Source organism: Eleutherodactylus coqui, chromosome 4 (assembly GCF_035609145.1).
Source record: "Eleutherodactylus coqui strain aEleCoq1 chromosome 4, aEleCoq1.hap1, whole genome shotgun sequence".
Classification (NCBI taxonomy): Eukaryota; Metazoa; Chordata; class Amphibia; order Anura; family Eleutherodactylidae; genus Eleutherodactylus; species Eleutherodactylus coqui.
In genome coordinates this window covers 214,936,892-215,081,070 of record NC_089840.1, presented here as the reverse complement: position 1 = coordinate 215,081,070, position 144,179 = coordinate 214,936,892, and the positions used below count along the sequence as shown (strand labels likewise).

The following is a 144,179-nucleotide window of genomic DNA, read 5'->3' as shown; positions in this document are numbered from 1 at the left end:
ACCTTGTCAATCCCATATTTGGTAATTTTTTCAATAAGTATGATATGAGATACCTTTACTAAAGTCAAGATATACTACACTATGTGGACAAAAGTATTTGGATATTGAAGAAAATCAGCAAATATGCAAATACTGAGTTTGCCAAACGGCATGTTGCAAAGGGCATGGATAAAATAAAAAGCTCATTTTGTAATTCCTATTCATTTTTCCGATTGAGCACTTGTGGACGAAAGGGAGCGACGGGTATGATACCGGCCACCCACGCCAACCCTCATAGCCATCTCTTCTCACAGCCTTGCACAAAAAATGGCGAGCTATTCCTGCCCAGACTTTCAGAGAACTTGTGGAAAGTATGCCTTGACGTGCTGACACTGTAATACAAGCAAAAAGAAGGCCAACACATTACTAAATAGAAGAATAAAACACTTTTTCTGAAAAACATGCAGTGTCCAAATACTTTTGCCCATATAGTGTATATCTACTGTATTTTCCTGATCAACCCAGTCGGTGATTCTGTCATAGAAGGTAATTAGTTTAGTCTGGCATGACTTGTTTGTTACTAACCCATGCTTGCTCTGGTTAATTACCCCATTCTTATCGAAGTACTTACACATAAGATGTTTAATAATTGCCAAAAACCTGGTGTAAGCAGTTTAGTAAATGTGCCCTACGAATGTACCAAACTTTAACTTAGCTGTGATAACTTGGGGGCAACAAGTTATCCTATCAGAACACAACAAAAGCCATTGAAAAGGCAAATGAACTGTGACACTGAACTTTTATTAATGCATTAAGTGTCAAATTAAACTTTGCTACTTTTATAAGTTCATTTCAGTCCATGTTTAGATGTAACTGAACTGCACTGCATGCGGATGGGGATTTCAAAGCTTTATCCGTACATAACAAGATAATTGTTGCAAAAAAGATGCAGGTTTCCACTGTGATTTTCATCCTTTCAATGCACGGTGTGAAATCTGTGGCCGATGTGTAGCTCATTCTGTGGGAAAATCCACATATAACAAATGCAGATTTCGCCTATATTCATTCCACATTTCTTACGTGTAAACCTGACATAAAAGTTGTTAAGCCAAAATTTCTTCACTACACTGGCTGGACACTAGACAATACAAAGAACATTCTAGTTGCATACTATAGATGGTTGTGTGTTGAAGTGACCCATATGTAAAATATATTATATATTACTTTTTCCATCAATCACTAACGTCAATCTTATTTTCGTTCACAGTGCGCCATCATTGAGGCTGCGTTTACTGCAACTTAAATGTCACTTTACTTGGAAACTTCTTTTAAAAGAAATGGACCCCGATATAGAAGAGAAATTGCATGACCAGTTAACATTTCTTGTCACCAAGAACAAATACATGGTATACAATTTTCTGGCCTATGTGACATATCTGAAAAGTGATTACACAAAAGCTGTTGCCAATTTACAGAAAGCAGAAGAAGTGATTAAAGAGAACAATCCAGATGGACCTGATCACAAATATTTGGTGACATATGGAAATTATGCATGGATCTTCTACTACCTGCAGCAGTATGAAGACTCTCAAAAATATATAGATAAAGTAGACCAGATAAATAAAGGACTCAAAGATACACCAGACATATCTGAAATCTATGGAGAAAAGGGCTGGGCACTGCTTAAATTTTGTGGACAATATTGTGAAAAAGCAAAACTCTGTTTTCAGAAGGCTTTGGAGCTAGAACCGGAAGATCCTGAGTGGAATAGTGGCTATGCAACTGCGGTCTATAGATTGGAAGGTTTCAATGGCAGAAAATGTCCAGCCTCAGAATGCAAATCACTAGATCTGTTGAAGCGTGCAATAGAGAAGAATCCAAATGACGCCGTGGTGAAGGCACTTCTTGCGTTGAAGCTGCAAGACCTAGATAGGACTAATGAAGGAAAAGAATATATTGAAGAAGCCATAAAACAAGCCCCAAACCTTCCATATGTGCTCCGTTATGTTGCCAAGTTTTACAGGAGGGCTCGCATGGAAGATGAGGCCTTACGTCATCTAAAAACAGCAGTAGATCTCATCCCAAACTCTCGATTTCTACATCACCAAGTTGGACTATGTTACAAGCGTAAATATATCAATTATAAAAAGCAATTGGGAAACAGGAACATTTATAACAGACAACTGGACCAAGAATCATATGATCTTCTGCAAAATGCTATCTTTCATTTTGAAAAGGTGGTGGAGTCTAAGAAATCATTTGTGCATGCATACGTAGACTTAGCAAATATGTACGGTGAAGCAAATGAGTATCAAAAAGCAGAGGACACATTTGAAGCAGTTTTGGCATTTCCCAGTCTTTTGGATGAGGAGAAGCAGCAGATCTATTACCATTATGGAAAATTCAAGGAGCATTGCAGAAGATCTCAATCTGAAGCCATACACTATTATAAGATGTCTTTGCAGATTACTTCAAACATGAAAGAGAAAGAATTCAGTGAAAGTGCTCTAAGAAGAATTTCTTCAAAGATGATCAGAAACAATAGACAAGATCCAGAAGGTTTTGCTTTGCTTGGCTTCGTCCATAAGACTAACGGGGAGAGAAATGATGCAATTGATTGCTATGAACAAGCCCTCAGATATGATCCTTACAATGAGGAGTATGTGAGTGAACTCTGTGAGCTGAGGTTGATGATATGAAGAACAAGTGAAGTAGAAGAGAGATCTTGGGTTTTACCTTCCTTTCCTTTTATAAATCTGTAGAGCGTATGTCTTCAAGAAATGCATCTATTATGAAGATTTAAAGGGCACCTGTCACATCCCCACAGCACCAGAAACTCAGTTATGGCAGGGTGCCGATTGATATATTTCTTATACTCATCCCCTCCTGTGATCCAGCACTGTCGTCCCCCCAAAGATTGTACAAGAAAATCTGACTGTTTCAAAGTCCCATGCGCACGTTCTCCTTTACCAGACTATGGAAGAAGCGCACGCACAGTATTCAGGAAAAACTCAGATTTTCCTGTACCGTGTGATCTTCGCACTCACAATTACTTTCTGCCAGCTCTTATACAGACTCTGGATTTTTGCTCATGCGCAACATTTCAATTCACATGTGTTTGGCTCATTGTACCCTTTAGGTTGTACAGTATTGTCGGGGTGCACTCCCTCTTGTTCTAGGGCTTTCCGTTGCAATTCCATTTCTCTGTTCCATTTTTGGAGCAGAAAAACTGAATTAAACATTTCAGTTTTTCCCCATTGATTTCAATGGTTTTTTTTTTAAATCAGAAAGCTGTCAGTTTCTTTCCCTTCTGTTATTTTGCAGTTTTTTTAAGGGTACAAATAGTGGTGCTGACTGTGTAGGGAAAAAAACCCAAAACATTTAATTCTGTTTTTCTGCTCCAAAACAGAAGAGATACAGAATTGTAGCAGAAAACCCTTATACAAGTGTGAAACACCCTTAGCTCCTCTGTTTATTTAAAAGTTCAATAAAAACTAAATATACGGAAAGATATTATATCTGCACTATAGTTAATATACAGAGATGAGCGAGCGTACTTGCTAAGGCAAATTACTCGAGTGAGTATTGCCATTTTCGAGTACATGCCCGCTCGTGCCAAAAGATTCAGGGGGTGGTGGGGGAGAGCGGGGAGGAACGGGGGGGGGGGGGGATTTCTCCCCCCACCCCCTCTCCCCCCTGCTTACTTCCGCAACTCACCGCTCACCCCGTCGGCCCCCGAATCTTTTGGCACGAGCGGGCATGTACTCGAAAATAGCAATACTTGCTCGAGTAATTAGCCTTTGCGAGTATGCTCGGCCATCTCTATTAATATACCTTTTTTTGTAGTATTAGGTCCTTATTAACAGATACTGAGAGCACTTTGACAATGTTGATTGCATTATATATATATGTATATCTTCTGTTTATCAGTAAAGTTTACATCAGTTTAAAGTGATTTGCAGATTTTTTTTTCAATGGGAATATTCCTTGGTATATGTAAACACATGGTACTGTGATGTGAAGGCAATATTGTAATACTGGTTACATAGGGGTACTGTGGTGTCATTCTGTACAGAGCTCATATTTTGTACAGAACATCATATCATTATTGCATGTGGTCCAGGAATTATCACATGTATGTTCTCTATGGAATATTCCAAAGTGACCCAATCAGAGTATGTATATTTATAACCATCATCTGCTTTCTGTCACTGACCAGTTACTTACCCCCTTACCCACATTCTCACCCAGACCAAGCATTCTCATTTTATATAGCAATTATTTATGGGGCACAGTATCAAACATCAAACACTTTGGAAAAGTCCAGATACACAAGATCCAATGACTCACCCCGATGCAGTCTAGAACTGACCTCCTCATAGACGCCGATTAGGTTGGTTTGACAAGAATGAACCCTCATAAACACATGCTGGATTTATACCGCTATTTTCCTTCAGGTACTCCAGGATAGCATCTCTTAGAAACACTTCAAACATTTTACCCACATTGGAAGTAAGACTTACCAGCCTGTAGTCTCCAGGTTTATGTTTTGACCTTTTTTTGAATATTAGCCAAACATTAGTTATGCGCCAATCCAGTGGAACAGACCCCTTCACTAAAGAGTATTTAAAAATTAGAAACAATGGTCTGTCTATCACATTACGTAATTCCCTTAGAACCCAGGTGGTGTATGCCATCAGGCTCCCGGCAACCTGTCTATTTTAACCAGTTTAAAGCAACTGCACTTCTTCTTTGCTTAACCTGGTGGCATTTAGTGGAGAGTTTACTTTTTTCACTCTTCATTTTATCTGACATTTCATTTTTCCCGGGGAATACACTGGAGAAAAAACTATTTAATAGATTTGCTTTCTCCTCATCACCCTCAACAATTTTTCCTACATTATTTATTAAAGGACCAACACTTTCAGCATTAAACTTTTTACTATTTATATAATTGAAGAACCGTTTAGGGTTATGGCCCTTTTATGATATTCGATATTTTTTGAATGATATTCGTCTCATGTAAAAGCATGCAGAAGCTGAATGACTGTACAAGAATCGTCCAATCGTTCAGTTTTAAGCATGCTTAAAATCTGAATGCCTATAATTTGGTGTAAACAGAAGCCGTTCAGTACTCAACAGCCACTGCATACAGTAAATGGAAAGGGGCGTCGGGAGAGTAGGGAGAGAACTCTCCCCCAGCTGCTCCACCTTTCTGCTGGCTGCGCTGTGAGTGATACAGCGATACTCGCTCCTGTGTAACAGCACAGGAGTGAATATACATGGGAACGAGTGTCGGACATCATTTGCCCGACATTCGTTTCGTGTAAAAGGACCTTTATTTTAACTATCTTTGGCAAGGAGTCTCTCTGCCACCATCTTTGCTTCTTTTATCTGCTTTTTACATAACTTATTTTTTCCTTATAGGTGTGTAGTGCTTCTTCAATGCCTTCTTGTTTTAGTAATTTAAATGCTTTCTTTTTGTTGTTTTTTGCCCCTTTATGTCCTTATTGAGCCACATTGGTTTTCACCTAATTACTAACAATTTTATTCCTGCAAGGTATGAAGATTTTACAGTAAGCATTTAAGATGTTTTAAAACATTTCTCATTGATTTTCTATAGTCTTATTTCTGAGGACATTGTCCCAATCAGTAAGGTTAAGGACATCTCTGAGCTGATTGAACTTAGCCTTCCTAAGGTTTAGTATCTTCATAGCTCTTCGATAAAACTTCCTATTCAAAGACAAGTGGAAATGTATTTTATCATGGAAAAGTAGTATTTGGCAGCAGCACAATCAATAATCATCAAAAAATTGGAAAGCCAGACGTGGTGCACAATCCACGGTTGGGTCTGGACTTCGAGACCCTCCAGACATCAGCATATATAGAATGAGGATCAGCACACAGGAACTCTGTAATTCTTGTTGATATAAAATCACATCCTTTTATTGCTCCAACAGATAAAACATGCTGCGACATTTTAACCTACTATAGGTCTTTATCAAGCATGCAATGGACTAACATAGACATACGTATATATAGATATTGTGACAAGTCAGGGTTTACTCGCCACTGGATCGCCATCCACATGGTCAGGAAGTGGTGCACCTTGCACGAAAATATGCTCAGCAGTCTGAAGTTTCCTTAAATCTCTGGCTCCTGCCAGCCTTTATTCACAGCACATCAAAACATCATACACAGTCCATATCGTTTTTACGGTTCACAACCCACAGGGTACTGTCACTAACCCCTCCTGGGGCGTTTGGAGGGCGTCTTCCTCCATCAGACAGGGTGACAGACCCAACTGGTCCAATGCAGTCAACCTCAGGGCCCCTTTGCTGGTCCTCACTGGACCCCAGCTTGCACCGTGTCCTGCACTGCCAAGCTGTAACTTCCCCCCTTGCTTCTGGCAGGAACTGGCTTATATGCATCTAATTCCTGCTACACCCATCAGGTGTTTTAACCCTATCTTTCCCTTTCCAGGTATCAGACTGCCTGACTAGCACCCTCTGCAGGTCATTCTGATACTGCACCACTACAATATATATATATATATATATATATATATATATATATATATATATATATATATATACAGCATACACCAATCAGTGGCAAGAAAAATATACACACTCAAATTACCTTACGTGTTCCGTAGGTCGACATACAGAAGAAAGCCGCCATTGGTTTAGCGGCTACGCTTGCGCAGTACAATCGTATGGATGCTGCATACCATGACAAAGAACAGCCACCTGGTATATATGATGTATTGCTATATCATGTCTTATGCGGGGCAGGTCCTGCACCTGGTGGCATTGCCATACTTAAGGTAATTTGGGTGTGTATATTTTTCTTGTCACTGATTGGTGTATGCTGTGTATATAAGTATGTCTATGTTAGTCCATTGCATGCTTGATAAAGACATATAGTAGGTTGAAATGTTGCAGCATGTAATATCTGTTGGAGCAATAAAAGGATGTGATTTTATATCAACAAGAAGTACAGAGTTCCTGTGTGCTGATCCTTATTCTACCGTATATACTGGTGTATAAGACGACTTTTGAACCCCGAAAAATCTGCTCTGAAGTCGGGGGTCGTCTTATACGCCGGTAATACAAAAAAAAGAAAGTGTCAAAAAAAAAAAATTATTACTCACCTCCCCCGGCATTCTGCGGCGCTTGCTGCAGGCTGTTGCTCCCTCCTGGTCCCTGGCAGAAAGCTAATACTGTGATTAGCTAACACACGCCGTCAGCCAATCACAGCCATTCAATGATGTCATTGAATGGCTGTGATTGGCTGAAGGCACGTGTGTTTTCTGGAGGCGGGGATTTCAAGCCCTGCGTCCAGAAAGCAATGCTCTGCCGGGGACCAGGAGGGAGCGACATCCTGCAGCAGCGCCGCAGAACGCCGGGGGAGGTGAGTAATGATTTTTTTTTTTGCTCCGCTGTATTCCCGGCGTATAAGGTGAAAGTTGGGGGGTCATCTTATACGCCCCATCGCCTTATACGCCGGTATATACGGTATATATGCTGATGAAATATATTATGGTCACTATTTCTCAGGTGCCCCACAACCTGCACCCCTGTTATTCTGTCAGGTCTCTTGGTTAATATTAAGTCCAAAATGGCAGTCCCTGTAGTTGGTTCCTGTACAATTTGTTTATGGTAATTATCTTTAGTTCCCTTTATGAGGCACACAGCTTCTCAGTTTACAACTGAATAATTAAAGTCCCCCATAATAATTACCTGATAGTAATTTGCTGCTTCATTTATTTACATCAGTAATAGATTTTCAGTAGCTTCTGTTATATTTGGTGGCCTATAGAAAACCCCTATGAGGATTTTATTGTTGTTTTTCCCTCCATGTATCTCTGGCCATACAGACTCCACATGTTCATCTCCTTCACATATATCTTCCCGTAGTGTGGGCCTTAAACAGGATTTTATAAATCCCTCCCACTTTCTGGTTAACAGTGTAAATTAACCACCCAATCACAACTTTCATCCAACCAGGTCTCAATGAACCATGACCTATGGATCCTCTCCAGCCCCTCCCAGTAATCTGTCAACCAAATATGTGATGTTTTCTTTTAAATTCTTTATTTATTTGTTTTTTCAAATGTAAAAAAAACTTTGTCAAATACAATGGTGACTTACAGATTTACATATTTTCAATAACTTGTCTCTAACGCTATCGGCTCATATAGCCTAGATGGAGTACATGTCATTGTAGAGGATAAACAAGTTTGAACCCTGTGCATTAACAGTACTATTGAGTTTGGAAATTCCTTTCTACTAGGAATAAATTGGCAAATAATGGGGGGAGGGAGGGTACCACAAAGGGAGGAGGGAGAAGTGGGAGATACAAAGTTAGAGATGAAGAAGAAGGGAAAAAAGGGGATGGAAGCAGCACCCCATACGTCTAACCTTCATTTTTGAGGGGGAGATGGGTATGGGAGCGCAGGGTCCAGATACCCATATAAGGACCCTGTGAATTGGGTCTAGAAACTCAATACAGTAATCCCCAAGTTTTGGAGAACTTATCCAGTGAGTCTTTGATAGATGTCGTGAGGTCCTGTATCTCCATCGTCTCACAGATTATGCTAAACCACATTGCGATTGAAGGAGGGGACGTTTCCCGCCAAAGCTTCAGGATGCCTGACCACAGAGCACTTATCGGAGTACATTTGGATGTCTTTAAGGTACAGGAGGAAGAATGTGGGTGATTTTGGGAGAGCAAAGTCTGTAAATTTGGAGGTAATGTACCATACCTCTGACCAGAAGTTCGACAGCACCAGTCACTCCCAGAATGTATGACGTATGCTTGCCTGGTCTGTACTGTATCTCCACCAGAGTGGGGAAACCGATGGTATCATTTTATGTAAGCGAGAGGGCACCCTGTACTGTCACAAGAGAATTTTCAATCCAGTTTCCTCAATCATACTAGAGTTGGAGGATTTATGTGCAAAGGAGTAGACTTTAGCTAGCTGTTCAGATGTAAATAAAAGTGACAGATCTCTTTCCCATGCAAGATTATACAATGGGGATGGGGCCTCTATAAGAGTAGTTAGTGTGCTATATATGCATGATACGGTGTGACAATAGGGACCGGACCCATAGCAGAGTTGTTTGAAGGGAGTCTCTGCTCTGGAGAATCCTCGGGCAGGGGTTAAAGAAATGAGAAAGTGTCCAACATGGAGGCTTTGCCAGTAGGATAGGGGCATAGGTTCTTTAAAGTTTGTTAGTGTGTCTAAGGGTAGCCACTGTCCATCTGATACAAAAAGGAATGCTCTAAATTTTTCATTACGGAGCCACAGATGGAATGCTTCACTTTTCAGGCTAGGGAAAAAGGCTGAGTTTCCCATAATAAGAAATAGTGACAAAGGCATAGGCGAGATTCCAGGTTTGGGGAAAACTCGGGGGAGAACTCTGAGAGTGGAGCCGATTGTGGGATGAGAGCTGGCTTCCGAAGGGATGTCTACTTGTAGCCAGGGTAAGGACGCCAGAGGAATAGGAGAGAACATCTGTTCCAGTGGGATCCATTATTTAGTCTGTGCACCTATGCCAGTCTACTACGCATAGAAAATGGGAGGCTTGGTGATAAGCTGGTAGGTCCAGTAAGTCCAAGCCACCCAGCTCTTTTGGCCTAGTGAGGGTGCTGCAAGCTATGCAGGTGGGCTTGTCTGCCCAGATAAATTTTGTGACCAGGGAAGATATGTGTCTGAAGAACCATCTAGGGATGTGAATGACTAATGCTTGGAGTAATCATCTGCATATGCCACCACCTTGTGTGTGGAACCCTCCTGGACACCTCCAATGTTAGTATTGGCATGAATGTGACCAAGGAGGGGCTCCAAGCACAAGACAAACCGCAGTAGGGAGAGGGGGCAGCCCTGTCTTGTACCCTTGGAAATTGAAAAAGGGGAGGAGAACTGACCATTCGCATTTACTGATACAGAGGTGGAGGACTATAGACTGGAAATCCAATTCATCACGTTATGAGCTAGTCCCATGTGGCGGAGAGTTTCATGCATAAAATCCAAGTCAATCCTATCAAACACCTTGTCAACATCCGTTGAGAGAAGTCATACAGGGAGGGGTGTTTATTTTTTGCCTGGTGGATAAGGTTTATGGCTTTGATGGTGTTGTTTTGTGCCCCCCCCCCCGTAAAGGCATGAAACCCACCTGGTCTCTGTGTATCACATTTTGGAGAAGGAGTAATAGGCGATTGGCGAGAATTTTTGAGAAACGTTTTAAATCCACATTTGGAAGGGACATGGTTTGGTAGCTCTGGCATTGGGAGGGATCTTTCCACTCTTTTGGGATTACTCTGATAAATGCTTTCACTGTATCTCTTGGTAGGCTGTTTCCCAAAGTAAGGGAGTTGAATGCTTGTAGGCAATGAGGGGACAGGGCTTCGGAGAATGTCTTAAAATATGACAGCGGAAATCGGTCTGACTCAGGGGCTTTACCTAAAGAAAGATGGGAAAAGCTCAAGTTTAAAAGGTAGGCTTGGATTTAAGATTTATGAGAAGAGTGGTTGCATTGAAAGAGCAGGTGACAGGTTGTCTAAAGTCTGATAATAGTCTTAGAATGACTCTGCAATCTGCTGCAGCAAATGGAGACTGCAGCCAGAGGTGGAATAGGCATGGTATGTAGGAGCGGGTCTTCTCCTTTCTTACTGCACGGGCCAGGGTACAACTTGGTTTATTACCGAACTCGTAAAAGTGACTCCTACATTTAGCTAGAAATCCCTTGGCGCAGGTCAAATACAATGAGCGTACCTGTTCCCTTAAATTTGTCAGTTCAATCCTATTTCATTGTCTGGGATATGTTTATGGGCTGATTCCAAGGTCTGGATACGACCCAGAAGGTTCTTGAGTTGGGAGCTACATTCTTTTTTAATTCTGGACCCAATACTGATGAGGGAACCTCTAATAACACACTTATGAGCCTCCCAAAGTGAACACGGGCAGCCTCTGTACTCAAATTATTTCTAAAGTACTCTTCTAGGTTATTTTGTATCTCATTTTTAATTGCTGGATCTTGTATGAGGGATTCATTAAGAAGTCATTGCCAAGTCTTTGTGCGTAGAGATGGAAAGGAGAGTGAGAGAGAGATGAGGGCGTGATCTGAAAAGGATAGGTTATTGATATGTGCTAATGTGATGAGAGAATGGAAACTCCTTTGGTTTTGAAGACCGGGCAGGCGCTGTGGTAGGCATCCGGAAAGTGAGCATCCCTCAGCCCGCAGACATTGTTTTCTCTTAAATGGGTTTCCTGAACAAATGCGTTGTGAGCCTTTTTCTGCAATAAGAGGTGAAGGAGGGTGGACCTCTTCTCTGGGATGTTTAGACCCTGTGCGTTTATGCAGACAATGTTAAGATTAGAGCTCCCAGCAGGCATATTGTGAATACAAGCAGTATCAAGACTGGTACAAAAATTTTCGCAAGTCAGAGAACCAAAAAAATGACTCACCCCGACAAGACAAAATAAAGGAAAGAAAGAGACAGAGGGGAAGAGGAAGAAGGGGAAAAAAGAGGGTATATTTAAATTAAAGGTAGGGGGATGGGACATTTGAAGGGGAAATATGGTAGGTAACACTACATACTACACGAAGAGGGCAGGATAGAATTGGGAAGGGTTAGGGGACCAATTAGCAGAAACAGCAAACTACCTAATGGCCAACACAGATTTGAGTACGATATGCCTGGGCAGAAGGCGAAGGTTTCTTAACTTTGCGTAAAACCTAAACTAGAAATGTAAACTCGTCTAGTAGTGGGTGGGGGGACATTTCAAAGCACTCAATGTGGGTAACGTAGAACTGCAGGATAATGTCGAGACATGCAGAACCAAGCATGAGTGGTCCTGTCTTGTAGGGACTAACAATTACTAGAAAAAACAAGCAGTCCCAGAACCCACTAATGAAAGAGTAAAGTGTTGAGGTAGAGATAGGTTAGGGGACAGCCCCAAAGTGTTGAGGCAGAATGTAAAGACTGTAACACAGTCTTTCCGTAAATCTTCATGGTAGGTGAGTCATATTCTCAAAGATGGGGGATCCTTGAATATTCAGTTTAGGGTTGAGTCTGGGAGGATCTTCCAAACAATCTTCTCAACGGGCCAGCAGCATCTTCCTCTGTGGACTGGTTGTAGGTTGGTGGTAGAGTCTGGTTTGGTACCGGCACGGGTTGAGCCTCCAGGAATAAAAATGCTCCTTTTAAGTCAGCGGGTGATCTAACTGTGAAGGTTTGGCCTCGCCTCCTGAGGATGATGAGGAATGGATGGCCCTACCTATACAGGGCGTCAGCCGTTAGGGTAGCCTCCAGCAGGATTCTGACTACCCTATGCATGTGTAGGGTAAGTTTTTGGGGACATCCGGTAGGATAATGATCTCTGATCCCTTGAAATTGAACGGACCTTGTCCCCAAGTGCAGCGTAGGATATCTTGCATATAAAAGTAAACACGGCAGATGACGTCCTTAGAGAAATTAGGGTCTTTTTTCCTCGGTCCCACCAGGCAGTGGATTCTATCTAATTCAATTACTTTGTCAGCTGGTCTGTTCAAGAATTTGTTAAAGATGGACATTACGTGGTCATGTAAGCCATTAGGTGGGACATCTTCAACCCAAGTAACATCTGTAACATCTTTATTGAAGGGAGATGCGTAGCTGAAATAGTAGATAGATTCTGAAATTTTTCTAATTCTGGTACCAAGATATGTTATTGATGATTGTGACACCATTGCCAATACATAGGCAAAGAGACAAAGGCATTCATACATTATGGAGGGGCCCCGTTAATTCCGGGCCAATACAATATTAAACAGGAGTCACCCAAACATTGAGTAGCTCCTGTTTACTTTGCACAACAGTTGCTTGTTTTTCAGTTTTGCTAAGAACCAAGTGATTCTGACAGTTGAGTGATTTCTGTTGGTGGCTGCGTGTACATGAGACAATTATCCGAATTTGCTGTTTCCAGCTACAATTTAGGGGATAATCACCCCATGTAAAACATCCTTTTCTTGCAATTGAAGGCTATAAATGCAGCTAACCTCCATAAGGTAATCTGATCTCTTTGTTGCTTATCTTTTATGTGAAGAGTGATCAGGGAATGATCAGAGATAATCATATCTCCAATATGGATTCTATCTAACCTGGCTTGTTTACAGGTGAATATTATCAGATAATCAATTTTTGATTAAAACTGTATTTATGTAAGGACTCAAAGCACTGTGTAACAGTGTCAGAGGAGTATAAAGGAAAGATGAGCCAGAAATTGTACCAAAATGATATTGTGCACCAAAATTTTGTGCAGTGGAACTGAGCATGCTACTGGACACTTGTTGATAGCTTGATTGCTGCATAATGAGCTGAGGTGATACAGGACCAAGGATTCTGGAAGCTGGAATCTGCGTTGTCTCAGACCGGGAAGAATCAGAAATGCAACAGCTTTAAGCTGGTGGGGCGAACACCAATGTCTGAAAGCAGAGAGAGTGAGTGACAAATAGTCCTCTTAATTCCAGGTAAAGCTACGGACAAAGCTTGAGCAGTATGTAGTGAGCACAGGGAATGGAGAACCAGCTTGGGTAATATTATGGCGGCTGGGGACCTTGACATCCAGCCGGCTATGCTACAAATTAAGGTAATAGTGGTTGTAGTTCATGATGCCAAGTTATTGTTTGCCAGAATGAGGGGCAGTTTTGTACTTTGATTCCTACTCGGTTATACTACAAATAAAGTAATGGTGGTTATAGTGGACCTTGTTCATGACGCCAGTTTCCTGCAGCATCCAGATACCATGGAAGATATTGTGTTCGGTGACTGAGGTGTTTAGTGCAGGACAAACAACACAGAGACCAGGAACTTGTGAAATCAGAAACTAGAAATTTACTGAACATTTAGTAACAGATTAAGCCAATCTTTACCACAAATCACAGTACTTGTGCAGCGTCCAAGGAGCAGGCCCAAAGCTGAGGAGATGGTGGCGTAGATGAAGGCCTTGTCATGGGGCTCTACCATTTCCTCCCCTGGGGGTAGCTCGGGACCTGACCAAGTCCCTGCTGGAGGAGACCACAGGGAAAGGGCAACTAGCAGTTACCTTGTGGTTCTTTATCACTCGTGACACCACTGTTCTGTTCTCTGTGGTGAATCCCGAAGTTGTAATAAATAGTCCACACACAGGGGTAACTTTCTGGGCAAAACCGAGAGTGGTTGGTAGAACCCGTTTACTGGAATAAACTTATGAACCATTCCTTCAATTTGACATCAGCCATCAAACATAAATGTGACAAGAGAGCAGTGGTGTGACATGGAGGATTCTTGGGGTGTCAGACAAAACCACAGTCCCAGTTATCTGTGGGGTACTGCTCCCGGCGACTTTTTTCCTTCTCTCACTTGCTTTCTCTCTATGGATTACACTCACAGTTAAATTGTGCTCAACATTGCTTGGCAGCTCCTCTCTCTCTCTCTCTCTCTCTCTCTCTCGCTCTGTTTCTCTCAGTATTCCATATTAGCATTGAGAGGGCCTGGGTGACTTGTGCCCAGGGCAAATAGTAGGCCATCGCTCTGACTCCTCCATTGTGATGAACTGTAATGCACTAAGTAAAATGCCTATTGCAAATATGTGCTTCTTTTCTACACTTGCTAACACAGCTGCCTGCTAAAGTGCTGACTAACTACTCGCTCCCCCCTCCCACTGTGTTTCAAACAATACACTCAAGGTGGTGCATTCCTCGTCCAGGAATTCCAAGATGATGAAGTCAGCTCCAGGAGGGAGAAACCCATATAAATCAATAACCAATCAGCTACAGATTCGTGCTTCATGACGCATTCACTATGCATACTATCTATAAAACACATGCAGCTTGATTAGAGTAAAGAAGTGTCATTCAGTTGAAGAGCAGGTGTCAGCGTGATTTTTCAGTGCATGCACAGGCCTGGGAGCTTCTAATCAGGAAGGGGGCAAATATTCATTAGGTACATTCAGTACCAATCCAAAACACCATCTTGGGGTCCTCCTAACACGAGGCACGGTTTCTCCTTCTCACTAAAAGTTCTGCTCTCTTTCTTTGTCTCGTGCCAAAAGCCAGAAGAAGAAGACCCTTGCAGTACACCTTTCAAACACATATATATTTCACAGTTACATGACATACAACATGATAAATTTGAAGTGGCCCAGTATGTGCTTTTCTGGCCCCCTCCATAATGTCATACATGTAATGTCTTGTGTAGATGTACTGTGCAAAACTGTCTTGTCATTCTGTTATGTGTATTGCACAGCTGCAACGTGTGATGGGTTAATGTCTGCAAAGCATGGAGACTGGTAAATGTAACAATTCTGTCCTGTGTCATGGTGTGAGAGAGGGTATAAATGGGAGTGCGTGAAAGTGGGAAAAGGTCCATATCTTCTGGGTTCCTGTCAAAGAGTTCCAGCTACATGGGGACACCATCAGCCCTCATGTAGTAAAGAATAGAGGAGGAAGAGAGATTTCCCGCACACCACCAGAGATGCTGCTAGAGGAGTGAGCCCTCCAAAAGAAGGAGCATGAGTTAAGCGTGCTTGTTCTTATGGCAAGGCCTAGTGCAGAGGTGCTCTTATCTAATCAATTCACACCCGCGCATCCTACAGTCTGGGATTGCTAGGTGGAGGTACTGCAGTTTCATTGTTCACACTCAAGCATTCAAAAGTCGGAGTTCTGCTGAGTGGAGGTACGCGTCTTGATTTAATTACACACGGACGGCCTAAAGTCTGGGCCTACTGTGTGAAGATACTTGGTTTTATATAATTTTCCAAACTAATGCTTTGTGCCTTGTACTATTGAAGCTTCAAGTAAAAGTTATTACAGGCCCTGACCTTCCTGAGGACCTGAGGTACTATACTGACCTGAGGTCTGTGGCTCGTTTACTACCTTGCCGAAATTCATGCCAGTGGGAACCAAAATGGTGGCTTCACCCGTGATAACCTTTTTACTGTCTTAATGTTTATTGGGCATCCCCATGCCGTGGGGTGTCTGGAAGAGGCCCAGCGCTACCCTGGCCTTGGCTGCCTGCGTCCCTCTGGGAGGGAGCATGGTAAGTGCCGCTGTGGCAAGCCAGCATCTTGCCCTCCCAGCTCCTCAGTGTATGCCATGTGTCCGGGGTCACCCTACGGGACGCTGCAGGACCCTATTCCTTTTTGGTGTCACTAGGAATAGAATTGAATCTCATGTGCCACACAGTTATGCCTGCGATGATACTACTTAAGAAGAAATGTGTTGATGATTTACACATACAGTGTTTTCACTGTATGTTCTGCCCGGAACTTCCCAAAATGGCGCCCAAAAACTCACCTCTCTCCAGCTCACTCCTGCAAAGATCTTCCTGCCAAGCATTTGGCGCAAAAAAGGCCAAGAGCAAAGTAAGGGGAGGACTACCCCCACTAAGACTCTCGGTAACCCAAAAGGGGAGAAGTTACCTGCGGCTGCAGACTCCTTGTGCCAGACTTTCACAAAGTTTTGCCGGGAGAAGATGCTTTCTCCCATGACTACAATCGGATCGACCTTCACAGGTGTGGCCGCCGGCAATACACCACCCCAGTCATTGTTCTTTTGGGGCGATGAGGAGGATGCCCCTGATCAGGGTGCCCACAGCCCTCTACCTGGGAGTTCACCAGGAGAAGTTCCCCTGAGTGAAAAATCCGATCTATTCTCCTGCAGCCTGGTAAGCTCTGGAAAACGGTTCCATGGATAGACACGTCCGAAGTGCTCCCTGCAATCCCGTCCATGGACATCCTGAGGCCAAGACCGGTACTGCGGTTGCTGCCCTATGGGGGGAAATAGCCACCTCTTCCCTGGATTATAGTTCATCGGGCCAACTGGTTGGCTCGCACCTTGATACCTCCGGGGTTGCATCCCTTCATAAAGGATTTTGAGGACCCCGGGGTACAAGTTTATTTTATAGCACAAGTCCACTTCCATTTGTGGATAAAACTGCGCCCTCCCTTTACCAGACTGACTGCCGTAGAATAATCTCGTCCTACCACCCCACCTATGACTGTAAACCGGCGTATTAAGAACCTGGATACCGGCTCTTCTGTAGCCTCCCTGGGGGTCTGTTCTTGGGTAGCTCAGTGACTCCTACGGGCTGTTCCTCAGAAGAAGAAGACGAGGAGATCTTAGTAACCCAGGTGATCCGATGGCGTAAAAGCCATTTTCAGTTCTAAAATTGAACTCTATATACAAGAGACTCTTTTTGAAAGAGACTGAGTTTATTCCCCGTTAATCCCCTTATACAAGAAAAGGACTTTAAAGTATATCCTCATTTGCATAGTTTGAACACCTGTTTTTCACATTGAAAAGTTTTATGTTTTGGAAAGTATTGTGCAAGAGAGAGCAATACAAATATGTGCTATTTTTCTTACTTGCTCACGTTCTATATTTTTCTAAGTAATTTTCCCTTAAAACCAATAAAATGCCTTAAGTGTATTCTAGACTAGAAATGCCACCATGTGTGTGATCTGTGCACATGGTATGTATGATTTATGTGCATGACTGGAGGTTTCTTGTGTTCCCCATGTCGTGTCTCAGTGCTAGCAGCCCGTCCAGTCTGTCCCAGTGGGCGGGGGCTTCCTTTCACCTTTCCTCAGTCACGGAGAGCGGTATTGACTTAAGCTACTGACTGTGCCATTGATTAGTACTTTTTTCAGGGAGAGCGGTGGTCATTCCACTCATCTATTGTTCTCTTTTTCCTGCCAATTGCCCTTTCTAATTTTTGGGGTTGGTAACAGTGTGTTTCATCCTCAGTAAGAGAAAGTGATGGTCATTCTACTTATCTCATTCTTTTAGACTTTGGAGAGAAGAGTTATGAATGTGCTGCATTGCAATACTAGTGTTCCTGAATTTCATTCAGCCTAGCAGTAGTTCAAATGTACTTGCAAGTCATAGTCCATACACGCTGTCATAAACAAAACACCACATTCAAAAATGACACTTCTTGTAGTCACAATACGCTTGGGGTGGGTTAAACTTTCACATAGGCAACCAGGGGCAGGGGATGTGTTTATAGGTTTCGCCTTGCACACTCCGTGACTGCGCAGAGGCCTCTCAGGTGCATTGGAAATCAAACACTGAAGATCACCCAACTTCAGATTCTTACCCCCTGTTTTGGAGGCGCTTTTTAAGTAGGGGAAACTATAGTGGCCCAGTACATGCTTTTCTGGCCCCATCCCTCTGGTAGGGAGCGTGGCAAGTGGCGCTGTGACAAGCCAGCATGTTTCCCTCCCAACTCCTCAGCATATGCCATGTGTCTGGGGTCACCCTATGGGACACTGCACATTTTCCAGACATAACCCAGACATTAACTCTATATTAATATATAAATCAGGACAGCGCTCCTGGATAATGGAAAGCAGCCAAATACAGGCAATAAATCAAAATAGACTCACCCGGTGTATAGTGGAGCCCGGTCCTGAGCCCCACTTACACCTCCAAGTCCTAGATAGCCATGATATTAAATGCCAAAACGTCTCCCTGCGTATCCACGAAATCCCGACGGGCTAAATCAGGAGAGCAGCCAGGAGTCTGTGTCACACTCAAGGTATGACCCACTGAAGCACTATATAGTAAAATAAGAAAAAGTTCCTGCGCTTCTTTTTGGATCCAATTTGATTAGGGAGTGGAATTACCAGTACCACGATAAATGTAAAAGTCCTTCTTTAGTCCATATAATCAAGTGCAACGCATTTCATCGCATATAGCGACTTTCTCAAGCCTGGAGAAGGCTTGGATCCAAAAAGAAGCGCAGGAACATTTTCTTATTTTAGAATATTAACTCTATATTAACATCGAGGGGGCCTGGGTGACTTGTGCCCAGGGTGAGTAGTAGGCCATCACTCGGACTTCGCCATTTTGGGGTCCTCCTAACACGAGGCACGGTTTCTCCTACTCACTAAAAGTTCTGCTCTCTTACTTTTTTTTCTCTCTTGTCAACAGCCAGAAGAAGACCCTTGCACTACACCTTGGAAACACATATATTTTTCACAGTTACATGACATATAACAAGATACATTTTCCAGACATAACCCAGACATTAACCTATTCAGTGCTACAGAAGTGCAATACACATCAAATGCATACACATTGAAAATGCTGCCTCATCCAAGCCTTGGGGCCTACTTTGTGTTCAGTCCAGAACTGCTTTACTTCTGGTTTCTACACACAAAGGCAGGCTGAGGCTCCTTTTAGGGCTGGCAATAATCCTGTAGTTTTCAGGTGTCGTACACTGCATCAGTAGAGTGGAAACGGATATTTCACCTCACTCTCTGCTCTGCTCGTACTCTACACACTCTCTACTCTCTCTGTCTGACTCACTCAGTACCTAACTGCCCCCCAACAGGAGGTACAAGGCCTTATATCAGCTTCCCTTCCAGAAGTTTCTAACATCTTTCATGTCAACCCCATCCAGCCAATCAGGGCTCAAGTACCACAGAGTGGCTGACCAATAGCAAGATATCGACAGAATCACAGATGCATCAGAAATCACAAAATGCAGGGGTATTGTGTTATGTATGGGGCTAGCAAATTAGCCGAACATTAAGGCCTACTGGAGCACGGATATTTTATACCACATCCAATGTTCCACATGGCTATGTCAAAGATGCAGTTTCATACCATCATAGAATTTCTGCATCATAATGACAATACATAGTGCCCACCCAGCGATGACCCCAATTATGATCACTTATATAAAATTAGTCTGGGAATAGAGCATTTTAATGCTAATTCGCCCAGCCATACACCCCTGAGAAAAAAACATTTCTGTAGATGAGTCCCTGTACATTTCAAAGTGAGGCATCAATTCCACCAGAACCTGACGAGTAAGAGAGCCCGGTATAGCATGAGAATGTTCAATAAAATAACACTTAAAAACGTGTGGCAATATAAAGTACGCCTATGGTATATGTTAATTATTAACTATTTTGTGGTGTTTGACAATCTGTCTTAGGCTACACTCACATGGATGAGTGCAATATCAGATCCAGAAACTCGGGCTGACATCCATCGCACTTGTCAACATGCGTTTTTGACGCTGATGCAAGGCATTTTCCATTCAAAAATTCCTCGCTTCACTTCTCTAAAAGTCTGATCCTCCTGCATTTGTTTCATGTGTGTCTAAGAATTGCAAGTAACAAATCTTATGCAAAGATGATGCATCTGGTGTAGACTGATCTGTCCCGTGCTCTCCTCCTCTCCTTTGCGGTGGATTTGGGTAACACTACTCCTAAACATACACTTTTGTGTAAATAACACTTAATATATACCGTGTATACCTCTGCACTTTCCCATGTAAACAGTCTGAGTGCTGTCCCTAAAACCTTTTTTTAAGAATTGCAAGTGGTTCCCATTGATTTCAATGGGAAACATCACATCGCACTCACATACACATCACACTGCATGCGATTGCCATACAATCTCTTTAATTGTCCCATTGAAAACAATGGGCAAGGCATTGCAAGGGAACACCAAAAGATAGGACATTCAGTGCTTTTTAACCTTGCAGCATTGCTGTAATAAAAAATATCAGTCATGTGAAAAAATCCATTCCAAAGAATGGATTTCGTATATGCGCAAGTTTTGTGCATCTTGCAACGCACGAAACATATGCTCATGTGCATGTAAACTTACGAGGAGAAAGACTCAAACTTGGAAAATTGTGAATTTTTTCACATTTTCAATATTTTTTTTAAATTAAAAAGACAAAATGTATTGATGAAAATTTAACACTAACAGAAACTACAATACGTCACGGGAAAAAAACAATCTCAGGCTCGTGTCAATAGGTAAAAGCATTCAACAGTTCTAACCACATAAAGTGACAGATCTCAGATTAGGAAAATAAGGATTGTTCATTAAAGGGGTTGTCTCACGAAATCAAGTGGGTCTATACACTTCTGTATGGCCATATTAATGCACTTTGTAATATACATTGTGCATTAAATATGAGCCATACAGAAGTTATTCACTTACCTGCTCCGTTGCTAGCGTCCCCGTCGCCATGGTTCCGTCTAATTTCGGTGTCTTCTTGCCTTTTTAGATGCGCTTGCGCAGATGGGTCTTCTCCCTTCGGCTTGGCTTGGCAGCACCGGCGTTTTGGCTCCGCCCCCTTGTTCGCGTCATCGCGTAGCTCCGCCCCATGACGTGTGCCGGTTCCAGCCTCCTGATTGGCTGGAATCGGCACGTGATGGGGGCGGAGCTACACGATGACGCGAACAAGGGGGCGGAGCCAAAACGCCGGTGCTGCCAAGCCGAAGGGAGAAGACCCATCTGCGCAAGCGCGTCTAAAAAGGCAAGAAGACACCGAAATTAGACGGAACCATGGCGACGGGGACGCTAGCAACGGAGCAGGTAAGTGAATAACTTCTGTATGGCTCATATTTAATGCACAATGTATATTACAAAGTGCATTAATATGGCCATACAGAAGTGTATAACCCCACTTGATTTCGCGAAACAACCCCTTTAAGGCCAAAATAGGCGAAGTCCTTAGGGAGTTAATGAAGTCATCATTATCTCTTACTACCAGCAACTTTATCTCAGTTTCTATTTTCCTCTGAATAACACCCCTCTCTTTCTGTTCTCCTGGCACGGAGAAGTTTTGTTTCTCCCTTGTCACCTCCACTTACTGAGGATGACGTGAGCCTCTCCCAATACTGCGTGACTATAAAAACCTGAAGACTGGATCCTCGAATTATGGTCAGAAAACTTCCTCTACAGTTCACAGCGACCAGAGGGACAAGATGAGGTAAATCCTTTCACATTCATAATGATTAATTAACCTGCGGGACGCCTCAGCTATTGAAGTGTTACTGTTCTGTATAGTTTACTTACTTTGATTCAATGTTGTAAGCTATACTGTATCTGGAAGACAGTCAGTCTCATGGCAATTTCTAGCAAGTAGATTTGAGTTGGGTTGATCAAAGTTATTTTACTTTATGAAACAAAGCAAGAAAGAGTCATCAAGAACAACATTAATTCAAGAAATGATTGGTCACTCCCAATGAATGGAGTTTCATTGATTACCTTTCACAGTGTAGACAATTTTAAAATGATTTCTTTATTATTCTCAAATGGTTAAAAACTCAGGGCACACAAAAAGAGGGGTCTGTAACCCTTACTAGAGTATGGAAGGGAACAGGAACCCAACATACATTCACAATTAGGACAACACACACAACCATACCACCTCAGGTACAGGACCTGTTATGGTGGCTAATTGATAGTGGTATCACCCAATATCCCAGTGCAGTTGGTGGATAACTCTGCACTGTGAGATAGATGCTGATGAAATTGCGTATCAGGACTGCATAGTATGAGATATAGCTATCTACTAATGCTATGTATGCGATACCCAAATACACTGGATCAGTTTTAATATTTTCTAGGGTTGGGTTCGTGAGATCACTCGATGTCCCAGTGCAGATGGTAGATAAGTCTGCACTGCGAGGTAGTGTCAATAAAATTGTGTAAGGTTCAGGTTTGGATCAAATTTGATATTTTTTTTAGGGTCGAGTTTGACGCATTTCCCTACAAAATAGAGTAGTTCATCAGGAACCACCCTAGCTTAGGTAAAGAAGGATATCTCCTATCATATTCGAGTCCCTTAGAAATTAGGGCATAAATTGTTGATAGCGTGTCTGGACTAATTACACTGGTCAAAAAATCAAAATTTTTTCAGTATAAGGTTTGGAAACAGGTTGATTGAACTAATTTTGGGGTGCCGAATTCAGTGGAAGAATCAGATTCTATCACATTCCTGAGATACGTAGCACTATTAGGTAGACAATAATACAGTATTGCCAAATAGTGATTGGTTTTAAATATATTAAAAAAAAATAACACTCAGAATTAAAAAAATGTTTTTCTGGTAATGTATTTGTGAATGAAACAAAAAAATACCGATATGCTGAGGTAAGAATGAAGAGAAGTGCTATATGCAGATTACAACAAACACTAAACAGCAGTATAGATAGGCTCATGTCAGTAACCTTCCTGCTCAATCTAATCTAAGTTGCCTCACAGACAAAAAAAATCAAAATAAAGATGGAACAAAATAAATATAAAGCCTGCCGCCTTGATAATAGGTTGCTGGTGTTTGTGGGTCTGTGCTCCTGACCCTGCTTATATAGGATTAAAGACCCACCCAGAGGTGGAGATAGGAATGACTTGAGCCAATCCCGACCCTGCTTGTATAGGATGAAAGACTCGCCCAGAGGTAGAGATAGGAATGACTTGAGCTAACCAAGATCCTAAGAAGGCATGTTCACTAATTAAGCAGCATACTGACTGCTTGCGTCATTTTTGTATTTCTTTTACATAGAGGCACTTACTCAATTGAAGTTGTCAGGTCCTAATGCATGATCGGTGACAATCTCCTATTGTCCGGCTGCTGTGATCGCCCGCCGCCAGAGGAAACAGTGAAGGTCCCTGTGACAAAACTGCAATGCTCTGCAGTGCAATACTCCGACGTAACTGCAATGCTCTACAATTGCCATGGGAATGCCAATCAGTAGTAAAAATATTGACCACCTGCCCTTGGCATGTCATGTCTCAATGGCTACATGGACGTGGGACCTGTTTACAGACGGCAAATCAGCCGGACACTGCATGTATCTCCCGTTTGTAGGCAACAGGATCACGTGACCAGTCATGTGGATGTGCCGGTGTGATGTCAGAGCAGTTTATCCCGATCCTGCCTGTGTTCTAATCGGCCAAAGGGTGTAAAGGGACTTCATGTGTTTACTCTGTTGCCAGGGGACAGGCACTGTAAATATACCTAGCGGCTGTTTGCACAAGTCCAAGTCGTTACAGTGTCAGAGCAGTGCAGGGCGATCACTCCCTGATGCAGTCCTGCTTACAGTTGTTAACCATTTCATTACAGGGGGGGGGGGGGGCTATTAGGTACGTACTAGACATCATGGTCCTCATTTATTAAGTTATCTCTAACCTGGGCTAGGGTGCATATAGTAGGGGGGAATTTCGTCCTTATCTGTATAATTTAGCTAATAAGGACATATAGTCAGCTAGTTGATAAAGGTGAAACTGGATCAGCTAGGTAGAACACTTGATCCATTCGAACATGTAGATCCACCTGACGGCACAATTTTTCATCAGTATGTAATGGTTAATTCACCCTTTGATGCTAGTTACAATATAACAGGGGCTCTAGCTGCACTAGATGTACCCAGTGCCAGAATGTTGGATACTTTGAAAATGCTTAAAGAAAGCAATTGAACAGCATACTCTTGTTTATTCCTGCTGGATTTACTGAAAATCCAGGCTGTCTCTTTCTGAAGGATTCGCTGTTCAATATCTCCTTTGCGGATATCTGTTACAGTACTAGTAGTCTGCACAGGTATGAACGGCGTGGGGCTCCCTGACCCTCACCCACTCCGATGTCCCTTCCTGGAGGTAGCCCCAAAAGTGGACAGGTCCAGGCCGCCAACACTGACTCTACGCTGCCTAGTGGCAGGAGAAGGAGGAACCACTGTACCTATGCGGATGACAACTTACTAGTACTGACAGACTAGGCGGATGGAATAACCCAACACGACAGGAAAACCACTGAACACAGGCAGAGCTGGATCGAGACAAGGTAACTTCAACTGGAGCAGGACCAAGGTCAAGCAAACAAGAAACGGAACCAATAACTAGCAACTGCTATCAGCAGCTGCCAGAATATATCCAGGAGTCTCCACCCCTTGGGTGGAGACCAATCAAGCCGGCTGACTGGAACTCCCAGGCAGCCATTATAACACACAGAGATAGAGTACGTGCACCTCCTATAGCAGGCACACGTGCGCGCCACATGCCGCGCCCGCATACCGGAGCACAGTGCCGATCCGAACGTGGGCGCAAGACCATCCCAGAACGCCACGGCGAACCACGCCACTGCCACCCGGGGTCCCTCACCAGCCCCAAGGTAACAATATCAGTCCGCATCACCTCTTTGCCTTGAAATTTGATAGCCTCTGGATCTCCATTATGTTTGTCCCAGATATGATTTGCTAATGGTGTATTTTCCCTTCTTCGTATATTACCGATATGGCCCAAAATCTGGCATCTAAACTGCTGGCATGTTTTGCCTACATAGTCTAATGGGCAGGAGCAAGTCGTGAGGTATACAATATTGGATGTCCTACAATTAATGAATTCATGGGTGGAATATTATTTACTTATAGACGTTCCTATAAAGTAGAACTTGCGATTTACAAATTTGCATGCGGCACAATTTGAACTAGGGAACGTACCAGCTGGTTTGGTACTAGTGAGCCAGTTGGTATTTGGCTGTATTGGTGCCAGATGACTCTTCACCAGGTGGTCCCGTATGTTCCTTCCCCGTCGATATGTAATCATTGGGACTTCTGGGATAATATTCAGCAAATCCTAATTTTTCAATATGTCCCAATATTCCTGTATTATACCTCTGACCTGTTGACTGCACGTATCGTAGGTACCAATAATCCGCCGATCCTGAGTTGTTGTTCGTTGGTGGGGTGTTAATAATTCAGTCCTGGGTGTGTTTTAGCATATTTTTTGGATTTGTCTATTGTATCTCTAGGATATTTCCTATTCTGGAATCTGCCCACTAGTTTATCACTTTCATCCTCATATGATGTTTCCTCTGAGCAGTTTCTACAAAGACAGGGAAATTGGCCCTTTGGGAACCCCCTTTTTAAGCGCAAATGGATGGAAGTTCTGCCATAGTAACAGGGTGTTGGTAGCCGTAGATTTTCTAAATAAAGTAGAAGATAGGGACCCATCAGGTTTTTTTGTCAACAAAATGTCAAGGACTGCAATTGACGGCCTGTTTATCGCTGATGTAAATCTAAATCTAACTCATTGGTATTCAAATCCTGTACAAAGTTATTAAAACACATTTCAGTACCAGTCCATAGAATCAGGATATCATTGATGTAACGTTGCCACAGTAGTATGTCACTGGACCATTCAGATTTTGATGACGCGAATACGTGCTTTACCTCCCACCAGCCCAGGTACACATTGGCATACTGTGGCACACAAGGAGTCCCCATCACTGTGCCCCTGAGCTGGTGGAAGTACTTGGCATCGTAGACAAAGTAATTATGGGTTAGTACAAATGATAATAGTTCACTCACGAACATGTCCTAGAAAGTGTATGCCCCTCTGGGTCAGATAAAAATTTACTGCCTCGATACCTTTCTTATGTGGAATAGAGGAATAAAGAGTCTCTACATCCAGTGTGGCTAAAAGGGTATCCTCTCCAATGGTGAGTTTCATTAGTTAGGATTTGTTTGGTGATTATAAATATGAAAAGCAAAAGTTAGGTGCGAGTCTGAAGAATTTTCACCAGTTTCACACAAAGCAGTTTGATGCAGAAAATATTTGTACTTCTCGTTTCTACTTTTTTTCTTTGAGCTGGTGATGCTCTGTGTGACCAAGCCCAATGATGACAACAGGGCAAGTCACTGAGCATGCACCTTTCTGGGAAGTACAGCATGTGAGCTGTGTCTGGAGTGCATGGAAGCTGGAGACATCAATAGGGTTAGTGTAAAAGGAGAGGGGGAGAGCATGGACCAATGTGAAGCAGAGCAAAGTGGTCAGCTGACCCTCCTATAATAGAGAAAGAATGTGATAAAATACTAGTGGTGAAGGCGCAACACTCTAAGCTAGTTGAAAGCTAAAGGTCCAAGATGCAAAAGTGAAAGCACTCTTTTTTTATTTAACAACAAAGAGAACCAGCAAGTGAATACACATTTCGGGGTTGAGCCGCTTCGTCAGGAAAGAGGCGGTGAAAGACCTTTTTCTCCCTGTAACATACAGAAATGACATAATTGAATTCAATTACATAAATTGAAACAAATGGAAATGAAAATTAAACAGTCAAAAAGTAAATCTAATGTCTGTTATCAACATAATGATCAACCATTGCACCCTCAAGATCAATATAAGCTTGGAGATGAAAAGCCACGTGTTCACATGCATCCCTATTGAGCTTGAGGGGGTTCAAAAAAGGGCAACAAAATTAATAAATGCTATGGGAGGACTGAAATACCCAGAGAGGCTAACAAAATTGAGATTATTTACCCTGGAAAAAAGACAGTTAAGGGGCAACCAAATAACTATGTATGAATACATTAAAAGACAATACAAGGATCTCTCCCACAATCTGTTTATACCCAGGACTGCAATGGTAACAAGCGGGCATACTCTACTTCTAGAAGAAAGAATGCTTCTTCAACAACACAGAAGGGGGTTCTTTACTGTAAGAGCAGTGAGACTGTGGAACTCTCTGCCTGAGGACATGGTGATAGCAAAATCTATAGAGGAGTTTAAGAGGGGACTAGACATCTTTCTAGAGCGAAAGGATATTACAGGATATAGACATTAGGTGACCAGTGGAGTTGTTGATCTCAAATGTTGATCCAGGGACTACTCTGGATGCCATTATGGAGTCAGGAAGGAATTTTTTCCTCCAAATGAGCTAAATTTGCTCGTTGGGGTTTTTTTGGCTTCCTCTGGACCAACAAGGAGGGGGGGATGGGGGAGGTTGAAACAGGCTGAACTAGATGGACATTGTCTTCATTCAGCCTAACATAATATGTTACTATTTGAACTGGAATGTTATTGAATTCCTCAGTGATAGAAAGCTTCATTGACTATTGAAACAGGATGCACTTACATTTATCTTTAAGATAGCCCTAGAGGAAGATGTCAGGTGGGTTAAGATGCGAAGAGCAAGTCAGCCAGTTCAACGGCCGATGTCCAACTATCCAATGCTCTGGAAACATCTCATCTAGCCAGTGATGAACACAGAGTACATAATGAGCTGGAGCCATGTACTGCTGTTAGTACATGTTGTAGAAAGCATTCCAATTTGGGATGAAAGGATGGACAGTGTGTTGAAGCAGATCCAAATAACTGTTTCCTGTCACAGACCCCTAAAAAAGAACAGGCCTATCAACCCCCAATATTAAATTCCTGCGCAGACCATCACACCTGGATTTCTATTATCCACTTCAATTGTTATTTCAGGGTTTTCAGGTCACCAGTAAACACAGTTGTGTCTGTTAACACCTCTGGACACATAGAACTTGGCCTCATCAGTCCACATCATTCTTCGTTTCAAGTCTGTGTCATTTTTAAGTTTTGCAAGCCAGAATTCAGTAACTTCAACACACTGTCTATCCCATCATCCAGGATTGGGATGTTTTCAACAATATAGCATGGCAGCAGGACGAGACCCAAGCTCATTATGCATTCTATGTTCGTGACTGGTTAGACAAGAAGTTTCCAGATAGATAGACACCGTCCAGTGGCCGGCTCACGCCCTGGATCTTACCCCACCTCTCTTTTTCCTTTTGAGGCTATCTTCTATAGAGGGGATTCGGGTGTTGAAACCGCCACATAAGATATGGGTGTTGGCTGTTTCTTACAGATGACACCCACCTGCAGCAGCCCGATGAGCACCGTCGCTGATCATACCATTTTTGCTGCATTTTGTACACTGTAGAAACAAGACTCCCCTCTAAACATGCCAAAATTTTATTTTTTTCCTTTATACTCTACTTAGAATTTTTTAAAGGTTTTTCAGTTCATTATATAGTACATTAAATAGTACCATTGAAAAATACAACTTGACAAACAAAAAACAAGCCCTCAGACGTTGATGGATAAATAGTTGGGATTTTTCAAATGTGGGGAGGAAAATCCGGGAAAAAAAATACATGTCCTTTAGGGCGCTTAGATATGATTCTAAGGATTAAGTGTACGCACATCCCATTTAGCCCCTTAACACTCTAGGATGTACATTTACGTCCTGCAGTGTCGGGATACGTATGAAGACAGATTGCAGTGCGACCTCTTTTCATACAGCACAGGCTTCAGCTGTTTATTACAGCTGACACCCGCGGGCAATAGCTGCAATCAGCCGCGTGGCTGATCAGAGCTATTAACCCTTTCAATCAGATAGTAGGGAGCCGTGCAGGTGTCACAGCAGCTGGGGGCCTTCTGAAAGGCCCCAAGGCTGCTTTAGCAGAGTGCCTATCAAGCCGTCCCCATGGGGTGGCTTGATAGACTGCCTGTCAGATCGCAGTATGATGTAATGCTATGGCATTACATCATGCTGCTGGAGCAATCAAAGCATCGCAAGTTGTGGTCCCCTATTGGGGCTAAAAAAAGAAGGTAAAAATAAGATCAATAAAGTTTTACTAATTGTAAAAACAAAAAGGTATTTAAAGTTTAAATCACTCCCCTGTTGCCATATCTATAATTAAAAAATCTAAATCATAAAGCAAAAACACATATTTAGTATCCGTAAAAGTCCAATCTATCAAAGAAGTGAATTATTTACCCCCACAGTAAACATTGTCCAAAAAAAAAAAAAGGACGCCAGAAATGCACTTTTTTTGGTCAACCTGTCTCCCAGAAAAAATTCAATAAAAACCAATCAAAAAGTCATATGTATTCCGAAATGGTACCAACGTAAACTACAGGATGTTTTGAAAAAAACTACGTCAACGGAAAAATAAAAAAGCTATTGTATGCAGAAGATGGCAGCAGAAAATTAAAAAAAATTAAATTCTTTGAAAAAAAGTACAAGTAGTGCAGAAAAAAAAATACAAGTTTGGTATCGTAGTAATCATACTGACCCATAGAATAAAGTTATCGTGTCATTTTTGTTGCAGTATGTGCGCAATAGAAACAAGACGCACTGAAAGTTGGACAAAAGTCTTTTTTTTTTATTTTACTTCACTTTAAAAAAGATTTTCAGTACATATATGGTACATTTAACCCCTTAGTGACCAAGCCTGTTTGCGCCTTAATGACCAGGCCAAATTTTGCAAATCTGACATGTATCATTTTAACATGGAAAAACACCGGAAAGGTTTTGCATATCCAAGCGATTCTGACATTGTTTTTTCGCCACATGTTGTACTTCATTTAGGCGGAAAAAATAGACCGATAGAATTTGTGTTTATTTATTAAAAGCGCCAAAATTGGGAAAATTTTGAAAAATTTTTTTCACATTTCCAACTGCAATATCTTAAATACACTACCGTTCAAAAGTTTGAGGTCACATTGAAATGTCCTTATTTTTGAAGGAAAAGCACTGTACTTTTCAATGAAGATAACTTTAAACTAGTCCTAACTTTAAACAAATGCACTCTATACATTGCTAATGTGGTAAATGACTATTCTAGCTGCAAATGCCTGTTTTTTTGTGCAAAATCTACAAAGGTGAATAGAGGCCCATTCCCAGCAACTATCACTCCAGTGTTCTAATGGTACAATGTGTTTGCTCATTGGCTCAGAAGGCTAATTGATGATTAGAAAACCCTTGTGCAATCATGTTCACACATCTGAAAACAGTCTAGCTCGTTACAGAAGCTACAAAACTGACCTTCCTGTGAGCAGATTGAGTTTCTGGAGCATCACATTTGTGGGGTCAATTAAACGCTCAAAATGGCCAGAAAAAGAGAACTTTCATCTGAAACTCGACAGTCTATTCTGCCTTAGAAATGAAGGCTATTCCATGCGAGAAATTGCTAAGAAATTGAAGATTTCCTACAACGGTGTGTACTACTCCCTTCAGAGGACAGCACAAACAGGCTCTAACCAGAGTAGAAAAAGAAGTGGGAGGCCGCGTTGCACAACTAAGCAAGAAGATAAGCACATTAGAGTCTCTAGTTTGAGAAACAGACGCCTCACAGGTACCCAACTGGCATCTTCATTAAATAGTACCCGCAAAACACCAGTGTCAACATCTACAGTGAAGAGGCGGCTGCGGGATTTTGGGCTTCAGGGCAGAGTGGCAAAGAAAAAGCCATATCTGAGACTGGCCAATAAAAGAAAAAGATTAAGATGGGCAAAAGAACACAGACATTGGACAGAGGAAGACTGGAAAAAAGTGTTGTGGACGGATGAATCCAAGTTTGAGGTGTTTGGATCACAAAGAAGAACGTTTGTGAGATGCAGAACAAATGAAAAGATGCTGGAAGAATGCCTGACGCCATCTGTTAAGCATGGTGGAGGTAATGTGATGGTCTGGGGTTGCTTTGGTGCTGGTAAGGTGGGAGATTTGTACAGGGTAAAAGGGATTCTGAATAAGGAAGGCTATCACTCCATTTTGCAACGCCATGCCATACCCAGTGGACAGCGCTTGATTGGAACCAATTTCATCCTACAACAGGACAATGACCCTAAACACACCTCCAAATTGTGCAAGAACTATTTACAGCAGAAGCAGGCAGCTGGTATTCTATCGGTAATGGAGTGGCCAGCGCAGTCACCAGATCTGAACCCCATTGAGCTGTTGTGGGAGCAGCTTGACCGTATGGTACGCCAGAAGTGCCCATCCAACCAATCCAACTTGTGGGAGATGCTTCTAGAAGCGTGGGGTGCAATTTCACAAGCTTACCTCAACAAATTAACAGCTAGAATGTCAAAGGTGTGCAATGCTGTAATTGCTGCAAAAGGAGGATTCTTTGACGAAAGCAAAGTTTGATGTAAAAACAATGTTATTTCAAATACAAATCATTATTTCTAACCTTGTCAATGTCTTGACTCTATTTTCTATTCATTTCACAACGCATGGTGGTGAATAAGTGTGACTTTTCATGGAAAACACAAAATTGTTTGGGTGACCCCAAACTTTTGAACGGTAGTGTATGTGCAAACATAATATAGAAATTTTTGCTAAGATGTATATTTCCACCCGTTTACTTTATTTTGGGCGCACATTGGAAAAACTTTCGGTTTTTTTTAACCATTTAGGAGACGTACAAATTTAACATTACTTTTTAGCATTTTGAGAAACACTTTGTTTTCCTACACCAAGCCAAGATTGGAAAGGCTTGAGAGTGTCAAAATAATAGATACCCCCACAAATGACCCCATTTTAAAAACTACACCCCTTAGTTTATTCACTGAGGGGTGTCATGAGTATTTTGACCCCACAGTTTTTTTTCAGGAATTAATTCAATTTAGAGGAGAAAAAGTAAAATTTCATATTTTTGCAAATCTATCATTTTAAAGACATATTTTTTTCCTATAGTTTACATGAAAATGAGGATTTACACCCCAAAATGGATACCCCTGTTTCTCCCGTGTTCAGTAATATACCCATTGTGGCCCTAATATTATATCTGAGTCCACAACGGGGCCCAATACGAAAGGAGTAGTCAGTGTCTTTCAGAACAGAAATTTTGCTTGATGTCCTTTTAGACCCCATAGCACACATGTAGAGTTCTTGAGCGCCCAAAACCATAGAAAACCCCCACAAATGACCCTATTTTGAAAACTAGACCCCTTAAGGAATTTATCTAGGGGTGTACTGCATATTTTGACCCCACGGTTATTGAATGAATTTAAGCCAAGCAAAAGGAAAAAATTTGAATTTTTGTTTTTTTGGCAATTCTGTCATTTTAAAAAAAGCTTTTTTTGTACAGCACACATATGAAGGAAGAATTGCCCCCCAAAATGGATACCCCTGTTTGTGCTGTTTTCAGTAATATACCCATTGTGGCCCTAATCTTATGTCTGCATGCACAACGGGGCCCAAAATGAAAGGAGTAATCGGTGGCTTTCAGAACATAGATTTTGCTTGAAGTCCTTTTTGGCCCCATTGCCCACTTGTAGAGTTCTTGAGCGCCCAAAACCATATAGAACCCCCACAAATGACCCTATTTTGAAAACTAGACTCCTTAATGAATTTATCAAGGGGTGTACTGTGTATTTTGACCCCACAGTTTTTGAATAAATTCAAGCAAAGCAAAAGGAAAAAAATCGGATTTTCGTTTTTTTGGCAATTCTGTCATTTTAAAAACAGCTTTTTTTGTACAGCACACATATGAAGGAAGACTTGCACCCCAAAATGGATACCCCTGTTTGTGCTGTTTTCAGAAATATACCCATTGTGGCCCTAATCTTATGTCCGCATGCACAACGGGGCCCAAAATGAAAGGAGTAATCGGTGGCTTTCAGAACATAGATTTTGCTTGAAGTCCTTTTAGGCCCCATTGCCCACTTGTAGAGTTCTTGAGCGCCCAAAACCATAGAGAACCCCCACAAATTACCCTATTTTGAAAACTAAACCCCTTAACGAATTTATCTAGAGGTGTACTGTGTATTTTAACCATACAATTTTTGAATAGATCTAAGCAAAGCAGTAAGAAAAAAATTAAGATTTTCATTTTTTGGGCTATTGCGTCAATTTAAAAACAGTTTTTTTTGTACAGCACACATATAAATGACGACTTTTACCCCAAAACGGATACCCCTGTTTGTCCCGTGTTGAGAAACATACCCATTGTGGCCCTAATAGACTTACAGGACACATGGCTAGGCCTACAATAAAAGGAATACCCGTTAGATTTCAGGGTACAACTGAATAAATTCCAGGTTCCATTGCCCACTTATAGAGCCATTGAGCGGCCAAAACGATAAAGAACCCCCACAAATGACCCCATTTGGAAAACTAGACCCCTTAAAAAATTCATCTAGGGGTGTACTGCGTATTTTGACCCCACAGTATTTGAATGAATCTAAGCAAAGCAGAAGGGAAAAGTTACGATTTTCAATTTTTTTGGCAATTTTTTAAATTTAAAAACAGTTTTTTTGTACAGTGTACATAGGAATGAAGACATTCACCCCAAAATGGATACCACCGTTTGTCCCGTGTTCAGAAACATACCCACTGTGGCCCTCATCTACTTACAGGACCCATGGCAAGGCCTATAAAGGAGGGAACACCCGTTGGATTTCAGGGCACAACTGAATAAATCCCAGGCCCCATTGCTTATTTGAACGGAATAAAAATTGACTCCCTAAAATTTTCCCCCCTCGCCCACACCCACTCCGCGCCCTTTTTGGCGTTCGCAAATCTTAGATAAAAGTAATAATGTGAACTGTGTGGTATTTCCGAAGACAGGGGTAATTACGGAGGCTGGTTGGAATGGGCCTATGGGGCAATAAAACCGGTATCCCCCCTCCTCTCATGCTTTTTGGGGGTCATTTCTTGACCTCAGTGGCGGGTATGGGGTGTAAAAAGTGGCGTTCTGTGAGTCTCCGTAAGCTTGATGAGGTGCGGCGGTCTCACACAGAAGGCGCTCAACAAGCTGCTCCTGGAACTGCAGGAAGGCGAACGTTCCCGGGGCTTCTTGTAAAATACGTATCACAGGTAGCGGTCTGAATAACGCCAGGCTCACACAGCCGTGGGTGGGATTCCCACAGCGGATCCCAGCTGTGAGCCCGGCTGTGACCCTGCTTACGGCCGCGTAATGTACTGCGCATAACTGCCTACTCACACAGGCGGTCATGCGCAGTACCTTTTTTTTGTTTGTATTTCCTGCACCGTCGCTTAGCGATGACGCGGGTACCCGCAGCCCGTATACAACGTAGTTGCGTATGGGCTGCGGGTATATCCGCGACCATGGAGCACAATGGGCTGCGGATAGTGGTAAAATAGAACCTGCTGCGTTCTCTTTTCTGCGAGTGGATTACACAATTCCGACCCGCTAATGTGAGCGGAATTGGGTAATCCAATGCGATTGATCTGTGTATTACTGCGGATCAGACGCATGCGGAATCCGTAATTCCTATCCGGTCATGTGAGACCGGCCAAAGGTAGATCGCTACCTTTTTATCACGTGACCGGGGACCGCTCAACGAGGCCATTGGTCACTGCTCCAGGCTCTCGGCGACCGTTGGTCGCTAGGAGCAAGGAGATTTTAAGTTTCCTGGGCTCTCCGACTCCTGCGCATGTGTCCGGTGTCCGATCGCATCGGTGAGGGGAGATGAAACTTCAAATTTTTTTTAAACTTTTACGTGATCGCCATTATCCATTGGATAAAGGCGAACACGTGATCAGGAACCGCTCACCGCGGCCCGCCATGAAATCTCCGGGCTCTTGGCTCAGTTTTGTAGCCAGGAGCAGGGAGATTTTCAATTATCCTGACAATCCACAGCTTTTGCGCATGCGTCGGCCATTTTGGCAACGGGCGTGTGCGCAGAAGCTGGGGTAAGGTCCGCGGATAAATCTGGGGACCTAATGTGCGTACTTTGATCCTCCCTCACGGATATGATCCGTGAGGGGAGATGAAACGTACACTTTTTAAACTTTTTTTAAACTTTTTCAAACTTTTTAAACTTTTTTTTTTACTTTTTCACACTTTTTTTTACTATACATGATCACTGTCATCCATTGGATGACAGTGATCATGTCTCCAGTGACATCCCTCTGAAACGTACACTTTTTAAACTTTTTTTAAACTTTTCAAACTTTTTAAACTTATTTTTTTTACTTTTTCACACTTTTTTTTTACTATACATGATCACTGTCATCCATTGGATGACAGTGATCATGTCTCCAGTGACATCCCTCTGTTCCAGGCTACACATGGCAGCCTGGAGCAGAGAAATTTTAAATTTCCCGGGGCTCGAGCCCCTCTGTGCACGCGCCCGATGTCAATCATCGGGCGCGCATGCGCAGACGGGGATTCGGGCACCCGGGACATCGGGGACGATTTAGGTGAGTATTTTCACCTCCCCTCATGGATCCAATCCATGAGGGGAGGTGAAACTAGCACTTTTTTTAAACTTCTCAAACTTTTTCGCGATCGTCGCTATCCGATGGACAGCGGCAATCGCGGGCCCGGGGACCGCTCACCGCGGTCCCCGGTAACACCTTCTGGTTCCCGGCTACCTTCAGGAGCCGGGAGCCAGGAGGTTTTGAATTTGCCGGGGGCTCCTGGGCTTCTGGGCTTCTGCGCATGCGCGTGACGTAATCGTCTGGCGCGCATGCGCAGAAGGCCGCCGGCGGGTCCGGGAGGACCAGATCTCCGGGGGACACCGCCGACAAGACAGGTGAGAATTTTCAGCTCCCCTGATGGTTCCGATCCATCAGGGGAGCTGAATATCTAACTTTTGGGGCACTTTTACTTACTTTTTTGCGATCCGCGCTATCCATTGGCCAATCGCAATGCCGGGGGGGGGGGGTCCCCGCAGCCCGGGATGACAGCTCCATGCTGTCGGCTACCTGCGGGCACCGACAGCATGGAGCTGTCACGTCCTCAGCCCACGGGGCTCTATTCTCTGCAGGACGCATGTTTTTACGTCCTCAGAGAATAAAGCCCACTTGCTGAGGACGTAAAAAAACTATGGCCCGGTCGTTAAGGGGTTAATAGTACCATTGAAAAATACAACTCGGCCTGTTTTGTAATTACATTAATTAAGCATGATATAACTGACCATATTTCATCATATCTGACCAAGGTATTTAATGAAATCATGTTAAAAAGTTGTGTCCTTCCAGAAGTGCTGAAAGCACTTATTATCATCGTAGCTAAGCCTGGAAATATGCCTTGACTGTCCCATTTCAGACCTATCTCCCTTTTAACCTCTAATGCCCCATGCCCATAGCCAGGTCGGATTCCCACTGTGAGATTACTTACCTGTCCGGCATCTTCTCCCTCCGCTCTGCGATGTGCCAGCTGAAGAGGCTTAAAGGGGTTGTCCCGCGAAAGCAAGTGGGGTTATACACTTCTGTATGGCCATATTAATGCACTTTGTAATGTACATTGTGCATTAATTATGAGCCATACAGAAGTTATCAGAAGTTATTCACTTACCTGTTCCGTTGCTAGCGTCCTCGTCTCCATGGTGCCGTCTAATTTTCAGCGTCTAATCGCCGGATTAGACGCGCTTGCGCAGTCCTGTCTTCTTCTTTTCTGAATGGGGCTGCTCGTGCCGGAGAGCGGCTCCTTGTAGCTCCGCCCCGTCACGTGCCGATTCCAGCCAATCAGGAGGCTGGAATCGGCAATGGACCGCACAGAAGACCTGCGGTCCACCAAGGGAGAAGATCCCGGCGGCCATCTTCACCAGGTAAGTAAGAAGTCACCGGAGCGCGGGGATTCAGGTAAGCACTATCCCGTTTTCTTTTTTAACCCCTGCATCGGGTTTGTCTCGCGCCGAACGGGGGGGCTATTGAAAAAAAAAAAACCCGTTTCGGCGCGGGACAACCCCTTTAAGCAGATCCAAACTGACTGGAAGGGCTGGGATTACAGTTTGGATGTTGACCTAACCCTCTCCCGTAGGTCTTACTGCAGCTGCCTTGGCAGCGGCATCCGCACGTGCATTTCCTTTTTGCTTCTCTATGGTCCTCCTTTATTATCCCTAGCTGTAAAGGCAACATCAGAGCTTCCATACTAGGTCATAGTTAGATGCTATTTCTGGAATCTGTGTACATGTTTGCTGTCTTACCCTCTGCCGCTCTGCACACTTCTGTCAGGGCCTTCAATTCTGCCTCCTGTGCTGACAGATGAGGTGGAAATGGTTCTGCTTTTGTTACCTCATTCTGTGTGACCACTGCATACCACTGTAGAACTTGCCATTTTCCTGGTATCTTGAGCCATCTACAAAAAAACTCAAAATCTGGGTTAGCCATTGGGTTCATCTTTAACATATTCAAATCCCTAAGTTCCCTGTGATATGACGGCAATGCAGTCAGGTGGCAGGAATGGATCATGTTGTTCTAATTGCTTTAATAATCTAAAATACAAAATGTTCTCAACCTTCCTCCCCCTCTTCAAAATTTAGTGGAACCAATGTAGCTGGATTTAAAGATATATCACACTTTAATCTAACATTTGGGGTAGAAGTAACTGCACACATGTATTAAGGGACTAATACCCCGATACTGCTTTTTTACATATCGACTGGGCATGTCCCTGACATCAAAAATTTACTCACAGGCTTTTTTTCTTACATACTTTAGGTAAACCCTTGTCCTTATTTTAGTTCTCTTTGTAATATACCTATCAGGCTTGTATAGTATGTATAACAAGCAGGACCCAATACCAGGTCCTGGCTACGGTCTGGATAACAAACTCTGTGAAGATTTGGGTTACACAAAATTTGTCTCTCTGTATCCGTCTCTCAGACATGAGTATTCACACCATTGGGGTTTGGCTCAGTGCCCGAGGTTTCTTTAATATTAAACGTATAGTTGTCCCAGTAGTAATAGTGACCCTTAACAGTTTCCCCAGTAGCAAAAGTAACCCCCAACAGTTTCCCCAGTAGCAATAGTGACCCCTAACAGTTGCCCCAGTAGTAATAATGACCCCTAACAGTTGCCATAGTAGTAATAGTGACCACAAACAGTTGCCCCAGTAATAACAGTGACTCCCAATAGTTTCCCCAGTAATATTGATCCCCAACAGTTGCCCCATTAGTAATAGTGACCACCAATAGTTGACCCAGTAGTAAGCGACACCCATTAGTTGCCCCAGTATTAAAAGTGACCCCTAATAGTTGACCCCAGTAGTAAAAGGGACCCCCAATAGTTACCCCAGTAGTAATAGTGACACCACCCATCCCTGACCAGCACCCCCCAACACCCACCCTTGGCAGGACTAGTATTAGTGACCACTGATACTGTCCCTAGTAGTAATAGTGACCCCCCCACTTACCCTTCCGCTGAGGGCAGCTGGCCGGTGGACGCTTCTGTGGGTTGGCTTCAGCTCCGGACTTTGTCATGGACTGCTCAGACAGGCGTTCACGAGAAGTCGACAAGCGCACAAGCACTACTGTGCCTGCGCGACAAATGAAGAATTGAGCCAGCTGGATTCATCATATCCAAGAATTACAAATTTGTAAACGCAGGGGTGGGGGGCGCCCATTCAGGTAAGTATATATCTTCTGTATGGCTCATTTACAAAGCACACACTATATTAGAAAAAAAAGTGTTTTATAATGGCCATACAGAAGTCCATACATGCATTTGCCAAGGACAGATAACCCTTTAACCCCTTAATGACATGGCCTATTTTGGCGTTGAGGACCAAGCGATTTTTGGTATTTTTCCATCTCAATTTTTTAAAAGCCATAACTTTTTTATTTTTCCGTCGACGCGGCCTTATAAGGGCTTGTTTTTTGCGTGGCGAGCTGTAGTTTTTATCAAAGCCACTTTTGGGTACATAGACTATATCGTAAAACTTTTTATTATTTTTTTATGATAACAGGGAGAGAAAACGTATCAATTCTGCCATAGATTTTTTTTTTTACAGCGTTAATCATGCAGCATACATGACACACTAAATTTTTTCTGCGGGTCGGTACGGTTACAACGATACCAAAATTCTTATATTTTTTTAGGTTTTTACACTTTTTTGCAATAAAAACCCTTTTTTTTGGAAATCTTTTTTTTTTCTCTATAGCAGAATTCAAAGTCCTGTAACTTTTTTATTTTTCTATGTACGGAGCTCTGTAAGGGCTTATTTTTTGCGAGACGAGCTGTAGTTTTTATTGGTACCATTTTGGGGAATGTACGGCTTTTTTGACCACTTTTATTGCATTTTTTGGGAGGCAATATGCTAAAAATTAGCATTTTGCCTCTGTTTTTTTTTACGCTTTTTGCCGTACAAAATAAAAAGCGTGTTCAACTTTTTGTACACGTCATTATGGACGTGTCAATGCCAAATATGTGGAGTTTTAATTTTTTTTACCTTTTTTTATGCTAATATTAGAAAAAGCACAAAAAAAGGTTTTTTGTTACATTTTTCTTTTCTTTTTTTTTTACACTATTTGAGTCCCTCTGAGGGACTTGCAGCACTGTGCCTATGATCGCTGTGATAAGGCATGGCAGAGCTACTGCTCTGCCATGCCTTATCGCTTATACAGCGATCATAGGCATTGACAATACAGGACGCCATGGTGACAGGCAGAGCTCTCGCGATAACATTGCGAGAGCCGGTCGGAGACACAGAGGGAGCGCGCTCCCTCTGTGAACTCCTTCCCTGCCGCGATCTACTTAGATCGCGGCAGGGAAGGGGTTAACAGCGGGGGGGCGCATCACCGATGTCCCCCCGCTGTTGCAGCGGGACACCGGCTGTGACTGACAGCCGACTCCCGCTGCGGGATAGCGCGAGGTCAGTCATGATCTCGCGCTATCCCGATGATGTACTGGTATGTCATTTTGCGCGAAGTACTCGCCTTCCATGACGTACCGGTACGTCATGGATCGGGAAGGGGTTAATACCCAATATAGACCTAAAGACCTGGTATGCTGGAGGCATTCGTAGAGTGGAGGATTTATTTGAGGGGTCATTACTTAAGCCTTTCAAGCAAATACATGAGCTATTTCAAGTATCTCATAAGGAATGAGGAGCTTCAGAAAAGTTTTTACCACAGATCAGTCGTCACATATATACCTTCTTAGTCCTAAATTTTCTCACTATGTGAATCACCTGGAAACCAACAGGTAATTAATATATGGATGGTGCTTATCCCTATCCTGCTTAGGCCTCGGTCAGACAGGCGTTTTTTCGCGTGACCGGGGCCAACGATTCGCCGAAAAATCTGCAGCTAGCAGCGTTTTCGGCGAAACGGCCCAGCGCTGCCCGCTATCCTCTGCCACAGCTGTGCCACAGCTGTGGCAGAGGAGAACAATGTTCGCCCATTGAATTCAATGGAGCCAGCAATACAGCCGGCTCCATTGAAAGCAATGGGCTGCCGGCGAGCGCGGGATGAATTTTCAAGAAGGGCTTAAAAATATAAGCCCATCCCTGAAAACCATCCTAAAATGTGTAAAAAAAAAAAATGTACTCACCTTTTCCCTGCAGACGGAGTTCAGCCGCGTCCGGCTGGCAGTTCTCCTGAACTGTTCTGTGTAGTATTCAGCAGGCGGGGATTGCTGAATGGGCTGCCTCTGATTGGCCATAGCCCTCACCAATCAGAGGCAGCTCTCAGCGTCATTCAATAGCTGAGAGCTGCCTCTGATTGGTCCCTGCGCTCAGCCAATCAGAGGCAGCACTCACTCACCCATTCATGAATGGGTGAGTGAGAGCTGCCTCTGATTGGTGAGGGCTATGACCAATCAGAGGCAGCCCATTCAGCAGATTTTAAATCCCCGCCTGCTGAATACTACACAGAGCAGTTCAGGAGAATTGCCGGCCGGACGCGGCTGAACTCCGTCTGCAAGGAAAAGGTGAGTATATATATTTTTTTATTTTTACACATTTTAGGATGATTTTCAGGGAAGGGCTTATATTTTTAAGACCTTCTTGAAAATTCATCCCGCGCTCGCCGGCAGCCCATTGCTTTCAATGGAGCCGGATATATTGCCGGCTCTATTGAATTCAATGGGCGAACATCGTTCTTCTCTGCCACAGCTGTTACAGCTGTGGCAGAGGAGAATGATTTGTTTACTATATGTTCTCAATGGGGTCGGTGCTGCTGCCGCCGACCCCATTGAGCGCATATATAGAACACAGCGATGCGCAGAACGCAGATAGGCGTGTTCTGCGAATTGTTGTGTCCTATAATTGATCGCACATCCGCATAAAAAGCGGACATGTGACCGATCCCATTAGGATGCATTTGGTCTATAGATCTGCAGATCGCAAGCGCGTCCAAAAAACGGTCGTGTGACCGAGGCCTCAGCTAGAATCTATCCACAACTCTCCGAACTATATTAGAGATGCCACAAACAAGTAGTACATTCCTACATATCTGGTGGCTGTGCAAGCCTCTTCAAAGCTTCTGGGACCAAGTCCAACATTCTCTGTTCTCCATTTTTCTGACTATGATACAATTGGGTCCAAAGGTTTCCTTTTGTCAGGGAATTTATATTTCTCACCTCACGCACTTGTGAAGACATAAATTGAGCCTATTAACTAACCCGGACTACGACCTCTTTATATTCTTCTTTTATACTTCTTTGTCCTACTTATTGGTTATTACTCCATTGTTCATAGTTTCTTTATTTGATTTTGTTTTACTGTTTTGTTTTTATTGCTGTAATGTGTATGTGAATTATTACTAATTATCAACAATTGTCACAAAAGGAAATTATTTGCAAATAAAAATGATATAACTACTGCACCACCCTGTATAATATATAGCTCACTTGTGTGTATATGTCGTGACATTTTTAATCAGTTACTCATACCAATCACCTCTCTTATTTTCTTTCACAGTGCGCCATCATTGAAGCTGCGTTTACAGCAACTTAAATGTCACTTTACTTGGGAACTAACTTTAATGGACATGGACCCCGAACAAATAGAAGAAAGAATGCATGACCAGTTAACATTTCTTGTCACAAAGAAACAATACATAGTGTACAATATTCTGGCCTATGTGATGCATCTGAAAAATGATTACACAAAAGCTGTTGCCAATTTACAGAAAGCAGAAGAAGTGATTAAAGAGAACAATCCAGATGGACCTGATCACAAATATTTGGTGACATATGGAAATTATGCATGGATCTTCTACTACCTGCACCAGTATGAAGACTCTCAAAAATATATAGATAAAGTAGACCAGATTAATAAAGGACTCAAAAATACACCAGACATATCTGAAATCTATGGAGAAAAGGGCTGGGCACTGTTAAAATTTTGTGGACAATATTATGAAAAAGCAAAACTCTGTTTTCAGAAGGCTTTGGAGCTAGAACCAGAAGATCCTGAGTGGAACAGTGAGTATGCAACTGTGGTCTATAGATTGGAAATCATCAATGGCAGACAATGTCCAGCTTTAGAATGCGAATCACTAGATCTGTTAAAACGTGCAATAGAGAAGAATCCAAATGACGCCGTGGTGAAGGCACTTCTTGCGTTGAAGCTGCTAGACCTAAAAAGAACTGATGAAGGAAAAAAATATATTGAAGAAGCCATAAAACAAGCCCCAAACCTTCCATATGTGCTCCGTTATGTTGCCAAGTTTTACAGGAGGGCTCGCATGGAAGATGAGGCCTTATGTCATCTAAAAACAGCAGTAGATCTCAGACCAAACTCTGGATTTCTACATCATCAAATTGGACTATGTTACAAAGTTAAGTATGAGAATTACAAAAAGCAATTGGGAAACAGGAACATTTATAGCAGACAACTGGACCAAGAATCATATGATCTTCTGCAAAATGCTATCTTTCATTTTGAAAAGGTGCTGGAGTATTTTAAATCATTTGTGTATGCGTACATACACTTAGCAAATACGTACTGCGAAGCAAATGAGTATCAAAAAGCAGAGGACACATTTGAAGCAGTTTTGGCTTTTCCCAATCTTTTGGATGAGGAGAAGCAGCAGATCTATTACCATTATGGACATTTCAAGGAATACTGCACGAGGTCTCAATCTGAAGCCATACACTACTATAAGATGTCTTTGCAGATTACTTCAACCATGAGAGAGAAAGAATTGAGTGAAACTGCTCTAAGAAGAATTTCTTCAAAGATGAACAGAAACAATAGTCAAGATCCAGAGGGTTTTGCTTTGCTTGGCTTCGTCCATAAGACTAACGGGGAGAGAAATGATGCAATTGCTTGCTATGAACAAGCCCTGAGATATGATCCTTACAATGAGGAGTATGTGAGTGAACTCTGTGAGCTGAGGTTGATATGAAGAACAAGTGAAGTAGAAGAGAGATCTTGGGTTTTAAAGTTTACCTTTTTATCCTTTTATAAATCTGTAGAGCGTACGTCTTCAAGAAATCCATCTATTATGAAGAATTAACGGGAACCTGTCACATCCCCACAGCACCAGAAACTCAGTTATGGCGGGGAGCCGAGTGATATATTTCTTATACTCATCCGCTCCTGTGATCCAGCACTGTCGTCCCCCCAAAGATTGTACAAGAAAATCTGACTGTTTTCAGACTCCCAAGCAAATAAGGAAGATGGAACAATACCTGCTGGATGGCAGCATTCCTTCAAAGCAATGTACGACTTTTTAACAAGTCTGTATAACAATGACTGACAATTCCCAGACTTGTTAAAAAGTCGTACATTGGGCCTAGCACCTGAACTGAGCGGGCGAATGTGAGCTCAGCTCCCGAGAATCCGTGCTAAACCCCCCAATTTCTGGTCCTGTGGGGCAGACAACTTGCTCCCACCTGTCACATTGAGCACCGGAGCAAAGGAGGAACAGGCTGTGAAGCATCCCACACCCGTGTGCGGCCGTGAAGAACTGCGGCCTAACTGTTCCCTGAAGCTGCGGACTTTCCTGGCACCTGTCCCGGCGCTCACCCGCTAACGGCCTCCATGACTTTGGACGGAGGCACATATCAGGCGGCATTTCCATCTGCCGGCAGTGAATCTGCGCACACCTGCAGGGGACCCGACACCAGCTTCAGCTGGGGTACTGAAGAGGAGTCCCAGCGCTGCACGGGCTGTCAGCACATCGCACCAGAGAGCAGGTGAGAGTGCTGCGCTGATTGCGGAGAGCAGTGCCGGGCTCTCCGGCCCCCCTCGTCTCTGAAGGTCTCCAGCTGCTTGTCCTGCATGGTCTGAGCAGTTTTGCCGTCCAGTCACATCCACCGCAGCACAATATGCAGCAGCGGGCACTGTTGCCAGTATCTCAGTAGCTCCAGACATCAGACGGGGTATAGAGCAGGCGATCCAAATCCAAGCACATGTGAATTCTGCAGTGCGCTCCACAACATCAGCAGCCATAGTTATAGCCAGAGCAAAGCTGGCCATCTGATTTATGGCCATCAGTTTGAGACTAACTCTCTGCTGTCATCTTGAGGCTGGTTATGGCATGACAGCCTCAAACTTACAACATTAAAGGTTCTGTGACACAGAGACACGTAAAGATTGGTTCACCAATTCACAAAATAAAATTAACAGCACGCTCCTAATTTTGCCTTAAGCAATAAAGTGCGGACGACAAGCATACTGCACAGCCTCTGCTGACTACGCCACAGACTCTCCGATCCCCCCTACTGGGGAAGCTCATTCATAGTTAGTGGAATGACTACGGTCTACCCATGAGCTGTGCTCTGACTCCATCCTAGTCATTATAATGGAAACTCTACCCAGTAATTAGTAATACCCACGACTAATAGAAGCAGTTCAGTACCTAGTATGAACAGAAAAAGTGGCAAACAGAATAAAGCATGACCATTGACCACTCAGAGTACCCTGCCAGAACTCTTTTTGGGATCCCAATTGAATTCTCTTACACAAATAGAATCACCATCCCTCAGCTCCGTTTCAGGGGGTCACCCTTCCAGTTGGCAATCCACCGAACCAGCTATAACATCCCAACACGCTGAACTTTCCACCTCAGAAGCCGCACTCTTCAGTCATATTAAAAAAATGTTTTGAGATGAGCTTCAAACAGTAGTACGCGATATCTCCAAACAGATCAATGATCTAGGTCAATGTACAAGCGACCGCGAACAGAAAACAGATGAGATTATTGAAACACTAGACCAAGAGAGAGCTAAGTGGGATGACTATTCTGCGTTGGTGGAGGCCCTTGGGTCAAAATGCGAGGACCTAGAAAACAGCAGAGAAAATATACGGATCCGAGGTCTCCCAGAATCCATCGTTAACTTGAAAGAAGCGGCAACCAACCTGTTTGCTGCACTCATTCCACAAATGTCACAGAAGTCACTTTGCACTGACAGAATACACTGTGCTCTTTCTAAACCCACTAATCCAGATCTACCAAGGGACATTGTGTTATGGCTCCACTGAAATAAGACACCAACTTCTGTCTGCTGATCTTGATTCATTACCAGGGGTGCCTTCCTCCATTCAGATCTTTGCCAACATCGCCCCCTCCATGTTAGCAAAGGGTTGAAACCTGAGACTCATCACTTTGGCGTTGCAGCGAGCAAATATTAGATATAGGTAGAATCTCCCAGTTGCTTTGCTCGTCCGCATCACCCAAAGATCCTTCTCTATTAGACCTCTATAAGAGGGAAAACTCATGCTAGAAGAGGAAAAAATTCCCTATGAAACAGAGAGTGGTTGGCTCCCCAAGATCCCAGTGTGTGACACGTTCTTGGACGACAGTGCGAAATCCTCATCGTAACTCGACACCAGCGGGACATCATGATCCAGTCATCTGAGATAGGCGATGTATTATCTGACTTTAATTTTCACTTTTTGATGTCCTGTTGATATCACTTATGTTTGACAAAGTTGATTTTTTTTTGGGGGGTACTAGTTACTAGAGATAGAACACTGAGACGCACAGGTAAAGTAGTACTCCATTTTGAGCCTGGGATTTGCTCTGGGCGCCCAGGGACCCATGACAGCATTGCCACTAACGGGGTCTGAATAATGTACATTTTTATCCATGCACCATGAGAGGCCAAATCTACTGAATTGCCTCCATTAAAAAGAAGGAAAAATCTCAGACTCTAATAGCTCTGGAGAGACGCTTGACTTTACTGAAACTAGCAAATCAACAGCATCCTACCTTGGCTCTAATTAAAAACATTAAAGACACAAAAATACAGCTTAACTGTCTATACACCTCACAAGTGGAGAGGGCCCTCCAGCGGACTCAGTCCACCTATTTTAAATTAGCAAATAAGCCTGATAGATTATTGGCTACACGGCTTAGAACAAAGGAGAGAATAAACTCAGTACACTACATCAGAGCAAATAATGGGGCTTGCACCTTGAACCCAGATACAATCGCCCATACTTTTTATGATTTCTACAGTAACCTTTATAAATATAAGCCCCTAAGATTCCCCAACTCCCTCCAAGATTTTTTAAAAATAGGGATGAGCGAGTATACTCGCTAAGGCACTACTTGCTCGAGTAATGTGCCTTAGCCGAGTATCTCCCTGCTCGTCCCGAAAGATTCGGGTGTCGCTGCGGGGAGCTGCGGGGGAGAGCAGGGAGGAACGGAGGGGAGATCTCTCTCTCTCCCTCTCTCCCGCCCGCTCTGCCCCGCTCCCCGCCGCAACTCACCTGTCAGCTGCGGCGGCCCCCGAATCTTTCGGGACGAGCCGGGAGATACTCGGCTAAGGCACATTACTCGAGCGAGTAGTGCCTTAGCGAGTATACTCGCTCATCCCTATTTAAAAATATTCCAGTCCCGAAACTCACAATGGAGCAAAACTCATGCTTAAGCCAACATATCACACTGGAAGAGGTGGAAGAGACTATTAAATATCTAAAGCAGGGTAAAGCCCCTGGCCGAGACGATTTAACGGCCCTATACTATAAAAAAATTCCTCGCTTTCCTCTCTTGTCCTTTAACGCTCCTCTATAATGACATTTTAGCTGGAAAAACTATCTCCGAAGAATTTATGAGTGCCCACATAACAGTAATTCCCAAGCCAAATAAGGATCACACTTCGCCCAAAAATTATAGACCGATCTCACTTCTAAATTTGGACTATAAAATCCTGACGAGCATCCTAGTTAGGCGTCTAAATAATTTCCTCCCTTCCTTGATCCACAGAGATCAGGTCCACTTTATCCCTTCATGACAAGCCCCAGACAATATTAGAAAAGTCCTCAACCTTATACATGTTTCAAAAACACATAGCACCCCACTAATAACTGTAACCCTGGACATAGAAAAGGCTTTCGACAGTCTTTCCTGGGACTACCTTTTTTCTGTCCTAGAAAACGCAGGCACCCGGAGATACTTTGTCACAGCGCTGCGCTCTTTATATTCCAACCCCTCGGCAGAATTAAAACTCCCCTGTTCCACAGTTAAGAAAATACCTATGCAAAAAGGGACAAGGCAGGGTTTTCCCCTGTCTCCAGCTCTTTTTGCACCAGCAATGGAGCCTTTGGCCCATACTATCAGAAAAAATCCAAACATTTCAGGTACTACAGTGGGAAAGCAAGAATATAAAACTAGTCTTTTTGCTGATGATATCCTCCTCACCTTATCGCAACCGCTCACCTCCCTACCAAATCTAATAGCATCACTAGATTCGTTCAGTGAAGTCTCAGGCTTAATAGTAAATATGGATAAGACAGAATGCCTCTTCTCCAATATATCCACCCCCATATGCAGAAGCTCATGGAGCTTAATTTTGGGTTCAAAGCCTCCCTACACTACATTACCTACCTGGGGATTAAATTTATCTCCTTCCTCGACACACTATATAAATGGAACTATCCCCCATTATTTACTTCTCTTAAGTCAGAGATGAAGAAATGGGATCAGCCTACCCTTTCATGCATAGGACATATTAACTCAGGAAAAATGACAATTTTGCCTCGTCTACTATATCTTTTCAGGTGTCTGTCTACCCATAGAGGTCCCCGCAAATGATCTGAAAGAAATGCAACAATCTATCTTCCATTTCATATGGAGGAACAAACAAAAAGTTATGCACTATCACAAACGGGTTGGAGGACTGTCAGTCCTGAACCTGAGAAAGCTCAGTTGTCAAAGATCCCCCTCATACATATGGGTACAAGAAGGCCTCTGTGGGCAGATTTGGAGGTGCCCCTTCTGGCTACGGTAGAGCTTGGGGAAATTTTCTGGGATAAAGGTATAAAACCCACAACCATACAACATTTATCACCGCTGACTTACCACCACTTTCTGATCTGGCCAGTTTAAGTACCCTATGGTGTCATCTCTTCTCCTTCTGCTGCCTATTATCCCTATTCAAGCATTTGCCCTAAGCTCCCGGGAGGATAGTTTTCCCTGGTGGCGGGCTAGAGGGGTTGTCCTACTCTACCATTTTATACCGCACGGCAAACTCCTCACACTACAACAACTGATAGAAAAATATTTAACCGCAGAACACCTTCGGTATGAATCGGGACAAATCTATAGCTTTCTCCGTTCCCTGGTAGGAGCCACTAATACTACTTTCATTCCAACAGCAGTCGAAAGAACCTGTATGTGGTCCCCACTGCAAATGGGCACGATATCCCTATTGTATGCCAACATGAACCAGCCCCCACTGGGGGCCAAACTTTCATTCATGCAACGATGGAAATAAGATCTTAACATCTCCCTCTCTGTGCCCCGATGGCATCATTGCTGTACTTTCATTTCAAAGGGCAGCCATCAAGTCACGCTGGCCGAATCTTCACTTAAAATATTACACAGATCCTATCTAGTTCCCTCAATAATTCATAAATACTCGCCAAGCACCCCTTAAAATTGTTTAAGGGGATGTAACTAGAGATGAGCGAGCGCACCCGAATCTTTAGAGACGAGCAGGCAGGTACTCGCATAAGGCACTACTCGCTCGAGTAGTTTGCCTTAGCGAGTACGCTCGCTCATCTCTAGATGTAACATTTTGGGATCAACATCCCATACGTGGTGGTCGTGTTCGTTGGTAAGGTCTCTCTGGAGGCAGGTGGCCAACCTGATATCTAAAGTCCTGGGTAGATTCTTCTCCCTTTCTCCGTCGACCTGACTCCTGGCGGACAGACCTCTTGGCTATAATAATCAACAGCATAAGCTTTCACAGCACATCTGCATGACCTCCAGAATCTACATAGCTTCCCAATGGCTCACACTCTTACACTTAATCTGGTTATTACAAAAGTCTCTAGAATGATGCTATACGAAAAGCTGTCGCCCATGAGGGAAGATAAAATAGAACTATTTCTCCAAATGTCGCAGCCATGGGCATCTTTTCTAAAAATACCTGGCATAAACAGACTTCTCAGCACATGAGGAGTCAGATCCAGAGCAGGATAGATTTTATAATATTAAAATGGGGGGTGTGGGGAGATAAGTAATAAGAATTTATATAAACAAAACACAATATGTAAAGGAAGAATCAATACGGGCTATTAGATGTTATGGGGTTGTCAACGGTGGGGGGGATTGGAGAGTTGAGGGAAGAAATAGGAAAAAGAGGTTTGTTCTGCACCGCATGGGCTGATTTATATGTGTGTTTTTTGTATGTTTACCTTAATTCACAGTTTCTAAGATACCCCCTGCGTGGGGAACTTGCTAAAGCTTCTCAGTTTGTTAAAAAGTTAATAATTCAATAAAATTATTTTGAAACTAAAAGGTTGTACATTGATTTGGAGGAATGCTGCCATCCAATAGGTGGCGGTGCAGAGGTATTGTTCCATCTTCCTTATTTGCATAAATTACCCAGAGAAACATGCATGGCCTTATTAGTCTTCCCACTCACTTTTCAGGTGTCTTCTCATATCCCTTCTGGGTGCTCTCCTTGGGGAGAGACGATGCCATCGCCCCAACCCACTTACCCCCTAGGTGTCTCTACACACTTTTTTGGGTGCTCTGCTTAAAGGAGATGTCTCGAGGAAGCAGTGATTTTTTTTTTTGCCCAGTCCCCCTAATTAGACATACATTACTAATTACCCCTGTAAATGACTTTCCTAGCTGGTTTGTACTTACCGTTCCAGCGTTTCAGCAACTTATAAAAGTTTCCCCAAGATGGCCGCCGGCTCTTTCCCCGTCGCTCGCTGCAGCCCGACGTGCGCGCTCCCGAGACGCTGCCAGCTGTGTCTCCATGGCAACCGGACGCCCCGCAGCCGCCGACCAGACGCCCCGCAGCCGCCGACCAGACGCCCCGCAGCCGCCGACCAGACGCCCCGCAGCCGCCGACCAGTCACCCACCGCCAGGCAGCAGGTAACCGGCGCTAGCCCCCGGCTCCCCAGCGCTACGCTCCCGGCTCCCCAGCGCTAGACCCTCAGCCCAGGTGAAGGCCCGGAGCCCAGGTGAAGGCCCCGGAGCCCAGCGCTAGGTTTCGGAGCCCAGCGCTAGGTTCCGGAGCCCAGCGCTAGGTTCCGGAGCCCAGGTGAAGGCCCCGGAGCCCAGCACTGGGCTCCGGGGCCTTCACCTGTCAGTGAACATCACCCCCGACCCATCACTTACCCCCCTGGCCCAGCGCTAGTTCCCCCGGCCTAGCGACAGCCCCCCCATCGCAGCGACAGCCCCCCCCGGCCTAGCGACAGCCCCCCCATCGCAGTGGCAGCCCCCCCCCCCCCATCGCAGCGACAGCCCCCCCCCATCGCAGCGACAGCCCCCCCCCATCGCAGCGACAGCCCCCCCCCCCATCGCAGTGACGACAGCCCCCCGGCGCAGCGGTAGCCCCCCCGGCCCATCACTTACCTGGACGGCAGGACAGCTGGACGGCAGGACAGCTGGGCGGCTTCTCCGGACAGCTGGGCAGCTCTGCACCTTCCTCTAACAGAGGATGGTACAGAATGGCCGCTCCAGCGCGCTCCCGAGCAGTGACAGCTCATCTGCGCATGCGCAGAAGAGCTGTAGCGGGGAGCACACTGAAGCAGCTCGTGCTGAAAGGAGAAGACCGGACTGCGCAAGCGCGTCTAAAAAAGCAAGCTGCCAGCGAATTTAGACGGAACCATGGAGACGAGGACGCTAGCAACGGAGCAGGTAAGTGGAATAACTTCTGTATGGCTCATATTTAATGCACGATGTATATTACAAAGTGCATTAATATGGCCATACGGAAGTGTATAACCCCACTTGGTTTCGCGAGACAACCCCTTTAAGGAGCGACGAAACCCTTCTTGACCAAAGTCCCATGCATGTTCTCCTTTACAAGTCTATGGAGGAAGCGCAACTCATGGGATTCTGAAAAGACTCAGGTTTTCCTGCACCCTGTGATCTTCGCACTCATAATTCCTTTCTGCCAGCTCTTATACATACTCCGGATTTTGCTTATGCGCAACATTTCATTTTACATGTGTTTGGCTCATTGTACCCTTTAGGTTGTACAGTATTGTCAGGGTGCTCTAGCTCTAGCGCTTACCGTTGCAATTCCATTTTCCTGTTCCATTTTTGGAGCAAAAAAACTAAACTAAACATTTGATTTTTTCCCAATTGGTTTCAACGATTTTTTTTTAAATCAGAAAGTGGTCAGTTTCCTTCCATTCTGTTGTGTTTCTGTTTTTTTAAGGGTACATATAGCGCTGTGGACTGTGGGGGGGGGGGGGGGGGGCGTTTAATTCTGTTTTTCTGCTCCAAAACAGAACAGAGATACAGAATTATAGCAGAAAAAAAACACTAATACAAGTGTGAAACACCCTTAGCTCCTTTGTTTATTAAAAATTCAATAAAACAAAAAACACAAAGAAAATGAATGTTGCAGCCGTGCTGAGGCCTGCACCTTGCGTGCAGGCCAGACCAGGTTTTGGGTGTGCCCTTCCTTCTCTGGGAACTGAGGGGTGTGGTAGCAGCAGGAGTAATGTCAGTCAGCACCTGGTGCTGAATAGCCTGGCTACTACTTAAACAGTGCCAGCACTGTCTCCTGTGCTGGTCAATCACTTCAGTTGCATTTGGACAGCGACGGAGCAACACATCTTGGCGGAAGCTCTCCAGGCTAGCTAAGTTCTTTTCAGTTTTGTTTTCTGTTTAACCTTTATTTTGTGCTAGGGCTCCCTGATAGGGACTAGTTAGTGGCCCAGGCACGCGTGCGGGCTCGCACTTGTCAGAGCGATCGGTCCGCCGAGTAGGCAGGGCCCCCTCCCAGGTTAGGGGACTATAGGGAGAGTATTCCCCATAGTGTTATGTTTCCCTTGCACAGTTGTGCTCTTGGTTTGTGTTATTGTGGTTGCATGTCCGGAGGATGCAACAGATTGACCAGCCCTTACCTACTCAGGGAGATTCTGTGCTATTAACATGAATCCCCTTGAGGTTTTGTCGCACCAGCTCGGCACGCTGGCTGTGGAGGTCGCAGAGATTAAACAGCAACAACTTGCGCTGCAGGTTCCCAGCAAGGAACCTAAAATTGAGCTACCGGACCGTTTTTCTGGTGATAGGCAGAAATTCGGATCCTTTCGAGAGGCCTGTAAGCTCTATTTCAGAATGCGTCCTAGCTCTTCGGGGGACGACGCCCAGAGGGTGGGCATTGTAATGTCCAGACTGCAGGGGGCGCCACAGGCATGGGCATTTTCATTACCCCCGACGTCTGAGGCTCTGACCTCAGTGGATAACTTTTTTGCTGCTTTGGGTCTTATTTATGACGACCCCGATAAGATAGCGGTGGCTGAGGAAAATATCATACGTTTGCGACAGAGAGATTCCACTGTTGAAGATTATTGTGCTAAGTTTCGACGTTGGGCAGCAGAAACTCAATGGAATGACCCTCTTTAAAGAGCCAGTTCCATTGTGGCCTGTCCAATGAGATCAAGGACATACTGGTAGGACATCTAGTACTTCACAGTCTGGATGAGGCCATGTCTCTGGCTATTAAAGTTGGGAGACGGATCAGGGAGAGGCATCAGGAACTGTCTACGGATCCAGACCTCCTACCTACAGGTATGGAAGAGCCCATGCAGCTGGGGTCTCTAGCTGGCAGGGTTAGGAGGAGAAGGACGGTACAGTTTAATGGTCAATGCTTTGTCTGTAATTGTACAGGTCATATGGCTCAGTTTTGCCCACGTCATAATGCTCAGCCGGAAAAACTAGACGGCCTGGAGGTTAGAGGGAAGGTCCCTCTAGGCCATCAGATTGCGTGGGTATCCTCTTCCAGGCTTTTCTTTTCCCTTTTCAATTTTTTGGTTACATATCGTCCAAGCTGGAAGAATGTGAAGGCCGATGCTCTTTCCAGAAGTTTTCTTCCAGTAGTTTCTGAGGAACCTCCTGCCCCTATCCTGTCTGAAGGGGTGGTGGTGTCTGCAGTGTCAATAGAGTTAGAGGAGCAAGTCTGTAAAGCACAAAATTTGGCCCCGTCAAAGCTTCCGGCTGGGAAGCTTTTTGTTCCTGTTCATCTAAGGTTACAGGTGCTGGCCGAGATTCACAGTTCGGTGTTGGCCGGGCATCCGGGGATTAATAATACCCGTAAGTTACTCTCTAGAACATATTGGTGGCCGTCATTACGACGGGATACGTTCAGTTTTGTTTCGTCATGTGAGGTGTGTGCCAGAACCAAGTCATCCCGCAGTCGGCCAGCCAGTATGTTATTGCCGCTGCCTATTCCTAAAAGACCATGAACGCATTTGGCCATGGACTTCATTACGGATTTACCACCTTCCGATGGCAACACTGTTGTGTGCGTGGTAGTGGACTGGTTTAGTAAAATGTGCCATTTTGTGGCACTCCCCAGTTTACCTAATGCCAAGACGTTGGGGAGTTTGTTCATTTGCCACATCGTTAGACTACATGGTTTGCCAGAGAATATAGTCTTCGATCGCGGCATACAATTTGTTTCTAGCTTTTGGCGAATAGTCTGCTCTCGTTTGGGTGTCCAGCTCTCGTTTTCCTCGGCATACCATCCTGAGACCAATGGGCAAACTAAGAGGTGTAATCAGAACCTGGAGCAGTATTTACATTGTTATGCCTCGGAAAATCAGGAGGACTGGTCAAAGTTCTTACCACTAGCAGAGTTTGCTCTAAACAATAGACCACTGAAGGCTACGGGGACTTCACTGTTCTTCTGTAACTACGGATTTCACCCATGTTTTGGCCCCCTTTCTAAGAGGGTTTCGGAGGTACCAGGAGCAAATGAGTTTTGTTCCGATATTGAGGCCGGGTGGGCGGAGGTCCAGAAAAATTTACAGCGATTCGTTCGGCACAGCAAGCGAGTTGCAGACAGTCACCGCTCTGAGGGGGCGGGATTCTGTGTTGGTGTGGTTGTCTACCAGAAATATAAAACTCAAACAACCATCCGCTAAACTTGGCCCGCAATTTATCAGTCCGTTTAAAATAATTGAGAAGATTAACGCGGTGGCCTTCCGGTTAGAAATTCCCAGTGCGATGAAGATTAACAATGTGTTCCATAAATCTCTGCTCAAAAGATTCATCGATTCAGGGAATGACTCACCACCCCTGGCTCCTGTGCTAGTGGATGGGGAGGAGCAGTTTATAATAAGTCACATTCTGGACTCCCGTCGAGTCAGGAATTCCCTGCAGTACCTGGTGCACTGGCGCGGTCATGGCCCAGAAGAGAGGTCATGGGTTTCTGCAGAGGATGTTCATGCAGATCGTCTGGTAAAAGATTTTCACAGATCAAACCCAGGTCGTCCTGGTCCTAAGGGTCCTGGGGCCCCTTCTAGAAGGGGAGGTACTGTTGCAGCCGTGCTGAGGCCTGCACCTTGCGTGCAGGCCAGACCAGGTTTTGGGTGTTATTCTGTGCATAGCTCATATCTTGTACAGAACATCATATCATTATTGTATGTGCCCCAGGAACTACCACATGTATGTTCTCTATGGAATATGCTGAAGCTTGGCTCTGCTGGAGGGATCATTGTTGACATTAGTAGCAGTAGGGATTCACTATTACTCACATTATGAGGATCCTTCAATACTATATTCAATACTATATTCCCACACTTCTAAGCCCTTACGTTTAAAATGGTGAGGTAATTTAAGCAAGAACCCCGCACCACCAGAAAACATTGCAAAATCACTGTTGTTATAGCTGTTTATTCAAATTTTCAATTCTTCTACCAGGTAATCAATAAATACATTAAAAAGAATAGAGCCCAATACTGCCCCCTGTGGTTCCCCACTAGTAACAGTGATCCAATCAGAGTATGTACCATTTATAACCATCCTCTGCTTTCTATCACTTAGCCAGTTACTTACCCCCTACACACATTCTCACCCAGACCAAGCATTCTCATCTTACATGCCAACCTTTTATGCGGCACAGTATCAAACACATGGGAAAATTCCAGATATGCAAGATCCAGTGACTCTCCCCAGTCAATTCTAAAACTTACATCCTGGTAGGAGCTGATCAGGTTGGTTTGACAAGAACCCATGTTGGAATTATACAGCTGTTTTCCTTGAGGTACTTCAGGATAGCATCTCTTAGAAATCCTTCAAATATTTTACCCACAATGGAAGTAAGACTTGCCGGCCTGTAGTTTCCAGGTTCACTTTTTAAATCTTTTTTTGAATATTTGCACCACATTGGTCATGTGCCAATTCAGTGGAACAGACCCTGTCCCTATAGACGGTACTGTTGTACCTCGATGCTACCGGAAGCTAGGGGTTTGACAGGGCTTAGATGGAGGAACACCCCTTTCACGCCCCTAGCATCCGATTGGCTGGTGACCCAGGACGGCTCAGAGGGCCGACAGCAGCGTGGAAGGAGTGATGCCGTGGGATGAAGGGTTAGAGGTAGTTTCAGTGTAAGGCTTACATTATTAGCTGTAAATGGTTCCATCTGAGTGCTGGCCGGCATTTACATGGAAGCATAGACACCTAATAATGTAAACCTAACTGTGAAACTACCCCTAACCCTAACCCTCCATCCCATGGCAAAAGTCTTTCCCCCACCGAAGCCTCCACTCTGCAATTCTGCCTGCAATCCATACCCTACGCTCCATCGGGCAACGGAGTGCAGCTATCAGCATTGGCGGCCCTGGAGCACGGGAGGATGCGGCTGCTGATGGCTACTCCACTCCACATCGTCCTCTGGGCAGTGGTGCCCCCGACAGCTGCTAAAAGCAGTGGAGGCAGCAGAGTGGTGTTGCCAACAGCGGGCGCCTCCGCTGAAGCTACTTCACAGCCAGACCAACACTCCCAGCCTTTACTCTGACAGGCCCCCTGCTAATCACACACCCCAAGCCAATCAGAAGCTAGGGCGTTACTACATTGTGACACTGCTGTATTATGGCAAAATCCCTTACTTCCGGTGGCGACATAATACAACAATACCCCTATAGAATGCTAAAGTATAAGAAACAATGGTCTGTCCATCGCATTACTCAAATTCCTTAGAACCCAGGAACTATATGCCATCAGGACCTGGCAATCTGTCAATTTTAACTATTTTAAGACAGCTCTGCACTTCTTCCTGGGTTAAACTGGTGGCATTTTGTGGAGAGTTTATTTTTTCCCCTTTGCATCTCATCTGACATTTCGTTTTCCTCTGTGAATACACTGGAGAATAAACGATTTAATAGATTTGCTTTCTCCTTATAACCTTCTACAATCTTTCCTCCATTATTTCGGCATATAGATAGATGCGTAAGTCCCATTAATTAATCTAAACAAAGGCCATCTAGCTTTGTTTCCATGCCTAAAGAACAGAGATTCCTGGAAAGATTGTTTCATGTGTTCCTTCCTGTCCAAGCACTACTCATAATCTCATCTGATTGTAATTTATTTATGTTTTGTGATAGCAGAAGGACTCACCTGAAAGGACATATAGGACTCTCTCAATTCTGACCCAAACTCATGAATTTTAGAGGGAATCTTATTTTCAGTTTCAGACACATATGATATTATTTGCCCTTGAAAGCAACCTTGGCTGTTTATTGCATTCAAAGTCCAGCCATCAGCCTCTTAAGGTCCTTTAATATGGAACAATAGCCGTCGCATGGACTGCCACGTGACTATCGCTCCTGTGCTTACACAGGGGTAAGAGTCTTTCAAGTGAATGGAGGCAGGCCGGTATCGCTCCAGTTTACTTGGCACAACAGTTGCTTGGTTCTTCGTTTAACTAAAAACCAAGTGATTCCGACAAGTGAATGATTTCTCGCTCAGTGCTCTGCTGATAGCTGCGTGTGCATGAGACAATTATCACCTGAATTTGCTGTTTCCAGTTTTCTGATGCCAGTTTCCTGCAGCATTCAGACACCCTGGCAGATATTGTGTTAGGTGACTGAGGTGTTCAGTGCAGGACAAACCACATAGAGGCCAAGAATTTGTGTAAACAGAAACTAGACATTTACTGAACATTTAGTAATAGATTAAGCTAATCTTTACCACAAATCAGAGTACTTGGGCAGCATCCGAGGAGCAGGCCCAAAGCCAAGAAGATGGCGGGGTAGATGAAGGCCTTGTCACGGGGCTCTACCATCTCTTTCCCTGGAGGTAGCTCGGGACCCGACCAAGTCACTGCTGGGGGAGATCACAGGGAAAGGGCAACTACCAGTTACTTTGAAGTTCTTTGTCACTTGTGATGCCACCGTTCCATTCTCTGCGGTGAATCCCGAAGTTGTAATGAATAGTCCACACACTGGGGTAACTTTCTGAGCAAAGCTGGGAACGGTCAGTAGAGCTCGTTTACTGGAATAAACTTCTAAACAATTCCAAGAATTTGACATCAGCCATCAAACATAAATGCAACAAGAGAATAGTGATGTGACAGTGACGAGATTCTCAGGGTGTCAGATGAAACCACAGTCCCATTTATCTGTGGAGAACTGCTCCTGATGACTCTATTCATTCTCTCACTTGCTTTCTCTTTACCGGTTCGCACTCACGGTTAAGTTGCACTCAATGTTGCTTGGTGGCTCCTCTCTCTCAGTACTCCATATTAACACCTAGGGGGCCTGGGTGACTTGTGCCCAGGGCGGGTAGTAGGCCATCACTCGGAATTCGCCATCTTGGGGTCCTCCTAACACGAGACACGGTTTCTCCTACTCACTAAAAGTTCTGCTCTCTTACTTTCTTTCTCTCTTGTCAACAGCCAGAAGAAGACCCTTGCACTACACTCTGCAAACGCATATATATTTCACAGTTACATGATATACAACATGATACATTTTCCAGACATAACCCAGTCATTAACCCATTCAGTGCTGCAGAGGTGCAATACACATCAAATGCATACACATTGAAGATGCTGACAATACCATTGCACAAGACAAACACATTCAAACTTAGGGAGGGGCCCCGTTAACTCTGGGCCACTACACTTGCAAAAAACCACAGTATCTCCCACATGCATATCTCTGTATAAACCCATGGAACTCTTTGGCATATAATTATCGACAATGTAATCAGAGTGACTTAATCTGGGGGATCTTCACCCCCTGCTTCTCTCTTGCTCAATTACTGGCCTATGACTTTTTGCAACCATGCTTGTCACTCATCCAAGCCTTGGGGTCTACTTTGGGTTTTATGCAGACATGCTTTACTCCTGCTGGTTTCTACACACAAAGACAGGCTGAGGCTTCTTTTAGAGCTGACAATAATCCTGTAGTTTTCAGGTGCCATACGCTGCATCAGCGGGGTGGAAACGTATATTTCATCTCACATTCTGCTCTGCTCGTACTCCAACCACTCTCTGCTCTTTTTGTCTGACTGACTCACTGACTTCATAACTGCCCTACAACAGGAAGTACAAGGCCTTATATCACCTTTCCTTCCAGAAGTTTAAAGCATCTTTCATGTCAACCCCTCCTCAGCCAATCAGGGCTCAAGTACCACAGAGTGGCTGACCAATAGCAAGATATCATCAGAATTACAGATGCATCAGAAATCCAAAAATGTGGGGGTATTGTGTTATGTATGGGGCTAGCAAAGAAGCCGAACATTAACCCCTTAGTGATGAAGCCTGTTTGCGCCTTAGTGACGGAGCCAAATTTTGGAAGTCTGACATGCGTCGTTCAACGTAGCATAACTCCGTAAAGGCTTTACATATCCAAGTGATTCTGACATTGTTTTTTCGCCACATGTTGTACTTCCTTTCGGTTGTAAAAAGTGACCGATATAATTTGTGTATATTTATTAAAAGCGCCAAAATTGGGAAAATTTTGAAAAAATTGTCATTTTTTTCACATTTTCAAATGTAGTATCTCAAATATGTCCAACCATACTGTACAAATTTTTGATAAGATATATATTTCCATCTGTTTACTTTATTCTGAATGCACATTTGAAAAACTTTTGTTTTTTTCTTTAACCATTTAGATGACGTACAAATTTAACATTACTTTTCAGCATTTTGAGGAACACTTTGTTTTCCTGCACCAAACCAAGTTTGCTAAGGCTCATGAGTGTCAGAATAATAGATACCACCCCAAATGGCCCCATTTTAAAAACTACACCCCTTAATGTATCCACTGAGTGGTGTCATGAGTATTTTGACCCCACCTTTTTTTTTCAGGAATTAATTAAATTTAGAGGAGACAAAATAAAATTTCATATTTTTGCAAATATGTCATTTTAAAGACATATTTTTTTCCTATAGTGCCCATGAAAATGAGGATTTACACACCAAAATGGATACCCCCGTTTTTCCCGTGTTCAGAAACATACCCATTGTGGCCCTAATCTTATGTCTGGATGCACAACGGGGCCTAAAATGAAAGGAGTAGTCGGTGTCTTTCAGAACTGAAATTTTGCTTGAAGGCGTTTTAGGCCCCATAGCACTTTTGTAGAGCTCTTGAGCGGACAAAACCATAGAGAACCCCCACAAATGACCCCATTTTGAAAACTAGACCCCTTAACGAATTTATCTAGGGGTGTACTACCTATTTTGACCCCACAGTTTTTGAATGAATTCTAGCAAAGCGAAAGGAAAAAATTGTGATTTTCGTTTTTTTGTCAATTCTGTCATTTTAAAAACAGCTTTTTTTGTACAGCACACACATGAATGAAGCCTTGCACCCCAAAATGGATACCCCTGTTTCTTCCGTGTTCAGAGACATACCCATTGTGGCCCTAATCTTATGTCTGGATGCACAACGGGGCCTAAAATGAAAGGAGTAGTCGGTGGTTTTCAGAACATAAATTTTCCTTGAAGGCGTTTTAGGCCCCATAGCACATTTGTAGACCTCTTGAGCGGCCAAAACCAAAGAGAACCCCCACAAGTGACCCTATTTTGAAAACTAGACCCCTTAAAGAATTTATCTAGGGGTGTACTGCCCATTTTGACCCCACAGTTTTTGAATGAATTCAAGCAAAGCAAAGGGAAAAAAATGTGATTTCCGTTTTTTTGGCAATTCAATCATATTAAAAACTGCTTTTTTTGTACAGCACACAGATGAATGAAGACTTGCACCCCAAAATGGATACCCCTTTTTCTCCCGTGTTCAGAGACATACTCATTGTGGCCCTAATCTTTTGTCTGGATGCACAACGGGGCCCAAAATGAAAGGAGTAATCGGTGGCTTTCAGAACTGAAATTTAGCATAAAGGTGATTTAGGCCCCATTGCCCCCTTGCAGAGCCCTTGAGCGGCTAAACCGACAGAGAACCCCAACAAATGATCCCATTTTGAAAACTAGACCCCTTAACGAATTTATCTAGAGGTGTACTGTGTATTTTTACCCTACAATTTTTGAATAAATCTAAGCAAAGCAGTAGGAAAAAAATTACAATTTTCATTTTTTTGGCAGTTGTATCAATTTAAAAACTGTTTTTTTTGTACAGCACACATAGGAATGAAGACGTTCACCCCAAAATGGATACCCCTGTTTGTCCCGTGTTCAGAACCATACCCCTTGTGGCCCTAATCTACTTAAAGGACACATGGCTAGGCCTATAATGGAAGGAGCACCCGTTGGATTTCAGGTTTCAACAGAATAAATTCCAGGCCCCATTGCCCACTTATAGAGCTATTGAGCGTCTAAAACGATAAAAAAAAAAAAAAACCTCGAATGACCCAATTTTAAAAACTAGACCCCTTAACGAATTCATCTAGGGGTGTACTGCGTATTTTGACCCCACAGTATTTGAATGAATCTAAGCAAAGCAGAAGGAAAAAATTACAATTTTAATTTTTTTGGCAATTTTGTCAATTTAAAAACAGTTTTTTTGTACAGTGTACATAGGAATGAAGACATTCACCCCAAAATGGATACACCCGTTTGTCCCGTGTTCAAAAACATTCCCGTTGTGGCCCTAATCTACTTATAGGACACATGGTTAGGCCTATAATGGAGGGAACACCCGTTGGATTGCAGGGTACAACTGAATAAATTCCAGGCCTCATTGCCCACTTGTACGGAATAAAAATTGACACCTTAAAAAATCCTCCCCCCCCCCCCACACACACACACACTCCGCGCCCTTTTCAGCGTTCCCCAAATCTTAGATAAAAGTAATAATGTGAACTGTGTGGTATTTCCGAAGACAGGGGTAACTACGGAGGCTGGTTGGGATGGGCCCATGGGGCAATAAAACCGGGTATCCCCCCTCCTCTCATGCTTTTTGGGGGTATTTCGTGACCTCAGTGGTGGGTATGGGGTGTAAAAAGTGGTGCTCTGTGAGTCTCCGTACGCCTGCTCGCACAGAAGACGCTTAACAAGCTGCTCCTGGAACTGCAGGTAGGCGAGCGTTCCCGGGGCTTCTTGTAAATTGCGTATTACAGGTAGCGGTCTGAATAACGCCGGGCTCACGCAGCCGTAGGCGGAATCCGCTTGCGGAGGCCCGCAGCGGATCCTAGCTGTGAGACGGCTGTGACCCTGCGTACGGTGGCGCAATGTACTGCGCATAACTGCCTACTCACACAGGCGGTCATGCGCAGTATATATTTTTTTGTTGTTTGTATTTCCCGCACCGTTGCTTAGCGATGACCCGGGTACCCGCAGCCCGTATACAACGTAGTTGCGTATGGGCAGCGGGTATATCCGCGACCACGAAGCACAATGGGCTCTATGTTGCGGATATCCGTGGTAAAATAGAACCTGCTGCGTTCTCTTTTCTGCGAGTGGATTACACAATTCCGACCCACTAACGTGGGTCAATGCGATTGATCTGCGTAATACCGCGGATCAGACGCATGCAGAATCCGTATTTCCTATCCGGTCATGTGAGACCGACCTATGTTAGAGCACTACTTTTTTATTACGTGACCGGCGACCGCTCAACGAGGTCACCCGTTACTGCTCCAGGCTCTCGGCGACCGTTGGTTGCTGGGAGCAAGGAGATTTTAAATTTCCTGTGCTCCCCGACTCCTGCGCATGTGTCCGGTATTTTGCTGGTGGTCGCATGCGCAGAATCCGGGAAAGTTTACGGATGAGGATCGCGTCGGGGTGCAAATACGGAGGCCTCTGTTAAAAAGTTTCATCTCCCCTCACTGATCGCATCAGTGAGGGGAGATGAAGCTTCACCTTTTTTTTACTTTTACGTGATCACCATTATCCATTGGATAACAGCGAACACGTGACCAGGAACCGCTCACCGAGGCCCCCCGTGAAATCTCCAGGCTCTCGGCTAAATTTTGTAGCCAGGAGCAGGGAGATTTTAAATTACGCTGGCAATCCACAGCTTTTGCGCATGCATCTGCCACTTTGGCGACGGGCGCGTGCGCAGAAGCTGGGGTGAGGTCCGTGGATAAATCCGCGGGCCTTAGGTACGTCATTTCATCCTCCCTCATGGATATGATCCGTGGGGGGTGATGAGACGTAAGATTTTTTTCCTTTTTTAAACTTTTTTTTTTTACTTTTTATATATTTTTTTTTACTTTTTTACACTTTTTTTTACTTTACATGATCACTGTCATCCATTGGATGACAGTGATCATGTCCCTAGTGACATCCCTCTGCTCCGGGCTACACATGGCAGCCTGGAGCAGAGTAATTTTAAATTTCCTGGGGCTCGAGCCCCTCTGTGCACGCGCCCGATGTCAATTATCGGGCGCGCATGCGCAGAGGGGGACTTCGGGTCCCGGAACATCAGAACACCGCTGAGGACCGGGGGTGAGTATTTTCACCTCCCCTCATGGATCCGATCCATGAGGGGAGGTGAAGCGGACACTTTTTAAAAACTTTTTTAAACTTTTTCGTGATTGCCGCTATCCAATGGATAGCGCCGATCGCGGGCCCGGGGACAGCTCACCGCGGGCCCCGGTAACACCTCCTGGCTCCCGGCTACCTTCAGGAGCTGGGAGCCAGGAGATTTTAAATTTGCCGGGTGCTCCCGGGCTTCTGCGCATGCACGTGACGTCATCGTCTGGTGCGCATGCGCAGAAGACCGCCGGCGGGTCCGGGAATACCAGATACTTCGGGGGCAGCGCTGAGAAGGCAGGTGAGTATTTTCAGCTGCCCTGATGGATCCGATCCATCAGGGCAGCTGAATCTTTACTTTTTTTCTTTTCTTTATTTACTTTATTGCGATCGGTGCTATCCATTGGATAGCGCCGATCGCAATACCGGGGGGGACTGCCCGCATCCTGGGATGACAGCTCCATGCTGTCGGCTACCTGCGGGCATCGACAGCATGGAGCTGTCATGTCCTCAGGCAAGTGGGCATTAATCCAAAGAGGATGCATAAAACTACGTCCTCTAGGATTAAAGCCCACTTTCTGAGTACGTAGTTTCCCGATGGGGCGGTCGTTAAGGGGTTAAGGCCTACTGGAGCATGGATATTTTATACTACACCCAATATTCTGCATGGCTATGTCAAAGATGCATTTTCAATCAATCAAAGAATTTCTGCATCATAATGACAATACATAGTGCCCACCCAGTGATGACCCCATTCATGATCGCTTATATAAAATTAGGCTGGTAATAGAGCATTTTACCGCTGATTCGCCCAGCCTTACACCCCTGAGAAAAAACATTTCTGTAGATGAGTCCCTTGTACATTTTAAAGCGAGGCTTAAATTCTGCCAGAACCCGCCCAGTAAGAGAGCATGAGAATGTACAATAAAATAACATTTGTTTCATGTGCGCCTAAGGATTGCAAGTAACAAATCTTATGCAAAGATGATGCATCTGGTGTAGACTGATCTGTCCCGTGCTCTCCTCCTCTTCCTTTGTGTGGATTTGGGTAACACTACTCTTAAACATACACTGAATTTTGTGTAAGTAAAACTTCATATATATATCTGCACTTTCCTGTGTAAACAGTCAGAGAGCTTGTAATCGCCCAGAGTTACTGGGGTCCACTCCAGAATGTTCTATGTCTGTCTCATGTCACTATCTTGTCAGCGTCTTGTTTGTGGAATGCATCAGATTTATGTGTATTACTGTTTGCAAGACTAAAAGGGTTGATGTCTGGGTTATGTCTGGAAAATGTATCGCTTTGTGTGTGTCGTTTATGGTCATGTGATGGTGGTAGATATATGTGTTTGCAGAATGCAATGCAAGGGAGTTGTTGTTGAGAGTTGAGAGAAGGAGTCAGTCTGAGGACTTGTGAGTGATAGGCACTACAGAGAGGAGAAGGAGCATGGAAGAGTCCGAGAGGTGGTCCGTTGTTTGTCACATAGGCCTAGCCTTAGCTATCCTCTCCACAGAAGCGAATGTACTCGGACAGAGAGGAAAGAGCGGAGACCGCATGAGTCCAATGAAGGAGAAAGGAACCGCTAGCAAGTGAGAGAAATGTGAGTGACTGGCAGCAGAGAGAGACAAAGAGAGTTACCAGGAGAATTAATGCCTACAGATAACTGGGACTGTAGAGAATGCAAATACCCTGTGAAGCCTCCGTGCATCACCACTGTAAGAATTGTTGGATTGTTGACATTTATATTTATTAAGTAAACGAGCAGAACCAGAAGTTCCCGGTTCCTCTTTAGGAAAAGTATACTTTGGGCAAGGACTACTTTATTTCCCAGAATTTACATTTCCAAGGATCCACCTCAGAGGACGGAATGTTGGTGTCACGAGGGACAATTCAGACTACAGGTAGCCATGGTTACTGTCCCTTTGATCTCCCCCAGCAGTAAAGAAGTCAGGTCCCGAGCTACCCCCAGGGGAGGAGATGGTAGAGCCCTGTGACAAGGCTAACATCTCTACCCCGTTGTCTCCTCATCTGAAGGCCTGCTTCTCGGATTGCAAGTGTTTCCCATTGATTCCCATCGATTTTAATGGGAAACATCACATCGCACTCACATGCACATTGCACTGCATGCGATTGCCATGCAATCTCTTTAATGGTCTCATTGAAAACAATAGGTGAGGCATTCCAAGGGAACGCCACAAGAAAGGACAAGCAGCATCATTGTAAGGAAAAATATCGGTCATGTGAAAAAGTCCATTCAAAAGAATGGAGTTGGTATTTGCACAAGTATGGTGCAATCTCAAGACTTAAACTTGGAAAATTGTGAATTTTTACAAATTTTCAGTATATATATTTTTTATTAATAAAGAAAAAAATTATTGATGAAAATTTAACACTAACATAAATTACAATATGTTACGGGGAAAAAAAAAACAATTTCAGGCTCATGTCGATAAGTAAAAGCATTAAAAAGTTATTACTGCATAAAGTGACAGATCTGATTAGAAAAATAAGGCTTGTTCATTGAGGCCAAAATAGGCGAAGTCCATAAGGGGTTAACACCGGCATCATTATCTCTTACTACCAGCAATTCCTGTTCTCCTGGCACAAAGAAGTTTCGTTCCTCCCCTCCTTTTACTGAGGATGACATGAGCCTCTCCAATACTGCGTGACCATAGAAGCCTGAAGACGGGGTCCCCGAATTATAGTCAGAAAACATCCTCTACAGTTCACAGCGACCGACCGGAGGGACAAGATGAGGTAAATCCTTTCACATTCCTAATGATTAATTAACCTCCAAGACGCTTCAGCTATTGAAGTGTTACTGTTCTGTATAGTTTACTTACTTTAATTCAATGTTGTAAGCTATACTGTATCTGGAAGACAGTTCCATTCAGTCTGGCATATTTATAGCAAGTAGATTTGAGTTGGGTTGATGAAAGTTATTTTACTTTATGAAACATAGCAAGAAAGAGTCATCAAGAACAACATTAATTCAAGAAATGATTGGTCACTCCCAATGAATGGAGTTTCATTGGTTAGGATTTGTTTGATGTTTATCATATATGAAAAGCAAACGTTAGTCGCGAGTCTGAAAACTTTTCACCAGCTTCACACAAAGCAGTTTGATGCAGAAAAGATTTGTACTTCTTATTTCTTCTTTTTTTCTTTGAGCTGGTGATGCTCTGTGTGACCAAGCCCAATGATGACAACAGGGCAAGTCACTGAGCATGCACCTTTCTGGGAAGTACAGCATGAGCGCTGTGTCTGAAGTGCATGAAAGCTGGAGACATCAATAGTAGAGATGAGCGAGCACCAAAATGCTCGAGTGCTCGTTACTCGAGTCGAACTTTCAGTGATGCTCGAGAGTTCGTTTCGAGTAACGAACCCCATTGAAGTCAATGAGCGACTCGAGCATTTTTGTATATGACTGGTGCTCCGCTAAGGTTTTAATTTGTGAAAATCTTAGCAAATCACCAAAGTCATGTAAAAAACACAGAAATGGATAGGGCAGGCGAGGAGCAACATGCAGGGCTGCATTTTGGGCTCCGAGGTCTCACTATTAAGCCACAATAGTGGCAAGAGTGAGACCCCCCCCCCCCCCCCGCACTATCAGCATAACGATCGTTCTCCTCTGCCACAGCTGTAGCAGAGCAGAACGATGTTAGCCCATTGTAGCCCATTGAATTCAGCTGAATGACAGCTGAGAGCTGCCCCTGATTGGTCCCTGCGCTGAGCCAATCAGTGGCAGCACTCACTCACCCATTTATGAATTCATGAATGGGTGAGTGAGAGCTGCCTCTGATTGGTGAGGCTGTGACCAATCAGAGGCAGCTCATTCAGCAGGCGGGGATTTTAAATCCCCACCTGCTGAATACTACAGAGAGCAGTTCAGGAGAACTGCCAGCCAGACGAGGCTGAACTCCGGCTGCAGCGGAAAGGTGAGTATATTTTTTTTTTTTACTTTTTACACATTTCTGGATGAATTTCAGGGAAGGGCTTATATTTTTAAGCCCTTCCCGAAAATTCATCCCGCGCTAGCCGGCAGCCCATTGCTTTCAATGGAGCCGGCTGTATTGCCGGCTCCATTGAATTCAATGGTCAGTGCTCGTTTAATCGAGACGAGTACCGCGTGGTGCTCGTCTCGAGTAACGAGCATCTCGAGCACCCTAATACTCGAATGAGCATCAAGCTCGGACGAGTATGCTCGCTCATCTCTAATCAATAGGGTTAGTGTAAAAGGAGAGGGAGAGAGCATGGACCAATGTGAAGCAGAGCAAAGTGGTCAGCTGAACCTCCTATAACGGAGAAAGAGAATTTGATAAAATACTAGTGGTGAAGGCACAACACTCTAAGCTAGTTGAAAGCTAAAGGTCCAAGATGCGATACTGAATGCACTTTTTTATTTAACAACATAGAAAGCGAGCAAGTGAATACACATTTCTGGGTTAAACCCCTTTGTCAGGAAAGAGGTGGCGAAGCACCTTTTCCTCCCTGTCACATACAGGACTTCTGGCACAACCAAAAACCTTTGGAATTGTTTCACCGGGCATCCTGTCGTGTTTAATCCAACCAAACTGACGAAGGGGCTCGACCTCGGAATGCGTATTCACTTGCTGGTTCTTTGTGTTATTAAATAAAAAAGAAGTGCTTTCACTATCGCATCTTCACCACCAGTATTCTATCACATTCTCTTTCGCTATACTCATGCCCACCTTGGTGGAGCGTTATCTGGTTGGCAGCACCTCCATCATTCGAAACACTTTTCACTCCAGAATCATTTCACCATTCTCACTGGGTCTTGCTCCACCCTCCTTTTCATCTTTGTTACTCACCTCCTCTAATAGGTCAGCTGTTGGAACAGTTGCATAGACACTGCCCTAATAATAAACTAGAACGCAGGAGCCTTCCTGCTGATTGTAGTATTGTCCACTTCAGGCCAAGTTCAGATATGGCAAAGCTGCCACTAATTTGCACCACAATGCATGTGGATGGGAATTTCAAAGTTGTATATGCATGTAGCAAAAAAATTGTTGCCGGAAAGGCAGAGATTTTCACAGTGGATGTCATCCTTTTAATGCATGGCGTGAGATCTGTTGCTACTAAGCAGCTCATTCTTTTGCAAATCCACATCAGACACATGCAGATTTTGCTTCAATTTCATGGTACATTTTTTATGTGAAAACATGACCCTAAAGTTAAAGACACATCAACACCCACATCTCTGGACTATATTCTGGTTAGACACTATACGGTGCAAGGAACATTCTGAGAACCTACTGTATTCAAATTACCGATATATAGGGTGATGCAGAAGCAATGCAAGTAGAAAACCAGTTCAATGTCATAAATTGAAACAACTGGAAATGAAAATTAAACATTCAGAAAGTAAATCTAATGTCTGTTATCAACATAATGATCAACCACTGCACCCTCAAGATCAATATAAGCTTGGGGATGATAAGCCATGTGTTCATATGCATCCCTACTGTGCGTGGGTGGGTTCAAAGAAGGGCTACTAAATTAATAAACCGAATGGGAGGAATGGAATACCCAGAGAGGCTATCAAAATTGGGATTATTTACCCTGGAAAAAAGACAGTTAACCCCTTCTGTGGCGGGTTTCCTACCACCCTGTCAGACCCACTAAGGCAGGTTTTGTAAATGGGCCAATCATTTAATTTCAACTAATTTTCCAGTCGCGTTCCAAGAGCCATACCTTTTTCATTTTTCCATTGACACGGCCATATGAGGGCTTGTTTTTTGCGGGACAACAAGTTGTATTTTTTAATGGCATCATTTTGGGGTATACATAAGATATTGCATAACTTTTGTGAAAAACATTTGTAGGGAGATTGGGGGAAAAAAAGGAATTCTGCCATTTATTTTTTGGATTTCATTTTTACGGCGTTAAGCATGCAGAATAAATAGTGTGATAACATTATTCTCTGAGTCGCGCGATTCCGGCGATACCAGGTTTATACAGTTTTTTAATGTTCTGCTATTTTGTTTTTCTTAAAGGTTTGTTTTTGTGTCGCCACATTCAAAGAGCCGTATAAGGGTGCCCACCCACTAGCGTTTTTTTACTGCGAAATTCGCAGCGTTTTTTTTTTCTGCAGGGGTCTTTGGGCTATGGGACATGCAAAGCTAAAATCGCGATCGCGCAAAATTGCGATATCGTGGTAAATCGTGATTCTGCGCGATCGCGATTTTTACATTACAAGTCCCATAGACCCCCTGCAGAAAAAAAAAACCTGCGAATTTCGCAGTGAAAAAAAACGCCAGTGGGTGGGCACCCTTAATGTTATTTTTCCATTGCCCGAGCTCTAGAAGGCCGTGGTTTTTGCGGGATGAACTCCAGTCTTCATTTATCTATTTTTGGGAACATGTAAAATTTTGATCGCTTTTTATTCTGGCATGTTTTTTATTTTAATTTTTCACTGCATTTTCTGAGCAGTATAAATGATATATTAAAGTAATTCTACAGGCCAGTACGATTAGGCCAATGCCAAATTGTAATAATTTTTTTCTACTTCGTTACTTTTTCACAGTCTAAAAAAAAAAAAAAGATTTTTTTTTTATCGCTGCATTCAAAGACCCCCAGCATTTAAATTTTTTATCAACTGAGCTGTGTAAGGGTTTTTATTTTGCGGGATGAGTTGAAGTTTTTATTAGTATCATGTATTGATCTGTGCAGAATTTTGACTACTTTCTATCCTGGTTTTTGTATGGTGAGATTAAATTAGTTACTTTTGCCACGTTTAACATTTTTTTTCCATGCCGTGCACCCTGCAGATTAAATAATGTACTAATTTTCTTCTGTAGGTCATTATGAATGCAGGGATACCACATGTGTAATTTTTATTTTTAATGTTTTATTTTTTACACAGTAAAGGGAGAAGGTGGGGTTTGGTCTTTTTTATAATTTTTTTACTATTTTTTTTTTTTACTTTTTAACTTTTTTTCAATTTTTGTCACTTTATGGGACTTGTATAATAGTTTTTTTTTATTCTTCTAATACTCTGCTATGCTGAGGCATAGCAGGGTATTAGACGGGCTATGATTAGAGTTGAGCGAACGTACTCTGTTGAGCTTGATGTTCGTTCGAGTATTAGCATACTCGATGATGCTTGTTACTTGAATGTGCATCAAGCCGTGTTCGACCCTGCCCTAGTTTTTGGCTCCTCCCCGCTGTGACGTGCCTGTTTTGGCCCCTCCCCGCCACAACGCAGCACGCACGTCATTGGCAAATTTTTTGTCTGGCAAGCGAGAGAGAGAGAGTCTACAGAGGGTCTACAGAGAGAGAGAGAGAGAAAAAAACCTCAGGACCCGGCGTCTCACATACAAAAATGCTTGAGTCTCCCATTGTAGCCAATGGTGTTCGTTACTCGAGTAGAGCTCTCGAATTTTACGAAAAGGTCAACTCAAATAACGCGGACCCAAGCATTTGGGTGCTCGCTCATCTCTAGCTATGATGCTCAGACAGAGTTATGATTTTTAAAATAGTTTTTTAAATGTGGGGAAGAAAAACGTGTCCTTAAGGGCGCTTAGATATGATTCTAAGGATAAAGTGTACTCACATCCCATTTAATCCCTTAACCCCTTAACATTCAAGGATGTACATTTACGTCCTGCAGCATCAGGGTATGTATGAAGAGAGATCGTGAGTAAGGATGAGCGAGCATACTCGCTAAAGCACTACTCGTCCGAGTAATGTGCCTTAGCCGAGTATCTCCTTGCTCGTCCATAAAGATTCGGGGGCTGCCACGGAGCGGGGAGCTGCAGGGGAGAGCAGGGAGGAACGGAGGGGAGATCTCTCTCTCCCTCTCTCCCGCCCGCTCTTTCCTGCTCCCCGCCGCAACTCACCTGTCAGCCACAGCGGTCCCCGAATCTTTATGGACGAGCAGGGAGATACTCGTCTGAGGCACATTACTCGGACGAGTAGTGCCTTAGCGAGTATACTCGCTCATCCTTAAAGGGGTTGTCCCGCGGCAAAATGCAATTTTTTTTTTCAACCTACCCCCGCATTCTGCCCCCTTAAAATCAATACCGTTTGTAATTTAAAAAAAAAAATTGCTTACCTCCTTCCCAGTTCGCGCAGCATCTTCTTTTCTTCTTTTAAAGATGGCCGCCGGTCCTTTCCCAATGATGCACCACGGTTTTCTCCCATGGTGCACCGCGGGTCTTCTCCCATGGTGCACCATGGATTGTCTTCTCCTTCCTTGCGTTCCACTGCCGATACAGCCACCTAATTGGCTGATCGGCAGCACGTGACGAAGGCGGAGCTACGATGACGCGGAGAAGAGGGAGGAGCCAGGATGCCGCTCGTGAGCCCGGAGGGAGTAAGAAGAGGAATCCTTACAGCGCAAGCGCGACTGTTCGTGCGACTAAAGAAGCAGCTTTAGTCGGCACCATGGAGACGGGGACGCCAGCAGCGGAGCAGGTAAGTGAATAACTTCTGTATGGCTCATAATTAATGCACGATGTATATTACAAAGTGCATTAATATGGCCATACAGAAGTGCTTAACCCCATTTGCTTTCGCAGGACAACCCCTTTAATCGTGAGGCGACTTTTCTTCATACAGCACAGGCTTCAGCTGTTTATTACAGCTGACACCTGTGGGCAATAGCTGCAATCAGCTGTGCGGCTGATCAGAGCTTTCAATGAAATGAGATCGCAGAGAGCTGTGGGGGTGTTATGGCAGCCGGGGGCGTTCTGAAAGCCCCGCCGGACTCATTGAAAACATACAAAGAAGATTGTGATCCTCTGTCACAGCTGTGGCAAAGAAACGTGATGCTCTCCCATTGCTTTCAATTGCAGAATCCGGCGTGGGCGTTCGCCTCCGGATTCCGCAGAAAATGCCGCCCATAACATGCTATTGGAAAATGCTTCTGCGGAATAACTTTGCAGAATGGTCGCGGATTCCGCATCATCACTAGGCGAAGGCATGGGAAAAGCAGAGGTTTTTAAAAAAATCTGTGCTGCATATGTACGACGGCGCATGTTCGACAAAGTGTAAATGACAGGTATGCGTGGATGCTAGCTGGGCACAGGGTCAGATTCCGCTGAGGGCTCCCACATGGGGAATCCGACCCAGTTGCGTGCACCTGGCCTTGGGCAGGCAGGGGGTCCACAGAAAACAAAAAAATCGGCAAGTGGTCTACAGGGCAAAAAAGTTTGGGAACCTCTGGGTTAAACAGTTGATGGATTGAAGTTTACTTACCACTGAGGAATTCAATAACATTCCTGTTGAAATGCAGCCACTGAGGTCCGCAGGGCTGTAAGAGAAAGGCAGACATGACGGGGTTAACGAGAAAAGGAAGGGTTAATGTGTAGAGGACATGCCGGGAGGTATGGGGGGGGGGGGGGGGATTCAGAGAAAAAAAGTGCATGAAAGTCGGGGGAGGAGCCAGTTCTAGCAGCAGAGGAGAAAGAAGACTGGAGGGAAGCCATAGAAGGGAGAAGAAAGAAGACCACTACTGAAAGAAGGAGCCAGGCGGTGAGCAGAGGGAGGAAGATCAGCGAGGAGAAAATTGAAGGAGGAAGAGCCCAAAGAGGAGCACTGACCGGGAGAAGATTGAGGCTTTGATAAAGAGGATCCGGGTGGCGGCGGCGAAGTGAGGTGTAGGATGGCTGGAGAGACTATCAGGAGAGGCCGTGAATGCACTGGAGACGAAACCGGCGGCCCCAATGGTGAGAGAGAAGAGGCCGCAGTGGGCGCGTGCACAGGGGAGGCAAATAGTTCGGTTAAGGGGCAGTGATGTGCCCTTTGTATCCATGGGAACTTTATAAAAGGGGTGCACAGGGCCACTTTTGAAGCATGAGGCGAGCAGTTTTTTTATCTAGGTTTCAGTTTTCAGCGGTCTTTAAGAAGTTGCTTAAAAAAGTTGGGTTTGGACAGTTTGCAATTCGGGACGCACTCGTTTAGGGTTGGGGTGGCTACAGAGTTCAGGGCATGGAAGAAGAGACAGTTAGACGGTCCCACTTATTTCAGACCTATCTCCCTTTTAACCCCTAAGGCCTCATGCCCACGGCCGTGTTGGATTCCAGCTGCGAGATTCTAGCCGTGCCGCGGCATTGACCTCTACTTACCTGTCAGACGTCTTCTCCCTTCGCTCTGCGATGTGCCGTCTGATTTTAATACTGCGCGAGTTTTCACGCAGTCAAATCACGGCTGTCAGCACAGGATTGCATAAATTAATGCAATCCTATGACAGCGTGCCACAACATTAATTCTGCGGGAAATATCGCTGCAGAATTTCAGTCCGTGGGCATTGGGCCTTAAAGGGGTTGTCCCGCGCCGAAACGTTTTTTTTTTCTTCACCCCCCCCCCCCCCCCCCCCCCGTTTGGCGCGAGACAACTCCGATGCAGGGACCTAAAGAAAAATCCGCACAGCGCTTACCTGAATCCCCGCGCTCCGGTGACTTCTTACTTACCGGCTGAAGATGGCCGCCGGCATCTTCTCCCTCGGTGGACCGCAGGGCTTCTGTGCGGTCCATTGCCGATTCCAGCCTCCTGATTGGCTGGAATCGGCACGTGACGGGGCGGAGCTACACGGAGCCCCATTGAGATAAGAAGAAGACCCGGACTGCGCAAGCGCGGCTAATTTGGCCATTAGACGGCGAAAATTAGTCGGCTCCATGGGAACGAGGACGCTAGCAACAGCAGGTAAGTGAAAAACTTCTTATAACTTCTGTATGGCTCATAATTAATGCACAATGTACATTACAAAGTGCATTAATATGGCCATACAGAAGTGTATAGACCCACTTGCTGCCGCGGGACAACCCCTTTAAGAACATGGCCTATTTTGGTGTTAAGGACGCAATGATTTTAGGGGGATTTTCATCTCTACTTTTCAGAAGCCATAACTTTATTATTTTTCTGCCAACATGGCCGTATGAGGGCTTGTTTTTTGTGTGGCAAACTGTAGTTTGTATTGGTGCCATTTTTGTGTACATAGACTATATTTTAAAGCTTTTATTATTTTTTTTATGTTTGCAGGGAGAGAAAAAAACATCAATTCTGCCATTGTTTTTTGTGGGATTTTTTTAAAGTGTAAGGGTGGCTTCACATGAGCATGTTTTTGTACTTACATAGGTGCGCACCCCTGTACGTGCAAAAACACGCATGTATGAAGGTATGTACATTGCCTTCAATGGAGCCGCGGCTGCTGCCGGCGGCTCCATTGAAGGCAATGGTCTGCCGGCACCCCTGAAATGTTTTTCAGGAAAGGGCTTTACATATAAAGTCTTCCCTGAAAAACAAGAATTTTAGTGTAAAAATAAGAAAATACTTACCTGTCCGTCGCTGCCGTTTCCCCCACGGGGATGAAGAACACATCTGCCACATGCGGCAGTTATTTCCTTCATCTCCGCAAGGAAAAATAATTCCTTGCTGCACCTGCCACATCTGTGACAGATGCAGCAAAGGAATTCTGCATCCCTGCGAGAGCTGCCTGTGATTGGCTGAGGTGCTCAGCCAATCACAGGCAGCTCTTGCTGAATGACTGACAGCCGAGAGCTGCCTGTAATTGGCGGAGCGCCTCAGCCAATGAGAAGCAGTTCTTTCAGCAGGCGGGGATTTTAAATTCCCACCTGCTAACAGAACTGCTTTGAAGAGTCGGGGACAGCGCAGAGAGGATGCGGCTGAGCCCCGGAGGCTGAAGGACAGTGAGCATGATTTTTTTATTTTTATTTTCAACACCACTTGCCCTTGTTTTTCAAGAAAGGGCTTAAATTTACAGCTCTTACCTGAAAAACAATTACAGGGTGTTGGCAGCTCGATCCCCTACCGCAGCTGTCATCTGTGACAGCTGTGGTAGGGAATCCTTTATTCCCAGCAGGGATGAAGAATTCCTTTGCTGCATCTGTCACAGATGTGGCAGATGCAACAGGGAATTCTTTTTCCTCGTGGGGATGAAGGAAATATCTGCCGCATGCGGCAGATGTGTTCTTCAACCCGCGGCAGCAGCCGCGACTCCATTGAAGACAATGCGTGCATTCCCTGTGGTGCACACATGTCCTATCTTTACAGGCACGCACCTATAAAACACTGACATGTGCACACACCATGGGGAATGCATTGGTTCTGATAGAAGTGTGTTTTTGTGCGCACGTATGCACGCACAAAAACACACTCGTGTGAAGCCACCCTTAATCATGCAGCATAAATAACACAATACATTTTTTCCATGGGACGGTACAATTACAGCAATACCAAACATTGATTTTTGTCTTGTTTTTCCACTTTTTTTTAATGATTTGTTTTTTTGGGGTACATATGACTTTTTCAATCATTTATTTATTTCTTTGAGAGGCAAAATGAAAAAAATAAGCATTTTGCCTCCGTTTTTTTACAGTGTTTTTTTACGCTTATTGCCGTGTAGGTTAAAAAGTGATTTGGGACTACCCAGGGAGGAAGTTGGTTAATTATTAAGTGGTGGGATGACAAGGATTCCCAGGCACCTGTAGTGCCCTATTGTGCTGGTGTTTTTCTGCCGCCTGAAGGGATTCTCTTAAACCTGTTCTTAATATTTGTGTATTTTTGCTGATATTCTCAATAAAATATATATAGAACATTAAAAAAATGTGTGCTGAATTTGTTGTGCGAGTCATTACAGATATAGTGATTAGAGATGAGCGAACACGTTCGGCCCCGCCCCTTTTTCGCCCGAACACCGAACTTTGCGAACACTTCAGTGTTCGGGCGAAAAAGTTCGGGGGCCGCCGTGGCAGCGCGGGGGGGTGCGGCGGGGAGTGGGGGGGAGAGGGAGAGAGAGAGGGCTCCCCCCTGTTCCCCGCTACTGCCGCCCGCGCCGCCGCGCATCTCCCCGCCCCCCGGCGGCACCCGGACACTTACGCGCGAACACTGCAGTGTTCGGCAAAGCCGGTGTCCGGGTGCGGATGTGTCCGTAACGGACACGTTCGCTCATCTCTAATAGTGATATCAAATATGTGGGGTTTTAATTTATTTATTTTTCCTCCTAAAAGGGGAAAAAGCACAAAAAAGTGAATTTTTTTCCAATTTTTAGAATATTGACACAAATATTTTATCTTTGTTTTACACTATTTGTGTCCCTGTGGGGGACTTGCACCATAGCACCTATGATCGCTATGATGAAGCATTGCAGGACCTCTGTGTGACCTGCAATGCCTTATCGCTTGTGTTATCACAATTTTATCTGCATAACCAGTATATATTGATTGTATAGAATTTGTTATTAGAAGAATACGTATTTAGAAGCGGCTCCGGAAATCAAGACAAATCACACACAATTGGTGTTGGTATAATCAGATGATTCCTCCCTTTATGCATCAAGCAGCGGGTATTTATAACATTTTGAATTACTTGTCTTTCTAGTCCACATGTGTCAAACACAAGGCCCAGGGGCCGAACCTGGCCCGCTGCCTCATGTTATGTGGCCTGCGGCATGCCGACAGCCATTCACCACTGTACTGATTACCAGCTGGGGTGCCGCAACTCCCCGCTGGTAATTGCACTGTTACCGCTGATCCAACCATACACTGTGCAGCCGGGATCCTTCTCCCCTGAGTCCCCTGCTCTTCAGTTCCGCAGGAGAGGACTCGGGGAGGAAGCGTTCCGGGCTACACACTGACGTCAGTGTGCACCCCGGCGCATATGAACTTTTTCCACAAGACTTCTGCACTATTCAGCAATTCCAGCAACCTGATTGATTGTTTGGGTTGGCTGATTCACCAAACAACCAATCAGGTGGCTGGAATTGCTCAATAGTGCAGATGTCTTGTGGGAAAAGTTAATATGCCACCCGGGCTCAGCACCATCCGAGGAGGAGCAGCGCTGACAGCAAGCAGGAGGTAAGTATATGGCTGGGGAAGGGGGAAGTTAATATTGCTGCTGGGGGGGTGGGGCGTTAATATTGCTGATTGCTGCCGGGGGGGTGGGGGTGAGGGATTAAAATTGCTGCTGTGTGGGTGGGGGTTAATATTGCTGGGGGGTTGGGGTTAATATTGCTGCCTGGGGGGGTTAATATCGTTGCTGGGAGGGGGTTAATATTCCTGCTGTGTTTGGGGGGGGGGGTTAATATTGTTGCTGGGAGTGGGTTAATATTGCTGCTGGGATGGGGTTAATATTGCTGGTGGGTTGGGGGGGGTTAATAGTGCTGCTGGGAGGGGGTTAATATTTTTGCTGGGAGGGGGTTAATATTTTGGCTGGCATGGGGTTAATATTGCTGCTGGGTTTGTGGGGGGGTTAATATTGTTGCTGGGAGGGGGGTAATATTGCTGGTGGGTTGGGGGGGGTTAATGTTGCTGCTGGGAGGGGGTTAATATTGCTGGGAGGGGGTTAATATTGCTGCTGGGTTTGTGGGGGGTTAATATTTCTGATTGCTGCTAGGTGGGTGGGGGTTAATATTGCTGGGGGGTTGGGGTTAATATTGCTGCTGGGGGGGGGGGTTAATATCGTTGCTGGGAGAGGGTTAATATTCCTGCTGGGTTTGTGGGGGGGGGGTTAATGTTGCTGGCAGGGGGTTGGTTAATATTGCTGCTGGGAGGGGGTTAATATTGCTGGTGGGTTGGGGGGGGGGTAATATTGCTGCTGGGAGGGGGTTAATATTGCTGCTGGGTTTGTGGGGGGTTAATATTGTTGCCGGCAGGGGGTTAATATTGCAGCCGGGTTGGGAGGGGGGTTTAATATTGCTGTTGGGTTGTTGCTGGGAGGGGGTTAATATTGTTGCTGGGAGGGGGTTAATATTGCTGCTGGGTTTGTGGGGGGTTAATATTGCTGTGTGGGGGGGGGGTTAATATTGCTGGTGGGGGTGGGGGTTATCATTGCTACTGGGTGGGTGGGGTTAATATTGTTGCTGGGGGGGTGGGGGGTTAATATTGCTGATTAATGATTGCTGCCAGGAGGGGGGGGGGGGGGTAATATTGCTGGGGGTTGGGGTTAATATTGCTGCTGGGTTGCTACTGCGGGGGTTAATATCGTTGCTGGGAGGGGGTTAATATTCCTGCTGGGTTGTTGGGGGGGGGGGGTTAATATTGTTGCTGGGAGTGAGTTAATATTGCTGGTGGGTTGGGGGGGGGGGTAATAATGCCGCTGGGAGGGGGTTAATATTTTTGCTGGCATGGGGTTAATATTGCTGCTGGGTTTGTGGGGGGTTAATATTGTTGCCGGCAGGGGGTTAATATTGCTGCTGGGTTGGGAGGGGGGGTTTAATATTGCTGCTGGGAGGGGGTGAATATTGCTGCCGGATTGGGTATGGGGGGGTTAATATTGCTGCTGGGAGGGGGTTAATATTGCTGGTGGGGGTGGGGGTTATTATTGGTGCTGGGTGGGGGGGGTTAATATTGTTGCTGGGAGGGGGTTAATATTGTTGCTGGGATGGGGGGGGGTTAAAAGTGCTGCTGGGAGGGGGTTGATATTGCTGTGGGGGTCGCTATTACTATTGGGGCCACTGTGGGGTACCCTGTTAAAATTGGGGCCACTGTGGGGATCGCTATTATCAATTGGCCCACTCTGGGGGTCAATATTTTTACTGGGACCACTATGAGAGTCACTATTACTACTGCAACCACTATAGGGGACACTGTTAGTACTGGGGCCACTATAGGGGACACTGTTAGTACTGGGGCCACTATAGGGGTCACTATTAGGGCTCGTTCACACGGGGTAATTGCATTTCAGTCACACAAATACGCTACATATTTGTGCAATCGAAAATCGCTTATGCCTGCATATTTGGGCACGCAGAAAAGAACGCAGATGGGCCCACTGAAATGGTGAGCAAATATGCAGTGAATACATAGGCTTCCTGCGCATTCACCAAATATTTGCGCGGCCCATTCACCTCAATGGTCTATTGCGGTCCGTAGTACGTAACAAAATAGGTCATTCTGTGTGATAATATACATCATGTGAATGAACTAATTGAAATCAATGGCTTCTATTCACTGCATATATTTTGTACGCAAATACGCTGGTGTGAACAGGCCCTTACTGTACTGTCTTACAATCGGCCCTTTGAACATCACCAAAAACCTGATGTGGCCCTCGGTGAAAATGAGTTTGACACCCCTGTCCTATAACATCAATTCTGCTATGTTATCTTGTTCTTTTAGCATAAGAGCACATGCTATGACGTCAGTGGCTCTTATCGCAGCATGTCGTCTGGTTATTAAAAAGCCAAAATAGCTATACAAGACTACGCCCTATAACTGAAACTTCTCTTAATATTTCAATATATGTTTTCTTAAAGATACATACACAATCTTTATCAATAAGAGCAATTAAGTCACATAAAGAATCAATTTGACAATGTTACATAACTATATTCTCCAACATTTCCCCCGTTTTGTGATTGCTTCTGGGGTTTTATTATTCTATGCCACGCAAACCTCTCACTCTCAACCCCACCCCTCACCCCCCAAACTAGCCCATTCTACAGGGGCAGTTTTCCTTACCTAAAACTGGGAGAAGGCCATGAACTTTTCAGGAGTTCACACCCTTTCCTCATACGTGGTAACACCCCGTAGGGCATTCCCTCGCCGAAACCTATGGCAACTGTGCTATCCCTGGGTAGGAAAAAAAGCAAGCGTGTGTCTTCATGAGACCAGCAGAAGCAGAACACAATAGGTCCTATAGCCTTTTGTATGTTCTATTAAGCGGTAACATACTAAAACATTTTTAAAACACATTTCAAAGCACAGTCCACCTTTGATCAGCTGTCCTTTTTAATTCATGTGGAATGCACCCTTTAGTAAGTGATCATCACTTGGTGCTTTGTTTTATTCAGCTCCATAGAAAATGATATGCATTATGGTGATTCCTCCTTTGGAGATGAAACTGGAGGGTTCTCTTTTTCCTTTTCCTATTTGGGGGTCTTATAAATCCTGCATGTAATACAACAATTTAACAATATTACAACAAAGTAAAAGTACAATGAAGGCCCAATGCCCAAGGACGGAAATTCCGCGGCGAGATTTCCCACAGAATTTCCGCCCGTGCACGCCGCCATAGGATTGCATTAGTTTATGCTATCCTATGCTGACAGCTGGGATTTGAGTGGGTGAAAAAAAGTATTAAAATCGTGGCGTGTCCTATTTCTGTGCAGGCCTCGCTGAGGCTCGCTCAGAAACGTCACTGCTGACGCGCCAGCTCTGCTCTGCACATGCGAGGCTGTAATACATATTTGGTATCGCCGCAAACATAAAAGTGCGATCTATCAAAGTAGCGCATTATTTACCTCGCACGGTGAACATAGTCCAAAAAAAAAAGAACGACAGAAATGCACTTTTTCAGTCACCCTGTCTCCCAGAAAAAATGCAATAATAAGAGATCAAAAAGTTGTATGCATTCCAAAATGGTAAAAATTCCCCAAAATTCCAAAACGTAAACCCCAGGAGGCTTCTCAAAAAATGAGCTCTCGTATAACAATGTCGACGGAAAAATAAAAAAGTTATGGCGCGGAGAAAATGGCGGCAGAAAATAATTTAAAAAAATTAAATGTCTTTGCAAAAAATAAAAGTAGTACAGCAAAAAAAAAGTTTGGTATCGTAGTAACCCATAGAATAAAGTTATCATGTCATTATTGTTGCAGATTGTGCGCTATAGAAACAAAACGCACTGAAGTTGGTGGAATGTATTTTTTTTTTTCATTTTACTCCACTTATAATTTTTTAAACGTTTTTCAGTACATTATATGGTACACTAAAGAGCACCATTGAAAAATACAACTTGTCCCGCAAAAAACAAGCCCTCATACAGCATCAATGGATAAGTAAAGGAGTTACGATTTTTTAAAAGGGGGGGGAGGAAAAAACGAAAATCGAAAAAGAGACGCGTCATTAGGGGGTTAAGTTAAACTGAGCCTTATCCTTTTCATGGAGTGTATATATATAATCAAAAACTACATTCTGTAGCTTTAATAAATCTCTTGACAGCACTGTGTATATCTGATATCCTCCAAGTGATCTGTGAATTAATTGGCAATATTGAGGCTCTTTGGGACTTCGCCTATATTCATAGGAATTTCCTGAACAATAGTCATACATGGACACCCAGGTCCCAGTAGTAATCCTTATTCTAGGATACTACTGTCAGGGTTACTGACTATTACAGTTTCCCCTGAGCAATAATACCTTAGTCAGATATACACCCGCTGGAATCAGCAATTTAACCTAGTGTTCAAATAGCATCGTATGGTCATACGTTTGGCCTTATCAGTTTATTGAGTTACAAACCTGAAGTTTTGCTTCACAATGAATTAGCAGAAAATTGTTCTCCAACAGAGAGACTTTGCACCTATGGGCATCCACCCATGCTAAATACTCAAGGCATGAATTGGTAACTCTCGAGTGTGCTTAGCTTAAATTGTTTGAGCCACTGTACTAAACCTAGACCATGCATCCACCTACTATTTAGGGAAAGACACTATCTCTACGGGTCTAGGCATTAGAGGAACCAGTACCTACTTGAAATCAGACGGGTCTATAAGGACTCGTTTCCTATTAAAACACAACACTGAATCCCACAAAGGGAGTCACTAAAGTGTATTCAACTTACTGTTCCGCTAGTCATTGACTTTATATATTAATGTCTGAGTGTGTATTAAGTTTGTTGTGTCACCTGCCCTGTTGATGCACCCCTGGGCTTATTCCCCAATTGAGGGTGCCTTCTAGGGTCCATCTGTGCCCTTATATGTGTGTGCATTTTTTAATCAAATACATTAAAGCAATTGTAGTGGCCCAGCACATCATTCTGGTCCCCTCCATAAGTGTCATACATGTTTGTTTTATGTAGATGCACTGTGCAAAACCTGTCTTGTCATTTCCAGTTTGTGTGTTGCACAGCTGCGGCGCTTGAGAGGTTAACTCTAATTAATAATAGTCTGCCTGTAAATGTATCAGTCTGTAATGCCATGTGGTATGAGAGAGAGTATAAATAGGAGTGATTGAGAGCGGAAAGGAGAGTTAGATCTTCCATCTTGCCTTCTGAGTGCCACCAAACACAGAGCCACATGGAAGCATCTTCAGCTTCCTTGTGGTGAAAATGGAAGAGGAGGAGAGATATTCCGTAGCGGTTGGAATCTGAATGTGAGTTGAGTGAGCCCCGAGCATAAGAGAGAGCCTTCGTAAGTAATTGTGTAAGACGGAACCAGTGCAGAAGTACTAATTCAAGTCCACAAGTTTTCCTACGCGGCCGTCCAAAGCTAGGATCACCGCATAAAAGTACGCTCCTAAGTCACATTCATGTGTTTCCAGTGCGGGGTGCAAATCCTAAAAAAATTAATAATTACTACCAGAGTGTCTGTGGAGTGACTCTACCCCCTTCCTCCTCCAGAGTGTTCCTTGTCCAGGAGTGGTACCTGACAGATAACGTGGACTACAGGACCGTTTTCATCCCTGACCTCTGACCTTTCTTTTTACCTGCACTGGCAAGATTGTACCTGAGTTGCTGTGTAATAATTGTTTGCCATAAGTTATTTCAAGTAAAGTTCATACCAGGCCCTAACCGTTCTTAGGGACCCGAGGTACTAGAAATCCGTGTCTGTGATTATTCCCTGCCGTGTAGCATACCAGTGTGTGGGAATGGCGGCATCATCCGTGACAACTACTACCCCCATAATCCTGTTATTGGTATTCCCTATCCTAAGGGTGCAATGGTGGCCTCCAGTTATACTCTGGCCTTGGCTGCGTGTCATCCCTCTGGGAGCCTGGTAAGTGCCGCCATGACAAGCCAACACTTAACCCTCCTAGCTCCCCACATGTGTCAAGTGCTTGTGGTACCCCTCTGCGGTGTTGCACAATAATTTTAGTAACAGTATACTCTGTGAAGGTTTATCATAGTCCAACATTAAATGTTGAGGGAAGAATATAGATGGCCTGTAGATTTACTGCCTGAGCCACGTCTGCTTCTGCCTGAGCTATTTTATTTTTCAGTTTGTCCAGTCCTCCACATCTATGGAATTCAGTACACTATTCAGTACACCCATTGCTGTACCTACCAGTAGGGTATCATACCATTCCCTTCTTTGCCTGTTGCATTTACACAATATGGTGAACGAGATGTCGAAGCGCATTACTGTTCTCTGTGATTCAGTGGACACCCTCTTACAGGTGACATAAATTATCAGGTTATTTGTATCTACTTCATGAGCTTTTGTCATTGGTGTTTAAGAAAAACTGAGCAGTGGTGTGGAACACCAGAACATGTAGATACGTTCGAACTAATGGTGGTGCACATATTATCTGAGCAGTGACTAATGGCTTGCTCATAACAGCCATGTGTATTTGATCTGGCTTGCAACAAATCATGGGTACTTGTGTTATTTAAAACTCTATTTTGGGTTAGTTCCCCCTATCTGAGCATATCTTCTTATGTGTTCCTAGGGACCTTTGTCTACCTTGTATATAGGTCCCATTCCTATACAATATGCAGATAGCGTTACCCTCACACATCCAATTTCCCGAATATCGCATAGATAATCTTAAGGAACCTCCCTCTCTCAGCTGTTTTAACTAACACTCCTCCGGGAGTCAATGCATCCCCTTCCTTTTTTCCTTGTTATTATAATCACAACCATTACACTTATTTTACAAAGTATATAATGACACATGATTACTCTCCTGTCCCAGTCACTCTCTTGCGATCACTAGCGTGAACCCAGTTTGTTTCCCCTTCAAGCTTCACTGAAGTAACGGTTGTCAGCGGTACTTGGAAAGGCTCCTCGTATCGTGGCTCCAGAGATTTTCTCACGTTTCTTTAACCCCACCCCCAATTTCCTGGCTCCAGAGAATGTGTTGTATGCTCGGAGTCAGGATCTGGAAGATAAGCAAACACTTGTTTATGCACCAGATTTAAATGGCAGGGCCTGGACATACCCGATGAGGGTATCATTCTGCATCTACAACACCTGCGGAAAGTTCAGCCCTGTCCTGGAAGCTGATTCAAAGGGAATTGCAAAGGGAGACAATTCTGTTTTCCTATTCAGCATGTACCTGACCAAAAACAATGCCAAGGGAAGGCACTCAGTGCATGGCTTTCCTGACTCAGCCATTGCTTTCTGTATTTTAAGTTTGGGGTTCCATTCATTATCTCTACCTTTCCACTGCTTTGTCGGTGGTAGAGAGTGTGAAAAGCCTATTATATTCTTAAAAATTCCAAAATTTATTTTATCTCCCCCGTAAAGTGGATACTTCTGTCACTTTCTATTGTTTCTGTAACCTCATATTACCTTGTTCAACAATTTCTTGGCTGTTGCCTTTTGTAGTGGCAAATTGATACCTAATCGGATAGGCCTTAATGCATACAGATAAGCTGTCAACACATATATGGCATACTGATATTTGCCAAGTCTTTGGCAACTCAACTGTATATAGCCTATTTGCAACCTTTAGAAGAGGGTAGAGCGGCCCAGGTGTGTGCATTTGTGGTGTCTTCACTACTTTCCCTTTGTTATGTAAAGCACAGGTCATACACGCTTCGGTATACCTGGCTGCAACATAAGGATACACATATCAGTCTTTGACTGGTGTGTTTTTCCCTGTGCACAGTGGGCCAACATGGAGTAGAGGACATGAGAGAGACATAATCGATGGTCTTTTCCCTACAAGCTGGTGTCCATCTGGCTTGCCCCTGCCCTTGCCCAGCTCCCCATTTCAGACTGTGCAGCCTGGTTCTGAAGAGACTTGAGCAGATCCCTTACTGGAGTGGCTGGGGTTACAGTTTGGATGTTGACTTAACCCTCTCCCCTAGGTCTTATCGCAGCTGCCTTGACAGCGGCATCTGGATGTGCATTTCCTTTTTGCTTCTCTACGGTCCTCCCTTATTATCCCTTGCTGTGTAGGCAACACCAGAGCTTCCATATTGGACCATAGTTGTGTGCTATTCCAAAAGCATCCCTGTGTATGTTTGCTGTCTTACCTTCTACCGCTCTGCACACTTCTGTCAGGGCCTTCAATTCTGCCTCCTGTGCTGACAGATGAGGTGGAAATGGTTCTGCTTTTGTTACCTCATTCTGTGTGACCACTGCATACCACTGTAGAACTTGCCATTTTCCTGGTATCTTGAGCCATCTACAAAAAACCCCGAAATCTGGGTTAGCCATTGGGTTCATCTTTAACATATTCAAATCCCTAAGTTCCCTGTGATATGAGGGCAATGCAGTGCGGCAGGAATGGATCATGTTGTTCTAATTGCTTTAATAATCTAAAATACAAAATGTTCTCAACCTTCCTCCCCCCTTCAAAATTCAGTGGAACCAATTTAGCTGGATTTAAAGATATATCACACTTCAATCTAACATTTGGGGTAGAAGTAACTGCACACATGTATTAAGGGACTAATACCCCGATACTGCTTTTTTACATATCGACTGGGCATGTCCCTGACATCAAAAATTTACTCACAGGTTTTTTTTCTTACACACTTTAGGTAAACCCTTGTCCTTATTTTAGTTCTCTTTGTAATATACCTATCAGGCTTGTATAGTATGTATAACAAGCAGGACCCAATACCAGGTCCTGGCTACGGTCTGGATAACAAACTCTGTGAAGATTTGGGTTACACAGAATTTGTCTCTCTGTGTCCGTCTCTCAGACATGAGTATTCACACCATTGGGGTTTGGCTCAGTGCCTGAAGTTTCTTTAATATTAAATGGAACTGTCTGGCCAGGGGACTATGGCGAGACTGAATTTCATTCTCAATGTATATTTTTCAATATATCATACATAGCCTGAGCTTTACATTTTTTGTAGATTGCAAATATCATCACACACACTTTTACAATAATTTCTAGTAAAGGTTAAGTACTTATTTACCAAGGGCAGTTACAAGCATCATTCTGTCTGGTCATACAGAGCTTCCAACTCAATTGGGGCTCCCCGGCTTATTTTACACTCAAACCCAATGCTCATATTTTAATGCTGACATTTTGTTTTTACCGAAAGCATTACTCCCCAGCAGTGGCCACTTACTGGTTGTGAGAGAGTCGGAATCACAAAACTTAAGTCGCCTCAGGCAAGAATGGTACTATGCCCAGACGCTTCCAAGATCCTAGGGAATCCACAACAACCTACCTAAAAAGCATACTTTATAGAAAGTATAACATGGAGGCTACAAATAGCCACGATCACCCTAAAGGTATCACTTTTTGAAGTACATTTGCATATGTTATAGGCTATACAACAATTCCATATGATTAAACACTGGCTGCAGTAGTAATATAAATCCTAATATAATTCTCTAAAGCTGACAACCCCTCCCTTTAGGATTCATCTTATCTTTGAGAATAGCAAAAAGAAACATTAACGTTTTTTCTTTAGATTAGTTGGTATTGTAACCGATCTGCCGTGGTGCATGGCTGATAATCTGTCATCCTTATTATTAGCATTCCCTCGCCTGAGTCTGTCCTATCCATACCAAGAGTGCGGGTCATGGACGCTGGAGGGGAGCAGGTGTTATTTTTGGAAGCGTCGAGGGCTTCTACAATCCTTTTGTATGTGTCCACACCGTCCACAATTGGAACAATCCTTTGGGAGGTTACTCTCCCTTTTTCTCCCATGTCCCCTGTTAATCTGTGACTGATCTAGTGTCATGGGAGTTTTTAATGCATGAGTTATTACTGGGTCGACTCCGGGTTGTGAAGGAGATGGCTGCGCGCCCCAATGGGCGAACGGGTCCATCTCCAGTCACGGTTCTTCTGGCCATTAATGAATACAAGTCTAGTAAAGTCCGTCTGTCTGTGTCAACACTGAAGCATAACCGGGAGGGGCACAGGGGTTTATTCCTGTCTTTCCATTGGCACTCTGACATTGACTCTGGCACCCATCCATGGTTGCACCTGCTGACCCTACACTATCAGCCCTGGTTTCTCCAGTCAATTCATGAATCCGCTACACCACAATCTCTTTCTCAGAAGCCATCATTCTACACTTCTCCAGCCCAGCAACTCTTTGTGTATGCAAAAATGTTTTGTCATCTGTTCCTTCTGTGTCTTTCTTGCCTAAGCTATCGAGACACTTATAAGTCAATCATTTGCGGTCAGCACATCTGACAGGGGAGCTTTTTATCTCTTGGACTATCTGCCTAGTGGGCATTTGAACACATGCTTCCCTTCCCCTCTCATTTCCCAGTGAGCCTTCCATGATCCACCTGGTTATTATTGATTCTCGGGTGTATTTCGCAAAGTCACTTACAAATGTTATCACATAGGTGGAACCTCACTCCCTTTGTCTGTCTCCAAGCTTATGCAGCTGGTACCACCCCAAGGCCATCACAACAGGTCACTAGGCAAAGTTCAAAATCTACCTCTGTATGTCTTGCACCTTTGGGACTGATACCACCCCAAAGTACTTAAGATGGGAGATGACATGGGTCTTATTTGTAGTACTCAAAGTTTTATTATAAGACCTCTCTCCATCTGTCTGCTAGAGCATGCTAGGTGGGCCCCCTTCAGGCACTCTAGACAGAACCAAATGTCTTGACATATTCCTGTCTCTAACCTTCTCTACCTGGGCCACGGTGGTTAGTGTTCTAAATCCTAACCACTACTGGCTGGCCCGCCAGATCTTGTACATGAATATTCAGGACAAAGATATTATTTATCACTCTCAGAAAAATAACCTTTTTAGCCGGCATTTGTTTTTTACTTATGGGATATTGGGGTAACTGCTTCTGCTATTCATGCATTAGTGACCTGAGGGTAACACAATCATATCAGTAAAATGGGTCATTTCCCAATTCACCATCTCTGACTTGATGAAATGGGTTGGGGACAGCCTGTGTGTGTGTGTGTTTGTTTTGTTTTTTGTGTTGTAACGTATATATGTATTTATTATTTTCTTGTTTTATATTTTTTTTTTTTACACATACCTTACTTTTATTTAGATCACTAAGAAATTAGTTTCCTTTCCAAGCTTATGCCATTTTTACATTCTTATTAAATTATATATAATTCTCCCCTGTTTTGCGCCGAAGGCAATAAATTTCTATCTATCTTATATATATATATATATATATATATATATATATATATATATATATATATATATATATATATATATATATATAATATATATATTGGAGTCTTTAAAAAGTCAATTGGCAGTCTACCAAAATTAATGTTATCTTCTATGTACAGATGGTGGTTAAGTTGACTTTCACTTTTGTAACTTACCACGACGGTAACTTGCTGATCACAATGAACTCTTCCACAGTAAGCTATTCAAATAGCTCTGTCTTTACTTTTCCGCAAAATAACTAATTTTACTGCACTGCATCTTAAACTGTGTGACATGTAACGGTCAAGTTAGTCTTTCATCTAGTTTGTTATACAGCCAGCAGCATGTTCGATGTATGTATTTGTCTAAAGGCTTTTTCTCCTGTTCTGTTCTCTACACACTCAATCCTGTCATCGCATATACAATTATCATTTAGACATTTAAATATATCATATTCATACCATATACCAGAACAACTTTCAGACACATGACACCTTTTGCATATGCATACATACATATATTAAAGGGGTTGTCCCACGGCAGCAAGTGGGGTTATGCACTTCTGTATGGCCATATTAATGCACTTTGTAATATACATCGTGCATTAAATATGAGCCATACAGAAGTTATTCACTTTCCTGCTCCGTTGCTGGCGTCCCCGTCGCCATGGTGCTGTCTAATTTCAGCGCCTAATCGCCCGATTAGACGCGCTTGCGCAGATGGGTCTTTTCCCTTCGGCTCGGCAGCAGCGGCGTTATGGCTCCGCCCCCTTGTACACGTCATCGCGTAGCTCCGCCCCGTCACATGTGCCGATTCCAGCCTCCTGATTGGCTGGAATCGGCACATGTGACGGGGCGGAGCTACGCGATGACGCGTACAAGGGGGCGGAACCTGAACGCCGCTGCTGCCGAGCCGAAGGGAAAAGACCCATCTGCGCAAGCGCGTCTAATCGGGTGATTAGACGCTGAAATTAGACGGCACCATGGCGACGGGGACACCAGCAACGGAGCAGGTAAGTGAATACCTTCTGTATGGCTCATATTTAATGCACGATGTATATTACAAAGTCCATTAATATGGCCATACAGAAGTGTATAACCCCACTTGCTTTCGCGGGACAACCCCTTCAATACAAGTGACCCCCAATAGTTGCCCGAGTAGTAATAGGGAGCCCCAACAGTTGCCCCAGTAATAATAGTGGTGTCCAATAGTTTACCCAGTAGCAATAGTGACCCCTAAAAGTTTCCCCAGTAGTAATAGTGACCCCTAACAGTTACCCCAGTAGTAATAGTGACCCCCAATAATTTTCCCAGTAATAGTGACCTCCAACAGTTAACCCAGTAGTAAGTGACACCCAATAGTTGCCCCAGTAGTAATTGGGACCCCCAATAGTTGCCCTCGTAATAATAGTGACTGGATAGTAATCCTGTAATAGTAATAGGATTTGTCATATCCAAGGACAATGGATTTGTAAGTGCAAGGGGTGGCGCCCATTCAGGTAAGTATATATCTTCTTTATGACTCATTTTCAAAGCACACACTATATCAGAAAAAAGGTCTTTGTAATGGCCATACAGAAGTCTATACATGCATTTGCCAAGGACAGATAACCCTTTTAATACCCAATATAAACCTAAAGACCTGGTATGCTGGAGGCATTAGTAGAGTGGAGGATTTATTTGAGGGGTCATCACTTAGGCCATTTACGCAAATACATGAGCTATTCTAAGTATCTCATAAGGAATGAGGAGCTTCAGAAAAGTTTTTACCGCAGATCAGTGGTCACACATATACCTCCTTAGGCCTACATTTTCTCACTATGTGAATCACCTGGAAACCAACAGGTAATTAATATATGGATGGTGCTTATCCCTATCCTACTTAGCTAGAATCTATCCACAACTCTCTGAACTATATTGGAGATGCCACAAACAAGTTGGTCATTCCTACATATCTAGTGGCTGTGCAAGCCTCTTCAAAGCTTCTGGGACCAAGTCCAACATTCACTGTTCTCCATTTTTCTGACTATGATAAATGCGGTCAAGTGGTTGCCGTTTTGCCAGGGGGTACAGAGGACTGCTCCTTGGCAGATCTTCCTGTTATCTCCCATATTCTAACAGCATCCAGAACCTCCGTAGCAAAAAAATGGAAAAGTACAAATATACCATCATTAACCAAAATTTTGGTAGTTCAATAGAGTTGTCTAATGGAACATATGATTGCCTCTAGACTGGATCAGGTGTAGAGGTTCAGGAGAAGGTGGGTAAAGGGGCTCAAATTCCCAAGATATATCTGCTAATCACCCTAAAGAGTGCCATCCATTGGGTTTTGTAATGAGGGCGTAATAAATGGGTTCCCAATTGGGAATCCATTGTCTGAAAAAGTTACTTGAAATTTATATCTCTCACCTCACGCACTTGCGAAGACATAAATTGAGCCTATTATATTGACTAACCCGGACTACGACCTCTTTATATTCTTCTTTTATACTTCTTTGTCCTACTTATTGGTTATTACTCCATTGTTCATAGTTTCTTTATTTGATTTTGTTTTACTGTTTTGTTTTTATTGCTGTAATGTGTATGTGAATTATTATTTATTATCAACAATTGTCACAAAAGGAAATTATTTGTAAATGAAAATGATCTAACTACTGCACCACCCTGTATAATATATAGCTCACTTGTGTGTATAAGTCATGACATTTTTAATCAGTTACTCATACCAATCACCTCTCTTATTTTCTATCACAGTGCACCATCATTGAAGCTGCGTTTACCGCAACTTAAATGTCACTTTACTTGGAAACTAACTTTAAAGGACATGGACCCTGAAGAAATAGAAGAAAGAATGTATGACCAGTTAACATTTCTTGTCACTAAGAGCAAATACATAGTGTACAATATTCTGGCCTATGTGATGCATCTGAAAAAGGATTACACAAAAGCTGTTGCCAATTTACAGAAAGCAGAAGAAGTGATTAAAGAGAACAATCCGGATGGACCGGATTACAAATATTTGGTGACATATGGAAATTATGCATGGATCTTCTACTACCTGCACCAGTATGAAGACTCTCAAAAATATATAGATAAAGTAGACCAGATAAATAAAGGACTCAAAGATACACCAGACATATCTGAAATCTATGGAGAAAAGGGCTGGGCACTGCTTAAATTCTGTGGACAATATTATGAAGAAGCAAAACTCTGTTTTCAGAAGGCTTTGGAGCTAGAACCGGAAGATCCTGAGTGGAACAGTGACTATGCAACTGTGGTCTATAGACTGGAAACCATGAATGGCAGACAATGTCCAGCCTCAGAATGCAAATCGCTAGATCTGTTGAAGCGTGCAATAGAGAAGAATCCAAATGACGCCGTGGTGAAGGCACTTCTTGCGTTGAAGCTGCAAGACCTAAAAAGAACTGATGAAGGAAAAAAATATCTTGAAGAAGCCATAAAACAAGCCCCGAACCTTCCATATGTGCTCCGTTATGTTGCCAAGTTTTACAGGAGGGCTCGCATGGAAGATGAGGCCTTACGTCATCTAAAAACAGCAGTAGATCTCATCCCAAACTCTGGATTTCTACATCACCAAATTGGACTATGTTACAAGTATAAGTATAAGAATCACAAAAAGCAATTGGGAAACAGGAACATTTATAACAAACAGGACCAAGAATTATTTCATCTTCTACAAAATGCTATCTTCCATTTTGAAAAGGTGTTGGAGTCTAAGAAACCATTTGCGTATGTTTACATAGATTTAGCAAACATGTACTGCGAAGCAAATGAGTATCAAAAAGCAGAGGACACATTTGAAGCAGTTTTGGCATTTCCCAATCTTTTGGATGAGGAGAAGCAGCCGATCTATTACCATTATGGACATTTCAAGGAATACTGCAGGAGGTCTCAATCTGAAGCCATACACTATTATAAGATGTCTTTGCAGATTACTTCAACGTTGAAAGAGAAAGAATTCAGTAAAACTGCTCTAAGAAGAATTTCTTCAAAGATGATCAGAAACAACAGACAAGATCCAGAGGGTTTTGCTTTGCTTGGCTTCATCCATAAGACTAACGGGGAAAGAAATGATGCAATTGATTGCTATGAACAAGCCCTCAGATATGATCCTTACAATGAGGAGTATGTGAGTGAACTCTGTGAGCTGAGGTTGATGGTATGAAGAACAAGTGAAGTAGAAGAGAGATCTTGGGTTTTAAAAGTTTACCTTCTTTTCCTTTTATAAATTTGTAGAGTGTAAGTCTTCAAGAAATCCATCTATTATGAAGAAATAAAGGGAACCTGTCACATCCCCACAGCACCAGAAACTCAGTTATCACAGGGAGCCGAGTGATATGTTTATTATATTCATCCCCTCCTGTGATACAGGGCTGTCACCCCCCCCCCCCCCCCCAAAGATTGCACAAGAAAATCTGACTGTTTTCAAACTCCGATGCAAATAAGGAAGATGGAACAATACCTGCTGGATAGCAGCATTCCTTCAAAGTAATGTACGACTTTTTAACAAGTCTGTATAACAATGATTGAGAATTCCCAGACTTGTTAAAAAGTCGTACATTGATTTGAAGGAATGCTGCCATCCAATAGGTGGCGCTGGAGAGGTATTTGCATAAATTACCCAGAGAAGCATGCATGGCCTTATAAGTCTTCTCAGATGTCTTCTCACATCCCTTCTGGGTGCTCACCTTGGAGAGAGATGATGCCATTGCCCAACTCACTCACCCCCTAGGTGTCTCTACACACTTTTTGGGTGCTCTCCTTAAGAGACAACATCCCTCTTGACCAAAGTCCCATGCGCTCTCTCCTTTACAAGTCTATGGAGGAAGTGCATGCATGGGATTCTGAAAAGATTCAGATTCTCCTCCACCGCGTGATCTTTGCAATCAAAATTCCTTTCTGCCAGCTCTTATACAGACTCTGGATTTTTGCTTATGCGCAACATTTCAATTCACATGTGTTTGGCTCATTGTACCCTTTAGGTTGTACAGTATTGTCAGGGTGCACTCCCTCTTGTTCTAGGGCTTTCTGTTGCAATTCCATTTCACTGTTCCATATTTGGAGCAGAAAAACTAAATTAAACATTTCAGTTTTTTCCCCATTGATTTCAATGTTTATTTTTAAATCAGAAAGTGGTCAGTTTTCTTCCATTCTGTTGTGTTTCTGTTTTTTTAAAGGTACAAATAGCGCTGTGGACTATGTGGGGGAAAAAAATCATTCCATTTTTCTGCTCCAAATCAGAACAGGAGATACAGAATTGTAGCAGAAAACCCTAATACAAGTGTGAAAACATTCTTAGCTCCTTTGTTTATTAAAATGCAATAAAAACACGAAGAAAATTTAATATACCTTTTTTTGTAGTATTAGGTCACTGTGATGTAAGGGCACTATTGTAATCCAGGTTACATAGGTACTGTGGTGTTATTCTGTACAGAGCTTCACTATTGCTCACATTAGGAGGATCCTTCAATACTATATTCAATACTATATTCACACACTTCTAAGCCTTTATGTTCAAAATGACGGGATAATTTAAGCAAGAAACACGCACCACCAGGAAACATTGCAAAATCACTGTTGTCATAGCTGTTTATTCAAATTTTCCATTCTTCTACCAGGTCACCAATAAATACATTAAAAAGAATCGAGCCCAATACTGCCCCTGTGGTACCCCACTAGTAATGGTGACCCAATCAGATTTTGAAACATTAATCACCCTCTGCTTTCTATCACTGACCAGTTACTTACCCACTTACACACATTGTCACCCAGACCATGCATTCTTCTTTTATATACCAACCTTTTATGCGGCACAGGATCAAACACTTTGGAAAAGTCCAGATATGCATGATTCAGTGACTCTTCCCAGTCAAGTCTAAAACGTACCTCCTGGTAGGAGCTGATCAGGTTGGTTTGACAAGAACGATCCCTCAAAACCCATGTTGGAGTTATACAGCTATTTTCCTTGAGGTACTTCAGGATAGCATCTCTTAGAAACCCTTCAAACATTTTACCCACAATGGCAGTAAGACTTGCCAGCCTGTAGTTTCCAGGTTTACTTTTTGACCTTTTTTTGAATATTTGCACCACATTGGTCATGCGCCAATCTAGTGGAACAGACCCCGTCCCTATAGAGTCATTAAATATAAGAAACAATGGTCTGTCCATCGCATTACTCAAATTCCTTTAGAACCCAGGAGCTGTATGCCATCAGGACCTGGCAATCTGTCTATTTTAACCATTTTAAGACAGCTCTGCACTTCTTCCTGGGTTAAATTGGTGGCATTTTGTGGAGAGTATACTTTTTTCACTCTGCATCTCATCTAGCATTTCATTTTTCTCTGGGAATACACTGGAGAAAAACTATTTAATAGATTTGCTTTCTCTTTTTCACCTTCTACACTCTTTCCTACATTATTTATCAAAGGTCCAACACTTTCAGTATTAATGCTTTTACTATTATATAATTGAAGAACAGTTTAGGGTTAGTTTTACTATTTGGCAATGAGTCTCTTTGTCTCCGCCTTTGCTGTTCTTATCTGCTTTTAATATAGTTTATATGTTTCATTATATGTTTTTAGTGCTTCTTTGGAGCCTTCTTGTGCTAGTAGTTAAAACACTTTCTTTTTGTTTGTTTTTCCCCTTTTATGTCCTAATGGAGCCACATTGGTTTTCTCTTATTCATACCACTTTTATTCCTGCAAGGTATGAACCTCTCACAGTAAATAATTAAGATGTTTTTAAACATTTCCCATTTTTGTCTATACTCTTATTTCTGAGAAAATTGTCCCAGTCAATAAGGTTGAGGGCATCTCTGAGCTGATTGTATTTTCATAGCTCCTCAATCAAGTCCCTATTGAAATACAAGTGTAAATTTATTATATTATTATGGTCACTATTTCCCAGGTGCTCCCCAACCTGCACCCCTATTACTCTGCCAGGTCTGTTAATTAGTATTAAGTCCAAAATGGCCTTCCCTCTAGTGGGTCCTGTACAATTTGGGTAAGGTAATTATCTGCCAGGAAGACAAAACACTGTTCGATGATCACAGGCTTTGTGGTAGATTGCCCTCTTTGTCCCCGTAATAATTTTTTTCCTTCATTTTTGATTCTTCCTATCAACTTTCAAAAAGTCATAACTCTTTTATTTATCCATCAATGTAGCTGTCTCAGGACGTGTATAATATACTAAAAAGCTGTAAAAAATTTATAGGTGGATTGAAATGAAAAAAAAAAAAACAATTCCACCCTCTTTCTTGTTTTCATGGCATATATACTGCAGCAAAAATTACATAAAAAATATATTCTATGGGTCATGATTGCAGTGATACCAAATTTATGTAGTACTTTTTCTTTTGCTGTAATACTTTTGAAAAATAAAATCTTTGAAAAAAATAAAGTTATTTTCTGTTGTCTTGACAGTCAAAACCTTTTTATTTTTCCACTGACTAGTTTTTCACAGGACATTCTGTAGTTTCTATTAGTACCATTCTGGAGTACAAGTGACTTTTTGATTGCTTTTTATAAAAAATTTTTCCTTGATGATGCGGTGACCATAAAAGCACATATCTGGGATTGTTTTTTTTTTCTCTGATGATGTTCACCATACCGGATAAATACTTAATTACTTTGATAGATCAGACTTTTATGGACACAGTGATGCGAAATATGTTTTTAGTTTTTTATTTTGATCTTTTTATTATAAATATGTGAAAAAGGTTGTTTTTTTTAAACTTCAATATCTGTAGTTTTTTCTAATAATTAATAAAAGTTTTTTAAACTCATATTTACATTTTTTTGTCTCCATGGGGGACTTGAACTTGCGATCGATTAATCACTCATAGAGTATTATGCAATACCATAGCATTGCATTATACTGCTTTCTAGTAGGCACTCTATCAATCCCTGGGGGTCTTCAGTAGGCCCCAGACAGCCATGGCAACTGAACAGCACTTCATATTCGGGGCCCTGAAATACCAATCAGGACATTTAAATGCCACTGTCAGAATTTACTGTGGTGTTTAAAGGGTTAACAGATGCAAACAGGGTTCACACTCATTGAGGTTGTTGTAGATGGGTGTCAGCTGTCAAGACCAGCTGGCATCCTCATTGTATGGAGTGGGATACAAACCCCACACCTCCATGACATAACTAATAAGGATACTTTTACAGAGACTGATCTTCACCTGAATATTTGCTCAAATAAGTAATTATGGGTAACTGTTGACCTGTGCAAACACGGCACCCAAAAAGGTACTGAATCAGAAGTCGCTCAATAGTCACTAGTCGTTCAGTTTCAGCTCATTGAACTGGAATGACTCGTGGGCGAAATCTTGCTCAGTACAACCAGACAGTTGTTCATCTTTGAACAACTACTTCTTTGCAGTGAATTGAGGTGGACAGCCGGAAGAGATCTCCAGCACACTCCCCCTCCATTCACTGAACCGCTAATCCTTGTGTGAAAGCACAGGAGCAACAGTTGTTCCATTTAAAACCAACCCAAGTAACATCTCCCTATTAGGGACAATGGGAGACTATGCCACAATCTTCATTCTGTAATGAATATTTTATTGACTGGTGGTGGGTAGTTGAAATAGCAGATAGATTCTGAAATTTTTCTAATTCTGATTCCAAGATTTGTTTATGATGATTGTGACACCTTTACTGAGGTATTCAAAAATGATGATTTACTGGGGGGCGGGGGGGGGGGGTCATTTTGAGAGGTCATCACGCTTAGTAATATTGACCTTAAAGCCAAATACAATAAATGCATATAGGGCCACATACATCAAGTTTGTCCCAAACATTGCCCATCCATCCTCAAAATAGCTGGGGATGGGTGTATCTTGATATCATCTAGAACAGCAAAAATGATTTCAATGTCAGTCGTTGTGGATCTGCCTTTAACAAATATCACCTGATTAGGGGATAATATTCGTGCAAGTACATAAGCTAATCTATCTGCCATTATCTATGGCATTAGATCAAGATCAGTATTGATTAACAAGATTTCCTGATTAGAGATGAGCGAGCGTACTCGTCCGAGCTTGATGCTCCTTTGAGTATTAGGGTACTCGAGATGCTCGTTACTCGATGTGAGCACCACGCGGTACTCGAGTCAATTCCATTTCCTTCCCTGAAAGTTTTGCGCCATTTTCTGGCCAATAGAAACGCAGGGAAGGCATTACAACTTCCTCTTATGACGTTCCAGCCCTATCCCACCCCCCTGCAGTGAGTGGCTGGTGAGGTCAAGTGACCCCCGAGTATTTAAAGTGGGGTCGCCCGCGGCTTGCCACAGTCACACACTGGGAGAGATCAGGGACAGTGCTGATACTGCTATAGGGAAAGTTTTAGTGTAGAATCATGTGTACAAGAACCCCAACGGTCCTTCTTAGGGCCACATCTGACCGTGTGCATTACTGTTGTGGCTGCTGGTAGCAGTTTTGCACATTTTTTTTTTTTGTATATCGGGCGTGCAGCCCCATTATAGCTATAGCGTTCTCAGGCTGCAGTCTGTACTAGATAGTATAGGGACAGCATTGCTGAGATAGGGAGAGTGGTAGTGTAGGATCCTGTATACAAGAACCCCAACTGTCCTTCTTAGGGCTACTTGTGACCGTGTGCATTTTACAGGTTGTCTGATGGGAGTTCTAGTCCATCACTATTGCACAGCTAGGCCTGTTTGCAGCCTTCCGTCTAATTTTTTTCTGGCTGCAGTTAGCGTTACATAACCGCTGTCAGCCTCCAACTGTACACCAATAATTCCAAAATTTTTTACACCGCTCTGTGTCTGCCGTCAACTTCACGCACAGCATACGGTGACAGCCCCTGATAGAGGGAAAGTCATATACACACTATATAGCCGGTATTCTTTTTTTTTTTTTTTTATTTAAATAAAAGCTCCTTCTTACGTCTAACGTGTGCATTTTACAGGTTGTCTGATGGGAGTTGTAGTCCATCAATATTGCACTTAGGCCTGTTTGCGGCCTTCCTGACTATTTTTTTCTGCCTGGAGTTTGCCTTACTATAACGCTCTCAGCGACAAGGTCTACGCACATAATTCCAAGATTATTTACATCGGGCTGTGTCTGCAGTGAATTAGAGATGCACAGCGTACAGCCACAGTGACTGATAGAGGGGACGTGATATACACACTATATAGCCTGTATTCTTTTACCAAAAAAAAACTAAAAGCTCCTCAGTTGGGCTACCTTTGACTGTTTCAATTTCACTGGGTGTCTGATGGGAGATGTAGTCCATCACTATTGCACTTAGGCCTGTTTGCGGCCTTTCAGACTATTTTTTTCTGCCTGGAGTTTGCCTTACTATACCACTCTTAGCGACAAAGTCTACGCACATAATTCCAAGATTATTTACACCGGCCTGTGTCTGCAGTGAATTAGAGACACACAGCGTACGGCCACAGCGACTGATAGAGGGAAAGTGATATACACACTATATAGCCTGTATTCTTTGACCTTTTAAATTTTACTGGGTGTCTGGTGGGAGTTGTAGTCCATCACTATTGCACAGTTAGTCCTGTTTGCAGCCTTCCTGACTATTTTTTTCTGCCTGGAGTTTGCCTTACTATAACGCTCTCAGCGACAAAGTCTACGCACATAATTCCAAGATTATTTACACCGGCCTGTGTCTGCAGTGAATTTGACGCTCAGCGTACCTGCCAACACAGGTACTTATAGAGGGAAAGTGATATACACAGTATATAGCCTGTCTTCTTTTTAAAAAAAAAAAAAAAAGCTCCTTCGTTGGGCTACCTCTGACCGTCTGCATTTCACTGGGTGCCTGGTGGGAGTCTTGATGTATCACTATTGCATTGCTAGGCCTGTTTGCGGCCTTCCTTCCATTTTTTTCTGCCTGGAGTTAGCGTTACGATTCTGCTCTCTGCGTGAAAGTGTACGCATATAATTCCATAATTATTTACAGTGGTATGTGTCTGCTCTATTCGTAATCCACCATGCTGAGGGTTAGGGGTCGAGGATGTGGACGCGGGAGAGGATGCGGAGTTCTGGGTCTGCCTTTACTGCTGCTACAGAAATGTTCCTGGGGTCTGTTTAATACCTTTGCTACAGGAATGTTACAGCGGTCTGTCTATACTATGGGTGCACTAAGTCTTCCTATCACAGTGTTTTACCTATGTGGCACAAATAATACAGTGACTGACTAGGCCAGAATTGCTGGCCGAGGCCAAGTTGCTTGGCGCGGCGAACCTCTCCCATGGTTGGGCACTCCGATTTCTTCCTGTGTAATACCATCTTTGTGCACTTACAGCATAGGCTAGGCCAAGGAACTCAAAGACTGCCCCTTCCAGTGTTGAGCTATCTATGTTGCGACACATGGATTTTCCGTTGCTATGTAACTCAGGGCACCTTGAGTCACAAAGGTGGAGGCTTGGAACCCGAGCCTGACCCTGGGCCTGCTAACGTACTTCCCACACAGACTATAGTGCGTCCTGGTCATGGTGTCTTGGGCTTGTAATGCCATCTCCTCCTCCTGCTTGGGGTCAGGGGCTCAGCACTGGGCATCATGTATTTTTCCCATGTTACCATAGTTATCTGAGACACTGGTTTGAGCCAAAGAAGAGGAGCATTACTGCATTGATGAGACCTTCAGAGCTGTACTAGCATCGGAGTCTGCTCTATGCCCACAATTGCTGAGGGTGTGTGCAGAGGCCTATGTACTCGGCACAGTGAAAGTCTGGCATGTTTGGGCACTATCATTTCTTCATGTTTATTACTGTGTTTGGGTTCCTTTGGCTCGCCTACGCTGTGGGTGCACAAAGACTTCCCATAGCGGTGATTTACCTGTCCGGCACAAAGTCACTGACTGACTTGGGTAGGGTGCATAGTGCAGATGCCTTTCCCCTTGCGGTGTCGCTAGAGCTATCCGACACCTAGACAGAATGAATACTGTGTGGGCACATGGACTTCCCATTGCTATGTCAGTCGCGACACCTTGGGTCTCACAAGGTGTCTGCTGGGACCGAGCCTGGCCAAGGGCCCGCTCACATCCTTCCCATTCAGGCTACAGCGGGCCCTGGTCATGGTTTCTTGGCCTTGTAAGGCCACCTCCTCCTCCTACTTGGGGTCAGGAGATCAGCAATGCGCATCAGGAATTTTCTCTTGTGTTACCACAGTTATCTGAGAAACTCGTTTGGGCCAAAGGAGAGGAGCGTAACTGCATTAATGAGACGTTCACTGCTGTACTAGCATCAGAGTCTGCTCTATGCCCGCGATTGCTAAGGGTGTGGGCAGAGGCCTATGGCCTTGGCGCACTTTAATCTGCCTTGTTTGGGCACTCTGATTCCTTCATATTTAATGCTGTCTTTGGGTTCCTTCGACTCGCCTATGCTGTGGGTGCACACAGACTTCCCATAGCCGTGATTTCCCTGTCCTGCACAAAGTGACTGACTGACTGACTTGGGTAGGGTGCATAGTGCAGATGCCTTTCCCCTTGCGGTGTCGCTAGAGCTATCCGACACCTAGACAGAATGAATACTTTGTGGGCACATGGACTGCCCATTGCTATGTCAGTCGCAGCACCTTGGGTCTCACTGTTACTACTGAAATGTTACTGGGGTCTCCCTAAACTTCTGCAACAAAACTGTTACTGGGGTCAGCTTATACCTTTGCTACAGGAATATTACAGGGGTCTGTGCATACTATAGGTGCACTAAGTTTTCCCATCGCGGTGTTCTACCTATCTGGCTCAAAAAAAAAACACTGACTGACTAGGGCATGGAGTGTGGGCCGAAGCCAACATGCATTTTCTCTCACGTTACCACAGCTATCCGGGGCACTGCATTGGGACAAACAAGAGGAGCGATACAGCGCTAATGAGACGTAACGGATTTACTGAGACCTTCACAGGTGTACTAGCATCGAAGTCCGCTTCCTGCCTACGATTGCTGAAGCTGTTGGCCAAGGCCTATGTCCCGAGGGAACTGCAATGGCGCCTGGTTCGGCCTGTGGAACTTTTTCCTGGCTAATGCAGTCTTTGGAGCGGTGAAAGAAAACATAACGGATTTACTGAGACCTTCACAGGTGTACTAGCATCGAAGTCCGCTTCCTGCCTATGATTGCTGAAGCTATTGGCCGAGGCCTATGTCCCGGGGGAACTGCAACGGCGCCAGGTTGGGCCTGTGGAACTTTTTCCTGGCTATTGCAGTCTATGGAGCGGTGAAAGAAAACATAACGGATTTACTGAGACCTTCACATGTGTACTAGCATGGAAGTCCGCTTCCTGCCTATGATTGCTGAAGCTATTGGCCGAGGCCTATGTCCCGGGGGAACTGCAACGGTGCCAGGTTGGGCCTGTGGAACTTTTTCCTGGCTAATGCAGTCTTTGGAGCGGTGAAAGAAATCGTAACGGATTTACTGAGACCTTCACAAGTGTACTAGCATCGAAGTCCGCCTCCTGCCTATGATTGCTGAAGCTGTTGGCCGAGGCCTATGTCCCAAGGGAACTGCAATGGCGCCAGGTTCGGCCTGTGGAACTTTTTCCTGGCTAATGTAGTCTTTGGAGCGGTGAAAGAAAATGTAACGGATTTACTGAGACCTTCACAGGTGTACTAGCATCGAAGTCTACTTCCTGCCTACGATTTCTGAAGCTGTTGGCCGAGGCCTATGTCCCGGGGGAACTGCAACGGCTCCAGGTTGGGCCTGTGGAACTTTTTCCTGGCTAATGCAGTCTTTGGAGCGGTGAAGGAAAACATTACGGATTTACTGAGACCTTCACAGGTGTACTAGCATCGACGTCCGCTTCCTGCCTACCATTGCTGAAGCTGTGAGCCAAGGCCTATGTCCCGGGGGAACTGATTTCTTTATTGTTCATGTCTTGGGTTGCGTTGGACCCACCTATGCTGTTGGTGCACACAGACCTCCCATCGCGGTGTTTGACCTGTCTGGCACAAAGACACTGTCTGACTTGGGTAGGGGGCAGAGTGCAGATGGCTTTCCCCTTGCGGTGTCGATTAAGCTATCTGACACCTAGAAAGAATGAATACTGTGTGGGCACATGGATTCCTCATAGCTATGTAACTCATGTCCACGTTTGCAGCTCCTGACGGAGGTTGGCACTTTATTGGAATGAAGATCGAACGTCAATTTCTCATTGATTCTCAACTGAATTGTGGGCTATCGCCCCGCCCCTTTTAATGAAGGTCGCTACCTGGCCCTGCCAACCCTCTGCAGTGTGTGCCTCCGGTTCTTCCTCATCGCAGACGCACTTATAAATAGACATGAGGATGGTGTGGCTATGAAGTGAGCGTGTGGCATGAGGGCAGCTGAAGGCTGCGCAGGGACACTTTTGTGTGCGCTGCGGACGCAGGATCGTGCGGGAAGGGGGGGGGGGGTTGTTAGGCAGCATGTAACCCAGGAGAAGTGGCAGCGGTGTATCCCGCAGGCAGTGATTGTGCTTGGTTGGAGGTAGTGTGGTGCTTAGCTGAGGTGTGCCTTGCTAATGAGGGTTTGTCCAAATTAAAAATTGTTAGGGGGAGGGGCAACTCTTGCCGCTATTGTGGCTTAATAGTGGGACCTGGGAACCTGAGATGCAGCCCAGCATGTTGCCCCTCGCCTGCCCTATCTGTTTCTATGTCGTTTCCATCACTTTCTTGGGTTTTCCAGATTTTCACAAATGAAAACCTTAGCGAAGCATGGGTCATATACAAAAATGCTCGAGTCGCCCATTGACTTCAATGGGGTTCGTTACTCGAAACGAACTCTCGAGCATCTCGAAAAGTTTGACTCGAGCAACGAGCACCCGAGCATTTTGGTGCTCGCTCATCTCTATTCCTGATATTAATTTAAGCCACAATAGGTGAACTAGGAATTGTCGAATCCTGTAGATAGCCATGTTGGAGCAGACATGAGGAGATTTAGTCCTTCGAAATTTTAAAATATTCCCAAGTATACCTGGGGAGCCTGGGGCTTTATGCTTGATCAGAGAAGCAATAGTTTCCTTTAATTCTTCCAAAGGCTGTTTTGGAGAGATTTTTCATGCATCCTTAAAAGAAAAGGTCCCATTTTGTATCAGATTAGTTTCATATAATTTGTATAATATTTATCAAATATATAATTTCTTTTCTTTGGGTGAGACTAGAAGATGTTGGCTTGATCATACAGTTTCGCCGTATAGATAGATGCGTAGGTCCCATTCATTAATCCTAACAAAGGCCATCTAGCTTTGTTTCCATGTCTAAAGAACAAGGATTCCTGGAAAGATTGTTTCATGTGTTCCTTCCAGTCCAAGCACTACTCATAATCTCATCTGATTGTAATTAGAGATGAGCGAGCATGCTCGTTTAAGGCCGATGCTCGAGAGAGCATCGGTCTTTTCGAGTAACTACTTACTTGTCAGAGCACCATGCGGGGAGGTGGCAGGGGGAGCATAAGGGAGCAGGGGGGAGAGCTTCCCCCCCCCCCCCACACCGCTCCCCTGCATGATGCTCCGAAGAGTAAGCAGTTACTCGAAAACACTGATGCTCTCTCGAGCATCAGCCTTAAACAAGCGCGCTCGCTCATCTCTAATTGTGAACCATTTATGTTTTGTGATAGCAGAAGGATTCACCTAAAAGGACAGGCCATTCTCAATTTTGAACCAAACTCATCAATTTTAAAGTGAATCTTATTTTCAGTTTCAGACACATATGATATTATTTGCCCTTGAAAGCAAACTTGGCTGTTTATTGCATTCAAAGTCTAGCTATCAGCCTCTCAAGGTCCTTTAATATGGAACAATAGCCGTTGCATGGACTGCCATGTGACTATCGCTCCTGTGCTTACACAGAGGTAAGAGTCATTCAAGTGAATAGAGGTGGAGTGGGCCGGTATCGTCCCAGCCCACCGCCTCCATTAAAGGGGTTGTCCCGAGGCAGCAAGTGGGTCTATACACTTCTGTATGGCCATAATAATGCACTTTGTAATGTACATTGTGCATTAATTATGAGCCATACAGAAGTTATAAAAAGTTTTATACTTACCTGCTCCGTTGCTGGCGTCCTCGTTCCCATGGAGCCGACTAATTTTCGCCCTCCGATGGCCAAATTAGCCGCGCTTGCGCAGTCCGGGTCTTCTGCTTTCTTCTATGGAGCCGCTCGTGCCAGAGAGCGGCTCCGTGTAGCTCCGCCCCGTCACGTGCCGATTCCAGCCAATCAGGAGGCTGGAATCGGCAGTGGACCGCACAGAAGAGCTGCGGTCCACGAAGGTAGAAGATCCCGGCGGCCATCTTCAGCGGTAAGTATTGAAGTCACCGGACCGCCGGGATTCAGGTAAGCGCTGTGCGGGTGGTTTTTTTAACCCCTGCATCGGGGTTGTCTCGCGCCGAACGGGGGGGGGGGGTTTAAAAAAAAACAAACCCGTTTCGGCGCGGGACATCTCCTTTAATGGGAACCAGTAGTCACTCAAACATTGAGTAGCTCCAGTTTACTTGGCACAACAGTCACTTGGTTCTTAGTTTAGCTAAAAACCAAGCGATTCCGTCAAGTGAACGATTTCTTGCTCAGTGCTTTGTGTGTGCATGAGACAATTATCAGCTGAATTTGTTGTTTCCAGCGACAATTTGGGGGATAATCACCCCATCTAAAGTATCCTTTCCTTGCGATTGAAAATTATCATCAGACACTATAAATGTGGGTAACCTCCAAAGGTAATCTGATCTCTTTTCTGCTTATCTCTTATGTAAAGAGCGATCGGGGAATGATCAGAGATAATCATAACTCCAATATGGATTCTATCTAACCTGGCTTGTTTACAGGTGAATATTATCAGATAATTAATTTTTGATCAAAACTGTATTTATGTAAGGACTCAAAGCACTGTGTAACTGTGCCAGAGGAGTATAAAGGAAGATGAGCCAGAAATTGTACCAATATGATAGTGTGCACCAAAATTTGGTGCAGTGGAACTGAGCATGCTCACTGGACACTTGTTGAAAGCTTGATTGCTGCATAATGAGCTGAGCTGATGCAGGACCAAGGATTCTGGAAGCTGCAATCTGCTTTGTCTCATACCGGGAAGAATCAGAAATGCAACAGACCTAAGATGGTGGGGCGAACACCAATGTCTGAAAGCAGAGAGAGTGAGTGACAAATAGTCCTCTCAGTTCCAGGTAAAGCTACGGACAAAGCTTGAGCAGTATGTAGTGAGCACAGGGAATGGAGAACCAGCTTGGGTAATATCACGGTGGCTGGGGACTCTAATGATCAGCCGGCTATGCTACAAATTAAGCTAATAGTGGTTGTAGTTCATGATTAGAGATGAGCGAACCTACTCGGCCACGCCCCTTTTTCGCCCGAGCGCCGCGATTTTCGAGTACTTCCGTACTCAGGTGAAAAGATTCGGGGGGCGCCGCGGGTGAGTGGGGGGTTGCAGCGGGGAGTGGGGGGGAGAGGGAGAGAGAGAGGGCTCCCCCCCCTGTTCCCCGCTGCTACCCCCCAGCGCCCCCCGAATCTTTTCACCCGAGTACGGAAGTACTCGAAAATCGCGGTGCTCAATCGAGTAATTACTCGAAACGAGTATATTCGCTCATCTCTATTCACGATGCCAAGTTGTATTCCAGAATGAGGGGCAGTTTTGTACTTTGATTCCTACTCAGTTATACTACAAAATACAAAAAGTAATGGTGGTTATAGTGGTCCTAGTTCATGACGCCAGTTTCCTGCAGCATCCAGATACCCTGGAAGATATTGTGTTAGGTGACTGAGGTGTTCAGTGCAGGACAAACAACACAGAGGCCAGGAACTTGTGAAAACAGAAAATAGAAATTTTCTGAACATTTAGTAATAGATTAAGCCAATTTTTAACAAAAAAAAACACAGTACTTGCAAATTCCACAGTTACTCCAACATGTACATCTCTGTACAAGCCTGGTGAATTTATTGGCTTATAATTATTGACAACCTAATCAGAGTAACTTTATCTGGGAGACCCTCCTGCTTCTCTCTTGCAGAATTTCTGCCCTATGACTCTTTACAATCATTCTTGTACCTTATCCAGTCCTCGGGGTGCACTTTGGGTGCAATTCAGGTGTGCTTTACTCCTGCCGTTCTTTCCACACAAAGACAGTCTGAGGCCTCTTTTAGGGTTGGCAATAATCCGTAGTTTTTGGGTGCCATATGCTGCATCAGCAGAGTTGGAACAGATATTTCACCTCACTCTCTGCTCTGCTCGTACTCCATACACTCTCTACTCTCTCTCTACATCCCAATGTTTGGCATGGCTATGCCAGGGACACATTTTGAAGCAATCATAGCATTCCTGCATTATAATGACAATACATAGTGCCCACCCAGCAATGACCCCAATTATGATCACTTATATAAAATTAAAATCTCATAAAGAGAAATAGCAAATATGCAAAAAGAAACTGGCCATATACTTACTGATACAAGAGGGCAGGTATAAAAACCACATATTCCCCAACATGCAGACAGCCAGACTGATAAATGGAGAAGCAACAAACACCTGTGAAGGACACTGATGAAACAACCACTCACAAACCCTGCTTATATTAGGGTGGTGGCTGTTTAGTGTTCATTCCTGCATAAAAGAGTAGATACAGTCAGACCACATGATACGTGTAGTGCACCATGCAGGCTTACAACCTATTAGTGACGCCAGATTTGAATCCAGCGAGTTGCCCTGCTCTGCAAGGGTGAACCACACTGGCACTGGCACCCTGGGCTCCTCCAGCATTCAAAACCGCACTGCATGCTCTGGTGGAATTTAATTCTTCCTTTGAAATGTTCCAGGGACTCATCTACAGAAATATTTTTTCTCAGGGGTGTATGCCTTCCTTTTGGTATCAGTATATCAGTAAGTATATGGCCGCTTTCTGTGATTTGCTTGTATAAAATTAGGCTAGTAGTAACTAATCATTTTAATGTTAATTTGTCCAGCCGTACACCCCTGAGAAAAACATTTCTGTAGATGAGTCCCTGTACATTTCAAAGTGAGGCCTGAATTCCACCAGACCCTGACGAGTAAAAAGAGCCCGGTATAGCATGAGAATGTACAAGAAAATAACACTTAAAAAAAGATTGCAATGTAAAGTAGGCCTACGGTAAATGTTAATTATTAACTACTTTGTTAGACAATATGCCGATGCGCACAAATAAAAGAACCAGAGTAATGTTTTGGGTACTCACTAAGAGGGGGTAGGTGCCCCAATATTGCGGTAGTGGGGTGAAACCTCTACATTTGGAGTCCCAGGACAGACTGGATAAAACTTGTATAATTTCAATAAATGTCATATTACATATGACGTAAAATCAATCACAGCTAGATGGTGGAATAACGGATGTTCAATAGTTACCAACAGTGCATGAATATATAAATAGTGCATGATTATATATATATATTAATAATAATTCAATATACATAAAGGATGTATGATAAATACAAGTGAATAAATATCTAAAAATGAATATGTCTATCTATCCTCATATATCCTATAATTAAATCATATTTATATTAAAAAAACAATGAATTAATGTGCTATCTTCATGATTTATCTTAGGGCTCAGTCAGACGGTAGTTCTCTCTGGGCCCTGTTGTGGTCCTGATTCATGGCTGTCTGGAAAATTCCAAATAATATCATGTTATTTACAATAGATCTTACTCAAACTTTTTCCAATGTTTCATTCAGGCCAAAGGGAACCAGGGTGTTTAGTCTAAAGATCCAGAACATCTGGGTAAAGGATTTTGAAGGGATACCTTCCAATGGTGTAACTTTTAAATGGCTTACATCACAATCATGTTTTTTTACAAAAGTGTCTGGATACACTATGCTTGGTGTATCCTTTGGTATGTTAAACCTGTGATTATTGACTTTACATCCAAGAGTATTCATTGTGCGGCTAACACATCATAGGCTGCATGTGCATTCAATTAAATAAATAATAAAATCGGAACGGCAATTTAAAAACTCTTTAATTTTTATAGGGTTTTTTTCTGATCTGGAGTGATGGTTTTTAGAGATGAGCGAACGTGTTCTTCCGAGCTTGATATTCGTGCGAATATTAGGGTGTTCGGGATGTTTGTTATTCGTAACGAACACCATGCGGTGTTCGGGTTACTTTCACTTCCTTCCCTGAGACGTTAGCACGCTTTTCTGGCCAATTGAAAGACAGGGAAGGCATTACAGCTTCCCCCTGCGTCGTTCAAGCCCTATACCACCCCCCTGCTGTGAGTGGCTGGGGAGATCAGGTGTCCGCCTAATATAAAAGTCGGCCCCTCCCGCGGCTCGCCTCAGATGCCTTGTGAGTTAGTGAGGGACAGTGCTGTTTGTACCGGAGCTGCTGTAGGGAAAGAATTGGTAGTTAGTGTAGGCTTCAAGACCCCCAAAGGTCCTTATTAGGGCCACTGATAGCTGTGTGTTGGCTGCTGTTAGCAGTGGCAATTTTTTTTTCCTCAAAATCGGCTCTGCAGAGCGTTGCACCCGGCATTAGGGACAGAAGTGTTGCATAGGCAGGGAGAGTGTTAGGAGTGAGTGTAGCCTTCAAGAACCTCAACGGTCCTTTCTAGGGCCATATTTAACCGTGTGCAGTACTGTGCTGGCTGCTGTTAGCTGTGCTGCATATTTTTTTTCTTCTCAAAATCGCCTCTGCAGAGCATTGCACCCTCCATTGATACTGCAGGGAAAGAATTGTGTAGGCAGGGCCACAACACAGTTATTATTCATTGAATATACGCAGTGCGGCCTTTTGCTTGTAAAACAAGTGAAAATAATTCTATTTGTCCTGCCTCTGTCCGTCCTAAGGGCGGTGGACACGTGTCGGCTGCGTGTGCAACGTTTAAAAATCAGACGCACCCAGCTACGGTTTACTGCTGGCTTCGCCATTTGCTTTCCTTAATTGGGAAAAAAAATACCTGCTCTGCCAGAGTTATAATAACTCTGCTACCCTCAAGTTCTGTGCCACATTAGCAGGGCCACAGCACAGTTATTAAACTTCTCATGTTCATTGAATATACGCAGTGCTGCCTTTTGGTGGAAAAAAACTGAAAATAATTCTATTTGTCCTGCCTCTGTCCGTCCTAAGGGCGGTGGACACGTGTCGGCTGCGTGTGCAACGTTTAAAAATCAGACGCACCCAGCTACGGTTTACTGCTGGCTTCGCCATTTGCTTTCCTTAATTGTGAAAAAAAATACCTGCTCTGCCAGAGTTATAATAACTCTGCTACCCTCACGTTCTGTGACACATTAGCAGGGCCACAGCACAGTTATTAAACTTAGATTATTCATTCACTAGAGGCAGTGGGGCCTTTCGTTTTCAAAAAAGGGAAAAAATTATATTTGGCCTGCAGTCTTGCGCCAATTTATTTCCTGCCTGTGAAATCAAATCACTGGTAATACAGCATGCTGAGGGGTAGGGGTAGGCCTAGAGGACGTGGACGCGGCCGAGGACGCGGAGGGCCAAGTCAGGGTGTGGGCACAGGCCGAGCTCCTGATCCAGGTGTGTCGCAGCCGACTGCTGCGCGATTAGGAGAGAGGCACGTTTCTGGCGTCCCCACATTCATCGCCCAATTAATGGGTCCACGAGGGAGACGGTTATTAGAAAATGAGCAGTGTGAGCAGGTCCTGTCCTGGATGGCAGAAAGTGCTTCGAGCAACCTATCATCAACACGCAGTTCTGCGCCGTCCACTGCTGCAAATCCGAATCCTCTGTCTGCTGCTCCTCCTTCCTCCCAGCCTCCTCACTCCACTACAATGACACCTGCTCAGGAGCGGGAACACTCCCAGGAACTGTTCTCGGGCCCCTGCTTAGATTGGGCAGCAGCGGTTCCTCTCCCACCAGAGGAGTTTATCGTCACTGATGCCCAACCATTCGAAAGTTCCCGGGGTCCGGGGGAAGAGGCTGGGGACTTCCGCCAACTGTCTCAACAACTTTCTGTGGGTGAGGAGGACGATGATGATCAGACACAGTTGTCTTGCAGTGAGGTAGTAGTAAGGGCAGTAAGTCCGAGGGAGCAGCGCACAGAGGATTCTGAGGAAGAGCAGCAGGACGATGAGGTGACTGACCCCACCTGGTGTGCAACGCTTACTCAGGAGGACAGGTCTTCAGAGGGGGAGTCAAGGGCATCAGCAGGGCAGGTTGCAAGAGGCAGTGCGGTGGCCAGGGGTAGAGGCAGGGCCAGACCGAATAATCCACCAACTGTTTCCCAAAGCGCCCCCTCGCGCCATGCCACCCTGCAGAGGCCGAGGTGCTCTAAGGTCTGGCAGTTTTTCACAGAGACGCCTGACGACCGACGAACAGTGGTGTGCAACCTTTGTCGCGCAAAGCTCAGCCGGGGAGCCAACACCAACAGCCTCACCACCACCACCATGCGCAAACATATGATGGCCAAGCACCCCACAAGGTGGGACGAAGGCCGTTCAGCGCCTCCGGTTTGCACCCCTGCCTCTCCCCCTGTGCCCCAACCTGCCACTGAGATCCAACCCCCCTCTCAGGACACGGGCACTACCGCCTCATGGCCTGCACCCACACCCTCATCTCCGCTGTCCTCGGCCCCATCCAGCAGTGTAGTTCAGCGCACCGTCCAGCCGTCGCTTGCGCAACTGTTGGAGCGCAAGTGCGCCGCCACGCACCCGCACGCTCAAACGTTAACCGTCCGCATAGCAAAATTCATCAGCCTTGAGATGCTGCCGTATAGGGTTGTGGAAACTGAGTCCTTCAAAAGTATCATGGAGGCGGCGGCCCCGCGCTACTCAGTTCCCAGTCGCCACTACTTTTCCCGATGTGCCGTCCCAGCCCTGCACGACCACGTCTCCCGCAACATTGTACGCGCCCTCACCAACGCGGTTACTGCCACGGTCCACTTAACAACGGACACGTGGACAAGCACAGGCGGGCAGGGCCACTACATCTCCCTGACGGCACATTGGGTGAATTTAGTGGAGGCTGGGACAGAGTCAGAGCCTGGGACCGCTCACGTCCTACCCACCCCCAGAATTGCAGGCCCCAGCTCGGTGGTGGTATCTGCAGAGGTGTATGCTTCCTCCACTAAAGCACCCTCCTCCTCCTCCTCCTCCTCCTCTGTCTCGCAGCAGCATGTCGCCAGCAGTCGGTGTCGCGCGGTGTGGCAGCACAGCAGTGGGCAAGCGTCAGCAGGCCGTGCTGAAACTACTCAGCTTAGGCGATAAGAGGCACACGGCCCACGAACTGCTGCAGGGTCTGACACAGCAGACTGACCGCTGGCTTGCGCCGCTGAGCCTCCAACCGGGCATGGTCGTGTGTGACAACGGCCGTAACCTGGTGGCGGCTCTGCAGCTCGGCAGCCTCACGCACGTGCCATGCCTGGCCCACGTCTTTAATTTGGTGGTTCAGCGCTTTCTGAAAAGCTACCCACGCTTGTCATACCTGCTCGGAAAGGTGCGCCAGCACATTTCTGCAAATCCCACACGCACGCTGCCACCCTGCGGACACTGCAACATAGGTTTAATCTGCCAGTGCACCGACTGCTGTGCGACGTGCCCACACAGTGGAACTCTACGCTCCACATGTTGGCCAGGCTCTATGAACAGCGTAGAGCTATAGTTGAATACCAACTCCAACATGGGCGGCGCAGTGGGAGTCAGCCTCCTCAATTCCTTTCAGAAGAGTGGGCCTGGTTGGCAGACATCTGCCATGTCCTTGGTAATTTTGAGGAGTCTACCCAGGTGGTGAGCGGCGATGCTACAATCATTAGCGTCACCATTCCTCTGCTATGCATCTTGAGAAATTCCCTGCAAACCATAAAGGCAAATGCTTTGCGCTCGGAAACGGGGGCGGTGGAAGACAGTATGCCGCTGGATAGTCAGGGCACCCTCCTGTCTATTTCTCAGCGAGTACAGGAGGAGGAGGAGGAGCATGAGGAGGATGAGGAGGAGGGGGAAGAGACAGCTTGGCCCGCTGCTGACGGTACACCGGCTGATTGCCTGTCATTCTTTCAGTGTGTATGGCCTGAGGAGGAGGAGGAGGAGGAGGATCCTGAAAGTGATCTTCCTAGTGAAGACAGCCATGTGTTGCGTACTGGTACCCTGGCGCACATGGCTGACTTCATGTTAGGATGCCTTTCTCGTGACCCTCGCGTTGCACGCATTCTGGCCACAACGGATTACTGGGTGTACACACTGCTCGACCCACGCTATAAGGAGAACCTGCCCACTCTCATTCCCGAAGAGGAAAGGGGTTCGAGAGTGTTGCTATACCACAGGACCCTTGCGGACAAGCTGATGGTAAAATTCCCAGCCGACAGCGCTAGTGGCAGAAGGCGCAGTACCGAGGGCAAGGTAGCAGGGGAGGTGCGGAGATCGAGCAGCATGTACATCCCAGGCAGTGCAACAGTCTTTAAGGGCTTGGCCAGCTTTATGGCTCCCCAGCAAGACTGTGTCACCGCTCCCCAGTCAAGGCTGAGTCGGCGGGAGCACTGTAAAAGGATGGTGAGGGAGTACGTAGCCGATCGCACGACCATCCTCGGTGACGCCTCTGCCCCCTACAACTACTGGGTGTCGAAGCTGGACACGTGGCCTGAACTAGCGCTGTATGCCCTGGAGGTGCTTGCTTGTCCTGTGGCTAGCGTCTTGTCGGAGAGGGTGTTTAGTGCGGCTGGGGGAATCATCACAGATAAGCGTAGCCGCTTGTCAACCGACAGTGCCGACAGGCTAACACTCATCAAGATGAACAAAGGCTGGATTTCCCCAGACTTCTGTTCTCCACCAGCGGACAGCAGCGATACGTAAGCAATACGTAGGCTGCACCCGCGGATGGAAGCTACGTTCTCTCTCACCATCCAAAACGGGGACATTTCTGCTTCATCAATCTGTGTCTAATATTCCTCCTCCTCCTCCTCCTGCTCCTCCTCCTGAAACCTCACGTAATCACGCTGAACGGGCAATTTTTCTTAGGGCCACAAGGCTCACTCAAATAATTTTTCTGAACAATTTTGATAAGTTTCAATGCGCTTAAAAGCGTTGGAACTTTAACTTGAACCAATTTTTCGTTACACTGGGCTGCCTCCAGGCCTAGTTACCACTTAAGCCACATTAACCAAAGCGATTCACCTGCCATCTTGGTTGGGCATGGCCAATTTTTACTGAGGTACATTAGTACTGTTGGTACACCAATTTTACACCTACAGTGTAATCATAGCAATTTGTATGTTCTTCGCCTGCACTCATGGTACAGAAAGGTGTGTGGGGTTGGCCTACACTTTAGCTACATAAATGTAACTTGGGCCTTGGCTATACTAAGGCTACTGAAATGGAACTAAGACTGCGCTCCCACTATACTGCTGCTTCAGAATTGTTACTGGGGCCTGTCTTGAGTGCTACTATTGCTGACATGGAACGAAGACTGCGCTCCCGCTATACTGCTGCTTCGGAATTGTTACTGGGGCCTGTCTTGAGTGCTACTATTGCTGACATGGAACGAAGACTGCGCTCCCGCTATACTGCTGCTTCGGAATTGTTACTGGGGCCTGTCTTGAGTGCTACTATTGCTGACATGGAACGAAGACTGCGCTCCCGCTATACTGCTGCTTCGGAATTGTTACTGGGGCCTGTCTTGAGTGCTACTATTGCTGACATGGAACGAAGACTGCGCTCCTCCTATAATGCTGCTACTGATATGTTAGTGGGGCCTGTCCTAATGCTATGGCTGAAATGTTACGAATTCTGGGCTCTGCCTATACCGCTGCTAATGGTATGTCTCTGGGGTGTGGAAACAGAGGCTTCCCAAAGACATGATGGCGGCGAGGCCATTTCCCACCAACGCGGTTACTGTTAAGGTGCATATAACCACGTACACGTGGAGAGGACACGTAGTGCCTCAAAAACATCCCCCTCCTCCTCCAACAGGGAAAACATTCTTGGCAAATGCCTTTGCATTGGTTCGTCTGGTGGCAGTCCAAGAATTTCACCTTTACCGACACAACAAGAGAGCCCCCACACCATCCCCCCGCCACGGCCCACTTAATCCTGGCCGCATTCCGAAAACCAACAAAATACAACCGTGCTACTAGGTCCGCAGTCACCACCACATTACCACCAACGCGGTTACTGTTAAGGTGCATATAACCACGGACACGTGGAGAGGACACGTAGTGCCTCAAAAACATCCCCCTCCTCCTCCAACAGGGAAAACATTCTTGGCAAATGCCTTTGCATTGGTTCGTCTGGTGGCAGTCCAAGAATTTCACCTTTACCGACACAACAAGAGAGCCCCCACACCATCCCCCCGCCACGGCCCACTTAATCCTGGCCACATTCCGAAAACCAACAAAATACAACCGTGCTACTAGGTCCGCAGTCACCACCACATTACCACCAACGCGGTTACTGTTAAGGTGCATATAACCACGGACACGTGGAGAGGACACGTAGTGCCTCAAAAACATCCCCCTCCTCCTCCAACAGGGAAAACATTCTTGGCAAATGCCTTTGCATTGGTTCGTCTGGTGGCAGTCCAAGAATTTCACCTTTACCGACACAACAAGAGAGCCCCCACACCATCCCCCCGCCACGGCCCACTTAATCCTGGCCGCATTCCGAAAACCAACAAAATACAACCGTGCTACTAGGTCCGCAGTCACCACCACATTACCACCAACGCGGTTACTGTTAAGGTGCATATAACCACGGACACGTGGAGAGGACACGTAGTGCCTCAAAAACATCCCCCTCCTCCTCCAACAGGGAAAACATTCTTGGCAAATGCCTTTGCATTGGTTCGTCTGGTGGCAGTCCAAGAATTTCACCTTTACCGACACAACAAGAGAGCCCCCACACCATCCCCCCACCACGGCCCACTTAATCCTGGCCGCATTCCGAAAACCAACAAAATACAACCGTGCTACTAGGTCCGCAGTCACCACCACATTACCACCAACGCGGTTACTGTTAAGGTACATATTACCAGTCTGACTGGGGCATGCAGACACCTTGACAGAATGAATAGTGTGTGGCACATAGGTTCCCCATTGCTATGCCCACGTGTGCAGCTCCTGATGGCGGTGGCACAGGATTATATTTCTCATTGCTTCTGTACAGCATTGTGGGCTATCGCCCCGCCCCTTTTAAAGAGGGTCGCTGCCTAGCCGTGCCAACCCTCTGCAGTGTGTGCCTGCGGTTCCTCCTCATGGCAGACGCACTTCTAAATAGACATGAGGGTGGTGTGGCATGAGGGCAGCTGAAGGCTGCGCAGGGACACTTTGGTGTGCGCTGTGGGGGGGAGGGGTGGTGGTTGGTCAGCATGTAACCCAGGAGAAGTGGCAGCGGAGTGTCATCCAGGCAGCTTTGTGGTAGCTAGTGTGGTGCTTAGCAAAGGTATGCCATGCTAATGAGGGCTTTTCAGATGTAAAAGTTGTTGGGAGGTGGGGGGGCCCACTCTTGCCGGTATTGTGGCTTAATAGTGGGACCTGTGAACTTGAGATGCAGCCCAACATGTAGCCCCTCGCCTGCCCTATCCGTTTCTGTGTCATTCCCATCACTTTCTTGAATTGCCCAGATTTTCACACATGAAAACCTTAGCGAGCATCGGCGAAATACAAAAATGCTCTGGTCGCCCATTGACTTCAATGGGGTTCGTTATTCGAAACGAACCCTCGAACATCGCGGGAAGTTCGTTTCGAATAACACCCGAACATTTTGGTGTTCGCTAATCTCTAATGGTTTTCCATTTATTACACATTATTTTGAAGCACTTACACCAATTTCGGCCACACCTATAAACCCCCACTGGTTGCGTTATATGGTTCTTCATAGAAGACTCCTTTTGTGTTATATTCTTTGGGCAGGAGGGGGATGGGGGGGGGAATATTCTTAACGGACCTATTCTTTCTAAATATAACCCTGGGGTTTTCTTGTATGTGGTCTCTCAGAAAAGGACCCGCCCCTAGGATCCCCCAATGTTTCTGTAATATATTTTTAATTTGCTGGTGTTGGTTGCTATATTTTGTGGTGAAATAAATGGAGTGATTCTGGTTACTCTTTAGTTTTCCTTTGTTGTTGGAGGTGGTCTTCTGTTCCCCTTGAGCTTTTTTATAGGCCGATTCAATCAGGGGAACTATATAGCCTTTTTCTTTGAATCTTTTTAATAAAATTTCGTTTTGTTCCTCATATAATTTCTGAGTGGAACAATTTCTTTTGATACGTTTAAACTGGCCGTATGATACACTGACCTGTCATTCAATAGCTGAGAGCTGCCTCTGATTGGTCACAGTGCTCAGCCAATCAGAGGCGGCCCATTCAGCTGGACGCAGCTGAGCCCCGGCAGCTGCAGAAAGGTGAGTATAGATTTTTTTTTTTTACACGTTTTTGGATTGTTTTTCAGGGAAGGGCTTATATTCTAAGCCCTTTCCCCGAAAATTACTACAGCGCTTGCCGGCAGCCAATTGCTTTCAAAGGAGCCGGCTGTACTGCCGGCTCCATTGAATTCAATGGGAGAACATCGCGCTTCTCTGTGACAGCTGTGGCACAGCTATGGCAGAGGATAGCGGGCAGCGCTCTTGTGACTGAGCCCTTTTGTGCGGATAAACGCTGCTAGCAGCGTTTTTTCCGCCGTGCCGCCCGCTAAGGTCACGCAAATTTTTGAATGCACCAGTTATCAATTAAAAATGTGCACGTACAAACGCCCATCTGACTGAGCCCTAAGATAAATCATGAAGATAGCACATTAATTCATTGTTATTTTATATAAATATGATTTAATTATAGGATATATGAGGATAGATAGACATATTCATTTTTAGATATTTATTCACTTGTATTTATCATACATCCTTTATGTATATTGAATTATTATTAATATATAATTATGCACTATTTATATATTCATGCACTATTGGTAACTATTGAACATCCGTGATTCCACCATCTACCTGTGATTGATTTTAAGTCATATGTAATATGAAATTTATTGAAATTATGCAAGTGGAGTGACGTAATCGCGCCGCATTGGACCGCACGTTATGCGTTCCAAAACCATCATGCAGGACGCGATGACGTATACCCCGTGCACAGCGTCAAGACGAGGTGACGGAACACCGAGTTATGCTGTAAACTCGGTGAGTAGGCACCTCCTTATATGTATCTGTTTGTGATATTGTTTTTTATGCTTGAAAAGGGCCTCCAAGTGGCCGAAACGCGTTGCATCTGCTGTTGGACCTCTTGATGAGGGACAACATTTGTGAATTGGGATATTCGGAATAAAGACGATTTAACATCTTGGGGTGAGACTGTAAATTCCGGCAAGGAGCCACATCTTCAGTGATTGTAAGGCTGTCCTGGGACTCCAAGGGTGGAGGTTTCACCCCACTACTGCAATATTGGGGCACCTCCCCCCTGTTAGTGAGTACCCAAAATATTACTCTGGTTCTTTTATTTGAGTGCATGGGCATATTGTCTAACATTTCCTTACCACCATTATTCTGAATTTTGGGGGGTATCCTTTTACTCTGCATATGCTGCTCTCCAACTTTGATGGGTTATAAGAGGACCGAAGAAATTTTGTGTGTCGATTAAGTCCATCAAGGTGCTGTCCACATCTATTCTGTAGTAACTACTTTGTGGTGTTTGACCATTTGCCTTAGAATACATTCACACGGACAAGTGCGATATCGGGGATTTTTTATGCCGATACAAGGTGTTTTTAATTGAAAACCGCCTCGCATCACTTTGCTTGTGAATTTTTCCAAATTTTTAGTAGTTTTTTTTTTTTTTAATAATAGAGATTCACTGATGAAAATATTAACAGTACAATAAACTACCAAATGTCACAGAAAAGCAAAGCTCAGACTCGAGTCGATGAGTAAAAGCATTTAAAAGTCACTATCACATAGTGACAGATGATAGATTTGAAAAAAAAGGCTTGGTCATTAAGGCCAAAATAGGCGTTGTCCTTAGGGAGTTAATGCCGTTATCATTATCTCTTACTACCAGCTTCTATGTTTCAGTTTCTATTCTCCGCTGAATAATCCGTCTCCTTGTGTTCTCCTGGCACAGAGAAGTTTCGTTTCTCCCTTCTCCCCTCCTCTTACTGAGGATGACGTGAGCCTCTCCCAATACTGTGTGACTATAAAACCCTGAAGACAGGATCCCCGCATTATAGTCAGAAAACTTCCTCTACAGTTCACAGCGACCACCCGGAGGGACAAGATGAGGTAAATCCTTTCATATTCCGAAATGATTAACCTCCAAGACGCCTCAGCTATTGAAGTGTTACTGTTTTTTATAGTTTACTTACTTTGATTCAATGTTGTAAGCTATACTGTATCTAGAAGACAGTCAGTCTCATGGCAATTTATAGCAAGTAGATTTGAGTTGGGTTGATCAAAGTTATTTTACTTTATGAAACAAAGCAAGAACGAGTCATCAAGAACAACATTAATTCAAGAAATGATTGGTCACTCCCAATGAATGGAGTTTCATTGGTTAGGATTTGTTTGATGTTTATGGATGTTTATCATATATGAAAAGCAAACGTTAGGCACGAGTCTGAAAACTTTTCACCAGCTTCACACAAAGCAGTTTGACGCAGAAAAGATTTGTACTTCTCCTTTTTACTTTTTTTCTTTGAGCTGGTGATGCTCTGTGTGACCAAGCCTAATGATGACAACAGGGCAAGTCACTGAGCATGCACCTTTCCGGGAAGTACAGCATGTGAGCTGTGTCTGGAGTGCATGGAAGCTGGAGACATCAATAGGGTTAGTGTAAAAGGAGAAGGAGAGAGCATGGACCAATGTGAAGCAGAGCAAAGTGGTCAGCTGAACCTCCTCTGGTGGGTAAGCTGTTGAAACAGTTGCATAGAAACTGCCCCAACATTCATTAAAAGAATGAAATCCACTGTAAAAATGTCTGTCTTTTCTGCAACAGTTTTTCTACTACGTGCTGATAAAACTTTGATATTCCCATCCGCATGCATTTTGGTGCATATTTGTGGCTGTTATGCCACATCTGAAATTGGCCTGAAATGGACAATACTGGAAAGCTGGAGACATCTTGCTGATTGTAGTATTGTCCATTTCAGGCCAAGTTCAGATTTGCACCACAATGCATGCAGATGGGAATGTCAAAGTTTTATCTGCATGTAGCAGAAAATTGTTGCAGAAAAGGGAGAGATTTTCATGGTGGATTTCATTCTTTTAATGCATGGCCTGAGATCTGTTGCAACTCTGCAGCTCATTCTGTTGGAAAATCCACATGTAACACATGCTTCAATTTCATGGCACATTTCTTACATGAAAATTTGACCCTAAAGTTAAATAAACCAAAAATTTCTTCACTATATTCTGGTTAGACACTATAGGATGCAAAGAACATTCTAAGAACTTACTGTATTTAAATTAATGATATATAGGGTGATGCGGAAGTAGTTATATCATTTGTAATGCAATGCAAGTACAAAACCAGTTCAATGACATAAATTGAAACACATGGAGATGAAAATGAAAAATTCAGAAAGTAAATCTAATGTCTATCAACATAATGATCAACCTGTTACGATTGTGTGGGCAAACTAAGCACGGGGCCCACATGAGCGTGACCCAAAGAGATGGATACACACAGGTTTTGCACAACTGTGCTACAGGGAGGATGACATGGCCCTACCTGAACGGGGACATGGCCCTGATAAAGGGCAGCCCAGCGTTCTTCGGAACTGGGCTCTAGCTGCTCCTAGGAACCACGCCACCAGAACAGGACACATACACATGCCACATGACCGGGACAAGTGGACAGAACAAGAAGACAGCATACAGCAGCCAAAATGCAACCACTAGAAACAGATGATAAGCTATATATTAATACCAGGTATTAGTTGACATTTTGATCAAAACGTGGAAGCTAGTGGGCCACTTGACAGCTCCTGGCTATACAGCTAGTTCCTACACTAATCAGAAGTCCAACAGCACCAGACACAGTTCACACCGCAAGCTTCAACAGCACAGATAACAGAGCACAAGTCACACAGCAAGCTGCACAGGACAGACAATAGAACACAAGTCACACAGCAAGATGCACGCACTGACTTTACAGGCACTAGCTTTACAGCAGACTACAACTTATAGTGCAAACCACACGGACTCCACCCAGAGCTCACATGCACACAGATGAAACACAGCAAGTCTAAAAGTCTCCTCATACCAAGGGGGATAGACAGTCAGCCACCAAGCTGACATAGGGAACTGTGTCAGGGATCCACCAACTGACACACAGACGAGACATAAGACGTTTGGAGGCCTGTCAGAGGAAAGGAAAAGGGGTCCGCATATGATACAGACAAGGACTACAGGTGTCCAAATTGTCTTTAGGGAAGCAGAGAGACACAGATCTGAGTGAGAACACAATAGATACATCCAAACAGTACAAGACCAGCAACAGTTACTGACAGGAGCTGGGTTTATATGAGCTGCAAGCTAAAGTGGATTGGCTGCTGGAAAATACCACACCCAGCCAGCTCAATTAACCCCAACCTGTGGAGCTGAGCTGCTAGGAACCTTAGTACTACAGATCCCAGCAGCACACGTAACACAACCATTACACCGTCAAGACTGATATAAGCTTGGAGATGATAAGCCACATGTTCACATGCATCCCTACACATTGGAACTGGAATGTTATTGAATTCCTTACTGATAGTAAGCTTCATAAACTGTTGAAATGGGATTCCTCAAAAAAGAACAGGCCTATCAACCCCCGATATGAAATTCCTGCCCAGACCATCACATCTGGACTGCTGTTATCCACCTCAATTGTCACTTCAGGGTTTTCAGGTCACCAATAAACACAGTTGTGTCTGTTAACACCTTTTGACACTCGGCCTCTTCAGTCCACATCATTCTTCGTTGCAAGTCTATGTCATTTTCAAGTTTTCCAAGCCAGGATTTAGTAAATTTAACACACTGTCTGTCCCATCATCCAGGATTGGGATGTTTTCAACATTATGGGGTGGCAGCAGGATGGAGCCCCAGCTTATTATGCACTCTATTTTCGTGACTGGTTAGACAAGAAGTTTCCAAATAGGCAGACAGCAGCTGGCGCCTGGGATCTTACCCCACCTGTCTTTTTCCTTTTGGGCTATCTTAAGTCCTTAGCACTCTATGATGTACAGTTACATCATTGAAGTTCCGAGTTTGTATGGAGAGGGATAGGGTGTCGAAACCGCTCCATACGATATGGGTGTTGGCTGTTTCTTACAGTTGATACCGACCACAACAGCTCCAATGATCCCTGATCAAAGTTGTTAACTAGAGATGAGCAAGCGTACTCCCTAAGTTACGGGAGTGAGCGTGGGGGAGCTGGGGGAGAGAGAGAGAGAGAAAGAAATCTCCCTGCCCCCCCTCGTTCCTCCTCGCTCTCCCCGACGGCCCTCGAATCTTTGGAGACGAGCGGGCATGTACTCGAAAATGGCAATACTCGCTCAAGTAATTTGCCTTAGTGAGTATGCTCGCTCATCTATTGTTAACCCTTTAAATTCCCTGATCAATGTTTTGTGGTCCGGAATGGCCCCTGAATGAATGACGGGCGAGAGCTGCCTGTGATTGGCTGAGCGCCTCAGCCAATCACAATCAGCTCTTTCAGCAAGTGGGGATTTAAAATCCCCGCCTGCTCAAAGAACAGGACCACAGAGCAGGGGACAGCACAGAGAAGACGCAGCTGAAGAAAGGTGAGTGTCTATTTTTTAAAAAATTTTTACACAATTTTTTCTGTTTTTTCAGGGAAGGGATTATGTTTAGAGCCCTTCCCTGAAAACCAATGACGGGCTGCCGGCAGCAGGATCCTCTACCGCAGCTGTCATGTATGAATTGAAGAATTCCTCTGCTGCATCTGTCACAGATGTGGCAGGTGCAGCAGCAGGGAATTCTTTTTACTAGCGGGGATGAAGGAAACATCTACCGCATGCGGCGGATGTGTTCTGCATCCCTGCGAGGGACATGGCAGCGGCGGAGAGGTGAGTTTTTGGGTTTTTTTTACACTAAAATTATTGTTTTTCTGGGAAGGGCTTATATGTAAAGCTCTTCCATGAAAAACAATTCAGGGGTGTCGGCAGACCATTGTCTTCAATTGTCTTCATTGAAGACATGTGGGGAGGAGAGAGTGAAATATTCTCGAGCACCGCGTGGTGCTCGCTCGAGTAATGAGTACTCTCGAGTATGCTCGCTCATCTTTAGTTATTACTCCATTGTTCATAGTTTCTTTTTGTTTGATTTTGTTTTACTGTTTTGTTTTTATTGCTGTAATGTGTATGTGAATTATTACTTATTATCAAATTTTGTCACAAAAGGAAATTATTTGGAAATAAAAATGATCTAACTACTGCTCCACCCTGTATAATATATAGCTCACTTGTGTGTATATGTCATGACATTTTTAATCAGTTACTCATACCAATCACCTCTCTTATTTTCTATCACAGTGCGCCATCATTGAAGCTGCGTTTACTGCAACTTAAATGTCACTTTACTTGGAAACTAACTTTAAAGGACATGGACCCTGAAGAAATAGAAGAAAGAATGTATAACCAGTTAACATTTCTTGTCACCAAGAACAAATACATGGTATACAGTATTCTGGCCTATGTGATGCATCTGAAAAAGGATTACACAAAAGCTGTTGCCAATTTACAGAAAGCAGAAGAAGTGATTAAAGAGAACAATCCAGATGGACCTGATCACAAATATTTGGTGACATATGGAAATTATGCATGGATCTTCTACTACCTGCACCAGTATGAAGACTCTCAAAAATATATAGATAAAGTAGACCAGATAAATAAAGGACTCAAAGATACACCAGACATATCTGAAATCTATGGAGAAAAGGGCTGGGCACTGTTAAAACTTTGTGGATATTATTATGAAGAAGCAAAACTTTGCTTTCAGAAGGCTTTGGAGCTAGAACCGGAAGATCCTGAGTGGAACACTGGCTATGCAACTGTGGTCTATAGACTGGAAACCATGAATGGCAGACAATGTCCAGCCTCAGAATGCAAATCGCTAGATCTGTTGAAGCGTGCAATAGAGAAGAATCCAAATGACGCCGTGGTGAAGGCACTTCTTGCGTTGAAGCTGCAAGACCTAAAAAGAACTGATGAAGGAAAAAAATATCTTGAAGAAGCCATAAAACAAGCCCCAAACCTTCCATATGTGCTCCGTTATGTTGCCAAGTTTTACAGGAGGGCTCGCATGGAAGATGAGGCCTTACGTCATCTAAAAACAGCAGTAGATCTCATCCCAAACTCTGGATTTCTACATCATCAAATTGGACTATGTTACAAGCGTAAATATTACAATTCTAAAAAGCAATTGGGAAACAGGAACATTTATAGCAGACAACTAGACCAAGAATCATATGATCTTCTGCAAAATGCTATCTTTCATTTTAAAAAGGCGCTGGAGTCTAAGAAATCACTTGTGTATGCGTACACAGACTTAGCAAACATGTACTGCGAAGCAAAAGAGTATCAAAAAGCAGAGGACACATTTGAAGCAGTTTGGGCTTTTACCAGTCTTTCGGATGAGGAGAAGCAGCAGATCTATTACCATTATGGACATTTCAAGGAATACTGCAGGAGATCTCAATCTGAAGCCATCCACTATTATAAGATGTCTTTGCAGATTACTTCAACCATGAGAGAGAAAGAATTCAGTGAAAGTGCTCTAAGAAGAATTTCCTCAAAGATAATCAGAAACAATAGACAAGATCCAGAGGGTTTTGCTTTGCTTGGCTTCATCCATAAGACTAACGGGGAAAGAAATGATGCAATTGATTGCTTTGAAAAAGCTTTAAGATATGACCCTCACAATGCAGAGTATGTGAGTGAACTCTGTGAGCTGAAGTTGATGATATAAAGAACAAGTGAACTAGAAGAGAGATATTGGGTTTTAACGTTTAGTTTCTTTTCCTTTATATATCTGTAGATCATACATCTTCAAAAAAATTCTTCCATTGTGAACAATTAAACATTATGTACACCATTGCACGTTTCCACTGAGCTATTACAGAGGGCTGTATGACAATACCGGGGAGGTAGTGGAGGAGGATTAGGATGACAGAGAGCAGCAAAAGCTACTATTACAGAGGGCTGTAATTCACTCTGGGTAAATTTCCTGCTCTTATCAGCAGTGAGGGGGAAGGGACCAGCAGTTACTGAGAAAACAGATGATATAGATGTGTAGTATTGAGTGGGGCTGGTTATGCTACACAGCTTCTAAAGGAGGAGGGGGAGCTGAGCTTATGCACATTCATCAGACGGACCAGCTGATCCATGCTGGGTGGGAACAGCTCCGAGCCACAAATTTAAATAGCGGAGAACCTGCAAACCAAGTATGAGGCTTTCTAAATTCAAGGTAGGAAAACTCAGTGCATAAAACACATAAATGCATTTTTTGCAAGAACGTAGATATCTGTACACTGATTTTTCATGCACAAAGGTCCATTTAAATAATAGACCTGCAGCTGCAATTTCTCACTTAGTGTTTCAGTAAAACACTATTGGTGGACGAAAAAGGGGAACAGATGGGGAATCTAATTAGTGAGTGCATCACCATGTATAGAGTTAATATGTACATTAGACTCAGAATTTCTGTCTGATTTCTGTTTAAAACCTCTTTAACTTTGTAAGGACAAATGTTTTTGTAGCATAACTAACAAAATAAGAGTACTTTCACAATGCAGTTTGCACAAATATTTCTATCATATATGCATATTTAAATAATGTAATCCCCTGCTTTATTAATAAAGTCTTTAACATGATCAATACTGATTTGTGGAATCAAATTATTTTTGATTGTGATATTGTATTTCTAGTTGTAGGGTTACTGTGCCGCCATCTTATATAATACTTCACAGTTTAAATATTTACAAGCAATACATTTATAATATGCAAACAAATCAACGATGAATGCTTCTCAACTCTGGACCTAAACTACCCCAACAGGTCATATTTTTAGGATTACCTTGGTTTCACAAATATGATATAATTAATGTAAATGCATCAAGAATCACTCCATGCATGCTATCTATGGAATATGCTCAAATTATAATCTTTAGGGGTGGCTATGGTTGACAAACACTGATTTACAGCAGCAGTGGTTGACATTTTGAGGACCTCACAAGTAATGTTTGACTCTATTTGATTATGTTAAGTGTCTCCTGTGCAAAAAAGGGTACAACTGAGTCCCCTGAGTGCATCTGAGCTCTTGGTGGGGATCATGACATTGAAACCTACATAAATCATGTGTAAAAATGCATACTCATATGTGTTATAACTGTGGTGGGAAAGCCACGTCAACAGTTTCCGATGATGCTTAACCCAAAATGCAATAGGACTGGGTCAAGGGATGAATGTGGTAGGCCCACTTACCATGCAAAGAAATTCATTTTAATTTTAAAAAGGGTTATCTGGGAATCTAAAACAAAAATCTTGCATACCACTTGGATGACCGCTAGCACTGGGGCAGAAATAGAACAGAAAGTGAAATACCCTTCACAGACTAACTAAAATTCTTTGTATTAATTAATATTAAAAGACATATATAGGGTACCTAAGACAAGCACCAAAACATAAATATCAATACCAAATAGATATCTCAGATAGTGAAAAGACCACCACTACTTCATATCAATGGGATCTGTACAGTATACACCTATAATCAAAATGATAGTGCTGGGAAGAACATATACTTAGACTAGGACATGCTCTGGATGTAGGATAAGTCCAACAATAGAGAGAGCTGTAGATACCCTGGGAAGCAAAAAGTAACGTGAGGAACGGGGCAGTGGTCTACCACCAAACAGAATTTTGGGATCAACAACAGCTCTAGCTTGGCTTGTTGGCCAGACCCAACTCAATTTCTCACAGACCAGGCTGGATAATACTTGTGATACCCAGTCCATCTCATGTAGCTGGCACAGCAACATCGGACACTCGTGACCAGAGAATGCTGTGAGTCTAGTGCCCCTCTGTAATCCTACGGACCTGTAACCTAAGGGACCTTTCACATAAGTGGAATGGTTCTGCTGGGAATTTGCCGCTGCGGGATTTCACACCAAAATCCCAAGGGATAACTGTAGATTATGATCTGGAATTGCAGGTTGATTTAAGCCACCTTCTTTCCACATCAAAATTCACATGGAGCCATGTGGATTTGATGCAGAATTTACTGCAACGTACACACATAATACTCAGTGAAAAGAACTCCTTGATTTGGATGTGGGAACACTTTTTTGTTAAAGTAGAAATTTTCCAGAATGAAATAATACATTTTGGCAGATTTTTTTTAAATGGTTGCCCTAAACAGCTAAATTCCCAATAAGCTATACATCAATATAATTTTTATGTAATTACCATTTGCTATGCATAAATTATTCTGAATTTGCTAATTAAATAAATAAATGGCTCTTCCATGAATAACTATTCCACGGGCAGCATGCTGTCCTTAAAATGGTGGGGTCCCGGGTATGGATCCAATCAAGGACAACATCTATATGGAATTTGTAAGTTCTTTCCATGTTTGAATGTTTTTCTCAGTGCTTTACATACCACTTCCTTAAAAGTCTTCTCACTACACCCTCTTAGTCCTCTACTTAAGGAGAAACAATACCCTTCCTGATCCATGTCTATAGGCCTCCCACTAGTCGAGCCAGAAACCTACTGCATACTGATGAGGGGCAATAATTAGAGATGAGCGAACCTACTCGTCCACGCCCCTTTTTCGCCCGAGCGCCGCGATTTTCGAGTACTTCCGTACTCGGGCGAAAAGATACGGGGGGCACCGTGGGTGAGTGGGGGGTTGCAGCTGGGAGTGGGGGGGAGAGGGAGAGAGAGAGGGCTCCCCCCTGTTCCCCGCTGCTACCCCCCGCTCTGCCACCCCTCCCCCTGCCCCCGGTGCCCCCCGAATCTTTTCACCCGAGTATGGAAGTACTCGAAAATCGCGGTGCTCGATCGAGTAATTACTCGAAACGAGTATACTCGCTCACCTCTAGCAATAATCCCAAAACAGCAGTTTATGTATGGTATTCTGGCTTGGTTTTTAATCCCCAGTCATTGTCATAAGGCTTATCTAAAGAGTCTGACATTGATTTGCAGGAATGCTGCTTTCCAATAGGTGGCGGTGCAGACATATTGTTCCATCCTCCCTATTTACATACTCTTTGCTGGTGCACTTAACCCCTTAGTGACCAATCCTGTTTGCGCCTTAATGAAGGGGCCAAATTCGGAAATCTGACATGTCACTTTAACATAGAATAACTCTGTAAAGGTTTTGCATATTCAAGTGATTCTGACATTGCCTTTTCCCAGCAAAATGTACTTCATTTCGGTGGTAAAAATAGACCAATAGAACTTGTGTATATTTATTAAAAGCTCCAAAATTGGGAATATTTTGAAAAAATTGTAATTTTTTCATATTTTCAACTGCAATTTCAACTGCAAACATACTGAACCAATTTCTAGTTGCAATTTTTTTTAACCATTTAGAAGACGTACAAATTTAACATTGATTATTCACATTTTGAGGAACATTTTGTTTTCCTACACCAAGCCAAGATTGAAAAGTCTGATAAGTGTCAGAATCATAGATACCCCCACATATGACCCCATTTAAAAAAAAATACACATCTTAATATATTCACTAAGGGGTATCATTAGTATTTTGACTTCGCAGTTTCTTTTTAGGAGTTATGCAATTTAGAGGATAACGGCGAGCACGTAACCAAGAGCCACTTACTGCGGCCCCCGTAAAATCTTCAGGCTCTCGGCTACATATAGCCAGGAGCACAGGAGCAGCCTGTGGCTTTCACATCACAAATTTTGCTTGTAGATGTTTTGGACCCCATTGTACATTTTTAGAGCTCTCTAGCAGTCAAAATGATGGAAATCCCCCCCAAAAAGACTCCCTTTGGAAAAATAGACCCCTTTATGAATTAATCTATGGTGAACTGAGCATTTGGAACCTACAATTTTTTGCAGGAATTATTGTAAAACAGATGAAAAAATTGTATAATTTCTGATCTTTTCACAAATATGTAAATTTCAAGACTTTTTTTTTTGTACAAAGCGGGGGAAGCTAAGGAGATACACCTCAAATTTTATTGCACTGGTTCTTCTGTGTTTCCCTATTTTAGCTCCAATCTGCTTACAGGATACCTGGTTGGGCCTATAAAGGAGGGAACACCCTTTGAATTAATGTGCACAACTGAATAAATTCCAGGCCCCATTGCACACTTGTAGAGCCATCAAGGTACCCAACAATTCCCCACATTTTTGGCATTCCCTGAATGATAGATCAGAGGCCCATTTGGGATGGGAACATGGGGCAATAAAACCGAGTATTCCTTCTCCTCCCATGCTTGCTGCAAAGCTGACGCTTTTTGGGTGGTATTTAATAACCTCAGTGGTAGGGATGGGGTATACAAAGTCCCGCTGTGAGTGTTCACACCTCCTCAGACTCTATTGCTTCCTGTGGTGCGGTGGCGCTCAATAACCTGCTCCTAGAACTGCAGGAAAATGAGCGTTCCCGGGGACTAATTGTATAATACCTAAGCATTATAGGTGAAGATCTGAATATGGCCGCCTGCAAATGGCCGTATTTGCCCCCGGATTACTTAACAAATACCTGACAACTTGTCCCGCAACAAACAAGCACTCATACGGCTATGTCAATGGAAACATTCAAAAGTTATGGCTCTAGGAATGCGATAATGAAAACAACTGAAAAATTAGTCGGTCATTAAAGGGGTTGTCCGGCCATAAACATTAGGTCTCATTACTTCTGTTTGCCCAATACAATGCACTTTGTAATATACATTGTGCATTGTAAATTAGGCAAACAGAAGTTATTCACTTACCTTTTGAGGTGCCCCCCCCTGTGTTGCTCCTCGGTTGCCATGGTTCCGACAAGTCTCTTGTCCTCTTCTTGTCGGGACGACGGGGACGCGCTTCTCCAGCACAGCTCTGCGCATGTGCAGAAGAACTTCAGCCACTGGGAAGCTCAGTTCTGCCTGCAGGGGAGGCGTGGCTGCTGGCTCTTCATCTCCAAGGTAAGAATGAGTGGAGGGGCGGGCTCTCGTGGGGGGGGGGGAGGATGGATGGATGTGTGTGTGTAGTGTAGTGTAATGTCAGGAGACCGGGCTGTCAGAAGTCTGGGGGGGGGGGGGGGGTGCAGTGATGTGTGTGTGTGTAGTGTAATGTCAAGAGACCGGGCTGTCAGAAGTCGGGGGGGGGGGGGGGGGGGAGGTGCAGTGATGTGTGCGTGTAGTGTAATGTCAGGAGACCCGGCTGTCAGAAGTCCGGGGAGGGGGGGGGGGTGCGGTCACATAGACTTGTAGCAGTGGAGTGTGCGGTCACATAGACTTGTAGCGGTGGAGTGTGCGGTCACATAGACTTGTAGCGGTGGAGTGTGCGGTCACACAGGCTTGTAGCGGTGGAGTGTGCGATCACATAGGCTTGTAGCGGTGGAGTGTGCGGTCACATAGACTTGTAGCGGTGGAGTGTGCGGTCACATAGACTTGTAGCAGTGGGGTGTGCAGTCACATAGACTTGTAGCGGTGGAGTGTGCGGTCACATAGACTTGTAGCGGTGGGGTGTGCGGTCACATAGACTTGTAGCGGTGGGGTGTGCGGTCACATAGACTTGTAGCGGTGGGGTGTGCGGTCACATAGACTTGTAGCGGTGGAGTGTGCGGTCACATAGGCTTGTAGCGGTGGAGTGTACGGTCACATAGGCTTGTAGCGGTGGGGTGTGCGGTCACATAGGCTTGTAGCGGTGGGGTGTGCGGTCACATAGACTTGTCGCGGTGGGGTGTGCGGTCACATAGACTTGTAGCGGTGGGGTGTCCCGTCACATACATTTGTAGCTGTGGGGGGGTGGTCTGTCACAGTAATTTGTCACGTGGGGTTGGAGGGGGGCTGTGACAGTAATTTGCCGCGCTGGGGGGGGGGGGGGTAGCGTGGGGCTAACACAGTAATTTTTCACACGGTATAATCCTGCCTGTGCAGGGAGGGGAGGAGGTGAGCTGTGTCTGTTGTGAATGGTGGATCCTGTGTTATCTATATATAGGTATCACTGTACTTGTAGGGGGGAGGGGCAGGGGTTGCTGTTAGTGTACTTGTGTGTGGGCACTGTAAAGGGGGACTCTGTGGTGGAGGTCACAGGGGGGGCACTGTATAGGGACGCTGTGGATGGGGGGACTGTGGGGGGCATGTGGAGGGGGGCTACTTTGGAGTGCACTGGGGGGGACTCTGGGGGGTGGCATGTGTAGCGGGGGTACTGTGGAGGGCACTGTGGGGGAAAATACTGGGGGGGCACTGTTGAGGGGGGACTGTGGAGAATGCTGTGGTTGGGGGGAATGAGGGGGGCTACTTTTGAGGGCACTATAGGGGCGACACTGGGGGGCATGTGTACGGGGTACTGTAGAGGGCACTGTTTGTGGCACTGTGGGGGATCATTAGGGGGGCACTGTGGGAGAGTGCACTGTGGGGGGAGGGTCATTGTGAGGGGGGGGTCGCTGTGGGAGGGGCACTATGAGGGCATGTGTGTGTGGGGAAATGTTTTGTTTTACTTTACTTTAGCAGGGTGGGGGGGCAGTAGGTAGCCTTGCAGTGGGGGGCTGCAGGAGAGTTCTCTCTCGGCTCTCCCCCGCCCCTCTCCATTCACTATACACAGTGCTGCTGTTTACACTCATGGTAGGATTTTATCGTGAACCATGAGTGTATAACGCAGTCTCCCCTGGCCACACCCCCTCTGATTATAGTATGCAGCAGGGGGCGGGGCCTGGGCGGGAAGAGACTGTAGAGCAGTTCAATAGAGGTGGGCGTGTCGTGGGCGGGGCTAGGACATGAGCTGAGGGAGGCCATGAAATCCTGCCTTTTCATGCCTCTTACTGCCATCTGGAGCGCGCACACAGAGGAGGGAGAGCGCAGAGCATTGTGGGAAGGCAGCACAGAGGCGCCATCTTTGAAAGCTGCAGTGAAGATCAGATTCTAAGGTAAGAAACTGACATTGCAGCTGATCTGCCTGCCGGTTTGAGCCCCTGTATGCTGTGTGTTACTATCCTTACTGAAAGGAAAGCAGCAGCATTATAAAAAATGTTTACCCTGTGTGGCCGGACAACCCCTTTAAGCCACAAACAGGCATCGCCACTAAGGGATTAAATAATTATGCACAGAAGCAGAAAAGTCTATAATTTCATAATACGCCCTTCACAGAATAGACTTAAATTAAAATGCTCTTTTATCAATTATAGATTAAGAAAACATATACACACTAGGAGGCAGAAACGACCCAAAAGGGGAGAGGAGCAGATTCACTACTCTCACAATAGGGCAAACAAGGACACAAACAAACACGAGCAAAAAGACCTACAGTTAGCTCTCAAATGTGTGACAGCAGAGTTGGGCCACAACGGAGGTGATTAGAGATGAGCGAGCACGCTCGGATAAAACAGTTACTCGAGCGAGCATCACTCTTCTCAAGTAACTGCTTACTGGTCCGAGCAGGCTCGGGGGGGGGGGGGGGGGAGAGCAGGGTGCAGAAAGAGAGAGAAGGATCACTCTCATACCCCCCCTCCCTCTAACTCCCCCGTTCCCAGTTCACCCCTGCCCCTCGCTGCCTCCCAAGCATGCTCGCTCATCTCTAGAGGTGATCTATAAATACAGAGTGCAACTTTAGATTGACAGACTTAGCGTATGTGGTACCACTATTTATTGTCTGCCAATATTCAGTCGGTTGCACTGTACAATCGGTACAACTATTGTTATGATTAGAGATAAGCGAGCACACTCGTCCGAGCTTGATGCTCGTTCGAGCATTAGGGTGTTTGAGATGCTCGGTACTCGAGTCAATTCCATTTCCTTCCCTGCATGTTTAGCGCTATTTTCTAGCCAATAGACATGCAGGGAAGGCATTACCACTTCCTCCTGTGATGTGCCAGCCCTATCTCACCCCCCTGCAGTGAGCGGCTGGTGAGATCAAGTGACCGCTGAGTACTTAAAGTGGTCCCGCCCGCGGCTCGCCTCAGACACAAGCTGGCAGAGGTTAGGGAAAGTGTTGCTGCTGATATAGGGAAAGTGTTAGCGTAGGTCCTGTCTTCAAGAACCTCAACGGTGCTTCTTAGGGCTACCTCTGACTGTGTGCATTACTGTTGTGCCTGACTGGGAGCAGTAGTGCACAATTATTATTTTTTTTCCATCTTGGGCTGTACAGGCCATTACAGCTATAGCGTACTCAGTCTGCAGTGTATTATACAGAGTATAGGGAAAGTGCTGCTGTTGATATAGGGAAAATGTTAGCAGAGGTCCTGTCTTCAAGAACCCCAAAGCTCCTTCTTAGGGCTACATCTGACCGTGTGCATTTTACTTGGGGCCTGGTGGGAGTAGTAGTACTAGTAGTGCTTCCATTTTTGTAAATGCAGCTAGGCCTGTTTGCAGCCTTTCAGTGATACTTTTTTCTGGCTGCAGTGCCGTACTATACCGCTCTCGTCATGAAAGTGCTCTCCAATTATTCCTAGCCTGCTGCGTACTACCTCATTTATACCGTTCTCTGTCTGCAGTGAATTAGACGCAGACTGTTGGGGCACAGCCACTTCTATAGGGAAAGTAATATACACTATACAGTCCGTATCCTCCTTGCAAAAACCCCAAAGCTCCTTCTTAGGGCTACATCTGACCGCGTGCCTTTTACTTGGGGCCTGCTGGGAGTTTTAGTACTTCAATATTTTAGTATAACGCAGCTAAGCCTGTTTGCAGCCTTTCAGTAATACTTTTTTCTGGCTGCAGTGCCGTACTATACTGCTCTCATTGTGAAAGTGCACTCCAATTATTCCTAGCCTGCTGCGAACTAGCTCATTTATACCGTTCTCTGTCTGCAGTGAATTAGATGCAGTGTTTGGAGCACAGCCACTTCTATAGGGAAAGTAATATACACTATACAGTCCGTATCCACCTTGCAAAAACCCCAAAGCTCCCTCTTAGGGCTACATCTGACCGTGTACATTTTTTATTTGGGGCCTGGTGGGAGTAGTAGTACTAGTAGTGCTTCCATTTTTGTATAACGCAGCTAGGCCTGTTTGCAGCCTTTCAGTGATACTTTTTTCTGGCTGCAGTGCCGTACTATACCGCTCTCATCGTCAAAGTGCACTCACATTATTCCTAGCCTGCTGCGAACTAGCTCATTTATACCGTTTTCTTTCTGCCGTGAATTAGACGCAGTGTTTGGGGCAACAGCCACTTCTATAGGGAAAGTCATATACACTATACAGTCAGTATCCTCCGTGCAAAAACCCCAAAGCTCCTTCTTAGGGCTACATCTGTCCTGTGCATTTTACTTGGGGCCTGCTGGGGTTTTAGTGCTTCAATATTTTAGTATAACGCAGCTAGGCCTGTTTGCAGCCTTTCGGTGATATTTTTTTCTGGCTGCATTGCCGTACTATACAGCTCTCACCGTGAAAGTGCACTCCAATTATTCCTAGCCTTCTGCGAACTACCTCATTTATACCGTCCTCTGTCTGCAGTGAAATAGACAGCGGTCTCACTGCTAAACAGTACTGTAATATTACCGGGGCCGCTGCAAAGTATTTCGGCTCTGCCGCTGTGCAGAGCATCTCACAATACCCTTTCCTTGGTGGGGTTGAGATAGCCGCAGTTACCAGCACTATCCACTGGCTTTAGAGTCTTCTCCCACTCCACACAGCCTCTATTATCTCCAAGTCTCTGCGAGCAGTAAATTACCCCTAGGTATCAGTGCAAGACAGCGGGTTACTTTTTTCAAGTCCCAGCATAGAGCCTCCGCTATCTACAAGTCTCTGTGTGCGGTGAATTAAGCCACAGTTGTCAGTGCTGTACAGTGGGGTAATTTATTTAGGCCCTGCTCTATTCTTAATCCGCCATGATGAGGAGTAGAGGTAAGGGTCGAGGACGTGGACACAGACGTCCAAGTGAAGGTGTGGGCACAGGCCGAGTTCCTGGTCCAGGTGAATCACAGCCGGTTGCCATGGGATTAGGAGAGAGGCAAGTTTCTGGGGTCCCCAGCTTCATATCACAATTTATGGGTCAGCGTGGTAGACCTTTATTACAAACAGAGCAGTTTGAGCAGGTCCTGTCGTGGATGGAAGAAAATCTATCCAGCAATGTATTGACCACCCAGTCTTCTACGCAGTCCACTACTCCCGGCTTAGGGTCTGCAACTCTGAATCCTCTGGCTGCTGCTCCTCCTTCCTCCCAGCCCCCCTCACTCCATGAAAATGACATATTCTGATGAGCAGGCAGACTCCCAGGAACTGTTATTGGGTCCCTGCCATGAGTGGGTAAAATTGGTTCCTCTCTCACCTGAGGAGTTTGTTCTGATTAATGCCCAACCTTTGGAAAGTTCCCGGAGTCCGGGTGATGAGGCTGGGGACTTCCAGCAACTGTCTCAAGAGCTTTCAGTGGGTGAGGAAGATAATGATGATGAGACACAGTTGTCTGTCAGTGAGGTAGTAGTAAGGGCAGTAAGTCCGAGAGAGGAGCGCACAGAGGATTCGGAGGAAGAGCAGCTGGACGATGAGGTGACTGACCCCACCTGGTTTGCTAAGCCTACTGAGGACAGGGCTTCAGAGGGGGAGGCAAGTGCAGCAGCAGGACAGGTTGGAAGAGGCAGTGGAGTGGCCAGGGGTAGAGGCAGGGCCAGAGCGAAGAATCCCCCAACTGTTTCCCAAAGCACCCCCTCGCGACAAGCCTCCGTGCAGAGGGCTAGCTGTTCAAAGGTGTGGATGTTTTTCAGTGAGAGCGCAGACGACCGACGAACGGTAGTGTGCAACCTGTGTCGTACCAAGATCAGCCGGGGAGCCACCACTACCAGCCTCACCACCACTAGTATGTGCAGGCATATGATCGCCAAGCACCCCACAAGGTGTGACGAAGGCCGTTCACCGCCTCCGGGTCACACCACTGCCTCTTCCCCTGTGCCCCAACCTGCCACACAGATCCAATCCAACTCTCAGGACACAGACATGAGCGTCTCCCGGACTGCACCCACACCCTCACCCCCACTGTCCTCCACCCGATCAAGCAATGTCTCTCAGCGCAGCGTTCAGCTGTCGCTAACACAAGCGTTGGAGCGAAAGTGCAAATACGCCGCCACGCATCCTCACGAACAATCTTTAAATGTGCACATTTCCAAATTAATCATCCTGGAGATGCTGCCGTATAGGCTTGTGGAAATGTAGGCTTTCAAAAACATGATGGCGGTGGCGGTCCCGCGCTACTTGGTCCCATTCGCCACTATTTTTCCCGGTGTGCTGTCCCAGCCCTACACCAGCACGTCTCCAGCAACATTATACGTGCCCTCACCAACGCGGTTACTGGGAAGGTCCACTTAACCACGGACACGTGGACAAGTACTGGCGGGCAGGGCCGCTATATCTCCCTGACGGCACATTGGGTGAATTTGGTGGAGGCTGGGACTGAGTCAGAGCCTGGGACCGCTCATATCCTACCCACACCCAGAATAGCGGGTCCTACCTCGGTGCTGGTATCTGCGGCAGTTTATGCCACCTTCTCTAAACCCTCCCCCTCCTCCTACGCAACCTCTACCATTCAATTAAGAAGTGTGAGCAGCACGTCGCCAGCAGTCGGTATCGCACGGCACAATAGCACAGCGGTGGGCAAGCGTCAGCAGGCCGTGCTGAAACTAATCAGCTTAGGTGACAAGAGGCACACGGCCCCGAACTGTTGCAGGGTCTGACAGAGCAAACCGTCCTCTGGCTTTCGCTGCTGAGCCTCCAACCGGGCATGGTCGTGTGTGACAACGGCCGTAACCTGGTGGCGGCTCTGCAGCTCGGCAGCCTCACACACGTGCCATGCCTGGCTCACATCTTCAATTTGGTGGTTCAGCGGTTTCTGAAAAACTACCCACACTTGTCTGACCTGCTCGGCAAGGTGCGTCGCGTCTGCGCACATTTTCCGCGAGTCCACCACGGACGCTGCCACCCTGAGGACCCTGCAACATCGGTTTAATCTGCCAGAGCACCGACTGCTGTGCGACATGCCCACGTGGTGGAATTCTACGCTGCACATGTTGGCCAGGCATGGAGATGAGGCAGCATGTCCAGCGCAGGCAGGGGAACACTCTCCAAGGCCTTTGCCAGCTTTATGGCTCCCCAGCAAGACTGTGTCACCACTCCCCAGTCAAGGCTGAGCTGGAGGGAGCACTGTAAAAAGATGGTGAGGAAGTATGTAGCCGATCGCACGACCATCCTCCGTGATGCCTCTGCTCCATACAACTATTGGGTGTCAAAGCTGGACACGTGGCACGAACTTGCGCTTTACGCCCTGGAGGTGCTGGCTTGCCCTGCGGCTAGCGTCTTGTTGGAGAGGGTGTTTAGTGCAGCTGGGGGAATCATCACGGATAAGCGTACCCGCCTGTCAACTGCCAGTCCTGACATGAATACACTCATAAAGATGAACAAAGCCTGGATTTCCCCAGACTTCTCTTTTCCACCGGCGGAGAGCAGCGGAACCTAAAGATTCTTTTCGCTGCAACCGCAGAAAAAAGCATTCTCTATCACCGTAAAAAAAGGGGGAATTAGCTTTGTCAATCACTCTCGGATATATTAGTCCTTCTTCTCCTACTCCTCCTCCTGAAACCTAACGTCATCACGCTGAACTGCCAATTTTTCTGCAGCCCAAAAGGCTCTGCTTACAATTTTTTAACAATTTTTCAAAGTTTCAAAAGTATTTATACTTTAACATAAACCAATTTTTTCCACAGGGCTGCCTCCAGGCTCTGTTACAAATTAAGCAACAGCGAGCTGTATCTTTAAAAAATGTTTATAGGTTTCACCTGCCCTCACGGTTGAGCAATTTTTCAGGGGTACACTTGTACTCTTGGTACAAAAATTTTTCCGTCCTTCGCCTACACTAATGGTACACCAATGTTTCAGGGGTTCGCCTATACTCTTGCTACAGAAATGTTACTGGGGTCTGCCTATACTTCTGCTACAGAAATGTTACTGGGGTCTGTCTATACTTTTACTACAGAAATGTTACTGTGGTCTGCCTATTCTTCTGCTACAGAAATGTTACTGGGGTCCGCCTCTACTTTTACTACAGAAATGTTACCAGGGTCTGCCTATACTTCTGCAACAGAAATGTTACTGGGGTCTGCCTTTACTTCTGCTGCAGAAATGTTACTGGGGTCTGCCCAAACCTTTGCTACAGAAATGTTACAGGGGTCTGCCTCTACTTTTACTACAGAAATGTTACTGGGGTCCGCCTCTACTTTTACTACAGAAATGTTACTGGGGTCTGCCTATACTTCTGCTGCAGAAATGTTACTGGAGTCCGCCTCTACTTTTACTACAGAAATGTTACTGGGGTCTGTCTATACTTCTGCTACAGAAATGTTACAGGGGTCTGTCTATACTTTTTCTACAGAAATGTTACGGGGGTCTGTCTATACTTTCACTACAGAAATGTTACTGGGGTTTGCCTATACTTCTGCTACAGAAATGTTACTGGGGTCTGCCTATACCTTAGCTACAGGAATGTTACAGGGGTCTGCCTATACTTCTGCTACAGAAATGTTACAGGGGGCTGCCTCTACTTTTACTACAGAAACGTTACTGGGGTCTGCCTCTACTTTTACTACAGAAATGTTACTGGGGTCTGCCTATACTTCTGCTACAGAAATGTTACAGGGGTCTGCCCATGCCTTTACTACAGGGATGTTACAGGGGTCTGTCTATACTTTTACTACAGAAATGTTACTGGGGTCTGCCTATACTTCTGCTACAGAAATGTTACTGGGGTCTGCCTATACCTTTGCTACAGGAATGTTACTGGGGTCTGCCTACGCTTCTGCTACTGAAATGTTACTGGGGTCTGCCTATACTTCTGCTACAGAAATGTTACAGGGGTCTGCCTATACCTTTGCTAGAGAAATGTTACCGGGGTCTGCCTTTACTTTTACTACAGAAATGTTTCTGGGTCTGCCTATACTCCTGCTGCAGAAATGTTACTGGGGTCTGTCTATACTTTTACTATAGAAACGTTACTGGGGTCTGCCTATACTTCTGCTACAGAAATGTTACTGGGGTCTGCCTATACTTCTGCTACAGAAATGCTACTTGGGTCCGCCTATACCTTTGCTACAGGAATGTTACTGGGGTCTGCCTATACTTCTGCTACAGAAATGTTACAGGGATCTGTCTATACTTTTACTACAGAAATGTTACCGGGGTCTGTCTATACTTTTACTACATAAATGTTACTGGGGTCTGCCTATACTTCTGCTACAGAAATGTTACTGGGGTATGCCTATACTTCTGTTACAGAAATGTTACTGGGGTATGCCTATACTTCTGTTACAGAAATGTTACAGGGGTCTGTCTATACTTTTACTACAGAAACGTTACTGGGGTCGGCCTATACTTCTGTTACAGGAATGTTACAGGGGTTTACCTATACTGTGGGTGCAAAAAGACTTCCCATCGCGGTGTTTTACCTATCTGGCACAAATACACTGACTGACTTGGGTAGGGTGCAGAGTGCAGATGGTTTTCCCCTTGCGTTGTTGATTGAGGTATCCGACACCTACACAGAATGAATAGTGTGTAGACACATGGATTTCCCATTGCTATGTAACTCGCGGCACCTATGTCCTCCGCGCAGTGAAAGTCTGCCATGTTTTGGCACTGTGATTTATTCATGTTTAATACTGTCTTTCGGTTCCTTTGGCTCGCCAAGCTGTGGGTGCACAAAGACTTCCCATAATGGTGTTTTACCTGTCTGGCACAAATACACTGACTGACTTGGGTAGGGTGCAGAGTGCAGATGGCTTTCCCCTTGCGGTGTTGATTGAGGTATCCGACACCTACACAGAATGAATAGTGTGTGGACTCATGGCACCTTGGGTCACACAAGGTGATTGCTGGGACCGAGCCTGACCCAGGGCCCGCTCACATACTTCCCACACAGACTATAGCGGGTCCTAGTCATGGTTTCTTGGCCTTGTAATGCCACCTCATCCTCTTGCTTGGGGTCATGGGATCAGCACTGGGCAACATGTATTTTCTCTCGTGTTACCACAGTTATCCGCGGCACTGGTTTGGGCCAAACAAAAGGAGCGTTACTGCATTCATGAGACGTTCACAGCTGTACTAGCATCGGAGTCCGCTCTATGCCCACGATTGCCGAGGGTGTGTGCAGAGGCCGAGGTCCTGGGGGAAATGCAACTGCGCCAGGTTGGGCCCGTGGAACTTGATCCTGGTTACTCCAGTCTTTAGAGCGGTGAAAGCAACCGCAACTAATTAAATGAGATGTTCACTGCTGTACTAGCATCGGAGTCCACTTTATGCCCACCATTGCTGAGGGAGTGTGCAGAGGCCTAGGTCCTGGAGGAAATGCAACTGCGCCAGGTTGGGCCCGTGGAACTTGTTCCTGGTTAATCCAGTCTTTAGAGCAGTGAAAGCAACCGCAACTAATTAAATGAGACGTTCACTGCTGTACTGGCATTGGAGTCCGCTCTATGCCCAACATTGCTGAGGGTGTGTGCAGAGGCCGAGGTCCTCGGCAGAGTGAAAGTTTGCCATGTTTGGGCACTGTAATTGCTTCATGTTTAATACTTTCCTTGGGTTCCTTTGGCTTGCCAATGCTGTGAGTGCTCAAAGACTTCCCATTGCGTTGCTTTACCTGTCTGACACTAATACACTGACTGACTAGGGTAGAAATGTGGGCCAAGGTCCTTGGCGGGGTGAAACTCTGCCATGTTTGGGCACTCTGATTTCTTCTTGTGTAATACCATCTTTGTGCACCGACAGCATAGCCAAGTCCAAGGAACTCAAAGACTTTCCATTGCGGTGTTGAGCTATCTAACACCTACACAGAATTAATTGCGTGGGGACACATGGATTTCCCATTGCTGTGTGACTCGCGGCACCTTGGGTCACACAAGATGGAGGCTGGGACTGAGCCTGACCCTGGGCCCGCTCACGTGCTTTCCACACAGAGTATTGCTGCATTGTGGAGATGTGTACAAGTGCTGGAACCTGACTCACCTTTATGCCCAGGTTTGCAGCTCCTGACAATTTTGCGACGGAGGTGGCACAGGATTGGAATGATGATCGTACATCAATTTATCATCGATTCTCAACAGCATTGTGGGCTATCGCCCCGCCCCTTTTACAGAGGGTCGCTGCCTGGCCCTGACAGTCCTCTGCAGTGTGTGCCTCCGGTTCCTCCTCATCGCAGATGCACTTAGAAATAGACATGAGGGTGGTATAGCTATGAAGCGAGCGTGTGGCATGAGGACAGCTGAGGGCTGCGCAGGGACACTTTTGTGTGCGCTGTGGACGCAGGGTCGTGCAGGGGGTTGGGCAGCATGTAACCCAAGGAGAAGAGGCAGCGGTGTCACCCGCAGGCAGTCATTGTCCTTGGTTGCAGGTAGTGTGGTGCTTAGTTAAGGTGTTCCAGCACGTGTACCTTGCTAATGAGGTTTTGTCCGAAGTAAAAATTGTTAGGGGGGTGACGCCAGACTCTTGCCCACATTGTGGCTTAAAGGGGTTGTCCCGCGCCGAAATAAAAAAAAAATTTTTTCAACATACCCCCACATTGCGCACTGTTAAAAACAATCCCTTTGTTATTTAAAAAAAAAAAAAACGCTTACCTGCATCCCCGTTCTGCAGCTTCTTCTTTTCTTCTTTCAAAGATGGCGCCGCTGGTCTTCTCCCACGGTGCACCGCGGGTCTTCTCCCATGGTGCACCGTGGATTATCTTCTCCTGTCTTGCGTTCCACTGCCGATTACAGCCACCTTATTGGCTGATCGGCACCACGTGACGGAGGCGGAGCTACAATGACGCGGAGAAGAGGGAGGAGCCAGGACGCAGCTCGTGAGCCCGGAGGGAGACAGAAGAGGAATCCTTCGGTGCGCAAGCGCGACTGTTCGTGCGACCAGAGAAGAGGCTTCATCGTCGCCATGGAGACGGGGACGCCAGCACCGGAGGGGGTAAGTGTATAACTTCTGTATGGCCAATATTTAATGCACGATGTATATTACAAAGTGCATTAATATGGCCATACAGAAGTGCATAATCCCACTTGCTGTCGCGGGACAACCCCTTTAATAGTGGGACCTGGGAGCCTCAGGCGCAGCCATGCATGCTGCCCCTGCCCTTCCCTATCCGTTTCTGTGGTGTTTCCATGACTTTCGGATGTTTTCTGGTGTTTCACAAGTCATGACCTATGCGGAGCATCGGTCCCATACAAAAATGCTCGAGTCGCCCATTGACTTCAATGGGGTTCGTTACTCGAAATGAGCTCTCGAGCATCGCAAAAAGTTCGACTCGAGCAACGAGCACCCGAGCATTTTGGTGCTCGCTCATCTCTAGTTATGATTCTCAGATTAAAGGTATCCGAGAATCATTAGATAATCCTCTGTATTAGAACCCAACCATATTTGCTGAATGAGAGTTCACTGTAGTTTTTTGTCAGAAAAGAGCACTGATAGAATGTTTTTTGCTCATGTCTTTTGTAGTTAATATTGGAATGCAGATGTTTCAATTTTTAAACTTTTAGATGTTTCTTTTCTTATGTTGACACTTAACTACATAATCCCATATGTTACGTCCTCTCCTGTATGAGCTATTTGGAGTTTCCGGGAGTAATACTTGTAATTCCTTATCATTTAATAGGATATCCCAGTATTTATGTAGAATAACTCTGACCTCTGCGGACAGCTCACAGCAGCCTCCGGTCACTGGCCCACGCTGTCAGATACCTCCAATAGCTGAAAGCAGGGAGCTGTCACACTCCTTTGCCTCGCAGGTGCCGTAAAAAGACAGCGCTTCAGAATAAAGTCCCTTAGCAGCCACCGTCAAAAGACATATAGGTGGTCATTAAGGGGTTAATGCACAGAGTAGTCTGACAGTACGGTGCTGTCAACAATATTGTTTCCCTAGAAATGAAACTATAGTTAAGTTTCTATTTCTCCTTCTGTCTGGGCTGCGCTGTTCTCAGCACTGTGTACATTGTCCCAAACTAGAGGCCAAGAGGAATTTGGCAAGAAGACTCGACTGATAGAAAGAATGCAAACTCCTTTATTTTGTATTACAGGACTGACTATGGTGTGATTGGCCTCAGCAAGAGAAACCAAGTAATCTTGTAGATATACCTTTAATGGCTATGGGTGGATTCAGACGAGCGTGTTTATGTGCGTACAATTGTGCGCGCAAAACCACACATCTATGAGAGCCATTGGTTCCCTATGGTGTGTTCACATGTCCGTGTTCTACAGGCGTGCAAACGCATGTACCTGCAAAACATAGGACATGCGTGCATCATAGGTCCATGGTGCGAGTAAATATTCCCCAGCAGGGAGTCCCCTTGTCACTGAAAACTGTGACAGCACTGTCACAGTGTTCAGTGACATGGGGACTCCCAGCGGAGAGTAAAGAATCCCTACCACAGCTGTGACAGAGGATTTCTTCATCTCCGCGGGGAGTAAAGAATCCCCTGCCACAGCTGTCACATTGTTCTCCCACCGCTGCTCTGATGCTATATATATATATATATATATATATATATATATATATATATATATATATAGATAGATAGATAGATAGATAGATAGATAGATAGATAGATATATGTTTGGGTTTTTTTTACACAAACAGGGATGATTTTCAGGGAAGGGCTTCTATTTCAAGCCCTTCCCCGAAAATCACTGCAGGGATTGCCGGCAACCCATTGCTTTCAATGGGCCTGCTGGCAGCAGCCTACAGCTGTATTAGCTGTGCCATGTAATCTTGTGGGTGAGATTGAACACTGGGCAGTGCGTTCATGGCAAGGCAAAGTGATTTATTGGAGTTTGAATGAGGCATGATAGTGGGTGCCAGACGGATGGGACATTCCATTTCCAAAGTTATGCAGGCATTTAACATTCCTCAATCAACAATGTCATGTGTGTACAAGGAATACATCATTAACCCCTGGATGGAAGTTTATGTCCTGGCTGGTGGGCACCTAGCAAAACAGGATGAAAGCTTATGCCCTGTAGATGGCACAGGGTCAGACATGAGCCTACACCATTGCACAGCAGGAGCCGGTCTCCTACTGCAATAGTGGGGATCGATGAGAACATGCATTCCTGCTCTTCAGTTTCTTTTCAGAAGTTAATGCAATTTAGAGGAGAAAAAAAAAATCATATTTTTGCAAATATATAATTTTATAGACAGGTTTTTTTTATAGTGCACATGAAAATGAGGATTTGCATCCCAAAATGGATACCTCTGCTTGACAGGAGTGGAAACGTTAGCCGTTTTTTAATTTTACATGATCGCTGTTATCTATTGGATAATGGCGATAATGTGACCAAGAACCACCTACCTTCCCCCTGTGAAATCTCTAGGCTCTCAGCTACATAGCCAGGAGCAGAAAGATTTTAAATTACCTCACAATCCACGGCTTTTGCGCATGTGTCCGCCATTTTGGAGACGGTTGCATGTGCAGAAGCCGTGGTAAAGTTTGTGGATAAATCTGGGGGCCTTCAGTGTGTAATTTCATCTCTCCACATGGACTAGAGTCCTTCTGTGCACGCGCCCGACATTTACATCTGGCGCGCACGCGCTGAAGGCGACATAAGGTCCTGGCAGGACCAGAATGTCACGCAACATTGTGGAGGATGGGGTTGAGTAATTTCAGCTTCCCTCATGAATCCGATTACATCATACTGCCATGGGGATGGCTTGATAGTCATACTGCCAAGACAGTCATGGGGCCTTTCAAAACCCCCCGTCTGCCATGACACCCGCACGGCTCCCTATGATCTCATCGCTCGGGGGTGGAGATTTAAATGCTGCTGTCAGAATTGACAGCGACATTTAAAGGGATAACAGCCACGATTAGTCATGTGGCCAATTGCAGCTGTTGCCAACGGGTGTCGGCTATAATAAACAGTCTGCACCCGCGATGTATGAAGAGAGGTAGCCGCACCATGCCAGCTATGTTTCAACTGCGAACCCTTTACCTGCTGTAATTAATGTGTATTGTGGCATGTAAAGGGTTCACAGATGGAATATGGTACTGCAATGCGTTATCATAGCGATCATAGCTTTTATGGTTTAAGTCCCCTACA

At 44.7% G+C, this 144,179-nt stretch overlaps 4 protein-coding genes across 5 annotated transcripts in view; all 4 read left to right on the top strand.

Moving 5' to 3' along the window:
• LOC136626028 (interferon-induced protein with tetratricopeptide repeats 5-like) overlaps positions 1-3,552 on the top strand; it is a 4,963-nt gene extending 1,411 nt beyond the window's left edge. Inside the window, exon 2 of the mRNA XM_066600733.1 lies at positions 1,247-3,552. Within this exon, the coding sequence (XP_066456830.1) occupies positions 1,247-2,678 (1,432 nt within the window). The 3' untranslated portion in view covers positions 2,679-3,552. The remainder of the gene's footprint in view (positions 1-1,246) is intronic.
• Positions 3,553-21,692: 18,140 nt separating this feature from the next.
• LOC136626027 (interferon-induced protein with tetratricopeptide repeats 5-like) lies at positions 21,693-46,514 on the top strand. The gene is made up of 2 exons (XM_066600732.1): positions 21,693-21,753; positions 41,966-46,514. Exons 1-2 carry the CDS (start codon positions 21,749-21,751, stop codon positions 43,395-43,397), a joined length of 1,437 nt encoding a protein of 478 aa, XP_066456829.1. The 5' UTR covers positions 21,693-21,748; the 3' UTR covers positions 43,398-46,514.
• A 19,204-nt stretch (positions 46,515-65,718) lies between these two features.
• Positions 65,719-124,833, top strand: LOC136626025 (interferon-induced protein with tetratricopeptide repeats 5-like). 2 transcript variants are annotated; one of them, XM_066600730.1, is made up of 2 exons: positions 65,719-65,840; positions 122,489-124,833. In XM_066600730.1, exons 1-2 carry the CDS (start codon positions 65,836-65,838, stop codon positions 123,921-123,923), a joined length of 1,440 nt encoding a protein of 479 aa, XP_066456827.1. In that variant the 5' UTR covers positions 65,719-65,835; the 3' UTR covers positions 123,924-124,833. The 2 variants fall into 2 exon arrangements, with proteins under 2 accessions (XP_066456827.1, XP_066456826.1); XM_066600729.1 differs by lacking the exon at positions 65,719-65,840 and adding an exon at positions 118,104-118,235.
• Positions 65,741-95,387, top strand: LOC136626026 (interferon-induced protein with tetratricopeptide repeats 5-like). Its single transcript, XM_066600731.1, has 2 exons — positions 65,741-65,840; positions 90,818-95,387. Exons 1-2 carry the CDS (start codon positions 65,836-65,838, stop codon positions 92,247-92,249), a joined length of 1,437 nt encoding a protein of 478 aa, XP_066456828.1. The 5' UTR covers positions 65,741-65,835; the 3' UTR covers positions 92,250-95,387.
• Positions 124,834-144,179: the final 19,346 nt, after the last annotated feature.